This window comes from Eubalaena glacialis, chromosome 15, assembly GCF_028564815.1.
Source record: "Eubalaena glacialis isolate mEubGla1 chromosome 15, mEubGla1.1.hap2.+ XY, whole genome shotgun sequence".
Classification (NCBI taxonomy): domain Eukaryota; kingdom Metazoa; phylum Chordata; class Mammalia; order Artiodactyla; family Balaenidae; genus Eubalaena; species Eubalaena glacialis.
Window position 1 is genome coordinate 35,536,872 of NC_083730.1, and position 144,179 is coordinate 35,681,050.

The 144,179-nt window shown below is 37.2% G+C and overlaps 1 long non-coding RNA gene across 1 annotated transcript; it reads right to left on the bottom strand.

Moving 5' to 3' along the window:
- Positions 1–13,294: 13,294 nt before the first annotated feature.
- LOC133075996 (uncharacterized) lies at positions 13,295–88,084 on the bottom strand. Its single transcript, XR_009697440.1, has 3 exons — positions 88,049–88,084; positions 76,443–76,491; positions 13,295–13,323 (listed from the first exon to the last, which is right to left on the bottom strand). It is a non-coding gene; the product is annotated as an uncharacterized LOC133075996 (long non-coding RNA).
- Between the last annotated feature and the right edge of the window lie 56,095 nt (positions 88,085–144,179).

The following is a 144,179-nucleotide window of genomic DNA, read 5'->3' on the forward strand; positions in this document are numbered from 1 at the left end:
TTCTGCATACACGTCTTTTGTCTCCCTAGGTAGGTTTATTCCTAGGTATTTTATTCTTTTTGTTTTAATGGTAAATGAGAGTGTGTCCTTAATTTCTCTTTCAGATTTTTCATCATTAATGTATAGGAATGCAAGAGATTTCTGTACATTCATTTTGTATCCTGCAACTTTACCAAATTCATTGATTAGCTCTAGTAGTTTTCTGGTGGCATTTTTAGGATTCTCTATGTATAGTATCATGTCATCTGCAAAGAGTGACAGTTTTACTTCTTCTTTTCCAATTTATATGCCTTTTATTTCTTTTTCTTCTCTGATTGCCATGGCTAGGACTTCCAAAACTATGTTGAATAATAGTGGCGAAAGTACACATCATTTTCTTGTTCCTGATCTTAGAGGAAATGCTTTCAGTTTTTCACCATTGAGAATGATGTTTGCTGTGGGTTTGTCATATATGGCCTTTATTATGTTGAGGTAGGTTCCTTCTATGCCCACTTTCTAGAGAGTTTTTATCATAAATAGGTGTTGAATTTGGTCGAAAGCTTTTTCTGCATCTACTGAGATGATCAAATGGTTTCTATTCTTCAATTTGTTAATATGGTGTATCATATTGATTGATTTGCGTATATTGAAGAATCCTTGCATCCCTGGGATAAATCCCACTTGATCTTGGTGTACGATCCTTTTAATTTGTTGTTGGATTCTGTTTGCTAGCATTTTGTTGAGGATTTTTGCATCTATATTCATCAGTGATATTGGTCTGTAATTTCCTTTTTTGTGATATCTTTGTCTGGTTTTTGTATCAGGGTGATGGTGGCTTTGTAGAATGAGTTTGGGAGTGCCCCTTCCTCTGCAATTTTTTGGAAGAGTTTGAGAAGGATGGGTGTTAGCTCTTCTCTAAATGTTTGATAGAATTCACCTGTGAAGCCATCTGGTCCTGGACTTTTGTTTGTTGGAAGATTTTTAATCACAGTTTCAAGTTCATTGGTTGTGATTGGCCTGTTCATATTTTCTATTTCTTCCTGGTTCAGTCTTGGAAGGTTATACCTTTCTAAGAATTAGTCCATTTCTTCCAGGTTGTACATTTTATTGGCATAGAGTTGCTTGTAGTAGTCTCTTAGAATGCTTTGTATTTCTGCAGGGTCTGTTGTAACTTCTTTTTCAATTCTAATTTTATTGATTTGAGTCCTCTCTATCTTTTTCTTGATGAGTCTGTCTAATGGTTTATCAATTTTATCTTCTCAAAGAACCAGTTTTTAGCTTTATTGATCTTTGCTCATATTTTCTTTGTTTCTAATTCATTTATTTCCACTCTGATCTTTATGATTTCTTTCCTTCTGCTAACTTTGGGTTTTGTTTATTCTTCTTTCTCTAGTTCCTTTAGGTGTAGGGTTAGATTGTTTACTTGAGATTTCTCTTTTTTCTTTAGGTAGGCTTGTATAGCTATAAACTTCCCTCTTAGAACTGCTTTTGCAGCATCCCATAGGTTTTGGATTGTCGTGTTTTCATTGTCATTTGTCTCTAGGTATTTTTTGATTTCCTCTTTGATTTCTTCAGTATCTCTTGGTTATTTAGTAACGTAGTTTAGCCTCCATGTGTTGGTTTTTTTTACGTTTTTTTCCCTGTAATTCATTTCTAATCTCATAGTGTTGTGGTCAGAAAAGATGCTTGATATGATTTCAATTTTCTTAAATTTACTGAGGCTTGATTTGTGACTCAAGATGTGATCTATCCTGGAGAATGTTCCGTATACACTTGAGAAGAAAGTGTAATCTGCTGTTTTGAGATGGAATGTCCTATAAATATCAATTAAATCTATCTGGTCTATTGTGTCATTTAAACCTTCTGTTTCCTTATTTATTTCCATTTTGGATGATCTGTCCATTGTTGTAAGTGAGGTGTTAAAGTTCCCCACTATTATTGTGTTACTGTCAGTTTTCTCTATTATAGCTGTTAGCAATTGCCTTATGTATTGAGGTGCTCCTATGTAGGGTGCATATATATATATAATTGTTATGTATTCTTCTTGGATTTGTCCCCTGATCATTATGTAGTGTCCTTCCTTGTCTCTTGTAACATTCTTTATTTTAATGTGTATTTTATCTGATATGAGTATTGCTACTCCAGCTTTCTTTTGATTTCCATTTGCATGGAATATCTTTTTCCATCCCATCATTTTCAGTCTGTATGTGTCCCTAGGTCTGAAGTGGGTCTCTTATAGACAGCATATATATGGGTCTTGTTTTTGGATCCATTCAGCAAGCTTGTGTCTTTTGGTTGGAGCTTTTAATCCATTCACGTTTAACGTAATTATCGATATGTATGTTCCTATGACCATTTTCCTAATTGTTTGGGTTTGTTTTTGTAGGTCCTTTCCTTCTCTTGTGTTTCTCACTGAGAGAAGTTCCTTTAGCATTTGTTGTAGAGCTGGTTTGGTGGTGCTGAATTCTCTTAGCTTTTGCTTGTCTGTAAAGCTTTTGATTTCTCCATCCAATCTGAGTGAGATCCTTGCCGGGTAGAGTAATCTTCGTTTTAGGTTCTTCCCTTTCATCACTTTAAGTATATCATGCCACTCCCTTCTGGCTTGCAGAATTTCTGCTGAGAAATCAGCTGTTAACCTTATGGGAGTTCCCTTGTATGTTATTTGTCATTTTTCCCTTGCTGCTTTCAATAATTTTTCTTTTTCTTTAACTTTTGCCAATTTTATGACTATGTGTCTCAGCATGTTTCTCCTTGGGTTTATCATGTATGGGACACGCTGCACTTCCTGGACTCGGGTTGCTATTTCCTTTCCCATGTTAGGGAAGTTTTCTACTATAATCTCTTCAAATATTTCTTGGGGCCTTTCTCTCTCTCTTCTCCTTCTGGGACCCCTATAATCCGAATGTTGTTGCATTTAATGTTGTCCCAGAGGTTTCTTAGGCTGTCTTCATTTCTTTTCATTCTTTTTTCTTTATTCTGTTCCACAGCAGTGAATTCCACCATTCTGTCATCAAGGTCACTTATCCGTTCTTCTGCCTCAGTTATTCTGCTATTGATTCCTTCTAGTGTAGTTTTCATTTTAGTTATTGTATTGGTCATCTCTGTTTGTTTGTTCTTTAATTCTTCGAGGTCTTTGTTAAACATTTCTTCCATCTTCTCGATCTTTGCCTTCATTCTTTTTCCGAGTTCCTGGATCATCTTCACTATCATTATTCTGAATTCTTTTTCTGGAAGGTTGCCTATCTCCACTTCATTTCATTGTTTTTCTGGGGTTTTATCTTGTTCCTTCATCTGGTATATAGCCCTCTGCCTTTTCATCTTGTCTATCTTTCTGTGAATGTGGTTTTTGTTCCACAGGCTGCAGGATTGTATTTCTTCTTGCTTCTGCTCTCTGCCCTCTGGTGGATGAGGCTCTCTCTCTTTTTTTTCTTAACAATATACTTCCTTGGTCAAGCCAATTCTTTCAGTTCTAGGATAAGATTAGTTCAAAACTTGTTGCTTTTACTTAAAAGTGAACTTCAGTAAGTCATGATAAAATAACAGTTTTGTGTATTCTTGTGTGTAATATTTATTATTTTCATCTATGTTTTTCCAGTCTACCTTCCACTTTGGGAAAATACAATTATTAACAAGTGATGGTAAAGCCTCAATTAATTAGAACACTAATAACCATAGTTGACAAACTTGGTATTTTCTTCAATTCAGCTGGTTAAGAGAAAGAAGCCGAAGGCAAGAAAACCAAATGGAGCAACTTTACTTCATAAATCCAGTGCAAATCCTCAAGTCATTATAGATTCTGTGTGAACTCTTCATTTTCTGTCTCTATCTTTTGTACAGAACACTGAAAATTCATGGTCATTAAGATGTCACCAAGGCTCTTTTAATATCCCCAGTCTGCAGAGACAAAATCAATCACGTTCAATAGGCTCTTCTTACTGACACAGAAAACAAATATGAACACAAAGGCAATGCCCCACAGGAAAGTTTGACAAAAGTGTGTTAATCTGGTTAAAATTCTTGATTCCCCATGAACTATAATTGATTAAATTTCCCACTCCCTATACGTCCTAATTAACTTAGTTCTTACTGTAATTTCTATTTTTTTCTAACTTGGCTACCAAAGCTGAAAATACCAAATATTCCCACCTCCTTTCATTGTGGTAAGCATTTTGATCAGTAACACAAAGCCTAGCCATCATCTCAGGACCATTTCCTATTCTACTTAGCTCTGTATAAATAATATCAGCCTAATTCTTACTAATTATCTCAAATTGGCCATGTCAAGAGCAGGTGGTACTGGCATGGAGCAGCACTTTTTTTTCTCTATGTGTTTTTTCTGTACACAGTTGACCCTCCATATCCACAGGTTCTGCATCTGGGAATTTAACCAACTGTGGATTTAAAATAATTTTTAAAATGCCAGAAAGTTCCAAAAAGCAAAACTTGAACTTGCTATGCTTCAGCAATGATTTAACTTGCATTTACATTGTATTTACAACTATTTACATTGTATTAGGTATCATAAGTAAATCATCTAGAAATGATTTAAAGTATTCAGGAGGATGTGCATGGGTTATGCACATCCTCCCATATACTTTAATTATACTTTGCACATAGGATATGCAAATACTATGCCATTTTATATAAAGGTCTTGAGCACCTGTGAATTTTGCTATCTGTGGGGATTATGGAACCAATAGATACTGAGGAATGACTGTATTTTTATCTATGTAAATTACATGACCTTTTAATTAAAGAAGTGAGCAGTGATAATGTTTATGATTACTATACATTTTAGTTGTCCTACCTTATTTTTTAGGTATATCCAAATAACTAAAATCTTTTTGTGCATAGAAAGAGAATAAGAAAAATAAAGCCAGGGTGGTGTTGTAGGTAGAATGAAGTTCCAAATAAACATACACTGGAGCACATTGGGAAAACTGTAATAAAAGAGGGTGGCCAGGACCAGATATGAAGATAGCTAAATAAGATGCTACATCCAAGGATTAAAATGAGATAGTCATAGACCATGTGAATATCCAAAGCCAAAAGTTACCCCCCAAAACCCTTTATCTATACACCAAAATGGTTAAAATTAAAATGACTGTCAATACCAAATATTGTCAAGGATTGTAGCAACTAGAATTACTACATATACTGTCTACATGGATGTAAAATGGTATAACTATATTTTTATAGACCCTCAGTATCTATTGAACTAAATGTTAACTTACCTTTTGCCATAGAAATTCTACTCCTAGAAATGTACCCAAGAGAAATGAATACATTTGGCCACCAAAAGACATGTACAATAATGTTCATAATAGCTTTATTTTAAATAACCAAAAACCAGGAAGTGATCCAAATGTCAATCAATAAGAAAATGGACAAATGGTAATATTTCCATAAAATGGAATATTGTATAACAATAAAAAAAAAAAAACCTAACTGATACATTCAACAACATGAATCAATTTTATAGACAGTGTACTGAATGAAAGAAGCTGGACGCAAAAGATGTATAATGCATGATTTTATTATATAAAAAAAGTAGTAGTTACAGTGGGCATGGGGTGGGGTAAGAGGGCTACTAAATGGAAGGGAGCATGAAAGAGCCTTCTGGGGCATTAGAAATGTTCCTTATCTTCTTCTGGTTATAGATACCTAGGTGTATATATGTAAAACTTCATTGAGCTTTATTCTTAATATTAGTGTACTTTATGGACTTTACTATGCATAACACTTACTGTTATGCTACATTTCTTTTAAAAGTGTCTGAAAGTAACAGTAATTCTAAGCCAGAAACTGAGTAAAATCCACATTCATCCCCATCTTTGCTTTAGGGCTTCCTTCGAAGGTCCAAGTCCCAGGGCGAATTTATTCCAACTTTTTTAAAGACCGATATCACAATGTCTAGAAACAAATGCCTCAGCACACTCCTAATCCGCAAAATGTCCTCATTTGGCTAATGATCCAGGTTTTTCACAGAACCTGTGTGCATAGCAGACAAATGCCCACTGGTCAATGAGTAAGGCTGCAGTAATTGTCTTTCTTATGGATATTATGCACATGTATAACTTTCATCACTAATGCAAATTTTTCTTTACTCACTTCATCTCCATTTCCCTGTTTCAAAACTGTAAAATTTGCTAATTTGCCGTGGGAATTCAGGATAATTGTGAAAATGAATAATGTTCCATTGTATTTTAATCACCTCTTATATGGGTTTTTATTTCTCACCTGTGAATCGCTAGTCTATTAAAAATTAGCCTAGAAGAAAATTAAAAAGCCTTAGAAAGGGATAGTGTTGGAATAAGTTGTTTTTTAAAAAGTCTTTTAAAGTGTAGTGCAAACATACTACCTACCCTTCCTACAGTTTTAAGGTAAAACTGAACTGACAGCAATCCTATGTCATAATGCTGGGCAAGGTAGCAGACTGAATGAACAAATGAGTCTTAGAGTATGGACATAGCTTGATAACCATTTTCTCATTGGAAAAATGATTCAGCTAGAGAGATCACAATGATTTTTGGACACTATTGTTGCTTAGAATATTATACCATTTTACAGTACTACTGATTCAAAATAATACTAGGATCTTTCTAACAATAATTCTGAAAATCTAATATCAATGACAGATAAAATAATATCATCAACTATGTTTCAAAAAGAGAGAGAGAGAAGTTATGCCCATTACAAACCTTATTTTAGAACCACTCATTATTTCCTCAAAGATCTGTTACTTAAAATATTAATATCTCTTTCAAATCAAAAGCCTGTTTAAGCTAAATTCCTTTTGCCTTATTACTGAAAACACAGAACATCAGATTTCCCTCTATTTATTAATTTAAAAATTACATTTTTTTTATATTTCTGAAGCTACTCATTATAACAGCTACATGGCTATTTCAAGACAATTACAAAAAATTAATAAAAATAAACTAAACTTGGGCATTTCCAATGTAGAAATACTTAAATCAAGCCATGCATCTATGTGGGTAGTACATACTTCATCACCAAATTTATATGAAACTCTTACTATGTGGCAGACCCTGTCCCAGTTTTTAGGGATGCAGTGGTAAGGATGGAGTTTACAATGGAGAGTAGAGAAGAGACTTTAATCAAAGCATCACAGTATTAAGCACATAATTACAAACTGAGATAAAGAAACAGGGCCTGGTGAGTGACTGAAGTCACAAGAACTGACAGTTAGGATGGGATCTGAGGACTAGAGACTAGGTGGAGAGTTGGGAGTGGAAGCATTTCAGACAGAGGTTTGGGCACAGGCAAATCCTGAACTGGAAGTAACATGGGAGTTTCAGGGAACTTAAAGAAAGACAACGAGCCTAAAAGATGGACAGTAAGGAAGAGAGCAGTGTGAGAAGAGGCTGGTTTTCTGAGGCATGCTAAGGATTTTTCAAGTTTCCATTGAAAAGGGATGCCATGAAAAGGTCTTATAAACACACAGTTTACAAGATCATAGCAGCATTTTGAAAACAAAAGACCAAAAAACAAAAATAACAACACTAATGCTACAGCATGTAAGACAAATTGGAGTAGAGTAGGGTGGAGACAAGGACATCATCAGTGTGCTATCAGAATCTAGAAGAGAGACAAGAGAGCTTAGTCATCACAATGGTTATGAGTCCAGACTCTACAAACCTAATGCCCAAATACAGGTTTCAAATACATTCTCCAATAAGAAAAAAGGCCCACTGCAGAATGGTAGATTTTAGGGCTGGGGCTGGGAAAATGCAAGATGAGCTTAGAATGTCTTGAAAGTAAGGAAATGCTCAAAAGAGTGATGGGGACTTGACAAAAACACCTATTCCATTTCACTTTGCTTCAACAAACTATGAATGGCTTGAATGGGCTGTGACCAAATCTGGGACAGTTTGAGCATCAAACAAAATTTTTTTTAAGAATATAAAAGGATTGTAACTCAAATAAAATAATAATTCATGAGTATAATATTAATATTAAGGAGGGAAGGAAGGAGAGAAAGGAGGAAAGAAGGGAAGAAGGAAGTGTAGGAGAACAAAATTTGAAACCCAAAGATGTGTCTCTTTGGCATGAGGATTATTTTAGGCTGCTTATTCTTAAGAGACAGAAGACTTGGGAAATTTTTCTTTTTACCATCCCTTTAACTGCCTAAAAGCATTCAGATAGTGAGCTATTACCAAATATAACTTTGTTTTACATAAGAAAGACCTCTCCACATGGCATGGAAAACATTTGTTTACCAAATATTTGCTTCTCCCATCTCCTTGTGAATTATCTTTTGTCCCCTTTGAAGTTCTAGACTCCCACCCCCTTCTCCTAAACTCAGAATAGCATATAAGCCTCAATTGCCTGACTGTCCTTTGAGCCTTAGATTCTTATGGTGTCCCATATATACAAAATTAAATTTGTTTTTCTCCTGTTAATGTCTTGTGGTTCAGCCAGAGAACCTAGAAGGGTAAAGAAAAATTTCTTCCTCCCTGACAGAAGAAAGGAAGGGGAAGAAAAGAGAGAGAAAGTGAAAGAAGGTTCCTCTTTATAGTAGAATGACTAACAAATTTAGAAAGAATGCTGGAATTAGAAAATTAACATTTGGAATCCATCATGATAATAATTGATTCTGGCAAGACTCATAAGTGAATGCTAATGATTTTACCCAATTGAAATTTGAGGAGTACCAGAAGATTTTATAGCCTCAAAGGGTCTTCTGACAAGATACTTATTGATTATAAAGGCAAAAATAGTAACTTTATAGTGGAATCACCTAGAAGACATGATCTTGATCAGGTGATCAAAGTTAACTTCAGCAGTAATGAGACAGATCCATATCAGGTGTCTGCTGATGTAACACACTAAGAACACAAGATCATTTCTGTGTTATTTCTGTCCAAAATGCATAACCTAAATATAATTGTGAGAAAACATCAAACAAACCCAAATTGGAGGATGTTCTACAAAATAAACTGGCCTGTATTAGTTTTAAATAGTTAATGTCACGAAATAAAAAGAAAGACTGTGGAACTGATCCAAATTAAAGGAAATTGAAAAAATACGAGAATTGAATGTGAAACATGATCAGGATTTTCTTTAACTACAAAGGACGTTATTGAGACAAAAAGTAAAATCTGAGTAAGGTTTACGCATTAGATAATATTATTGTAACAATATGAATGGAATGTCCTGATTTTAATGATTGTACTATGGCTATATAAGCAAATCCCTTATTTTGAGAAAACACACTGAAATATTTAGAAAAAGTGGTATTATGTCTGCAATATATAGAGAGAACAAAAATGGTAAGGCAAATATAGGTATGCTAAAATATTAGCATTTGGGAAACCTGGGTGAAAGGCATACAGGATATTTTTTTCCTTACAAATTTTAAGTCTGAAACTAGGTAAAAATAAAGAGTTAATAGAAAAAAATAATAATAATAACAAAAGGCAAAAACCAAAAGAGCGTGGACTTGGAATGCATAAGTGTGGGCTTGAATCCTGGCTCTCCAGCCCTAGCTGTGTGATCTTGCTCAATTTGCTTAACCTGTCCAAGCTTCACTTTCATAATCTATAAAATGTGGATAGAATTTCCCTCCTAGAGTTTTTATGAGAATTAAATGTTATTACATGTAAAATGCTCAATAAATTTATTATTAGGATTGAGAATACAGAGAAAAGTGGATAGACGCAAAACATACCAAGGTGATCATGGGAGGTTCTGTGTACTGGATTGGGCACTACTGTTGCTCCTAGGCCACCCAAATCTGTCACTAGAGCATAACTGAGGCAAGCCTCTCTCAGTCCTCTTTTCCCTAAGCCTTCCCACTGTTTCTTCAAAACTCTGAAAGAGCTTCAAAACTCTACTGAGATCTGCTATGCGATGAGAGGGAAGCAACCTAACTACTAAACTAGAAAACTAAAACAAACACACCTTAACAAAGAGATGATATTTTAAATAGTACCAAATTTGTGCTAGAATTTTTAGTATTTATGGATAATGATAAACCCAGAGTTGGTCACAATACTTCAGATGTGTCTCTTTATCAGGGGAGCTGTGCCTTCCCCAGATATGAGCCCTCTATTTCTGTTTATGGGACCTAGGTTGCTGTGGGTAAAGGTTCAATTTGGATGTCACTGAATTCTCTCCAACAGAATCATTTATAATTTAAGCCAGTTCTCTTTTTGTCAAAGTAAATGTTTTGTCCTTAGTTCAAAAAATGTTCAAAGCTATCCATCCATCAGAACTGTGGAGAAGATAATTTTCCTGAACTTCTGAAATCATATTATATGAAGGTCCCTATTTCTCCTTCATGCAAATTTTGTTAAATAATTTCCCATTGTATAGGACAGTCCCTTCTTATAGTTCTCCCTTGGCCCTTGCGGTATGCAGTTTTATTCATCATGTCATGTTTCAAGGAAGAAATCAGCAATCTATCAGCTTTCAAGGCCTGAGTGATGGGGACAGGAATAAAAAAATACCTCAAATTTGGGCTGGATAGGAGCAAAGTTGACAACAGATCCTGAGAGGTCATTTGTTTTACTTATTTATCACCTGTCTGGGCAAGAAGGAAAAGGGAGCCAAATTGGATATAAGACTCAGTAAAGCATCCACAATTTGCCTTTTTTTAGGGAATAATATTTGTGGAGAATACAAAAGAGTCTCACTAGGAACAAAGTCTGCTACCAGTAGGATGACCATGTAAGTTGTCATTTAAAATGAGACTTCTTGGAGAGTAAAAGGGGATCAATTAATAACTATTCCAGCTCAAAAGACATCAATCAGGACTGCCCCCAAACAAATCAAGGCATATGGTCACTACAGTGATGAAGATATTGAGTAGAGGTTTGTTCTAATTTTGCCAGATGACTGACAGATCAGGTTCTAAGATCTTTATTTCAGAATATTAGAAGAAGAAAAACAAATTTTTGGAGGTCAAATATCTTACTTTTTCCATTTTACAAATAAAACTGAAAGAAGAAAAACTTTATTAATAATTGAAGAATTGTAAAATGGCAAAAATCAAAATCCTTTTTTGTACTGTTAGTTCAGCTAAGAGCCTGGGATCCAGGTTTCCAAATCACTGCAGCTGATAAGGGAAGCCAATCTATACTCATAATGTTATGGCATTGTCTGTTTCCTTATCAAGTTCATCTGAAAAAACAGACTAAAATATCATATTTCTAGCTTACTACTCACCCTCATTCTTCAGACCATGATCCCTGAGTAGAAGTTGCACTTATCAAAAAGAAGACCCACACATGAAGCAAACAGGCCATTAAACACATGAGTACTCATGAAAAACAAAAAAAAAGTCCACTCACTTTTCCCAAACTTACACAGAAAAAGCACATCTGAGCTCATAATCCAGATGCATTCACCTAACTGTGGCCCCTGCTTTATACAAGCCAGATATAAAAATCAAGACTTACATACACATGTCTACATGCTTGCCTGTGTATGAAGCAAGACATTGGACTCCAACATGATTGAAGTAAGTATACCAGGACCTATAAAGAAACTACATGCATATAAGTGAGGGGTTCTCTGGGAAGGTGCCTATGTAGAAATATAAAGAAGGGCAGTGGAGGAGGGGTTGAATATGTCCCCTCAAGAACACCAGATTGGAGGATTCCAGAGAAGCATCGTGCTCAGCTTTCTGCCTCTGACCAGGATCCTTCTTTCTCCGTGGAAATTCAGAAAGTTTCTTCATCCATGATTACCTGTGAGTAATTTCCCTCAAACATGCAGCTGCCAAACTCTCCTGTGCTCATACCACTTCTCTAATCAGCTTCTGTGTCTGCGATTCCAGGTCTATGTCTCCATTCTGCTGGAAGAGAATGGGGGTATAAGCTCAAATGATAGGAGGCTAAGAGGGAGTCTGGGGCAAGGATGATGCTCTCTCCCGTTATGTCCTAGGTGCAACTTCATCTCCTACCTCCTGCCCCTGGTCTGTCCTGGCATTAGACTCTCCCTTACCTTTGTGTTCCAGGTTTTATCTGACTTCCTTAGAGACAGGCATCTCTTCCCATCCTTCTAGATTGTGGGGAGAAGGAAGGAGTAGGAAGCAGGGGGTAAGAGACAAAGAGGGAATAAGGACAGATGAAAGTAATAAAGAGGAAATAACTCAGGCAATAGAGGTAAATGTAGCAATTTTCAAAAAGGAAAAGTCCAAATTATACATTCTCAAGATGGACATCAACCCCTAGTAAATTTCTAGAACAGATGATTTATAGATGGCTTTGTGCTACAAAGAAGGGGAATCTTCCCAACTTTACTATAGTGCTACCAACGTCCTCAATCTACCATCTCAAGCTGCAGCCCCGTGAAGGTTGTTAGGAACTGTGGTATGGAGGGAATTTGGGTATGGTAGAGAGTAAGCATCATTCTCTAATCAGAGCTAGTTAGGGATTCCAAGCCAGCCCACTCCATTGTAGGCAAGGACAAAATGCACTATAACCTCCTCCGCACCACACAGGAAACAATGAGCTCTGTTAATCAGTATTTTTTATGGTATATTATACAAATCCACTGGCCCTTTCCTGAAGAGCTTGGGTCACTTATGTTTCAAATGCTGTTTTTCAATTTTAGAAAGAAAGTATTGTGTATATACTATATATTACATAATATACCAAGTTTGATTTGGGGCAGTAACTCATAATCAAACATATTAATTTTTTCTACAGTGAAACATATACATACTTACACTAAGTGGTATAAAAACTATGAATAGTCACATTCAAGTTCAGGTCTGGTTTGGCTATCAAACCATTTTGTCACAAATTTAAGAAAACTTTGGGGTTTGGGAGACTTTTGGATTTTGGCATCATGGATAAGAGATTGTGGACCACATATTTATTCTTTTTTTAAAAAATTTATTTATTTATTATTCATTTATTTATTTTTGGCTGCATCGGGTCTTCGTTGCTGTGTGTGGGCTTGCTCTAGTTGCGGCAACCGGGGGCTACTCTTCGTAGCAGTGTGCAGGCTTCTCACTGTGGTGGCTTCTCTTGTTGTGGAGCACGGGCTCTAGGCGTGCAGGTTTCAGTAGTTGTAGCACACGGGCTCAGTAGCTGTGGCTCGTGGGCTCTAGAGCACAGGCTTCAGTAGTTGTGGCACATGGGCTTAGTTGCTCCACGGCATGTGGGATCTTCTGGGACCAGGGCTTGAACCCATGTCTCCTGCATTGGCAGGCGGATTCTTAACCACTGCGCCACCAGGGAAACCCCACATATTTATTCTTAACATTCTTTGGAACAGAGGGATAATTTAATACTGTATTACAGTTTCTTTCAAGGGAGATTACTCACCTTCAAGTATCCTTTTCTTCAATGCTTCTATCTCTATTATCTGTTGATGATAAAAATAAAAAATAAAACACTGCAATACAATGATTTATCCTGGTTTATTCTAAGACAGAGGAGCAGACAGTGAACAGTATACACTGGGGCTAGTTGGGTAAAGTCCTGCCTCTGCCCCTTGTTAGCTCCACAACTTTAAGCAAGTTATTAAACCTATGTATTCTTCAGTTTCATCTTCTGGAAAATGGGAATAAATACTGGTACCCATATCATGGGATTGTCTGCAAATTAAATGAGTTCACATGTGTCACACAAGAACAGTGCCTGGTGCATGGTGAGCACCACAAAAGTGTTAGATACTATCATTATTCAGCTGACAGTGGTTCTCAGCATGACATCAAAATAGTGGCCATTAAAGTTCAGTCTTCACATTGTACTGAATCCCCTGGAATGATTTGGGGAAACTAAGAAGGGCCTGCTGCTCCTAAGGCATCTTCCCCGCTGACTAAAGACTAAGGTCTTTCCTTACAATAACCCTTGTTAAAATGCATAATCCTTGGAAGAAGTCAAATTTCAATGGAAATTAAAGAGCTAAAACTAAAATTTTGTAAGAGAAAAGAAAGACAAGAAAGAGTCTTTGGGCCCTTAGGAGCATGTCACCATCAAGAAAGGAGAATGAGAAAGTCAACTTTAAATTTTTCTCTCTGGACAGTTCTGCTGAAGGCTAAGGGCTGAGCACATAAGCACATGAGCATCTCTGAACCTCAGTTTGCTCAGGAATAAAACTTCCAAGTGATGGCACTGAAACTAAGGATGTTAACTCACTTACTTATTCAAGGCACCTTGTTTTAAATTACTGATTATCTTATATGCACCCATTGCTTTCAGATTTATCTTGTTTTATCTTATCCGATGTCACAAAGTTAGTAAGTGCCAGAGCTGGAATTCCAACCCAAGTCTTCTAATTCTAGGTCCCATCTGCTGTTCACTACAACACAAATCTTCCCACCACAAAGCTGCCTGCGAATCTGGCAGGGAATCCCTCTACTTGAGACTGTATGAAACATGAACATAGAAATGGCAGGAAACAGTAGGTAAGTAGGGGCTTCACAGTCAGAAAGACCTGGGGTTGTAATTTCATTGACAAAGTACTTACCATGGTACTTATTTGCTCACAATATTGGAATAAATAATAACTATTATGAAGACTAGTTAACATATTAAAAATGCTGTCAGCATATATAACCTATAGGAGATACCAAAAATATAGACTCCCATCCTCCATTTTCCCTTGATTATCAAAAATTGAGTCTTATTTCTGCTCTGTCTTACCTATGTTCCTTTCTTAGCACCACTCAGAGTCTGTGTGTCAGGAATGGTTGCCAAGGAGAAAGAAGTAATGACAAAAACAACATCAAAAGAGAGGGAGGCTGCCATCCAGCAGAGAGAGCTGAGGCCTTTCACAGATAAACAACATGAGAAAACATCCCCTGTCATTTGAGGAGGGCAGTGCCAAGGCTCATGAGGAAGCAGCTGGGAGCCTTCTGATATTCTGCACCACTAATGAGGACACTGGAGTTTCAGGGCTCTTTATTTGTACAACAACAGTGACAAGAAACATTCTCTCATTCCCTTTGGCTCTGACCTTGTCAGGGATTTCTATCCCTGCACAACACCCTCTATAGACTCCAGAAAAATGTTGTGACATGGGAAGGAGGTTTGGAGCTCAGAGGATCCTTTGCACATCATGGCTAAACCCTAATCTGTCAAGGAGACGTCTCGGGCCCTGACCACCCAGACAAGAGGATGTCCTTTCTCCTGATGGTCTGCAGAGCTGGATTAGCTACTGCTCAGTAATCTGAAGGCACAACAGGGAAAATATCAGGGAAGACTCTGTCCAAGTACTTGGCAGGTTTCTGGTTCATTTTCTTTATTAAAACCAGTGACTGTGATTCAATCTAGCACTGATGTGTCATTTATCAGCCTGCCCTTTTCCCTCATGCCATGCCACTGATACACCCCCACCCATACACCCATGTAGCCTTTTTTGAACTGTAAACAGAATGGCCTGGACAGTAGAATAACACTGTCCATATCACTGAGCTATATCCGATTCACCTTTCCCAATTAACTCTCCAAATAATTCATTACAAATGAGGGAGTTTACAGACAGGGGGATGTTTAAATTAAGGTAACACGGATTGGTCATTAATTTGACAATTTTGCTGACAAACTCTTACAAATGATTATTAACTGGCAAGTCAGAGACTTAGCAGACAGGGGTCTGCCTCTAAAGGTCGGCAATTTATGAATACAAGATGCTACTTTTATACAGGCAGACTAATAATAAGGATGTAATGAATAATTATCAAATGCAAACAGAACAGTGCTGAGAATAAAAAATATAAATCCCTAAAGGGTTAACTCTGGTTAATACACTTTTAAGTACAACTCAACAGACAGAAAATGGTAAAAATCATAATAAAATTAGTTCTTTCCCATGAATAAGTGTTGTATGAAACTAAATTGTATTCTTTAAATACTTATCCAATTTCATTGACAATGATTTAAAGGCATATGCTTTACCAGCATGATAAATAAAACCTACTAAACTTACCTTACCCCTACCTGACCTCTACTGAGTTGTAATTAGGATACCCACATAAGTGATGGAGATGGGCATGGCCCAAATGCTATGTGGGTATATACTCTTTCTCCACCTCCCTCATGGGTGTGCTTCTCCCAAAAGTTCTCTTCCTCTTCCACTTTGTGTATTTTTTCATATAAGGTTGAACTAAAGATCTCACAGATTATTCTTAAGGTATCTGAAAGTAGATAAGTAACACTTAAGGCCAAGGTGAGGAAGTACAGGCCTTGGGGGAAGAAAGAGGACTTGAGTGAAGAATATCTAAGAACTCCAGGACCCTCCTTGGTATGGCCAAAATATGGCTCTTGGAGAAGACCCAAATACAAACACAAATTGTGCCTGGGAAGATAAGGGCAGAGTACACCAGTGACCTAGACATGGAATAACAGAACCTGGCCCCAGGAGACAAAAGTGATGGGTTTAAGGAAAGAAGGTGGGTCTGGATAATACACAGGGCCAGTGGTCATCTGTTTCAACCACTGTTCAGAGTAAGTGTTCATACTGCCCACTGCAGACCCTGGTCTTCTCATCTCTCCAGAAGACTCTTCTTATGCCACATTGATTCAAGACTCTAACTTTGCTTCCATGTTTGCTGTGATGACTGGCTGCTCCTTTCAAGCCTAGAAAATAAATCCTGACTGTGGCTGTGACAAGTTCTGACATTTGGCCATCTGTCAAGGTTACATTCTCCCAGAAGGTGACACAGAGCCAAGGGTTCAAGTAGGAGTGATTTATTAAGTAAATGTCCCCAGGAGAAAGCAATAAATGAGTGGGAGAATCAGGGTAAGAAAGAGAAAGAAATCAAGCAAGTCTCAGCCTCAGCCTGATCCCATGGGCACCTCACTCAAAAACATCATTCCATGAACATATATTCACTTTAAACATCAAGTTGTTCATGCAAAATGGGTAAATTTTATGATACATAAATTGTACCTCACTAAGGGAGAAATAGAGAGACACAGAGAGAAGAACACCTGGAGATAGAAAGTCCTGGCTACTCTTTGGAAAATGTTACCGTGAATGGGAAAAAGGAACAAGAAATGGATGTTATCTTAAGGGGTAAGTACAGTTTAAGTGAGAGCAATTTTTAAATGGAAAAAATAAGTCATTTTGTCTGTTAGTTTAAATGACACAGTACAAAAGGAAAAATTCTGATGCCAGAAGGAAAGGGGAGAATCGCCAAGTAATTATTACAAAACGTCAACTATTCACTGAGCCCCTACAATATGTCAGATGCTAGACTACATAGTGCATACTGTTTCATGCATTTCCTAATTGCTCCTTCCCCAGGAAATAGATTATTGTACATCTCAAATTACTTGACAAGAAAAGTAAGGTACAGAGAGGTTAAATACATTACCAAAGAACACACAGCCGGTGGGTACAAGAGCTAGACTTCAAACTTATCTTTGACTCCAAAGATGCTCTTTCCCTAAGACTCCAGCCCACCCAACTTTCTTACTGAATTTAGTATTACACAGACTTAGCCTACTGTACTGCCTAGGGCAGAACACAACCCAACCTTATAAAATCAATAACTTTAGAAGATGGCAGAGTAGAAGGACGTGTGATCACTACCTCTTGCGAGAGTACCGGAATCACAACTAACTGCTAAACAATCATCGATAGGAAGACACTGGAACTCACCTAAAAAGATATTCCACACACAAAGACAAATGAGAAGTTGCAATGAGATGGAAAGAGGGGCACAATCACAATAAAATCAAATCTCATAAACTTTAGGTGGGTGACTCACAAACTGGAGAACAATTATATCACAGAAGTTCACCCACTGCAGTGAAGGTACTGAGCCCCATGTAAGGCTTCCCAACCTGGGGGTCTGGCAATGGGAGGAGGAATTTCCAGAGAATCAGACTTTGAAGGCTAGCAGGATGTGAATGCAGGACTTCGACAGGACTGGGGGAAACAGAGAATGCACTCTTGGATGGAAAACACAAAGTAGTTTGTGCATCAGAACCCAGGGGAAGGAGCAGTGATCCCATAGGAGATTGAACCAGACCTACGTGCTAGTGTTGGAGGGTCTTCTGCAGAGGCAGGGGGTGGCTGTGGCTCACCATGGGGACAAGGATACTGGAAGCAAAAGTTCTGGGAAGTACTCCTTGGCATGAGCCTCCCGGAGTCCACCATTAGTTCCACAAAAGAGCCTCTAGTCTCCAGTGCTGGGTCAGCTCAGGCCAAACAACCAACAGGGAGGGAACCAAGCCCCACCCATCAGCAAAAAAGTGGATTAAATTTTTATTGAGCTCTGGCCACCAGAGCAACACCCAGCTGTACCCACCACCAGCCCCTCCCATCAGGAAGCTTGCACAAGCCTCTTAGATAGCCTCATCCACCAGAGAGAAGACAGTAGAAGCAAGAAGAACTACAATCCTGAAGCCTGTGGAACAAAAACGACATTCACAGAAAGACAGACAAAATGAAAAAGCAGAGGAATATATACCAGATGAAGAAACCAGATAAAACCCGAGGAAAACAATTAAATGAAGTGGAGATAGGCAACCTTCCAGAAAAAGAATTCAGAATAATGATAGTGGATATGATCAAGGACCTCAGAAAAAGAATGGAGGCAAAGATCGAGAAGATGCAAGAAATGTTTAACAAAGACCTAGACGAATTAAAGAACAAACAAACAGAGATGAACATACAATAACTGAAATGAAAAATACACTAGAAGGAATCAAGAGCAGAATAACTGAGGCAGAAGAACGGATAACTGACCTGGAAGACAGAATGGTGGAGTTCACTGCCATGGAGCAGAATAAAGAAAAAAGAATGAAAAGAAATGAAGACAGCCTAAGAGATCTCTGAGACAACATTAAACGCAACAACATTCACATTATAGGGGTCCCAGAAGTACAAGAGAGAGAGAAAGGACCTGAGAAAATATTTGAAGAGATTATAGATGAAAATTTCCCTAACATGGGAAAGGAAATAGCCACCCAAGTCCAGGAAGCACAGAGAGTCCCAGGCAGGATAAACCCAAGGAGAAACACACTGAGACACACAGTAAGCAAATTGACAAAAATTAAAGACAAAGAAAAATTAGTAAAACCAACAAGGGAAAAATGACAACATACAAGGGAACACTCATAAGGTTAACAGCTGATTTCTCAGCAGAAAATCTACAAGCCAGAAGGGAGTGGCATGATATACTTAAAGTGATGAAAGGGAAGAACCAACAACCATGGTTACTCTACCAGCAAGGATCTCATTCAGATTCGACGGAGAAATCAAGAGCTTTACAGACAAGCAAAAGCTAAGAGAATTCAGCACCACCAAACCAACTCTACAACAAATGTAAAGGAACTCCTCTAAGTGGGAAACATAAGAGAAGAAAGGACCTACAAAAAGAAACCTAAAACAATTAAGAAAATGGTAATAGGAACATACATATCGATAATCACCTTAAATGCGAATGGATTAAATGCTCCAACCAAAAAACACAGGTTTGCTGAATGGATACAAAAACAAGACCCATATACATGCTGTCTATAAGAGACCCACTTCAGACCTAGGGACACATACAGACTGAAAGTGAGGGGATGGAAAATGATATTCCATGCAAATGGAAATCAAAAGAAAGCAGGAATAGCTTTCTTTCCTGAATAGGAATACTCATATCAGATAAAATAGACTTTAAAATAAAGAATGTTACAAGAGAAAAAGGAAGACACTACATAATGATCAAGTGATCAATCCAAGGAGAAGATATATATCCAATCCAAGATATAACAATATATAAATATATATATTATAAATATTATATAAAAATATAAATATATAAATATGTTTATATATATAAACATAGATGCACCACAATACATAAGGCAAATGCTAACAGCTATAAAAGAGGAAATCAACAGTAACACAATAATAATGAGGGACTTTAACACCTCACTTACACCAATGGACAGATCATCCAGACAGAAGATTAATAAGGAAACATAAGCTTTAAATGACACAATAGACCAGAGAGGTTTAATTGGTATTTATAGGACATTCCATCCAAAAACAGCAGATTACACTTTCCTCTCAAGTGCACATGGAACATCTTCCTGGATAGATCACATCCTGGGTAAATCAAGCCTCAGTAAATTTTAGAAAATTGAAGTCATATCAAGCATCTTTTTTGAGAACAGAACTATGAGATTAGAAATCAATTACAGGGAGAAAAATGTAAAAAGCACAAACACATGGAGGCTAAACAATACATTAGTAAATAACCAAGAGATCACTGAAGACATCAAAGAGGAAATCAAAAAATACCTAGAGAAAAATGACAATGAAAACACGAGGGCCCAAAACCTATGGGATGCAGCAAAAGAGGGAAGTTTAGAGCAATACAATCCTACCTCAAAAAACAAGAAAAATCTCAAATAAACAATCTACCTTTACACCTAAAGGAATTAGAGAAAGAAGAACAAAAAAAACCCAAAGTTAGCAGAAGGGAAGAATTCATAAAGATCAGAGCAGAAATAAATGAAACAGAAATGGAGAAATCAATAACAAAGATCAATAAAACTAAAAGCTGGTTCTTTAAGAAGATAAATAAAATTGATAAACCCTTAGCCAGACTCATCAAGAAAAAGAGGGAGAGGACTCAAATCAATAAATCTAGAAATGAAAAAGAAGAAGATACAATGGACACCACAGAAATACAAAGGATCATAAGAGACTATTACAAGCAACTCTATGCCAATAAAATGGACAACTTGGAAGAAATGGACAAATTCGTAGAAAGAAAAAACCTTCCAAGACTGAACCAGGAAGAAACAGAAAATATGAGCAGACCACTCACAAGTAATGAAATTGAAATTGTGATTAAAAATCTTCCAACAAACAAAAGTCCAGAACCAGATGGCTTCACAGGTGAATTCTATCGAATACTTAGAGAAGAGCTAACACTCATTCTTCTCAAACTCTTCCAAAAATTTGCTGAAGAAGGAACACTCCCCAGCTCATTTTATGAGGCCACCATAAGCCTGATACCAAAACCAGACAAAGATACTGCAAAAAAAGAAAATTACAGACCAGTATCAGTGATGAATGTAGATGCAAAAATCCACAACAAAATACTAGCAAACAGAATCCAACATATTAAAAGGTTCATACACCATGATCAAGTAGGATTTATCCCAGGGATGCAAGGATTCTTCAATATACACAAAAAAGTCAATGTGATACACCATATTAATAAATTGAAAGATAAAAACCATATGATAATCTCAATAGATGCAGGAAAAGCTTTTGACAAAATTCAACACCCATTTATGATAAAAACTCTCCAGAAAGTAGGCATAGAGGGAACCTACCTCAACATAATAAAGGCCGTATATGACAAACCCACAGCAAACATCATTCTCAATGGTGAAAAACTGAAACCATTTCCTCTAAGATCAGGAACAAGACAAGGATGTCCACTCTTGCCACTCTGTTTCAACATAGTTTTGGAAGTCTGAGCCACAGCAATCAGAGAAGAAAAAGAAATAAATGTAATCCAAATTGGAGAAGAAGAAGTAAAACTGTCACTGTTTGCAGAGGACATGATACTATACATAGAGAAGCCTAAATATGCCACCAGAAAACTACTAGAGTTAATCAATCTATTTGGTAAAGTTGTAGAATATAAAATGAATGCACAGAAATCTCTTGCATTCCTATACACTAATGATGAAAAATCTGAAAGAGAAATTAAGGAAACAATCCCATTCACCACTGCAACAAAAAAGAATAAAATGCCTAGGAATAAACCCACCTAAGGAGGTAAAAGACCTGTACTCAGAAAACTATAAGACACTGATGAAGGAAATCAAAGATGACACAAACAGATGGAGAGATACCATGTTCTTGGATTGGAAGAATCAATATTATGAAAATGGCTATACTATCCAAAACAATCTACTGGTTCAGTTAAATTCCTATCAAATTACCAATGGCATTCTTCACAGAACTAGGAAAAAAAAATCTTAAAATTTGTATGGAGACACAAAAGACCCTGTATAGCCAAAGCAATCTTGAGGGAAAAAAACCGAGCTGGAGGAATCAGACTCCTTGGCTTCAGACTATACAACAAAGCTACACTAATCAAGACAATATGGTACTGGCACAAAAACAGAAATAAAGATCAATGGAACAGGATAGAAAGCCCAGAGGTAAACCCCATACCTACGGTCAACTAATCTATGACAAAAGAGGCAAGGAAATACAATGGAGAAAAGACAGACTCTTCAATAAGTGGTGCTGGGAAAACTGGACAGCTACATGTAAAAGAATGAATTTAGAACACTCCCTAACACCATACACAAAAATAAACTCAAAATGGATTAAAGACCTAAATGTAAGACCAGATACTATAAAACTCTTAGAGATAAACATAGGAGAACACCCTTTGACATAAATCACAGCAAGATCTTTTTTGGCCCAGCTCCTAGAGTAATGGAAATAAAAACAAAAATAAACAAATGGTACCTAATGGAACTTAAAAGTTCTGCACAGCAAAGAAAATCATAAACAAGACGAAAAGAAAACCCTCAGAATGGGAGAAAATATTTGCAAACAAATTAGCAGACCAAGGATTAATCTCTAAAATATAGCACAGGGAGATCAGCTCAGTGCTTTGTGACCACCTAGAGGGGTGGGATAGGGAGGGTGAGAGGGAGATGCAAGAGGGAGGAGATATGTGGGTATATGTATATGTATAGCTGATTCACTTTGTTATAAAGCAGAAACTAACACACTATTGTAAATCAATTATACTCCAATAAAGATGTTAAAAAAATAAATTAATTAAATAAAATATATAAACAACTCATGCAGCTCAATATTAAAAAAAAAAAAACAACCCAATCAAAAAATAGGCTGAAGACCTAAATAGATATTTCTCCAAAGAAGACATACAGATGGCCAAGAGGCACATGAAAAGCTGCTCAACATCACTAATTTTTAGAGAAAAGCAAATCAAAACTACAATAGGGTATCACCTCACACAGGTGAGAATGGGCATCATCAGAAAATCTACAAATAATAAATGCTGGAGAGGGTGTGGAGAAAAGGGAACCCTCTTGCAGTGTTAGTGGGAATGTAAATTGATACAGCCACTGTGGAGAACAGTATGGAGGTTCCTTAAAAAACTAAAAATAGAATTACCATATGACCCAGCAATCCTACTACTGGGCATATACCCAGAGAAAACCATACTTCAAAAAGACACATGCACTCCAATGTTCATTGCAGCACTATTTACAATAGCCAGGTCATGGAAACAACCTAAATGCCCATCAACACATGAATGGATAAAGAAGTTGCAGTACATATATACAATGGGCTATTACTCCACCATAAAAGGTACAAAACTGGATCATTTGTAGACACATGGATGGACTTAGAGACTGTCATACCGAGTGAAGTAAGGCAGAAAGAGAAAAACAAATATCGTATATTAATGCATATATGTGGAATTTAGAAAAATGGTACAGATGAACAGGTTTTCAAGGCAGAAATAGAGACAAGATATGTAGAGAACAAACGTATGGACACCAAGGTGGGAAAGCAGGGGCAGAGGGTGGTGGTGGGATGAATTGGAAGATTGGGATTGACATATATACACTAATATGTATAAAATAGATAAGTAATAAGAACCTGCTGTGTAAAAACATAAATAATAAATAGCAAAAAAAAAAATCTCACATAAAAAAATAAATAAAATCAAAAACTTTAACTTTCTTTAAGAAGTTAAGCCAGCAAGTGATCCTCAAATCCCACCCAAGCCAATTACTAACGTACATCTAATGTAGATATGAAATATTTAAGCTGAAAAACTCTGAGATGAAGCATCCAAAAAGAGGGCTGAATTTTGTTTTTCAGAAAGTATAATGGTATCTTTGGACCCTAATGAAGATGTTAATTTTCCCCCCAAAGAGGATGAATTTTAAGCATTCCCACTGTCACAGTTTATAAATGAGAACTACATGCTGACTACCATGGAGGATCTGGCAACCCAGCACAGACCTGGGCGGTAGGGCAGAGTCCCACATATAAGAAAGAGCATTTGTTCCACAAACAGTGACAGGTGTTTTGCTGAGCTTGTTGAAATAACCAAGATCTCTAAGAATATCATTGGAAGTAACTCTATTCATAGAGTAAATTTTGGCAATTACAGATTCACAAATCAGAAAATTTTCACAAATTGTAATCCAGAAGTTGATACCAAGAATTAAAGTTTCAGCATACGTTGGTATGGTAATCACAATAACGGCTCCCCAAAGATATCCACATTCTGATCCTCAGAACCATTGAATATGTCACTTTACATGACAAAAGAGGCTTTGAAGTTATAATTTGATGAAGGATCTTAAAGTAGGGAATTTATTCTGGATTATATGGGTGTGATCAAAGTAAACACACCCTCTTATAAGAAGAGTCCTTATAGGAAGGAGGCAGGAGGGTCAGAGTTAAAGATTAGAAAATGCTATTGGCTTTGAACATGGAGTTAGGGACCATCAGCCAAGAAACGCATGTGGTCTCTATAAAATGAAAAATGCAGGTACTAGATTCTCCCCTCAAGCCTCCAGAAAAGAATACTGCTCTGCCAACACTTGTGTTTTAGCCCAGTAAGACCCATTTTGGACTTCTGACATCCAGAATTATAAGCTAACAAATTTGTGTTGTTTTAAACCAATTTGTTTTATGGCAATTTGTTACAGCAACAAGAAGAAACTAATATACTTGGCATAGTACAAGAACATCTGGAGCCTTAGAGAAAAAATATCAACAGATGTGAAAAGCCAATTTAGATAAAAAGAAATTTTCTTGGCCCAAGCTGCAGAGAAATTTAAAATTAATACCAGAGCCTCGAAGTCCCTTGACACAGAGACTGGGACAAGGATTAAGTGCACGTAGCTTATGTAGGAGGTGATGAGAAGAAGAAAGAATGAGAGAGCAGGGAAGAGTGAAACAGGAAAGGAAGAGGAAACAAAGAATGGTACATTATCAGTGTCACTGCTGAAGGCCATGGTAGCCAGTGGGACCTCTAAGAAGCATGCAAATGCTTCCCAGAATTAACCATCCAGTGTAGGGAGACTGGAGCATTGCTTCACTGTCTCTCATCTCCCATTGGGTGAGGATTAACCCACACCATCCAACTAGGCCGCAAGCCTTTGGAGAATTCCCTAAAACAGGAGGCAGACAGATATGATGGGATGTCAGAGAATCTGACCTTGAACAGCACTCTTATCCACAGCTATGGATAAAATCAGAGGTAAGTCAAGGGTATGTGATTCAGGGCATCAGAAGAATTTGCTACAGTTAGTGTGTTATAAAGATAGTGAGTCCTAAGAAATAAAAAATTATAAACCCACCAAAAGACAAAAGGGGTAAAATACAGACAGGCATTATACCAATGAATTAATACAAACTAAAAATAGGTACATGAAAAAAATGGTAGTATTTACAAGCAATGCAATAAATGTAAATGAAAACAATGAATAACTTCTTGACTATCAAACTGATACTTCTACACTTGTGAAGAGACTGTAAATTATACCAATTTCTGTGGGAGTTATTTTTGTCTTTTTATTAAAAGAATTGAAAACATGAATGTTCTTTGACTCATCATTCCCAGTTCTAATAATATAACCTAAGGAAATTAATAACATATTTAATAATGTAAATATCCTACAATAGGAGATTGCTTAAATAAACCTTAGTGTAAACATATCTTGGGATATTAGCCATTATTATGTAGTAACAATTTTTAGATATAAAAATATATTCATGACAACTTATTAAATATGTAAGTTACAAATAGTAGGCACCCACGGGGTGATTCAGTTTTCAATAAAAATATTTTATACCTAAAACTATACATTTCAAATTTTTAGAAGTAATTATCTTTAGAGTTTGTTTTATTTGTTAATATTTTCTACAAAGAGTATGTATTTCTTTTGTAATACAATTCAAATTAGGATTCCTCAAAAGGAAACCCACATTATAATAATTGTGGTCTGTTTTATCAAATAATTCTTAAAATAACTGAATAATATAACTATAGATAGTAGACACTTGATATTCTCAAAGGATGTGTCCTGAGACACTGGAGGATTTATTTTTTTAAAATAGCATCCTAACCATTTAAATTTTCTCTTATAATACAGTAGAGTATTATACAAAAAAATTAAGTGGCTCTTTCAGATCCTTTATAATTCTATAGGACTATAAAATTAGTTTATGATTTAATAAAATATATTGTGGGCAAAACAAACCATATTGCATCAGCACTCTAATATTCAAAATAAATGTTTATAATCAAGAAACTCAAGCAGAGGTAACTTGGAGCATACAGTAGGATGAATTAGATTTCTGGAGTGTATCGAAGTTCACCCAACTTTATTGTATGCAAAGAAAAGAAAAGAGCAGACCAGTTGCCTTGAAATGTGGATAGTGGATGGCCAACTCTGCTTTCTTACTTATGTCTGCACACAAGACAAACCATCCGTTCTATAAATTGATTCAAATCTATTCAAAAAAGCCAGGTTCAACCGTAGTGTTCACAGATTCAGTCATTCTCAACAAATAATGTTATTGTTAGCATTAGGTCCTAAAATAAATCACCCACCATTTAGGTACTAATCATGCCTTTTTATTTTCTGTATTTTCTGATGTTTTGACATCTGGACCCTGATGATCCTGTAGAGACTGCTCGTTCCAGGGCTAGCTAATTCCTAGATATAGTAAACTTGCACTCAGAGCATGCTTTTCATATGCGCATGAACGAATCCAGAGCCAACTCGCATCTTCCCCTATGGGGCTCTTATATACTAGACCAATATTACCTGACCTAGTCACCCCACTGCCAGGTATCAGGCAACTAGGAGCATGCCCTATGCCCTAGAATCAGATGAAATTATTCATTTAGTCAACCCTAAATAGTCAGCTTACCTTGCCTGACCCATTCCTTCTGTCATAAACCACAGTGAAGGCTCTTGCCCACATTTTTCCTGGCTCCCTCTGCCTCCTGATCCATCTGGTGCCTCCTTGTATGGTCCTGCATGGCATGGTGTGCCCCCTCTTCTTGGGAACTGTGAGTAACTCTCTTTTCAATGGCAATTTTCTCCTGATCTGTTGGCTTCACCATACGAGAATAATAAGACCTACATTTTAAAACAATATATGGCTACAGATAGCACCTGTTGACGGGTCCTTATTAGATAAGATCAGCTAAATAGTAACACCAATTTCACATTAACTATCTAATTTCTGTCTGATGTGCTTCATATTTCATATGGACTTTACAACAGCTTTTTTCTTCAGTGTTGATAAGGGTGTATTTGAGAGGCCAGTGAAAATATCCAAGAAGGAATGGTCCTTACAAACCACCAAATTAAAGGACGTTTTACTGTGCCCTGCAACATTGTCAAGCTTGTTGGTTCTGTCTCACCTTTGGTTTATTTGCCTGTTCAGAGATTAATTCTGTGGCCAGTGCTGCAGGCTGCTACACAGCACAGGAAGAAGGCAATGCTGATCCAGCTGACACAGTCCCAGCAGCTCTTCTGTCACCAGCTTCAGATCTGCCCCACTTACTATCTTCAAGACTCTGCTACTGCCCTGCTTGTACCAGCCTTTCATTGTTTCCCATGATCATTCCCAGAATGCCCACAAAAATATACTTGTTCAAGCTAAAAATACCTCCAAAATATTGACTTCCTACTCTCTGAAGAAAACATTTTCTTTACCATAAGTCTACCTGATTCTAGCCTCACAAGAGAGTGGGAAGGGTGGTTAGTTAAATTGCTCTGGTTTTGTGCTTACATATGGATGCCCCAGATGGATTCCACTGTAAGAGTATCAAATAGGTCATATAGGTCACATAGGTAATAGCAGCCTCTTGATAATCTATAGTCTTGTTAAATATTCCTTGGCCTCAGGGATCCTTCACAACAGACCTGCTAACCTCTTCATCCCTGGGAAGCCTGGCTTCAGGATCAGGGCTTGAACTATAAATTTTTATCATGTTTTCTCCATCCTTAAGTGGCACCCCAGGGTCAGTTATGCGCCTAGGGACCGAACCATAATTCTCTCCTGCTTTCAACAAAAATTTCAAGAAAAATGCTTACTTTCTAGGCCATTTATGAATTTTGTTTATATGTAATTCATCCATGTGCTCATATGAATTGACATGCTCTTCCTTCTTGTTTAGAGAAAAAGTGGTTTAGTGTATAGGGTCTGGAGTAGACTACCTGGCCCCAGATCTTGACTCTGACACTTACCATCTGTGTGACCTTGGGCAAGTTGCTTAGGTTCCCCATGCCTCAGTTTCCTTATCTGTCAAATAGGGATAATAATAAAAGTGCCTAACTCATATTCTTTTGGTGGGGGACATGATTAAGTGAGGTAATACACTTAAACCATTAGAAACAGTGACTAGCATTCAATAAATTTTAACTGCTATTACATAACTCCAACACATCTTTTAAGGCCTAGCTCATATTGGATCTACTATATCAACAGTACGTAAGTTTTGTATAGGTAATAAACACTTGAAGACTCTGTTTTGAAGGCAGATTCCCATGCCCCCAGAGACAATGATTGAAGTTATGTAACATTCTCAAAATTATTTGGATAAGTTTGGATATGCCCAGAAGAAACAATAACTTGAAAATGACCTTGGATAACCATTGTTATCCATAATCTAAATGCCATATTTCACTGTAGTATTTTGAGTTAATTATGTGAAATCATAAATCCTCAGTACTGAGAAAAGAAAATATCTTGACATTTTTCCAAACCTGTCTGCAAATAGTAGTTAGTTAGATAACTAGCTTCAGTATAGCACAGTGGTTGCACAGTAGAATCACCTGGGAAGATTTAAAAAGTACTCACGCCCAGACCAAATCCCAAACCAATGAAATGAGAATCTCTAGAGGTGTGACTGAAGGAACAGAATCTATAAAGTTTCTCAGGTGACTGTAGTATGCAGCAAGGTTGAGGACCACTGGGACCACCTGATGAGAATCCATTCAAGCTTAATAAGCATAGATACCCAGATCTCAGTCCTAAAGATATGTAAAAAGTAGAGATAAAAATGCCCTCCAAGGTTATTCTGATTCACAGTGAGCCATAAAAACCACTCATCTAATCATGTCCCACATTTTATAGGTGAGAATTAGGGATGAAGAAAGATTGTTCCAAATCTCTCATTAGCAGAAAATTATGCCATGAGATACTGTTTCCTGATGCTATTACCATTACAGTTGGTTTAAATGACTTATGCTATCCTCTCTAACAACAGCCTAGGTTTGGAAAAAAGAGGAGAAAAATAGGTACACTGGAGCAGGGGATGAAAGATTTTCGAGGAATCAAAGGGATTAGATGAATGAACCTAACAACATTGAACAAACTCCATAGTTTTACTAAAGTTTCATTGAGTAAGTATATCTAATGAACTTACAACTGTACCTAGCATACTTAAGTATTTGTTATTATAGAATGAATATGGGAAGAATACCTCTATCTGTAATATGCTCTCCTGTAGGGAAAGTGATTAACAAGACTGTCACTCTAGGTACTTTACCATAGTTATGTCCTTAAACAATATATCTGTCTGGCTTAAAGTCCACATTTTGAGAGCTATATAGCACATTCAAAATACAGATATCTAGAATCATAACCAGGAGGAAGGGTCAGCAAACTATTGCCCAGGAGCCAAATTCAGACTAATGCCTATTTTTATAAATAAAGTTTTATTGGAAGTTTTATTTGTAAATGAAACCTATTCATTTACAAATCGTTCATGGTTGCTTTTACAAAAAGACCATATGGTCTGCAGAGACCAAAATGTCTACCATCTAGTCCTTTACAGACAAAATGTGTACACCCACTGATCTAGATAATTCCACTTAATAAGAGAAATTCTTCTATACTATCAAGATAACTTGACAAGAGTGTTTGTATTGAGTCTCTCTTTTCATACCCTTCCCATAATTTTCCACCTCATTCTGAGTTTTGTGCTGGTAAAGTCGGATATACTCTAACTTAAGAAAAATTAAAAGACTCTCACAAAAGAGCAAGTTAAAATGGCAGAAATCACAGACCCTTAATTTTTTTATGCGACATAAGCAGACTATAACATATTCAGTGGTTAAAATTTTATGAAGTTACTAAAAATGATGTTTCTTGAGGGTTAAAATAACATGAGAATATCCTTATGTTACAATGTTAAATGAAAAAGTCATTTAAATGTTATAATGTTATATTAAACATGATGTAAAGTATGATCACTACCATGTAAAACAAACAAACTACACATTTTCACAGGAAATCTCTAAAGAAAAACACATCAGAATGTGTTGGCTTTGAGTGACAGAAACATGACTTTTTGTCTATTTTTTATGTAGTAAAGTCTCTATAATAAGCAGGCATTACATTTATAATAAAAATAAACTTGATTTTTGAAATATGGAATATGAATGAATTCTCTTTGTATTTAAGTCTGAGATTGATAATTTCTAGCACATATGTGTTCGACATGGCACTTGACTCACAAACAAAAATGATACTACTACTATTAATGTGTTATATACATGTATAACTCTTTGATGTTTACAAAGGTTTTTTTCAGACATCAGAGGAAAATCAAGCCTGAAAACTATGGGCATTAAGTAGCCCCACCATGGAAGGTGAAAGCTGAGGCAGACATTATCTTATATAGTTCTTACTCCTTCAAAAAAAATTTAAGGAGGCAGAGTCAAGATGGCGGTGTGGGAAGATGCAGAGTTAGTGTCTCCCCACAACTAGGGCACCTGCCAGCTGCTGGTGGGGGACTCATGCCCATGGAGACAGGAGGAACTCCTAAGTGAACCGGTAGGATGTAGGGGGACTGAGGGGGAAGAACAAGTGGAGGCCAGAAAGGATGGGTGCCCCTGAGGCTGGGGAGATCAGGAGAGACAGGGGGGAGGGACTCTCTGGGAAGAACAGGAGAGGAGCAGAGGGCAATCACCTGGCCCACTCGGGCTGGGGAGCCTGCTGAACCCCCAGGCTGGTACCACACCTCCAAAACCCCATCCAGGCCATATGTGTCCTTGGGGGCATAGGAAGGGGGCCAAGGGGAGAACAGGTGAGGCAGGTGGGAGAGGCCCTCTTGGAGGAGTGGAAGAAGAGCAGAGGACAATAGCCCCACCCACTCGGGCATGGGGAGCCTACTGAGTTCCCAGGCTAGTACCCCATCCTCCAAAGCCCCCCTCCAGGCCATGTAGGTCCTTGGGGGCATAGGAAGGAGGCTGGGGAGATCAGGAGAGGAAGGCGGGAGAGGCCCCCTCAGACTGGAGGAGCAGGAGAGGAGAGGAGGACATTTGTCCCACCCACTCAAGCCCAGGAAGCCTGCTGGGCTCCCAGGTGAGGTCCCCGGCCCACTGAGACCAGGAGTGGGGGGAACGCCTGGGCCCCTTCTGTTCCATAAGCCTAAGCCTAAGCCCCCATAGCTCCCAGGGCCTTTTCCAGGCTTGTGGGTCTTAAGCATTGCCCCACCCACCACCCAAACCTCACCCTTGCTTAGGCCCCGCCCTCCACAGTGGAGTCATTTCCCCCCATTTTTGTTTTTATTTTTCTTTTCCCTCTCCCTCTTCTTTACTATTGTGGAACTTAAGTACTATTTGGTTGTTGATTCATGTATATTTTTATTTTTATATTCATATTCTTCCTAACATATCTGTTAGTTTCCTAGTCTAATTTTATTTTTTACTTTGTTTTTGTTATGTTTTTTGTTTTCTGGTTCTTTTTTTTTTTTTTTTTTTGCCACCCCAGGCAGCTTACAGGATCTTGGTTCACTAGCCTGGGGTTGGGCCAAAGCTCCTGCGGTGGGAGCTCCAAGTCCGAAACACTGGACAAACAGAGAACCTCAGACCCCAGGGAATATTCGTTGGAGTGAGATCTCAGAGTTCCTCACCTCAGCACCAAGACTCAGCTCTACCCAATAGCCTGCAAACCCCAGTGTTGGAAGCCTCAGGCCAAACACTCAGTAAGAAAGGAACACAATCCCACTCATAAAAAAAAAAAAAATGAGATGGCAAAAAAAAAGTCACAGATGAAGGAGCAAGGTAAAAACCTAAAAGATCAAGTAAATAAAGAGGAAATAGGCAATCTACCTGAAAAAGAATTCAGAGTAATGATAGTAAAGATGATCCAGAATCTCGGAAATAGAATGGAGGCACAGATTGAGAAAATACAAGAAATAGAAGAACTAAAGAACAAAGAGAGATGAACAACACGATAACTGAAATGAAAAATACACTAGAAGGAATCAATAACAGAATAACTGAGGCAGAAGAACGAATAAGTGAACAGGAAGAAAACATGGTAGAAGTAACTGTTGAGGATCAGAATAAAGAAAAAAGAATGAAAAGAATTGAAGACAATCTCAGAGACCTCTGGGACAACACTAAATGCAATAACATTGGAATTATAGGGGTCCCAGAAGAGGAAGAGAAAAAGAAAGGGTCTGAGAAAGTATTTGAAGAGACTATAGTTGAAAACTTCCCTAACATGGCAAAAGAAATAGTCACCCAACTCCAGGAAGCACAGAGAGTCCCATACAGGATAAACCCTAGGAAAAACTCCAAGACACATATTAATCAAATTAACAAAAATTAAATTCAAAGAACAAATATTAAGAGCAGCAAGGGGAAAAAAAATAACATACAGTGGAATCCCCACAAGGTTATCAGCTGATTTTTCAGCAGAAACTGGCAGGATATACTTAAAGTGATGAAAGAGAAAAACCTACAACTAAGATTACCCTACCCAGCAAGGATCTCATTCAGATTCAATGGAAAAGTCAAAAGCCTTTCAGACAAGCAAATGCTAAGAGAATTCAGCACCACCAAATCAGCTTTACAAAAATTGTTAAAGAAACTTCTCTAAGCAGGAATCAAAAGAGAAGAAAAAGACCCAAAAAACAAACCCAAAACAATTAAGAAAATGGAAATAGGAACATACATAGCAATAATAACCTTGAATGTAAATGGATTGAATGCCTCAACCAAAAGACACAGACCGGCTGAATGGATACAAAAACAAGACACATATATATGCTGTCTACAAGAGACCCACTTCAGACCGAGGGACACATGCAGGCTGAAAGTGAAGGGATGGAAAAGATATTCTATGCAAATGGAAATCAAAAGAAAGCTGGAGTAACAATACTCATATCAGATAAAGTAGACATTAAAATAAAGAGTGTTACAAGAGATAAGTAGGGACACTATACAATGATCAAAGGATCAATCCAAGAAGAAGATATAAAAATTAAAGATGTTTATGCACCTAACATAGGAGCACTTCAATACATAAGGCAAATGCTAACAACCATGAAAGGAGAAATCGACAGTAAGATAATAATAGAAAGGGACTTTAACACCCCACTTACACCAATGGACAGATCATCCAAAATGAAAATAAATAAGGAAACACAAGCTTTAAATGACACAATAGACCAGACAAATCTAATTTATATTTATACAACATTCCACCCACAAGTGACAGAATACACTTTCTTCTCAAGTGCACATGAAACATTCTCCAAGATAGATCACATCTTGGGTCACAAATCAAGCCTTGGAAAATGTAAGAAAATGGAAATCATATCAAGCATCTTTTCAGACCACAACTCTATGAGATTGGAAATCAATTACAGGAAAAAAACTGTAAAAAACACAAATATATGGAAGCTAAAGAGTGTGTTACTAAATAACCAAGAGATCATTCAAGAAATCAAAGAAGAAATTAAAAAATACATAGAAAAAAATGACAATGAAAACATGACGACCCCAAACCTATGAGATGCAGCAAAAGCAGTTCTAAGAGGGAAGTTTATATTAATACAATCTCACCTCAAGAAACAAGAAAAATCTCAAATAAGCAATCTAACCCTACACTTAAAACAACTACAGAAAGAAGAACAAAGAAAACCCAAAATCAGTAGAAGGAAAGAAATCATAAAGATCAGAGCAGAAATAAATGGAAGAGAAATGAAGAAATCAATAGCAAAGATCAATAGAACTAAAAGCTGGTTCTTTGGGAAAATAAACAAAATTGATAAACCACTAACCAGACTCATCAAGAGAAAAAGGGAGAAGACTCAAATCGATAGAATTAGAAATGAAAAAGGAGAAGTAACAACTGACACTGCAAAAATACAAACGATCATGAGAGATTACCACAAGCAACAATATGCCAATAAAATGAACAACCTCGAAGAAATGGACAAATTCTTAGAAAAGCGCAACCTTCCAAGACTGAACCAGGAAGAAGCAGAAAATATGAACAGACCAATCACAAGCACTGAAATTGAGACTGTGATGAAAAATCTTCCAACAAAAAAAAGCCCAGGACCAGATGGCTTCACAGGTGAATTCTATCAAACATTTATAGAAGAGCTGACACTGATCCTTCTAAAACTCTTCCAAATATTTGCAGAGGGAGAAACATACCCAAATTCATTCTACGAAGACACTGTCACCCTGATACCAAAACCAGAAAAAGATATCACAAAAAAAGAAAATTATAGACCAATATCACTGATGAACATAGATGCAAAAATCCTCAACAAAATACTAGGAAACAGAATCCAACAACAAATTTAAAGGATCATACAACATGATCAAGTGGGGTTTACCCCAGGAATGCAAGGATTCTTCAATATATGCAAATCAATCAATGTGATACACCACATTAAAAATTAAGGAGTAAAAACCATATGATCATCTCAATAGATGCAGAAAAAGCTTTTGACATAATTCAACACTCATTTGGGATAAAAACTCTCCAAAAAATGGGCAGAGAGGGAACCTACCTCAACATAATAAAGGCTGTATATGACAAACCCACAGCAAGCATCATACTCAATGGTGAAAAACTGAAAGCATTTCCACTAAGATCAGGAACAAGACAAGGAAGCCCACTCTCACCACTCTTATTCAACATAGATTTGGAAGTCCTAGCCACAGCAATCAGAGAAGAAAAAGAAATAAAAGGAATACAAATTGGAAAAGAAGAAGTAAAACTGTGACTATTTGCCAATGACATGATACTATACATAGAAAATCCTAAAGATACCACCAGAAAACTACTAGAACTAATCAATGAATTTGGTAAGGTTGAAGGATACAAAATTAATGCACAGAAATCTCTGGCATTCCTGTATACCAACAACGAAAAATCAGGAAAAGAAATTAAAGAAACACTCCCATTTACCATTGCAACAAAAAGAATAAAATACCTAGGAATAAACCTGCCTAAGGAGGCAAAAGACTTGTACTCAGAAAACTATAAAACACTGATGAAAGATATCAAAGAAGACATAAACAGCTGGAGAAATATACCATGTTCTTGGATTGGAAGAATCAATATTGTGAAAATGACTATACTACCCAAAGCAATCTACAGATTAAGTGCAATCCCTGTCAAACTACCAATGGTATTCTTCACAGAATTAGAACAAAAATTTTTACAATTAGTATGGAAACACAAAAGACCCTGAATAGCCAAAGCAATCTTGAGAAAGAAAAATGGAGTTGGAGGAATCAGACCCCCCAACTCCAAATTACAGCACAAAGCCACAATAATCAAGACAGTATGGTATTGGCACAAAAAAAGAAATATAGATCAATGGTACAAGCTAGAATGCCCAGAGATAAACCCATACACCTATGGTCAACTAATCTATGACAAAGGAGGCAAAAATATACAATGGAGAATAGACAGCCTCTTCAATATGTGGTGCTGGGAAAACTGGACAGCTACATGTAAAAGAATGAAATTAGAACACTCCCTAACACCATATAGAAAAATAAACTCAAAATTGATTAAAGACTTAAATGTAGGACCAGATGCTATAAAATTCTTAGAGGAAAACGTAGGAAAATCACTCTTTGAAATAAACCACAGCAAGATCTTTTTTGATCCACCTCCTAGAGTAATGGAAATAAAAACAAAAATAAACAAATGGGGCTTTATTAAACTTAAAAGCTTTTGCACAGCAAAGGAAACCATAAACAAGACAAAAAGACAACCCTCAGAATGGGAGAAAATATTTGCAAACAACAGTCAAAGGTTTAATCTCCAAAATATACAAACAGCTCATGGAGCTCAATATCAAAAAAACAAACAATCCAGTTAAAAAATGGGCAGAAGACCTAAATAGACATTTTACCAAGGAAGACATACGGAGGGCCAAGTGGCACATGAAAAGCTGCTCAACATCACTAATTATTAGAGAAATGCAAATCAAAACTGCAATGAGGTATCACCTCATGCTGGTCAGAATGGCCATTATCAAAAAATCTAGAAACAGTAAATGCTGGAAAGGGTGTGATGAAAAGGGAACCCTCCTGCACTGTTGGTGGGAATGTAAATTGATACAAGCACGATGGAAAACAGTATGGAGATTCCTTTAAAAACTAAAATAGAACTACCATATGCCCAGCAATCCCACTACTGGGCATATACCCTGAGAAAACCATAATTCAAAAAGAGACAGGTACCACAATATTCACTGCAGCACTATTTACAATAGCCAGGACATGGAACCAACCTAAATGTCTGTCAACAGATGAATGGATAAGGAAGATGTGGCACATATATACAATGGCATATTACTCAGCCATAAAAAGAAATGAAATTGAGTTATTTGTAGTAAGGTGGATGGACCTGGAGTCTGTCATACAGAGTGTAGTAAGTCAGAAAGAGAAAACCAAATACTGTATGCTAATGCATATATATGGAATCAAAAAAAAAAAAAATAGTACTGATGAACCTAGTTGCCAGACAGGAGTAAAGAGGTAGACATAGAAAATGGACTTAAGGACATGGAGTGGGAGGGCGAAGCTGGGGCGAAGTGAGAGTAGCATCGACATAGATACACTACCGAATGTAAAACAATTGGCTGGTGAGAAGTAACAGCATAGCACAGGGAGATTGGCTCGGTGCTTTGTGATGACCTAGAGGGGTGGGATAGGGAGGATGGGAGGGAGGCTAAAGAAGGAGGGGATATGGGGACATGTGTATGCATATGGCTGATTTGCTTTGTTGTGCAACAGAAACTAACATAGTATTGTGAAGTAATTATAGTCCAATAAAAATCTAGTACAAAATGTAAAAATAAAATTTAAGGACTGCAATTGACAAAACTGGGATACCAATTCAGACCTTGTGGCAAATGTAGAGCATGCCAAAATTTCACCACAATTAACCTATTCATACTAACTTGTTCCTCCCTCTTGATACCATATAAAATCTAATGTTTAGTTAGTGAGGATTTGAATGAAGTTCCAGGGGTTCCCAATAAGATGTAGGGTGCACTCGGAGTGTCTTAAATCCTGTTTGCTCATATTTCTATAACAATATAAGTTACACCAACATCCCAAAATATCTGTGCAATAGCTTCCCTAATTACACTATAACCCTTTAAAGGCCCATTATGAATAGAAATCACAGTTAAGGCAAGCTGGGCTATTGTACTCTCTCAGTGCCCAAACATCCTGATGGACTTCCAGTGGGGTAATCCAGTGGCGCTTAATGGGCCAATCACACTTCAGAGGAGCTGACAAGGATCAACACACTCATGTATAGATTTCCCAAGCACTTGGTAAACAATGTTGTATCTTATGAACCAGCTCCAGCTCTTTAAAAAGTTTTTTAAGATGTGAATTTTACCCTTCAAGTCCTACAAATTTCCCTTCCAAGTCCCTCTCTCACCTCCCTGCCACATCCCCAGCCTGGGCTCCGTGTCACCCTTGCTGTTCCAGGCAGTTAGTTTTCCCACCCACTATTCTTAAGAGTTTTGCTCTCAACTGCTGCTAAGAAGAGCTTCCTGTTATACCCAAAAGGATTTGCCTCTTGATAGAGGGCTACTAAAGAGCATAAAAACACATTTCTAAATAATCTCTGTTAACATGATCTCATAATTCACCTTTATCTCTGTTCCACCTCACATTTTTCCTTCCTGTCTCACTTCCTCCATTTTCATAACCAGAACTATATTACTCCTCAATTTTGTTCCTCAATTAGCCCCATCTGTGATTCCTCTGTTTCTTTCTAGAAGCACGTTTTTCCTCTTTCAGCTAAAAACAAACTCATTGAATCATTATATTCAAGACATCCACAAACTGGACTTCATGTGTTTTGCGAACCTCCCCTGCTCATCACTCCATTGCCTTTGATTTCTATCTCCATAAAGAGCCGGCCACCTTTCACTGAATATTCTTAATTTTGCCACATTTGTGTGTTCTTACCTTGATGGTGTCTCCCAAGCAATCTTTCTTCCCTTGAATGTCCCACACTTCTCTGAGGAGTCTTCCAATCTCTCCTAGGCAGAGTGAGCTAATTCTTCTTCTACACTACCATTATTCTCATCACATGTCTATTATAAAACTCACTGCATTCTATGATAAATGGAAATTTGTGTTTCTACGGTGCCATTTGATTTGAGCCACTCAATGTTAGGGTCTCTTTCTTATCCACGTTGTATGCCACTCCATACTCACTACCTCTAAATTCCTGGTAAAGAGCTGGGCACATACAATGACCAAAATAGTCATTTAATTACTATGGAAAGAATAAAAGAATTCATGAGTGATTAATACCAACATTTAGCTATCATAAGAAGGAAGGTAGGAGAGAATTTCTGGTTAGGCAGCTGGACCTTCCTGGAAATCGCATCAACGAGTTCTCTTGCTATGCAATCACAATGGCTACGAAAGAAGTCAATTGCACAATAAATATTCTCTTTCCTTTTAAAATTAAAATCAAACAAGCTTTCACTTTGAATAGCCAACTATAAGATTTAAGTTAAGTGCTGTAATTAAACAAAGATTACAGCAAAATTAATTTGGACTATGCAGAATAGTACTGGAATGTATTTAATAGGGCATTAATATTACTATCAGATCATGTAGAGGAAAATAGGGCTCAGGAGTCTAAAACATTACCATTTATCACATTCCAGGTTTACCCTCACCCAATCTATGAGAGAAAGTTATAAATATAGGAAAATTAACATGAAATTAAACAAGTGGAACATATTTTCTAAGCAAGAAAGTGTTACATCATGGTTAAGGTTATGATTTGACCAAACTAGAAAGCTATGTGAACGTTTCTGACATTTGTATCTCCACAGCAATTGTAAATGCAACTAAATCCTATTATCAGCTTATGCTCAGAAAGTATGATGGGTGTAAAGAAATATATGTGTGTGTTCCTGTACTTGTAACATTTACCAAGTCTCTAAATATACTGCAGGGACAAGACACATGTCCTCTAACAATTCCAGACACTAATTAGTGATGAAAACCAGTTCTCATGACCTAAAAGTCATTTAATAACCTTGTCTGCTTGAAAATTTTAATATTACTGTGTATTCCAACCGATTTTTTTTCCAATTCAGTCTAAGAAACAACAGAATCATGTATGATTAGGCTGGACAAGGAGATGATAACACTTATGGTTCTGTGGTTGCTAGGTTGTTAAAGGCTTTAAAGTGGTAATTCTCATTACTTGACATAGACAAGTTGTTAAATGAGTGTTAAGGCAATTGTTGATGCCTGGAGTGGTTGAAGTGACCTACAGCATATTCCCCACCATGAGAACTCTTCCATTCTCCTCCAAGAGTGCAGCCTATTTCACTGTGCTCCCTGCAGATTTTCATTATTCAAGCACATCCAGATTTATTCCTTTCAGTACCATTTTCATCGTACTATTTATCTGTCCAAGCAAAGGCACAAAATGGTTCCCAACTGTGTAAAAATAAAGTCCACCCTCCAAAATATGCCTTTCAAGCAATAAGACATCTATTCACAATCACCTTTCCAGTATTATAGCCACAGCTCTTCTAAAACAGCCCTGTAACCTGGACAAACTTACCTCTGATCATAGCGTGTGTATTACACTTCCACACCCAATCTTCTTCATGGTACCCATTTCTCTTTTTCTTACCATTCATTTTTTTTCCTCATTTTTTCTGACTCTTCCTGCTCTTTGTGATTATCCCAACCTCTTAATTAAATATCATGAATTCTCCAAAAGGCTTATAATACAGTAGATGTTCATGTCTTTATATTTTGACTCCTGAAGCATTTTAAGAAAGAAAGTTTGTTGTACACTCCTTTTTGAAACTCCACACAATCTATCAGTGCACTTTACATAGTAGATGCTAGGTAATTCCTTATTTTAACATCTAAGTTGGGTGAAATGTAAAGGACATCTTTCCTCAAAAGACATCTTCTCTATTACTCTAGTCATGCCAAACATTCTGGCCTTTATTTGAAGCATTTAAACATTCTCCTGTTGGCAATCTACTTTTTAAACTCTTTCTTATTTATACTAAGACAAATTCTACTTTCCAGCACCTTCCAGTTGAGAGCCTTTATTCTGTTCTATGAAGTGACACGAACTAAGTCCAACTCACTTTAACTGATACTACTGCGTTTACTTGAAGGCAGTTACCATGTCTCTCTCTTAAAATGTTTTTCTTCCTAGTCAAATATTTCTCATTCTACCCATTATTTTTCATGTAACATGGTTTCCAGATACCCTAGTCATTCTTTTAGCCTCTTCCTGGACTCTGAGATATTTATTAAGTTTTCTCTTTAATGTGGTCATCAGAGCAAAACATAAAACTCTAAATATCATCTCACCAATGCAGATTTCAGTGGAAGAACTGATTTGCTTAATCTTGACACTATATTTCTAGCAACGAAGTGTAAGTTCATGTTATTTATTTTAATAAAACATAATAATCTTGGCTCAAATTAAAGAAATATCTATAAATATTTTCCATGCAAATTACTATTTACTGAAGTGTTTGCATCTTGAACTTGCATGGATATTTGTTGCTGTTAGTCTGCTAGTCTTCTTCTAGTAAACTTTCAAAGGGGGAAACAGTGTTAGGTTGAAATAATTATCCCCCTTAGAGAAAAATTGTTGAAAAATGAGGATATGAAAATGAGGATTTTCTTCTGATTGTAACCTGTCCTCATATATCTAAGAGACAACCAGGTAGAAGAGAAACTAAATTAATATGTGTATCTCCAGGTAACAAATAAGTAATGAGTGGGATTTAAATGGCAAAAGTTTTCTCTAAAGATAAATGACTTCTAACAATTAAAACTGTCCAGTAAAATGGGTTTCCCCCAAAGAGATTATCTCATCATTGATTGTGTTCAAGCCATCCCATTAGTAAAAATTTCAAACTAGAGTGAAAATCTGTCAGGTGGATTTCCCATAGCTCAGAATCTTGGAGCAGGAGAAGGTTTGAGAGTAATTTGGAAGGATGTTCTCTACTCCACTAGACAAAAGGATACTTACTGTGTAAACAGTGTTTGATAAGCATTATAAATGGCCCACAGTAACTCCCTTGACCTCACTAGATGTTGGTTTTCTTGGCTCTAAAATAAGAAAGACTCACCTGGAGAGTTACTATGTTCCGTTTGAATAGAAGACTCCACAGTCTTCCTGAGTACATTCAAGCGATCCATTAAAGAATTTGTTCTGAATATTGATGAATATTGGTGTTAAGTAAATCAGTCTAACGTTTCCAAAAGCCACATTTTCCTCCATTGGGAAACTGGAGCAGATTTTGTCTCTTTTTTATTGTAATGATGATTAAACCATTAAGTAATTTGATCATCAGCTTCTATGAAAAAGAAAGGTTGATGCTTGAACAAATCAATACCTAGCGAAACCATGAACACCTGCCTCAGTGCATCTTCCCTTAGCCATTCTGACATATATTCCAAATTGGCTCCCGGTCCTGCTCAAGCTGAGCCTGAATAGAAGTATCTTGATGTGTGTGCGTGCATGTGTGTGTGTGTGTGTGTGTGTGTGTGTGTGTGTCAATCACATTTAATCATCAGAAAACATTTCACTTTCCCACCCCCATCTCAGTTCATATTTTGGATTTTTCAAGTGACTGACTAAGTGTTAACAACTAGCAGATGGGCTAGAAGGGCAGATGGGGCTCTCAGGAAAGCAGCTAACAAGTGATTAAAATTACCAAAAACTGCACTCATTATTCCTTCTTTTAAAGGATGCTATATTTTTCTTACTGTTAAATCTGATTAAAATAGCAAAGCAGAGAGTAGAAGTGAAGCAATCCCTGTTATAATAGAATTTACATATCAATATCATGGCATTCCCTAAGATATTGGGATGTGTATTAAGATACTTCCATTTTTACAAAATTTTATATCTGTCAACTCACTTGCACACATATTTGGGTATCTATACCATTATCTTATCTATGGAATCATTTGGCATGTTTGTAGGAATCAAGCTCTGTGCTGGTGTTACAGTGAACAGCAGTACAACCACCCTAAACTCAGGCACTCTGCTTGGACTGGTAAGAGACACATCCACATGACTATGCCATTCAGAACATCCATTTTGGAATTTTGTATATTTATTTAATAGCATTTTTCTTTTCTGCATTTCTGGGTCATCTCCTTATGAAATATTTTCAGAACCAGATTAGTAGTTCCAAAAGAAAATCTGTCTCATTATTTTGTAGGTAAACCTTATTTTTGATCCAAAATTTTGCTTAGTTTGATTATCAAATGTGATTATGAAAGATATTTAGCTGGTTATGGGACATATATTTCCATTATTGAGGATATTTAAAGAATAAACAATGAGAGCTAAAGAACATATAAAAGAAGTGGTCTGAAAAAACTTTAAGCACCTGTGGTAGAAAAAGAATGCCTTCCCAAAGATGTCCGTGTTCTAATCTTTAGAACCTGTGAATATGTTACCTTAGATAGAAAAGGGGACTTTGCAGATGTGATTGTTAAGGATTGTGAGATGGGCTGATTATCTTGGATTGTCTTGGTGGACCCAGTATAATCATGAGAGTCATTAGAATAAGGAGGCTGAGTCAGAGAAAAAAATGTGATGATGGAAGTAGAAGTCAGAGAGATTTGAAGATGTTCACTGCTAACCTTGAAGAGGGAGGAAAGGGCCATGTCCAATGTGTGCAGGTGGTCTCTAGAAGCTGGAAAAGGATTCTCCTCTAGAGTATCCAGAAGGAACACAACCCTGCTTGACAACTTGATTTTAGGAGTTCTGACCTCCGGAACTACAAGGTAATTAATTGGTGTTGTTATAGCCACTAAATTTGTGGTGATTTGTTACAATAGCAATAGAAAATTAAAATGGTACCCTAAATATTTAAATAATAATATCAGCATTGAAATACCACTTATGAAACTGGCATGACAGTGATATTTTGCCCTATATGCCAGCTTAGATTATGAAGTAGAGGCCTCTTGGAGTGTTATGTTAGTAATTCCTGAGGCTACATCCTGATTTAGTGGGAGAGCAGGTAGCACTTAATAAGTGATGTCTGCAATAGGAGTAGGGCTAGGAATGGTGATCTGTGTGTCTGTCACACATTTGTTATCTCTGGTTATTGTGAAGTGGTAAATTCAATCATTCTCTCAGAATCATAGAATATTAGAGTCGTAGGTATGAACTTATATAGCAGAAGAATTGAAATTCCAGTTCAGTAGGAAAACTCATCAAAGTCTTTTAAAAACTACTGATACCTAAAATTAAGGGTCTATACTTTTATCTGGAATTCTTCCTACTACATCTTAATGAGTTCAGGCAGAAATAATACTGATGAAATAACTGTACTCCCTCTTCTCTTGATGACATCTCTCCTTTCTAATCCAAGGCTTCAAGGTGCCCAGTTAGGCTCTATCCACATTCACCCTTGCTGTAGTACCCTACCCATAAGCATCCTCATACTTCTCTACTTCCATAACCACCTCACCTATTATCCCCATCAAGTCCTAACTATCTTAACTATCTGTCTCAAAAAAAGGGACATAGAGACCTAGTGAACTAATTTATTTATTAACTGGCTTACTTACTATGTTTCTAATAATATTTTTGAGAATCACTAGAAATTTCTAAATATACTACAAAAAGAAATAGTTTAAATCAAATGCTTGCATCTTTCATTTCATGCAATATGAGGTCAGCAGAAGTAATACCAACTGGTAATAATGACAAATATTTGTTCGAAGCCTAACACGTGATCTGCTAGGCACTGAGAATGCTTCTTTGAACAGGAAAGGCAGAATTCATACCCTTGAAGAACTCACAGATTTTCAGGAGGCCCTCAAATCTCAGCAGTTGATTTGCACATAGATTATCTCTGTTTCTTCTGCCAGGTTCTTGTTCTGGGCAATAAAGAGGGTCAGGCACAGCTTGTGGAAACACAACAGTTCTTCAAATAGTCAGTATGGGTCCCATACCCCATTCTGAACACTCCAACCCTTTCAAGAGAAGAGAACCATTGACTTCTTGGACGTATGCAATTATTTCAAAGGGAGGTAGAATGGTAAATCATTAGGTACTCCTAATCTGAAAACAGATTACTAGAGTTTGAATGTGATTTTCTCCCTTTCCATTTGAGAGATATTGAATAAATTACTTCACCTTTCTAAGCCTCAGTTTTCTTATCCATAAACTGAGGTGAATTATATTTTCTGTCTCATGAGGTAAGAAATAAATGAAATAATACATGTACAGAATATTAAGTAGTACAGTCACTAGTACACAGTAGGTGTTGATTACTGGAAGCAATTAGTGTTATCATTAATATCATCATTAATATCAAAATCATTCTCTTCCCCTACTTCTCCGTGACTGTGATATGATACCTTCAAAATACTGTAAAGCCTAGAGGAATATTAAAAGATCATATTTTCTTTATCAGTCTTGCTAAATGTGGTGGTTCCATTATTGGTCACAAATTGCTTGTTGGAAATGCCCACATCCACTAAAATACTGGTAGGTAGTTTCCAAGCCTGACAGCAGGGCTAGGGCATGTATCTCAATAAGATCTAAGAGGAATTCTGCTGGATATTTCTTGGAAATATATTCCTCCCTGATAGGAAGTGAAAGGTATGGAGACCCTCATCTGAACCCCCTTCCCAAAGACCTAGATAAAATCATGCCTTACAAAAACACTCCCTTAAAACTCCATCCCACCCCATCTGCTTTGAATTTCTGTGCTCTTCATGGACATTTAACCCAATGACGTTTCTCTGACTGTGTGTGTTTGTGTGTGTGTATCTTCCCTCTTGAACTATTCCATTCTGCAAGGGCAAAAACCTTGAGTTATGAATATATATGTATCCATATATAAACATTAAAGTATGAATTATATACATATAGAATGGAAGTGGTATGTTTTGTTGCTACTATTACAAATTTTTCCAAATTAGTTATGGTGGCACACTTTGGTCAAGAATGGAATTTTACCTTAGTGCCAACAATACCCATCAAAGGATGCAAAAAACCCTATCCTTTACTGAGGTTGTGGGGAGTCTTATAAATGCCCATTCTAAGGAATGTGAGGTATCCACAGGAGATGCACTGTGCCATGGTAAGGCAGAATCATACTATGCAGACAAGACTATTTCAAGAGGAACAAACAACATGCAAACCCAGGGCAGCAAGACAGTCTCACCAGATGCTAATGGTAGAGACTAGTCATGCTAACTCAGCTTCCATGAAGCTCCCTAGCTCAGGCGGTTCTTGCATATCTCACAGTTTCTGTTATAGAGAGGTGTTTGTGTTTGTGACCCCAAATTCATATGTTGAAGCCCCTAATGTGATAACATTTAGAGGTGGGTTGTTTGGAAAGTAATTAGGTTAAGATGAGGTCATGAGGGTGAGGCCCCCAAAGGGGATTAGTGCCCTTATAAAAAGAGGCACTAGAAAAAGAAAAAAAAAAGAGGCACCAGAAGGTGCTTTCTTTCTCTCTCCACCATGTGAGACACAGCAAGAAGACAGCTATCACAAGCCAAGAAAAGTGTCATCAACAGGAACTGAATCAACTGACACCTTGATCTTGGATTTCCCAGCCACTAGAACTGTGAGAAATATATGTCTGTTGTTTAAGCTACTCTGTTTATGGTATATCATTATAGGACCCCAAACTAAGACAGATTTCTCAATCCCATCCTCCGTTATCCATAACCATGCTCTTTTATCCTTACTTCAGTCTTGGTGTCTTTTTATCTGGTAATATTCATCTGAAGCTTTTCCTCTCATATTTAAGCCCAGAGGTTGTTTGTTTAATATACAAGTATTTACAGCTCTTGTTTATAGTTTATAGAGGGTGACTTATGTCTAAAAATTTAGTCTGGTATATAAAAGAGGACTTCAAGAAATGTTAAAGGAAAGGTAGGGAAGGAGTGAGGAACACTTAGAAATGTTATTTCACCCCACATATTTTATCTCCCATCACACTGAGCACTTATTTACTGATGCATTTTGGATGCACTCCTGAACTTTAATGGTGAGCATAAGAACAGATGCAAGCCCATAAAGAAGTTAACAGCCTGACGGTTTAAGGCATTTGTCCCCCCCCCCCACTCTACACTGTCTCTAGGAGGTTTGATTTGTTGATTAGTGCAGTTTTAAGTGTAGAATTTGTTTCTATCCAAGAGCCACTGAGAAAGTTTTCAGAAACAAATGAACAAACAAAACATAAGATGACACAATGTCAAAAAAAGTCAAAAAAGAAATAATTGGGAACTTCCATTTTTGGTAATAGTAGATCCAATAATTTGTACCAATTCTGTCTCTGAGTAAAGACTTAAAATTTGCAAACATTTGCCAGAATGTTTTGAAATGCTAACAAGACAGTAAGCAATTATCAGGCCAAAATGCAATGCCTGATATTTGGGACCATTTTTCTCCTGAGTGGCTGAGGGTTGAGTAAAGCAAAGTAAAGCCCAAAAAGTAGAAGAAAATAAAAAGATAGCATAAATCAATAAAATAAAAAGGACAAAATAATATCAATAAGGCCAAATATGGTTCTTTGAAAAGACCAACAAATTTGATAAAGCTCCAGTGACACCAATGAAAAAAAAAGATAAAAAACAAAAATAAACAACGTTAGAAGTGTAGACATTTTTATTACAAACATAATAAAATGGTGCTTATGAGTTACTTTGTTAATAAAATTTAAAATTTTAATAAAATGAAAAAATGTCAAATAGTACTATTTGACAAAGATGATGCAAAAAGAACAAAAAGTATGAATATTCATACAACTATTAAAGAAATTGAATCTTCAAATTTAAAATATCTCCATATAAAAAAATTAAAACAATTTGAGAAAGGTCATTAGGTTATATTTCCATCAATAGCACATTAGTTCAAAGCAGATAGGTGTGGACTGGAGTTATAATGAAGTGTTTTCCAAGACAAGAGAGTATCTAGATCTTAAAGCATGAGTAGATTATAAACAGATGGGAACAGGATATTAATAGCTCAAAACAAGATTAGCATTTTGACATTTACCCCCATGAACAATGACTTTTTATTCAGAAATAGCTTTTGTCCTTTGGTTTACTATAGATATGACTCTGGCTGCTTCACAATCAGAAATAGGGTTAACTCATGCATCTCAGTTTAGATCTTTCTTTGCCAGCAAAGTCTATTTACCAGCAAATTCTTCCAAACATTAAAGGAAAGAAAAATGTCAAAAATATACAAATTCTTCAGTAAAATAGAAAAAGAAGGAACACTTCCCAATTGTTTAAGAAAATCAGCATAATTTTCATAAGAGAACTTGATAAGAAAAAAAAACAAAAACAAAAAAACAACGAATCTCATACAGGAATATAAATGTGAAACTCCTAAACTAAATATGAGCAAAATGAATTCTGTAATATAAAATAACCAAAACAAACAAGGTGAGTTTATTCCAGGAATGCAAGGTTAGTTAAGCATTTAAAAATTAATCTGTGTAATTCACCACATTAACAGAATAAATGAGAAAAATTATACCATCATCACATTAGATGCAAGAAATATCTGATATAATTTAACATCCATTTGTGATTTAAAAAACAAACTATGGATAGAAGAGAACTTCCTTAATTTGATGAAGAGTATTTATACTAAATCTGTATCAAACATCATAGTGAATGGTAAAATAGCAAAAGCCTTCCCTTTGAGATCAAGATCCATGCAAGGATGACCACTATCATTTCTTCTATCCAATATGGACTAGAGGTTCTAGTCAATATGCTAAGGCAAGAGAAAGAAATTCTATAAGTGTTAGAAAGTATAGTAAGTGCTATTGGTGCTTTGTCTATAGAACCTCACTTTTAGCACTTCAGTGAACACCAGCCAACTACCAGCACCTTCATTCCTTCACTTTCTTGCACTGTTAGGGTTATTTCATCTGCTCACATGGCAGGCTAGAAGTAATTTGCCCCTGGGAATTAAGTTATCCCTGGGAGTATCTCAACACCAGATGCACAGAATTTTTAAAAAATACTTAATTTGCTTACCCCTTGGATGTGATAACACTTATGTACACCTTCTACATTGATTCATGAATTCCTCAGGGGGATTAACCTTTCAAGGTAAATTGCTTGATAGGAAACTTTCAATTAGCAGTCTTCTTTCACTTTTTTATTCTTGACAAATTTTTCCTGAGATCAACTCTCAAATAAAAAACTTACCTTTGAATCCTTGTCTCAAGTCCTGTTTATGGGGATTTCTAAACTTCAATAGACAAGGTGAGTAATGGCAGATAATGTTAGATACCTTTAAAAGAGTGAAAAAGTATCTGCAGATTGAGAGAATATATTTGTAACACATGTATCTGAAGAAAGGTTTACATCCAGAATACAAAAAATACTGCTACAAATCAATAAGAAAAATAGAATCAATAGAAAAATAGGCAAGAGACTTGAATAGGTTAAGCCTCTACCCCAATGGTCAAAGTGAATAAAAAGGTGTTCAACTTCCTCCATAATCAGAGAAATATCAATTAAAACCACAGTGAAATTCAACTATACCCTCACCAGGGTGGCAAAACTTAAACATTAACAATGCTAGCATTAGCAAGGATTTGAAGTAAAGGAAATTTTATACTGTTGGTTGGAGGGTAAATTGGTACAACCACTTTGATATACTATTTGGCAGTAACCACCAAAGCTGAACATTTGCATAACCCATTAGCTCACAGATCCACTTTAGTTATATGCCCAAGAGAATTGTGAAAACATATATTAAAAGTCATCATAACAGCAGTATTCTTAATAGTCAAAAATGGAAAACAACTCAAATGTCCATCAGCATTCAAATGGATAAATAGGGCACAGCTTCCACTGCAGTGAAAATGAGCAAACTACAACTATATTTAACAGCATGGGTGAATCTTACAAAATGATTTTGAATTAAAGAATACAGACATAAAATAACATAGACTTCATTATTCCAATGATATGTAAAAACAAAACAAAACAACAATAACAAAAATCATGTGAAACTGTAAAGAAAGGCAAGAAAGCAATGATCATAAATTCAGAATAGATGCTGGTCATGTTCTAGTTCTTGACCTGGATATCCATACATCAGTGCCACTGCAAGTATGATCTGTAAAGCAGCGCCAGTCCATGAACAGTTTGTTATGAGTTACGCTGTGAAATTTAATTCCAGCAAGCCTGGAATTGGCCGGAGCTGTTTTGCTAACATACCTGCAAGGCACTGACCACTGGTCAAGGCATGAAATGTACTGATTAATAGTAGTGCTTTGTAAACATGGATCTGAGGAATTTAAGGTGAGTTTGTCCTATTTTGTCAGCATTATTCATTGATAACATTGAGATTGATGATTTGTACCTGGTCTCAGTGCGGCATCTGGAGGGCTCTGCCATTGGGAATGATTGTATAGCAAGAATATGCCTACACAACCAGCAGGTATAAGAAACACCAGCTGAAACTCCATTTTGGGCTCCCTGATCCAAAATAACCCATGCACATATTGATGGTCTAGTAGAGAAAGTGTGTCCAGTAAGGCTCTGCATTGGTAAGATAACTGGAGCCTATATCTGGCCTCTCTGGATGCCTTGCTGGGAGACAGCCTTACTTTGATGCTGTAGTCATATTGTATCTTTGTATCCTTTTCGCTAACAAAATGTGTATTTGCAAGAATTGTCATTTTTGTTCCTTTGAGTTTTTTCAGTAATTGAACTCTAATTGCCAACATTAGTGTTTGAATCCACATGAGATAAGTAGAGAAATTGAGAGCAAACCTTCAGAATCTTTATTTGACCAGGTAATTTTTATGGTTTTTGAAGGGGGTCAAAAGGGGCAAACTTCCAGTTATAAAATAGTCATGGGGATGTCATGGTGGCTATAGTTAATACTAGATTACATATTTGAAAATTGCTGACAGAGTAGATCCTAAAAGCACCAATCACAAAAAAAAAGGAACTATGTATGGTGACAGATGTTAACTAGATTTATTGTAATGATCATTTCATAATATATACATATATTGAATCCATATGTTGTACACCTGAAACTAACATAATTTTATATGTGAATTATACCTCAATAAAAAATTAAAAAGCAACAAAAACCCAAAACACTAAGCTCCTTCCTACCGAAGAATAACTAAATACAGTTGACCCTTGAAGAACATGGTTTTGAACTGCACAGATCCACTTATACCTGGAGTTTTTTCAATAAATGCATACTACAGTACTGCACCATCCAGGTTGGTTGAATCCATGGTTGTAGAACCTCAGGTGTGGAGGACAGACTATAAGGACTGTAAAGTTATACTGGGATTTTTGACTATGAGGGCAGTAGTGCCCCTAACCCCCCAAATTGTTCAAGGGTCAACTGTAAATAAAATTTTATGATGGATGTGGATTTTGTTTCTCTTTTTTTTTTAACTTTTCTAATTGTTCACCTTTACTGGTTTTCTAAAAGTATATCTATATCTATCTATCAATCGATCTATCTATCTATATCTATATCTATATTTTAACATCTTTATTGGAGTATAATTGCTTTACAATGGTGTGTTAGTTTCTGCTTTATAACAAAGTGAATCAGTTATACATATACATATATCTCTATATCTCTTCCCTCTTGCGTCTCCCTCCCACCCTCCCTATCCCACCCCTGTAGGTGGTCACAAAGCACTGAGCTGATCTCCCTGTGCTATGCGGCTGCTTCCCACTAGCTATCTATTTTACATTTGGTAGTATATATAAGTCCATGCCACTCTCTCACTTCGTTCCAGCTTACCCTTCCCCCTCCCCATATCCTCAAATCCATTCTCTATGTCTGCATCTTTATTCCTGTCCTGTCCCTAGGATCTTCAGAACCATTTTTTTTTTTTTTTTTTTTTAGATTCCATATATATGTGTTAGCATACGGTATTTGTTTTTCTCTTTCTGACTTACTTCACTCTGTATGACAGACTCTAGGCCCATCCACCTCACTACAAATAACTCCATTTTGTTTCTTTTTAATGGCTGAGTAATATTCCATTGTATATATGTGCCACATCTTCTTTATCCATTCATCCAATGATGGACACTTAGGTTGCTTCCATGTCCTGGCTATTGTAAATAGAGCTGCAATGAACATTGTGGTACATGACTCTTTTTGAATTATGGTTTTTTCAGGGTATATGCCCAGGAGTGGGATTGCTGGGTCGTATGGTAGTTCTATTTTTAGTTTTTTAAGTAACCTCCATACCATTCTCCATAGTGGCTGTATCAATTTACATTCCCACTAACAGTGTGAGATGGTTCCCATTTCTCCACACCCTCTCCAGCATTTATTGTTTAAAGATTTTTTGATGATGGCCATTCTGACTGGTGTGAGGTGATACTTCATTGTAGTTTTGATTTGCATTTCTCTAATGATTAGTGATGTTGAGCATCCTTTCATGTGTTTGTAGGCAATCTGTATATCTTCTTTGGAGAAATGTCGATTTAGGTCTTCTGCCCATTTTTAGATTAGGTTTTTTGTTTATTTGATACTGAGCTGCATGAGCTGCTTGTAAATTTTGGAGATTAATCCTTTGTCAATTGCTTCATTTGCAAATATTTTCTCCCATTGTGAGGGCTGTCTTTTTGTCTTGTTTATGTTTCCCTTTGCTGTGTGAAAGCTTTTAAGTTTCATTAGGTCCCATTTGTTTATTTTTGTTTTTATTTCCATTTCTCTAGGACGTGGGTCAAAAAGGATCTTGCTGTGCTTTATGTCATAGAGTGTTCTGCCTATGTTTTCTTCTAAGAGTTTTATAGTGTCTGGCCTTACATTTAGGTCATTAATCCATTTTGAGTTTATTTTTGTGTATGGTGTTAGGGAGTGTTCTAATTTCATTCTTTTACATGTAGCTGTCCAGTTTTCCCAGTACCACTTATTGAAGAGGCTGTCTTTTCTCCATTGTATATTCTTGCCCCCTTTATCAAAAATAAGGTGACCATATGTGCGTGGGTTTATCTCTGGGCTTTCTATCCTGTTCCATTTATCTATATTTCTGTTTTTGTGCCAGTACCATACTGTCTTGATTACTGTAGCTTTGTAGTATAGTGTGAAGTCTGGGAGACTGATTCCTCCAGCTCTGTTTTTCTTTCTGAAGATTGCTTTGGCTACTTAGCGTCTTTTGTGTTTCCATACAAATTGTGAAATTTTTTGTTCTAGCTCTGTGAAAAATGTCATTGGTAGTTTGATAGGGATTGCATTGAATCTGTAGATTGCTTTGGGTAGTATAGTCATTTTCACAATGTTGATTCTTCCAATCCAAGGACATGGTATATCTCTCCATCTGTTTGTATCATCTTTCTTTCTTTCATATTTCATATGAAATATTTCATATTTCTTTCATCAGTGTCTTATAGTTTTCTGCATACAGGTCTTTTGTCTCCTTAGGTAGGTTTATTCCTAAGTCTTTTATTCTTTTTGTTGCAATGGTAAATGGGTGTGTTTCCTTACTTTCTCTTTCAGATTTTTCATCATTAGTGTATAGGAATACAAGAGATTTCTGTGCCTTAATTTTGTATCCTGCTACTTTATCAAATTCATTGATTAGCTCTAGTAGTTTTCTGGTAGCATCTTTAGGATTCACTATGTATAGTATCATGTCATCTACAAACAGTGACAGCTTTACTTCTTCTTTTCTAATTTGGATTCCTTTTATTTCTTTTTCTTCTCTGATTGCCGTGGCTAAAACTTCCAAAACTATGTTGAATAATAGTGTTGACAGTGGACAACCTTGTCTTGTTCCTGATCTTAGAGGAAATGGTTTCAGTTTTTCACCATTGAGAATGATGTTGGCTGTGGGTTTGTCATATATCGCCTTTATTATGTTGACGTACAAAAGTATATTTTTTTATAAATCTGTATTTTTCTTATTCCTTTTTAGTATTTCACTTTAATTGCAATTTTTAAACTGATGAATTAGGATAAAAATAGTCTACCACAGATAGTTTGAGAAGCACTGTTTTACATGAATGTTCAATTTGTGATAAATCATTATATAGTACATCTTTGTTCTACACACTTTTAAGTGTGTTATACTATACAACAAAAAAGTTTTTTTAATAAAAAGTAAACAATTCCATGCAACTTTTTTTGCCATCTTCCATGCATCTCCTTCCAAACTCCCACAACATTTGCTTGCTCTGTCCTCTGTGTTCTCTGGTGTTCCAGCATAGCTTCTACCATCCTGGCTTATAGTTACTTGTTAATCTGGATGTTACTACAATAGACTCTGAGCTCCCAGTGTCAAGCCTATATTTCAGTGCCTAGTGCCTGACACATAGTATGTCCTCTGTAAACATTTGTTAAATAGCCAAGTGATTTGGGGCCAGTAGTTTTTATAAACACTCTAGCATCTACATGACAGCCCAACACTTTTTTTTTTCATTACACCTGTCTAAACTTGCCTGCAAATTTACTGAGCATCTGGTATCTAGCATGTGCAGAGATGCAATGCAATGTCATGACGAGCATTTGGCTAGGCTTCAGAAAGTATATTTATACCCACTTATAAATATATATCTTGCTTCATGGTCTTCTACAGCCAAAATAAACTCAACTACAGTTTGGACATAACATGGGCCCCCTACCAAAAATGGGAAATAGATATGAAAGTAGCACAGATGTGAAATGGTGGTGTGGTACAAGTTAGGGTTCTAGAGGGTATAGCAAATACAAAAGGACTTGACTTTGGGTTATACCCTAACCTGTCTTTTTTTCTTTTTGGGGGGGGGATTTTTTTTTTTTTTATTCAAGCAGAAAGTCACAAAAATTATAATCATCCTCATCAGTTCACTCAGTCCCATGTAATTAATTTTTTTTTATCTTGATCTTTTGTTAGCATTTTTATTAATTCATCAGTTTTCCATTAGAGTTCTGAAAATGCTTATTCATTCAGTTCAGCAGTATAGTCAGTTACCAGAAAACTGTACTTGTCAGAGACTTTTCCATGAATTCCTTGAAGATGAAACCCTTTTATAGGAACATTTTTGCAAAAGCATCAGAGTACACCCAGAACTGTCTGTAAATGACAAAAGACTTAAAAATGACCATGGTTAAAGATTTGATGAAAGTTCATAATAATGCAATTGACAAGGAAATTTAGTTATTTCTGAGATATACATTTTAAAGTAATAACTAGAAATATGACTTATAACATTATACCAGAATATATAAGATTTCTAGAAATTTCATGTAATGTCTGAAACATTTATATTAACATATTTCCATATAAATAACCCAAAGAAAGTTTAGTATTAGTTGTTTTTGTTTGTTTTTTTTATACTGCAGGTTCATATTAGTCATCAATTTTATACACATGAGTGTATACATGTCAATCCCAATCGCCCAATTCAGCACACCACCATCCCCACCCCACTGCGATTTCCCCCCTTGGTGTCCATACGTTTGTTCTCTACATCTGTGTCTCAACTTCTGCCCTGCAAACTGGTTCATCTGTACCATTATTCTAGGTTCCACATACATGTATTAATATAAGATAATTGTTTTTCTCTTTCTGGCTTACTTCACTCTGTATTAGAGTCTCTAGATCCATCCACATCTCAACAAATGACTCAATTTCATTCCTTTTAAGAGCTGAGTAATATTCCATTGTATATATGTGCCACATCTTCTGTATCCATTCGTTTGTCGATGGGCATTTAGGTTGCTGGCTATTGTAAATAGTGCTGCAATGAACATTGGGGTGCATGTGTCTTTATGAATTATGTTTTTTTCTGGGTATATGCCCAGTAGTGGGATTGCTGGATCATATGGTAATTCTATTTTTAGTTTTTTAAGGAACCTCTGTACTGTTCTCCATAGTGGCTGTATCAATTTACATTCCCACCAACAGTGCAAGAGGGTTCCCTTTTCTCCACACCCTCTCCAGCATTTGTTGTTTGTAGATTTTCTGATAATGCCCATTCTAACTGGTGTGAGGTCATACCTCATTGTAGTTTTGATTCGCATTTCTCTAATAATTAGTGATGTTGAGCAGCTTTTCATGTGCTTCTTGGCCATCTGTATGTCTTCTTTAGAGAAATGTCTATTTAGGTCTTCTGCACATTTTTAGATTGAGTTGTTTGTTTCTTTAATATTGACCTGCATGAGCTGTTTATATATTTTGGAGATTAATCCTATGTCCGTTGATTTGATTGCAAATATTTTCTCCCATTCCTAGGGTTGTCTTTTCGTCTTGTTTATGGTTTCCTTTGCTGTGCAAAACTTTAAAGTTTCATTAGGTCCCATTTGTTTATTTTTGTTTTTATTTCCATTACTCTAGGAGGTGGATCAAAAAAGATCTTTCTGTGATTTATGTCAGAGAGTGTTCTGTCTATGTTTTCCTCTAAGAGTTTTATAGTGTCTGGGCTTACATTTAGGTCTTGAATCATTTTGAGTTTATTTTTGTGTATGGGGTTACAGAGTGTTCTACTTCCATTCTTTTACATGTAGCTGTCCAGTTTTCCAGGCACCACTTATTGGAGACACGGTCTTTTCTCCATTCTATATCTTTGCCTCCTTTGTCATAGATTAGATGACCATAGGTGCATGGGTTTATCTCTGGGTTTTCTATCTTGTTCCATTGATCTATGTTTCTCTTTTTGTGCCAATACCATATTGTCTTGATTACTGTAGCTTTGTAGTATAGTCTGAAGTCAGGGAGTCTGATTCCTCTAGCTCCGTTTTTTCCCTCAAGACTGCTTTGCCTATTCAAGGTATTTTTTGTCTCCATACAAATTTTAAGATCATTTGTTCTAGTTCTGTAAAAAATGCCATTGGTAATTTGATAGGGATTGCATTGAATCTGTAGATTGCTTTAGGTAGTATAGTCATATTCACAATATTGATTCTTCCAATCCAAGAACTTGGTATATCTCTTCATCTCTTGGTATCATCTTTAATTTCTTTCATCAGTGTCTTATAGTTTTCTGCATACAGGTCTTTTGTCTCCCTAGGTAGGTTTATTCCTAGGTATTTTATTCTTTTTGTTGCAATGGTAAATGGGAGTGTTTCCATAATTTCTCTTTCATATTTTTCATTATTAGTATATAAGGATGCAAGAGATTTCTGTGCATTAATTTTGTATCCTGCAACTTTACCAAATTCATTGATTAGCTCCAGTAGTTTTCTGGTGGCATTTTTAGGATTCTTTATGTATAGTATCATGTCATCTACAAACAGTGACAGTTTTACTTCTTCTTTTCCAATTTGTATTCCTTTTATTTCTTTTTCTTCTCTGATTGCCATGGCTAGGACTTCCATAACTATGTTGAATAACAGTGGTTAGAGTGGACATCCTTTTCTCATTCCTGATCTTAGAGGAGATACTTTCAGTTTTTCACCATTGAGAATGATGTTTGCTGTGGGTTTGTCGTATATGGCCTTTATTATGTTGAGGTAGGTTCCCTCTATGCCCACTTTCTGGAGAGTTTTTATCATAAATGGGTGTTGCATTTTGTCAAAAGCTTTTTCTGCATCTATTCAGATGATCATATGGTTTTTATTCTTCAATTTGTTAATATGGTGTATCAGATTGATTGATTTGCATATATTGAAGAATCCTTGCATCCCTGGGATAAATCCCACTTGATCGTGGTGTATGATCCTTTTAATGTGTTGTTGGATTCTGTTTGCTAGTATTTTGTTGAGCATTTTTACATCTATATTCATCAGTGATATTGGTCTGTAATTTTCTTTATTTTTTAGAATCTTTGGTTTTGGTATCAGGGTGAAGGTGGACTCATAGAATGAGTTTGGGAGTTTTCCTTCCTCTGCAATTTTTTGGAAGAGTTTGAGAAGGATGGGTGTTAGCTCTTCTCTAAATGTTTCATAGAATTCACCTGTGAAGGGTCTGGGCAAGATGGCGGAAGAGTAAGACGTGGAGATCAACTTCCTTCCCACAGATACATTAAAAATACATCTACACGTGGAACTGCTCCTACAGAACACCCACTGAACGCTGGCAAAAGACGTCAGACCTCTCAAAAGACAAGAAACTCCCCACGTACTTAGGTAGGGCCAAAGAAAAAAGGAATAACACAGACAAAAGAATAGGGACGGGACCTGCACCAGTGGGAGGGAGCTGTGAAGGAGGAAAGGTTTCCACACACTAGGAAGCCCCTTCGCGGGTGGAGACTGTGGGTGGCAGAGGGGGAAAGCTTCGGAGCCATGGAGGAGAGCGCAGCAACAGGGGTGTGGAGGACAAAGCGGAGAGATTCGTGCATGGAGGATCGGTGCCGAGTAGCACTCACCAGCCCAAGAGGCTTGTCTGCTCACCCACCGGGGCAGGCAGGGGCTGGGAGCTGAAGCTCGGGCTTTGGTCGGATCCCACGGAGAGGAATGGGGTTGGTGGCGTGAACACAGCCTAAAGAGGTTAGCTTACCACAGCTAGCCGGGAGGGAGTCCGGGAAAAAGTCTTCAGCTGCCGAAGAGGCAAGAGACTTTTTCTTCCCTCTTTGTTTCACAGTGCGCAAGGAGAGGGGATTCAGAGCGCCACCTAAATGAGCTCCAGAGACGGGCGCGAGCCGTGGCTATCAGCACGGACCCCAGAGACGGGCATGAGACGCTAAGGCTGTTGCTGCCACCACCAAGAAGCCTGTGTGCGAGCACAGGTCACTATCCACACCACCCCTCCCGGGAGCCTGTGCAGCCCGCCACTGCCAGGCTCCCGTGATCCAGGGACAACTTCCCCAGGAGAACACACGGCGCGCCTCAGGATGCTGCAACTTCCCACCGGCCTCTGCCAATGCAGTATCACCCCGCATCCGTACCCCTCCCTCCTCCCGGCCTGAGTGAGCCAGAGCCCCCGAAGCAGCTGCTTCTTTAACCTCGTTCTGTCTGGGCAAGGAACAGATGCCCTCAGGCAACCTACACGCAGAGGTGGGTCCAAATACAAAGCTGAACCCCGGGAGCTGTACGAACAAAGAAGAGAAAGGGACATCTCTCCCAGCAGCCTCAGAAGCAGCGGATTAAAGCTCCACAAACAACTTGACGTGCCTGCATCTGTTGAATACCTGAATAGACAACGAATCATCCCAAATTCAGGTGGTGGACTTTGAGAGCAGGATATATTAATTTTTCCCCTTTTTGTTTTTTTGTGAGTGTATATGTGTATGCTTCTGGGTGAGATTTTGTCTGTATAGCTTTGCTTTCACCATTTGTCCTAGGGTTCGGTCTGTCCGTTTTTTTGTTTGTTTTTTTTTTTACTTAAGAAAAATTTTTTTTCTTAATAAATGTTTTCTTAATAATTTTTTCCTCATTTTCTATTTTTAAAAATTAAAAAAAATTTTTCATAATAAGTTTTTTCATATTTTTTATTTTAAAAAATTAAAAATTTTTTTCTTAATAAATTTTTTTCTTATTTTTTATTATAAAAAATTAAGTCTATTTTTAAAAATTAAAAAAAAATTTTAAATAAATTTATTCTTAATAATTTTTTTCTTATTTTTTATTATAATAGCTTTATTTTATTTTATTTTATTTTACATTATCCTCTTTCTTTCTTTCTTTCTAATTTTTCTCCCTTTTATTCTGAGCCGTGTGGATGAAAGGCTATTGGGGCTCCAGCCAGGCATCAGGGCTGTGCCTCTGAGGTGGGAGAGCCAACTTCAGGACACTGGTCCACAAGAGACCTCCCAGCTCCACGTAATACCAAATGGCAAAAATCTCTCAGAGATCTCCATCTCAACATCAAGACCCAGCTTCACTCAATGACCAGCAAACTACAGTGCTGGACACCCTATGCCAAACAACTAGCAAGACAGGAACACAGCCCCATCCATTAGCAGAGAGGCTACCTAAAATCATAATAAGGCCACAGACACCCCAAAACACACCACAAGACATGGACGTGCCCACCAGAAAGATAAGATCCAGCCTCATCCACCAGAACACAGGCACTAGTCCCCTCCACCAGGAAGCCTACACAGCCCACTGAACCAACCTTAGCCACTGGGGACAGATACCAAAAACAACAGGAACTACGAACCTGCAGCCTGTGAAAAGGAGACCCCAAACACAGTAAGATTACCAAAATGAGAAGACAAAAAAACACACAGCAGATGAAGGAGCAGGGTCAAAACACACCAGACCTAACAAATGAAGAGGAAATAGGCAGTCTACCTGAAAAAGAATTCAGAATAATGATAGTAAAGATGATACAAAATCTTGGAAATAAAATAGACAAAATGCAAGAAACATTTAACAAGGACTTGGAAGAACTACAGAGGAACGAAGCAAGGATGAAAAACACAATAAATGAAATTAAAAATACTCTAGAAGGGATCAATAGCACAATACCTGAGGCAGAAGAACGGATAAGTGACCTGGAAGATAAAATAGTGGAAATAACTACTGCAGAGCAGAATAAAGAAAAAAGAATGAAAAGAACTGAAGACAGTCTCAGAGACCTCTGGGACAACATTAAACACACCAACATTCGAATTATAGGGGTCCCAGAAGAAGAAGAGAAATAGAAACGGACTGAGAAAATATTTGAAGAGATTATAGTTGCAAACTTCACTAATATGGGAAAGGAAATAGTTAATCAAGTCCTGGAAGCACAGAGAGTCCCATACAGGATAAATCCAAGGAGAAACACGCCAAGACACATATTAATCCAACTGTCAAAAATTAAATATAAAGAAAACATATTAAAAGCAGCAAGGGAAAAACAACAAATAACACACAAGGGAATCCCCATAAGGTTAACAGCTGATTTTCAGCAGAAGCTCTGTAAGCCAGGAAGAAGTGGCAGGATATAATTAAAGTGATGAAGGAGAAAAACCTACAACCAAGGTTACTCTACCCAGCAAGGATCTCATTCAGATTTGATGGAGAAATTAAAACCTTTACAGACAAGCAAAAGCTGAGAGTTCAGCACCACCAAACCAGCTTTACAACAAATGCTAAAGGAACTTATCTAGGCAAGAAACACAAGAGAAGGAAAACACCTACAATAACAAACCCAAAACATTTAAGAAAATGGGAATAGGAAAATACATATCGATAATTACCTTAAATGTAAATGGATTAAATGCTCCCACCAAAAGACACAGACTGGCTGAATGGATACAAAAACAAGACCCATATATATGCTGTCTACAAGAGACCCACTTCAGACCTAGAGACACATACAGACTGAAAGTGAGGGGATGGAAAAAGATATTCCATGCAAATGGAAATCAAAAGAAAGCTGGCGTAGCAATTCTCGTATCAGAAAAAGTAGACTTTAAAATAAAGACTATTGCAAGAGACAAAGAAGGACACTATATAATGTTCAAGGGATCGATCCAAGAGGAAGGTATAACAATTGTCAATATTTATGCACACAACATAGGAGCACCTCAATACATAAGGCAAATACTAACAGCCATTAAAGGGGAAATCAACAGTAACACGATCATAGTAGGGAACTTTTACACCCCACTTTCACCAATGGACAGATCATCCAAAATGAAAATAAATAAGGAAACACAAGCTTTAAATGATACATTAAACCAGGTGGACTTAATTGATATTTATAGGACATTCCACCCAAAAACAACAGAATACACATTTTTCTCAAGTGCTCATGGAACATTCTCCAGGATAGATCATATCTTGGGTCACAAATCAAGCCTTGGTAAATTTAAGGAAATTGAAATTTTATCAAGTATATTTTCCGACAACAATGCTATGAGACTAAATATCAATTACAGGAAAAGATCTGTAAAAAATACAAACACATGGAGGTTACACAATACACTACTTAATAACGAAGTGATCACTGAAGAAATCAAAGGGGAAATCAAAAACTACCTAGAAACAAATGACAATAGAGACACGACAACCCAGAACCTATGGGATGCAGCAAAAGCAGTTCTAAGATGGAAGTTTATAGAAATAGAAGCCTACATCAAGAAACAGGAAACATCTCGAATAAACAACCTAACCTTGCACCTAAAACAATTAGAGAAAGAAGAACAAAAAAACCCACAAAGCTAGCAGAAGGAAAGAAATCATAAAGATCAGATCAGAAATAAATGAAAAAGAAATGAAGGAGAAAATAGCAAAGATCAATAAAACTAAAAGCTGGTACTTTGAGAAGATAAACAAAATTGATAAACCATTAGCCAGACTCATCAAGAGAAAAAGGGAGAAGACTCAAATCAATAGAATTAGAAATGAAAAAGGAGAAGTAACCACTGACACTGCAGAAATACAAACGATCATGAGAGATTACTACAAGCAACTCTATGCCAAAAAAATGGACAACCTGGAAGAAATGGACAGATTCTTAGAAATGCACAACCTTCCGAGACTGAACCAAGAAGAAATAGAAAATATGAACAGACCAATCACAAGCACTGAAATTGAAACTGTGATTAAAAATCTTCCAACAAACAAAAGCCCAGGACCAGATGGCTTCACAGGTGAATTCTATCAAACATTTAGAGAAGAACTAACACCTATCCTTCTCAAACTCTTCCAAAATATTGCAGAGGGAGGAACACTCCCCAACTCATTCTATGAGGCCACCATCACCCTAATACCAAAAAGCAGACAAAGATGTCACAAAGAAAGAGAACTACAGGCCAATATTACTGATGAACATAGATGCAAAAATCCTCAACAAAATACTAGCAAACAGAATCCAACAGCACATTAAAAGGATCATACACCATGATCAAGTGGGGTTTATTCCAGGAATGCAAGGATTCTTCAATATACACAAATCAATCAACGTGATACATCATATTAACAAATTGAAGGAGAAAAACCATATGATCATCTCAATAGATGCAGAGAAAGCTTTCGACAAAATTCAACACCCATTTATGATAAAAGCCCTGCAGAAAGTAGGCATAGAGGGAACTTTCCTCAACATAATAAAGGCCATATATGACAAACCCACAGCCAACATTGTCCTCAATGTTGAAAAACTGAAACCATTTCCACTAAGATCAGGAACAAGACAAGGTTGCCCACTCTCACCACTATTATTCAACATAGTTTTGGAAGTGTTAGCCACAGCAGTCAGAGAAGAAAAAGAAATAAAAGGAATCCAAATCGGAAAAGAAGAAGTAAAGCTGTCACTGTTTGCAGATGACATGATACTATACATAGAGAATCCTAAAGATGCTACCAGAAAACTACTAGAGCTAATCAATGAATTTGGTAAAGTAGCAGGATACAAAATTAATGCACAGAAATCTCTTGCATTCCTATATACTAATGATGAAACATCTGAAAGTGAAATTAAGAAAACACTCCCATTTACCATTGCAACAAAAAGAATAAAATACCTAGCAATAAACCTACCTAAGGAGACAAACGACCTGTATGCAGAAAATTATAGGACACTGATGAAAGAAATTAAAGATGATACAAATAGTGGAGAGATATACCATGTTCTTGGATTGGAAGAATCAACATTGTGAAAATGACTCTACTACCCAAAGCAATCTACAGATTCAATGCAATCCCTATCAAACTACCACTGGCATTTTTCACAGAACTAGAACAAAAAATTTCACAATTTGTATGGAAACACAAAAGACCCCGAATAGCCAAAACAATCTTGAGAACGAAAAATGGAGCTGGAGGAATCAGGCTCACTGACTTCAGACTATATTACAAAGCTACAGTAATCAAGACAGTATGGTACTGGCACAAAAACAGAAATATAGATCAATGGAACAGGATAGAAAGCCCAGAGATAAACCCACGCACATATGGTCACCTTATCTTTGATAAAGGAGGCAAGTATATACAGTGGAGAAAAGACAGCCTCTTCAATAAGTGGTGCTGGGAAAATTGGACAGGTACATGTAAAAGTATGAAATTAGAACACTCCCTGACACCATACACAAAAATAAACTCAAAATAGATTAAAGACCAAAGTGTAAGGCCAGACACTATCAAACTCTTAGAGGAAAACATAGGCAGAACACTCTATGACATAAATCACAGCAAGATCATGTTTCACCCAGCTCCTAGAGAAATGGAAATAAAAACACAAATAAACAAATGGGACCTAATGAAACTTAAAAGCTTCTGCACAGCAAAGGAAACCATAAACAAGACCAAAAGACAACCCTCAGAATGGGAGAAAATATTTGCAAATGAAGCAACTGACAAAGGATTAATCTCCAAGATTTACAAGCAGCTCATGCAGCTCAATAACACAAAAACAAACAACCCAATCCAAAAATGGGCAGAAGACCTAAATAGACATTTCTCCAAAGAAGATATACAGATTGCCAACAGACACATGAAAGAATGCTCAACATCATTAATCATTAGAGAAATGCAAATCAAAACTACAATGAGGCATCATCTCACACCGGTCAGAATGGCCATCATCAAAAAATCTAGAAACAATAAATGCTGGAGAGGGTGTGGAGAAAAGGGAACCCTCTTGCACTGTTGGTGGGAATGTAAATTGATACAGCCACTATGGAGAATGGTATGGAGGTTCCTTAAAAAACTAAAAATAGAACTACCATACGACCCAGCAATCCCACTACTGGGCATATACCCTGAGAAAACCATAATTCAAAAGAGTCATGTACCAAAATGTTCATTGCAGCTCTATTTACAATAGCCAGGACATGGAAGCAACCTAAGTGTCCATCATTGGATGAATGGATAAAGAAGATGTGGCACATATATACAATGGAATATTACTCAGCCATTAAAAAGAAATTAAATGGAGGTATTTGTAATGAGGTGGATGGAGTTAGAGTCTGTCATACAGAGTTAAGTAAGTCAGAAAGAGAAAAACAATACAGTATGCTCACACATATATATGGAATCTAAGGGGGGAAAAAAAGGTCATGAAGAACCTAGTGGCAAGTCGGGAATAAAGACACGGACCTACTAGAGAATGGACTTGAGGATATGGGGAGAGGGAGGGGTGAGATGTGACAGGGTGAGAGAGTAGCATGGACATATATACACTACCAAATGTAAAATAGATAGCTAGTGGGAAGCAGCCGCATAGCACAGGGAGATCAGCTAGGTGCTTTGTGACCACCTAGAGGGGTGGGATAGGGAGGGTGGGAGGGAGGGAGATGCAAGAGGGAAGAGATATGGGAACATATGTATATGTATAAATGATTCACTTTGTTATAAAGCAGAAACTAACACACCATTGTAAAGCAATTATACTCCAATAAAGATGTTTAAAAAAAAAAAAAAAGAATTCACCTGTGAAACCGTCTGGTCCTGGACTTTTGTTTGTTGGAAGATTTTTAATCACAGTTTCAATTTCATTACTTGTGATTGGTCTGTTCATATTTTCTGTTTCTTCCTGGTTCAGTCTTGGAAGGTTATACCTTTCTAAGAATTTGTCCATTTCTTCCAGGTTGTCCCTTTTATTGGCATAGAGTTGCTTGTTGTAGTCTCTTAGGATGCTTTGTATTTCTGCGGTGTCTGTTGTAACTTCTCCTTTTTCATTTCTAATTTTATTGATTTGAGTCCTCTCCCTCTTTTTCTTGATGAGTCTGGCTAATGCTTTATCAATTTTGTTTACCTTCTCAAAGAACCAGCTTTTAGTTTTATTGATCTTTGCTATTGTTTTCTTTGTTTCTATTTCATTTATTTCTGCTCTGATCTTTATGATTTCTTTCCTTCTGCTAACTTTGGGTTTTGTTTGTTCTTCTTTCTCTAGTTCCTTTAGGTGTAAGGTTAGATTGTTTACTTGAGATTTTACTTGTTTCTTTAGGTAGGCCTGTATAGCTATAAACTTCCCTCTTAGAACTGCTTTTGCTGCACCCCATAGGTTTTGGATCATCGTGTTTTCATTGTCATTTGTCTCTAGGTATTTTTTGATTTCCTCTTTGATTTCTTCAGTTATCTCTTGGTTATTTAGTAACGTATTGTTTAGCCTCCATATGTTTGTGCTTTTCACCTTTTTTCCCTGTAATTCATTTCTTTTTTTTTTTTTTCTAAAAATGGGATGAATATCAGGAGTCCCACTTTTTTTTTTTTTAATTAATTAATTAATTTATGGCTGTTTTGGGTCTTCATTTCTGTACGAGGGCTTTCTCTAGTTGTGGCAAGCGGAGGCCACTCTTCATCGCGGTGCATGGGCCTCTCACTATCGCGTCCTCTCTTGTTGCAGAGCACAGGCTCCAGACGCGCAGGCTCAGTAATTTTGGCTCACGGGCCCAGCTGCTCTGCGGCATGTGGGATCTTCCCAGACCAGGGCTCGAACCCAAGCCCCCTGCATTAGCAGGCAGATTCTCAACCACTGCGCCACCAGGGAAGCCCTGTAATTCATTTCTAATCTCATAGCGTTGTGGTCAGAAAAGATGCTTGATATGATTTCAATTTTCTTAAATTTACTGAGGCTTGATTTGTGACCCAAGATGTGATCTATCCTGGAGAATGTTCCGTGCGCACTTGAGAAGAAAGTGTAATCTGCTGTTTTTGGATGGAATGTCCAATAAATATCAATTAAATCTATCTGGTCTATTTTGTCATTTAAAGCTTCTGTTTCCTTATTTATTTTCATTTTGGATGATCTGTCCATTGGTGGAAGTGAGGTGTTAAATTCCCCCACTATTATTGTGTTACTGTCGATTCCCTCTTTTATAGCTGTTAGCAGTTGCCTTATGTATTGAGGTGCTGCTATGTTGGGTGCAGATATATTTTTAATTGTTATATCTTCTTCTTGGATTGATCCCTTGATCATTATGTAGTGTCCTTCCTTGTCTCTTATAACATTCTTTATTTTAAAGTCTATTTTATCTGATATGAGTATAGCTACTCCGGCTTTCATTTGATTTCCATTTGCATGGAATATCTTTTTCCATCCCCTCACTTTCAGTCTGTATGTGTCCCTAGGTGTGAAGTGGGTCTCTTGTAGACAGCATATATATGGGTCTTGTTTTTGTATCCATTCAGCAAGACTGTGTCTTTTGGTTGGAGCATTTAATCCATTCACGTTTAAGGTAATTATCGATATGTATGTTCCTATGACCATTTTCTTAACTGTTTTGGGTTTGTTTTTGTAGGTCCTTTTCTTCTCTTGTGTTTCCCATTTAGAGAAGTTCCTTTAGCATTTGTTGTAGAGCTGGTTTGGTGGTGCTGAATTCTCTTAGCTTTTGCTTGTCTGTAAAGCTTTTGATTTCTCCATCAAATCTAAATGAGATCCTTGGGGAGTAGAGTAATCTTGGTTGTAGGTTCTTCCCTTTCATCACTTTAAGTATACCATGCCACTCCCTTCTGGCTTGTAGAGTTTCTGCTGAGAAATCAGCTGTTAACCTTATGGGAGTTTCCTTGTATGTTATTTGTCATTTTTCCCTTGTTGCTGTCAATAATTTTTCTTTGTCTTTAATTTTTGCAAATTTGATTACTATGTGTCTTGGCATGTTTCTCCTTGGGTTATCCTGTTTGGGGCTCTCTGTGCTTCCTGGACTTGGGTGGCTATTTCCTTTCCCGTGTTAGGGAAGTTTTAGACTATAATAATTTCAAATATTTTCTTGGGTTCTTTCTCTCTCTCTTCTCCTTCTGGGACCACTATATTGCGAATGTTGTTGCATTTAATGTTGTCCCAGAGGTCTCTTAGGCTGTCTTCATTTCTTTTCATTCTTTTTTCTTTATTCTGTTCTGCAGCAGTGAATTCCACCATTCTGTCTTCCACGTCACTTATCCGTTCTTCTGCCTCAGTTATTCTGCTATTGATTCCTTCTAGTGTAGTTTTCATTTCAGTTTTTGTATTGTTCATCTCTGTTTGTTTGTTCTTTAATTCTTCTAGTTCTTTGTTAAACATTTCTTGCATCTTCTCGATCTTTGCCTCTATTCTTTTTCTGAGGTCCTGGATCATCTTCACTATCATTGTTCTGAATTCTTTTTCTGGACGGTTGCCTATCTCCACTTCATTTAGTTGTTTTTCTGGGGTTTTATCTTGTTCCTTCATCTGGTATATAGCCCTCTGTCTTTTCATCTTGTCTATCTTTCTGTGAATGTGGTTCCCCCCCCACCCCGCAGGCTGAAGGATTATAGTTCTTCTTGCTTCTGCTGTCTGCCCTCTGGTGGATGAAGCTATCTAAGAGGCTTGATGGGAGGGACTGGTGGTGGGTAGAGCTGACTGTTGCTCTATTGGGCAGAGCTCAGTAAAACTTTAATCCACTTGACTGTTGATGGGTGGGGCTGGGTTCCCTCCCTGTTGGTTGTTTTGCCTGAGGCAACCCAACACTGAAGCCTACCTGTGCTCTTTAATGGGGCTAATGACAGACTCTGAGAGGGCTTAAGCTAAGGAGTACTTCCCAGAAATTCTGCTGCCAGTGTCCTTGTCCCCACAGTGAAACAGAGCCACCCCCCGCCTCTGCAGGAGACCCTCCAACACTAGCAGGTAGGTCTGGTTCTGTCTCCCCCGGGGTCACGGCTCCTTCCCCTGGGTCCCGATGCTCGCAGTACTTTGTGTGTGCCCTCCAAGAGTGGAGTCTGTTTCCCCCATCCTGTCGAAGTCCTGCAATCAATTCCCACTAGGCTTCAAAGTCTGATTCTCTAGGAATTCCTCCTCCCATTGCCAGACCCCCAAGTTGGGAAGCCTGACGTGGGGCTCAGAACCTTCATTCCAGTGGGTGGACTTCTGTGGTATAAGTGTTCCCCAGTCTGTGAGTCACCCCCCCCCCCAGCAGTTATGGGATTTTATTTTACTCTGATTGCGCCCCTCCTACCATCTCATTGTGGCTTCTCCTTTGTCTTTGGATGTGGGGTATCTTTTTTGGTGAGTTCCAGTGTCTTCCTGTCGATGATTGTCCAGCAGCTAGTTGTGATTCTGGTATTCTTGCAAGAGGGAGTGAGAGCACGTCCTTCTACTCTACCATCTTGGTTCCTTCTCCCCAACCTGTCTTTATTAGCACCTTTAACATGCAAGCCCTGTGCCAGATAATGGGAGTATGATGATATTGAGGTAAATGGTCTGATTGACCCAGACCTCTGAGGAAGCCTTCCTCTCTCTCACCAAAATCTCCTAAAAGCCTTTTGTTCAAACAATACAAAACCATGGAGTTTTGCTGTAATTCTCCATTTATACATGAAATCTCTGGCTTTTCTAATTCGCCAGCATGCATTATTTTGCTCCAAATACATAAAAACCCTATAATTTTGAAAAATCTTTCAGTTTAGGCTGCTTACACTGCGAGCTCACATTCTGAGCCCTCTGTATCCTCCACAGGCCTCCTTGTTATGCGTGCTGTGTGCTGGGGCATTATCAACAGTGCTGTATTAATGTTAAATGTGATGCAGACCAGCTTCCTGATGGATTGAAGCTAAGAGAGGAAATACCAAAAGTCTGAAGCTCACCGCATAAATCAGAAACTACTTCATGTTGTGACCATGATAAATACTTCTGAAAATATCTACGAGGAAAAGTTTAGAAGAGTCTTGGGGCACTGTATTATACCTGAATTAAAAAGCAGCCTTGCTAAAAATGAACTTTTCTCCAGGCCAGTATGCTTGTTGTTTTCTGTTTATAAATGAAGTATAGCAAAAACTCTATAAGGTATTTAAGAGATCTTGCAGTTCAAATCCAGCTTGCATTTTGCAAAGGGGTGGCCACCATATTAGGCAGACAGGGTTATTTTTCATAGAGCTAATATGTAAAGGTCCTAAGTGTTTGTCAATCTCTTGCTTTCATGAACTATACCAATTTCCTTTTATCTTTTCATTTTGACAGATATCCCTTCTCTGCCAGATTCCAATAATAGCCTATTAAAGATTATTACTCAGTTTTGTTCAATATCTGGGAAGTTAAATATTTTATTCTTTGAGTTTATTATTTGGACTCCCATACAAGATCCCTGGAATGGGTTCTGAAGACCTAAAATTATGGTGGCAAATGGGTTAACTAAAATGACAGAATAGTTGGATTTCACTATCACAAAATCATAGGTCTGTTTCTGCAATGATATTATTTTCAACTCATTTCATACTTTGGTTAGAAATTGATCTCTTTTTTAGACAAGCTGAATTCATTTTGTTCCTCAAATTACTGATTTAGAGTTCATGGATGAACCTGGTGGGTTAGGATAGTTTTGTGAATAACAGTCTCCAAAGAACAAAATGGTCCCTTCCATTACAACAATCTAGAGAAAGAGTGTGTTGTGTTAGGAACACACATGTCCTAGACCGGAAATGTTCCCTTACCAAACTTAAGGAGTATCTTTAACTCCCTCATTTGTTAATAATAGCATAATAGTAATAGAAACAACCAACACAGGCCTTCAGACAATGAAGCTATGTTCTTAATTACCATGCAATACTGATTCAGCTTCCTGTTTCATAAAAGAGGAACAATGCTATATTGAATCCATTTAAAATAAGGTTAATAACTAAATAGAAACTCTATCTACTCTATATTAGTATAGCAACATCACTAAAAGGTCCAGCTCTGGAGTCAATGTGACCATGGGCAAGCTACTTCAACTTACTCACCCTCAGTTTTCTTTTCTGGATAATAGAGATGCAAATAGTACCTTTATTATTTCATTTTATGAGTCAAATAATGTAAATAAAATTATTCCAATACTTTGTGTAATGTTAGAGCTCAGAAAATGGCAAATTACATTAACACTATTATTATTATTATAACTGGTATATGTTACAGCATGTAGAAAAAAAAGTAAAAGCATTACACAGAATGGTTAAGGTGAATATTCAACAGTGACATGATTGAAGACTATCACTTGTCCCCTCCTGAAGACATTGAGAAGACATTAAGAATAATGTGTCATTCTACAGTCGGGAAAATACCAAAGCAAAACCCAGAAGAAGCTAAGTAGCCTGGAGGTGGATGCCAAGAGGGAAAAGCCTCCTGCCTATTAGGTGTTAATTACATTGGAGCCAAAGGAGGTAATTTAAAAATCACACTGAGAAACATTTAATAAAATGAAACTTTACACAAGCAGTATATAAGTTGCTTAAATAATTCAGAGCCTTTTAATGTTTAGCTGTAACTTTGTTGGGGGTGGGTGTAGTAGAGAATCAAGACAAGGAAATGCCCAAATCTGTGAGGATCACATTGAATCCAAGATGCCCTATTATAGAGGGGAAGATGTATCGACTGGGTGAATTACAAAGCACAAATTCTGTTCCAAAAGACAGGTGCAAATTCAGGTAATGTGAAGCAATAAACTAAATGCACTTGAAAAAGTGTTGGTAAAGTCAAATATATTTGAAACATACACACTTCAATGTTGTTTAATTTTGTTTATTATTTATCTGTACTTGGAGAAATCACCATATCCTCCCCAACACCACCACTACCACCACCTCACCATCTTCATGGTCCTATTGAATTTTGAAAAATAAAGCCTCAAAAAATCATGCTGTTAAGGGTTTGAGTTCTGGGGGGGGGGGGATTTAGCATTTTTTTAAATTGGAGTATAATTGCTTTACCATGTTGTGTTAGTTTCTGCTGTACAACAAAGTGAATCAGCTATATGCATACATATATCCCCTCCCTCTTGGATCTTTCTCCCACTTCCCCATCCCACCCATCTAGTCATCACAGAGCACCGAGCTGAGCTCCCTGTGCTATACAGCAGGTTCCCACTAGCTGTCTACTTTACACATGGTTGTATATATGTGTCAATCTTAATCTCCCAATTCGTCCCACCCTCCCCTTCACGCCCTGTGTCCACACGTCCGTTCTCTACATCTGTGTCTCTATTCCTGTGTTAGAAATAGGTTAATTGACTATTAACTCTCTTTGAAAAGCCATTTGAAAGCAATTGTGGAGTAAAGAAAGGAATGTTTTGAGGAATAGGTGCTAGTCTTGGATGGACATGTCCAGAAGTCTGGAAACCAATCCAGGAGAGTTTTCTTAGAATAGAGTCCACAGTCTGGTAACTGCCTGGACAAGTAGACTGAGTAGAGGTCACGTATGAGGGACATTTTTTAAATGTCCAGGGAAGGGATCGAATTGAGGAGAACTTGCTAGTCAGTATTGCCATTTTCACTTAAGTGGGAATTAGTGCCTCCACCCAGAATTTCCGCCAGTCAGCCAAGAGTCCCCTTTTAGTTGGAGTGAGAATAGTGCCTGCTCTGACCTGAATTGTTTCTCACCACATTACTTTATCATCTAATGAGGATGTTTCCTCACAAAGCCCCAAAGTTACAAGTTAAACAGTTGGGGAAATTATTAATTAAAAACAAAATTTTCTTCCAACCCAGAAAACCTCTCGAGAAAAGTTGTAGAGAAAAGAGTTTATTGAAAAAGCATTAAACCAGAATGTCATGCACATCACAGGCAGTACTCTGAGAGACTGCAAGACAGAAAGAAGTCTTACCCATTTATAACCAGGTAAATACAACCTACTACCTACATGGTCTCTAGATAAACAACAATTAGTCCTCAAATAAGAGGGCACAAAAGTACCATTTATTACACACAAACTTACCCTAAATTTACCTGGTAATTGGAGTGACCATCCATGTTATTTAATTGATTTATACAAAGGAAAAATAAACTTCTCATATCTTTTTGACGAGAGGTAGTTTTGCAACTTGGAGCCCCGTGCCCACTGAAGCTAGGCTCTTACCATCCCACAGCAACTGAAAAATAGGGGTACTATCTCTGTTGATGTTTACTTTTCAAAGAGATAGCTCCCAGACCCTTAAGAAAGACACTCCTGGGTTATAAATCTGGCAAGGGGCTTATTTAGTTTCTAGAAATTTTTACATACATTTCAAAGAGACAGAGAAAGAACTTACAAGTTTTCTAAGGTATATGCTCTAACAAAAGAGAAGGATGAGAAGATGTTCCCTATTTCCAACAGGGAAAATTAAGCCTCTTTTTAAAAAATTTTATTTAAATGGGGACCTTGGACCTCAATGCAATGGTGGAGAGGCATCCCCATGCTGGTGCTCATGGGTGGAATGAGTGACCATAGTAGGGCTCTCCCACCTGAAACAGCAACACAGGTGGTGACCATTCCAGTGAAGAGAATAGTGTCTGAAATATTTGCTCCTTAAAATGTTGTTGAAAAAATAATAATAAAAAGAATACCCAACATGTAGCTTAAAGAAAAAGACACATGTATAATGCATTTTAATGCCCAGTTTCATTGTTTTGGGTCATTTAGAAAATGGTAATGATGTGATTATTTCTCTCTGGCTGGCCAACATGTCTTTTTCTCACCCAGTGGATTCTCAAACACTTCTTTCTTTCTTGTACTGAATTCAGAGACTCACTTTTTGTTTGTTTGCTTTTTCACCAGTGCATGGAAATTATAACGCTATCCCACAGTGCGTCAAGATAATTTACAAAACCTAACGAGAGAAACGATGGGAAAATGTTTCTAAAGTTAAAGTGAAGTATTGCCATTGCTAAAAGTAAAATGGCTTGGGATAATTCAAAGAATGGTCACTCCAAAAGATACATTAGGCTTTTGAACACATTATACAGAAGATGTATTTAAACTGAACATCTGAATAGGTACTGGTTCCCTGAAAATGTTGATTAAATTGGCTTGTAAGAGGCAAGGGTGGGGGAAGCAGGAGAAGCATTTCTTATTGTAAGGCATTTCTCTCTTCCTCATGGATAATGCATAAAACAGCAACAGTTGTTTTCACTGGTGTTTGTCCTTGGAAAACTTTATGTTTACTATCTTTCATAAGCACTTGTGACCATCAAAGAAGACATTTTGTTTTAGGGGCTCCAAATCACCTATATCTTAAGATAAATCTGAATTTTTCTCACACCAATATCTCTGCCTGAACTAGAGTCCAAATATCTGACTTTGTTCTTGTGTAACTTAGCTTTTACAATCAAGTCACAAACTTGATCTGATGAATTCATTAAGAGAAAAAGAAAACTTCCAGGATATGTCATAAAATAAGTAAATACAACCCAACTCCCACATCTTTCCTGTTTCTATCTAATATTCTGGGTAATTAAATTTATGTTTAGAATGATCCTAAAGCTTTGGAAAGTCTTTAGAATGTTAATCATGTTGTCAATGATATTCCACAACATTTTAGTGGACATTGATTTCATTGTACCTCATTTCTTTGGAAACTGATAATCTAAGTATAAAATGGTTAATCCTGATTAAGCAGACTATACATGTGATTGGAATATTCTTTTTTGTAAACACATTCCTGGAAAAATGATAGTTGATTACTCATAATATTTTTCGTTAAAATAACAAAATATATAGATATTGTAGGCTGGCTTTTCATCAAACTGATGTCTGAGCATCATATGGGTGGATCCAAAAGGTCCCTAGAACCCAGACACCACACACAAATGCTAAAATGCTGTGATTACACAAGGATAGTCACTCGGTTTGGCTATTGTTTACAACTTGTAAAGATACCTATATATCAGCCACCAGGAACAACTTAAATATTTTCCCTTTTGATTCTTTACACCAAATGTTGACCAAGCAGAATGCCATATTTTCACCCAATATGTTTTAATAAAAATAGTCAAGAAAAGATATATCTATATTATTCCTAAAGTATATGCTGGTGATAAAGAATGTATGAGGTAGTTTGTAAACACACCAGCAGTGATCTGTCTTCTAACAGATGGTGAAAACTGGGCTGTACTTAGCTCAATTTTAATAATAAGCTCTTTGAGAACAACAAGGCTGGCTTCAAAAAGGAGCAGCTGGCAAAGACAAAAGAAATAGAATGTATTCAAGGTTGGTCTAAATAGGTCTCCAGAGCATTTCTGCATGAATGGCTTTGTGGATTCCCACTAGGCCTTATCCCTCAGACAAACTGTAATGTTTCACATGATCCATCACATTCTTAAAATGAATGCACAGACAATGTCCTGGAAGTGAAAGTCCTCTTGTGACAATTGCCCCTTCCAACTTGTGTTTCAAACTTGAAGGGAAAAAAATAAATTAAATGCATTCCACTGCATATTACATTCATTCCTTGTTAACAAAAATATGCTCAAAAGATAAAAACATTTGTCTTAATTCAGAAAGGGTTTTTTAGGAGAAGGAATGAAATTCAAGTTTATGTTTGTTTTTAAATAAATTTATTGTACACTAGTTATTGAGTGTGATACCTTTATGTTTACTTTACTATTGATACTCAATCTAAATATAAACTTGAGCAGATTTTTCAAGTCAAATGTCAGTGGGACAATTATGGAGAAATCCCTGTAGTGTTCCTGCTGATACCTGGTAATGCTACAATCTTAGACGTCTGCAGCAACTAAGATCAGATAACACTGGTAAATGACAGAGATTGCCACACCTATTTTGTATGTCTCTTCCTCTAAAGAACACTATGTCCTAACAAGAATGTGCAGGACACTCACTAAAGAGAAAATGAAGCCCAGGATAGAAAACGTGGAAAGAGTATTATCCAGTTGTTTTCAAGGAGCTTAATGTCAATTGTTGGTAAAATTCTAGAGCTGGTTATTAAACACATAGATTTTGAAGGTAATCACTGGGACAACAAACCTAAATTAATAAAGAAAAATCATGCAACACTCACTATAGCAGAGACTAACTAACATACTGCTAGAGAATGGAAGCTTGTTCTGTGAATTAAGAGCCGTTTGTGTCCATTAGAACTGCATTTGAATCATAGCTCAGACACATACTAGGTGGCTGATGCTGCATAAGTTATTCGCATGCCTGAGCCTCAATTTTCTCATATGTGAGATTGCTATAGTAACTGTAATTGTGTATAAAATTAATATTTCAATGAGTTCATAATGTAAAGAGTATATCTTTACATACTATATCCTCCAGAAGTGTAGGAATACTTACTATTAATATGCAAAAGTTTTTCAAAGGAGAGTCTAGAGTTAGAAATAATTGTGAAAGATCTTAAATGAACTTTGAACCATTGGGAGCCTGATTAACATTTGTAGAAAGTCTTTTATTGTCACAGAAAGGAGGGGATGGTGACTCGTGCTGTTATTCCTACTTCATAGAAAGGCTGTTTAGACACAAAGGGTTCTCAGCCCAACTATCCCACCAGTTAGGTATAATATTTGCTTTTGCCTGTTTCCAAATTACAACCATTATAAAACATCTTGACCTAAACTATGAACCCATTATTTAAAATGCCAATTAAATGTCATTACAATATAACCTTTCTAGCTCTTAACCCTGAGGAATCTGGAATAACTGAGGAAAACAATCAGAAAGGATTGACCAATTTTAAGCCAAGAGTGAAGATTCTAAGGCTGATGGGTTTTGGTGGTATTTTCCCCTGTAACAATATCCATTTTACTAGATTGTTCTGTGAGATCTGCTTTCCAAAATGGTATCAAAGTAGAACAATCTATAAAAGTAGCTTGGACTATTTATTTTTCTGATTATCCTTAGAAAAATACTCAGTTCAGAAAATCATGAGCTTGTAGTGGCTTGCTATTAAATCCAGTTTTATCTACTGATGATAGTTTCTTCAGTTTTAAAATAGAAGAGAGAGCTTTGATGATCATGGTCACACAGTATAAGTACTGAGGCCATATGCTGTCCGCTGCCCTTATTCAGGAGATCATTTGTTCACAGCTCCCATCTTTGCAATGTCTGATTATCTCAATTATTGTCAGTGGTTCTTAGAAAGGGGAGAACAGTCCTTCCATTAACATCTGAAGGAAGTAGCTTGCTGAGAAGCTCCACTCATCTATCAATCATAATGAGCCAGATCTCTTTTCAAAGGCATTCCTGCAGTGAGAACTCATTCAAGTGTCAAAGCACAGTTATAATTGAAAAGTTGATTTTTACCCTGGTAGTCTTGAAAGTCTGAGGATTAAACTTGATTACCCAGATCCTAATAAAATGTAAAAGCCCAGAATGTATCATGAATTGTAGAGAAATCCCCTAGATGGGGAGGGGGGAGGTAATGTATAACATATTAGAAGACCCTCAAACCAGTCATAAGAGAACCTGAAAAAATCACTCAGACACTGTCAAGAGTGGGGATCAGAACACTGATTACAGGGAAAGTGGCTAATGTTAGTAGTAGAACTGTCACCTGTGCCCTCAAGGATGATGAGGAATATTTGTATCCTCAGAGTAAAAGAATACAGGAAAAAAGCTATCCAGTGTATAAAAGACAAAGTCACACAAACAGGCTGCAGACTTGGGTGTGGGTTATCCCTAGGGGTTTCTTATTTCAGTAAGGAGAGAAGGCATGGTGTGGATAATGGGTCATACCTGCTGGGGAAAGGTATGCATCCTCAGTAAGCCAGGTCTAGAGAGGTACCTGTGGAACAGAAAAGAAGCTACTCTCAATAAGGTCGACCTCTAGTTCAGGGGCAAGAAGTATGCTATGGTTGCCTCCCCTTAACTCTGCCCATCACCTCAGCCTGTCCACCCTAACCTGGCCTGTTGCTCAGGCCTACAGTCATAGCACAGTATCAGTGCCCACAATCAGAAAAAAAGGCCCTCTGTTCTCATGGGTTTCAGGGCATGCTACACCAAAATATGGCTCCTTGGCATACTGAATATTTCAGGCTGAAGGAATTTGAGAAATAACATGTGTAGGAAGGACTTTCTGACCTTCCCCTGAAGCAAGTGTTAAAACCCTCATGTGAGAGGTACCCTCCCTCCCTATACCTGAAGAAAAGGAACATCCTTATGTGGACTAAAAATTTCTGCCTGCCATTTCAGCAAACAAACAGCAAATGTTGCCAGCCATCAAGCCATCAGTCACTGCAGCTACCACAGTGGCTCCCTGAGGGGAATTCAGGATGGAGTAAAATAGGATACTTGTCCTAGATAGTTAAGATGCGTATCAAAGTAATAATTTCAGTGAGCCCAGACTCTTGGATCTTCCGAAGCATAGAAAGCACTAAAATCGTGAAGTTCGGCTGTCTGTTTTTTTGTGATTAGCAGTATTCTTTTGACGTTTGATACATTTTTTTTTCCAGCAAAAACTCCTATATGTCTTGATTCTTCCCTTACCTCTTTGGAAGAGTTCCTCAGAGCTATCTGAGAGGCTGTCTCCTGGGCTATAGTCCTCTGTAGGGTCCATGAATAAACATAACTCTCAACATTTAGATTACACTTGTTTTTTTCCAGTCGATGATTTTGGTGACCAACAAAGGGACACAGAGCAGACTTCTTTCCTTCAGCTGAACTCTACAAGGAACCAGACCTTTGGTACCAGCAGAGACTTTTTGTGCCTGTCCACCTTCTCAGAGAGTCCAGACAAATTTGGGTGGGTCTTTCCTGGGTCTTGGACCTCCCATTATTGGCTGATGATCCTAAGTTTTATTTGGTGGTGTTAAGCTACTCTCTGGATGAGTAGGTTTTCCTTGAAACTTAGTTTCAAGAAGAGGTACCTGGGTTATCCTCAGTTGAAAGACACTCTGTGAGGGGAACCACTGACTGAAATCACCCACCCTGGCCAAGCAAGATGGTAACCCCTTGCATGAGTTATCTTACAACAGAAGGTCCTGGTAAGGAACATGGAACTAACAAGTTACCACCAACCGGAAGAATTCGGGAAAGGTCAAAAGGAGAGAGGAAACACCAGTCCACATGGCTTAACAACCTCCCAGAATCCTTCTCACTGGGATCCATCTTGGCTGAGTGATGTGTGCACCACCAGGAGGGACCCTGAGTCAGAATGATTGGCCAGAGACAACCCAGAAACTAACCCCATTACCATAAAACCGGTGACTGTAAGCCATGTGGCAGAGCAGTTCTCCTGGGTTCCCTTACCCTGCTACTCTCTGCCCAGGCTCCCCCTCCTAATAAAGTCTCTTGCTTTGTCAGCACGTGTGTCTCCTCGGACAATTCATTTCTGAGTGTTAGACAAGAGCTCACTCTTGGGCCGTGGAAGGGGTCCCCCTTTCTGCAACAACTCAGTAGGTTATTCTCAGTTGAAAGACACTAAGAAGACTATTTTGGGGAGAAAACTTTCTAGATCTTGTGAAGGCTACATCCTTTGTATTCTCTTGTGGGGACGCCTCTTGCATCTTTTTGGTTTGAGTCACTATTAAGATACTACCCATCAATGGCCAGATGATAGATCCTTTAAATTAGAGAAACTTCTAAATTGGTAAATTTTTAGAGAGCTCTCATTATAACCAGCTGTTTTACTGGTACTTATAAAAAAACAAAATATTAATAGAAGGTCGATATATATAGTGGCTAACATGAGAACTCCCTTAGTTTAAAACAAACGAACAAACAAACAAAAAAATGGTTTGAGAAGCCTTATTTGTGGTCTGGGCTTTCCCTCAATGGGTCTAACGCATCCTAATAAAACATCAGATTAATTGTTAATTACGTTGATTAAGAAGAAGCTGAGGGAAAAATCAAGAGACTTCTTCCCAAAAAAGGTGAAAATTTTAAAGGGACTCATCCCAACAGGGTAGAAATCTTTAGATAGCTATTAAGAAATGGGATAAATAAAACAGATATTAAAAGGATTAAAACAAAAGATTTTGATACAAAACTACCTAAGGTTAGATGGGCTAAAGGGACCCCTTATCAGTCCCTAACATTAAAGGACCCCAAACAAGTCTGCTCTATTTACCCCTTTATATATAATATATATTTTATATATATATATATATATATATATATATATATATAATATACATATTAAGCTGGAAGAAAATTACACTGAAGTACCTAGCCAGAAATTGTTTGGGGCAACAGTTAGGCCAATTAACCAAGTTAAAAGATTAAGAAAAGGGCCTGAGTCCCTTGGCTTAACCCCTCACTGGGAACCCCAAAGCCTTTATACAAAAATAGATAAAATAGATTAAAAGGAAAGCTTCTAGGACTCATTGTAAGACTAAGGCTTATTGATGGGGTCCTAGTGGAAACTAAAGTTAAAGGTATAAAAGTTGATAGAATTGAGATGAAAGTTTATAAAAAATGGTATATTTAAATGTAAAGTGGTTATATCACTTTTGTCTAACTATATTGTGGGATAGACATTACGTCTCACTGCGGAATGCTTCCCCTGCCTAGTATTATAAGACAGGGTATATAAATCTGCCCCTCAGGTGATATTAATTAAACATACTAAAGGAAACCAATAGGGTTACATGAGCCCACACAATATGAAATAAAAACTGGGAGATAATATTCAGGGGCTGATAAAAACAATAATAGAGATTTTTCTGCTCTGGGTTTAACTGACACCCCCAGAAAGAGAGCCTTTGTTGAGTGCCTTGTGCAAACTTTTGAAAGCATGATAAATTGAGCCCTAAAGTTCTAGAACCTAGAACTCTTGATTTTCAGTTTAGTTGCAAATCTTCTCACTGATACAAAAAAGCAAATTAAAGAAAATGTAGTTGGGCAAATCAATCTTTTAATTTTATTTAGGAAATAGACCAGTTCTTTGGGGAATTAAAAGCAACTGTCTTTGTCTTGCAAATCTCTGCAAATCAGAAATGTAAATATAGCCCACAATGACTTGAGGCTGAGCCTAAGAACCTGAAACCAAAAGAAAAAAAGGAGGGGGGGGGGAAGCCTTTTTAAACTGAAACCTTGGAAATATTCCCTCACCCAAAATCTAATTCATAGCCTCCTTAAGGGTTTATCAAGGACAAACACAAATCTCAAAAGTGTTTTCCACAAATAATAAAGCTTTAGTCATCTGAGCAAATAAATTTAACTTATTGCAACAGTTATTTATGAACTAGAAAGTTTATAGTGTAATAACTAAGTTTTAAAGTGAAGCTACGAGATCTCTAGTTATGTCTGTTTGTCTGTCTGTGTGTACATTATACATATGTATTAAAGTTAGCTTAGGTTTTGGTTTAATTGGTGAGGACATGTCTTTGGAGTCATCAATATGATGTTACCTGTATTATACCTAGGTTTACTGAGGGTCAATAAGTTTATGTTGTTTCTGTTGCAGAGTTTGTCAGAAAAAAAAATTTTTTGGTATGATGATATTTTCATAAGTTATAAAATAGAGGTAAATGAGATAAGAGTTTTTCAGGTGAACTCTTTAGGAATAATTATATTTTGGGTATGTCTATCCAAAATAGTTTCTCCAGAATTTTGGCAACCTGAAAGAGTTTTGCTAAGTTAAGTTAAATTATGGAATTTATTGAATATCCAGATCATTTTGAATAAGATAAAATACTGGAACATTGACTGTTAAACAGGTCTAAGTTTACCTACCTTTGTCTTCTTATGAGAGGGAAACTAAAAATGTTTGGGTTTATTAGACACATATTTTGTATCACATTGAGGAAAGAAATTTTGCTATAAGAAGATATACATTTCTAGAGGTTATGGAATATGCTTAGTTTGACAATCAGGAAATACTGGCATGACAAACAGTTCAGAATTACTCATTTCTCAGGTTTCACTAGACATTAAGATTTTTAAGGGTTAAAATTATAATATATGTAATTAAAGCTACAGGGATAATAAGAGAAACATTTCAGTACTCAAAGAAAGTAGAATGTATGTTTTCAGGAAAAGAAGGTAGGAGGAATGGAAGTACATTTTGTTAAGGGGAAAGAAAGTGGTTTTGTCCTAAAGCTGGTTATTTCTAAATGGGAAAGAAAAATAAGAGATAAACTAATATAGATGCAGAAAGTTGAGGAAGGTTTGTAGGAAGGGAGTCCTGAGTTTTATTCCTGGTCAGGCTGGATTTGGATTGAATTTAATTAGGTAAATGAATTTTGTTATTGAGAGTGGGCTGGTGCAGGACTAGAGTTTGGTTTTCTCTTTCTGTTAAGAGAACAACGTTTTCTTAGAATGTTGACCTACTTTTGATAACAGAGTGTGAGTTTCTCTGCCTTCTAAATGATCAGTATTTGCCTTAAAGATCTTTTATTGTCACTTTGGTTGAATGAATAAATATTGTTTAATAAATTATACGGGACTAAAGAACTGATAAATATGATTTATAATTTTATGACTTTTTTCTTGAAATATACTGGCTTTTAAACTTCGTTTTCCAGAAAAATCTTTCCTCTTATATTAACTGTGACCTACAACAATTTGATAAAGTATACTTTGTAAACAATGATGAAACAATTATCTTTTTCTCTCTACCTGATCTATCCAGAATTTGGCTTCTCCAGCTGGCTCCCCTGTGGATGTGATGGCTTAACCAACCAGATTACAACTAGTTATACTAACCATTGTTTTAATTTGACCTCTCTTTTTATTTTCAAATTATTTATGCCTTGTGCCTCGCTCTGCTGTACTATGACTTTATTAATGTTATTAAGTGTATTACTTACATTCTGTCTATTTTATAAGATTGGTGTCTCTTGCATTATCAAATGTGTAACTAGGCCTCCAACAAAATTATTGATGGCTAAATGTCTTGAGACAGTCAGTCATGTATTCTATGTAGATAGAATAATCGTAATACTTTAACTCTAGATATGGGAAGAAGCATCAAGGGAAAACATGTCCTGGATCATAATAGACTTAGTAAGACAGGTGACCCAGAGCATTTTAGGTTATCAAAAACAGCTTAATCCAAAAATTAACATATTGAGTTATCAACAGAATCCTCACCTGGTCTAGGAATGAGCCTTCCTATTGCAGTGGGACAAATGAGAGAGTGTCATGGACATATATACACTACCAAATGTAAAATAGCTAGTGGGAAGCAGCCGCATAGCACAGGGAGATCAGCTCGGTGCTTTGTGACCACCTAGAGGGGTGGGATAGGGAGGGTGGGAGGGAGGGAGATGCAAGAGGGAAGAGATATGGGAACATATGTATATGTATAACTGATTCACTTTGTTATAAAGCAGAAACTAACACACCATTGTAAAACAATTATACTTCAATAAAGATGTTTAAAAAAAAAAAAATGCTTCCCAAACCTTGGTTGAATTTATGACCAAGAGGAGGCACTGTGGACAAAAAATGTTGCCTGCCATTTCAGTAAATAATGTTGCAGCCATTAGCCACTGCAGCCACCCCAGTGGTGCCCTCAGGGGGATGCAGGATGGAGAAAAACAGGTTACTGGCCCTAAATAGTTAAGATATCAAAGGAATAATTTCAATGAACCCAGACTCTTGCATCTTCCCATACACAGGAAAGCACTAAAATCATTAAGTTGAGATTTCTGTATTTTGTGATTAGCAGTAATCTTTTGATGTTCAGCTACATTTTTTTTTTTTTCATCAAAAACTCCTATATATCCTGGCTCCTCCCTTACTTCTTTGGAACAGTTCCTCAGAGCTATCTGAAAGGCTGTCTCCTAGGCTATAGCCCTCAGTAAGGTTCCCAAATAAAACATAACTCTCAACTTATGGTTGTGCATTTTTTCCCCAGTGGACACATCTCTGAAGACAAAGAGACACAGAGAGAAATCTGAACAAACAAGCCTTGTTAAGTTTTCCTGAATTTATTACACTTAGCTCATACTCTTTGCCCTACCATATCTTTCTTCAACTTTCCACTGGTCATCAAACCTAACATAAAAACACTCAGGTTTAACCATTTCTTTGGGTCTTCATTTCCTTATGAAGACTCTTGGGTCATGTAAAACTTATATAATAAATTTGTATGCTTTCTCTCCTGTCAGTTTAATTTTCAGACCCAGTCAGGAACTCTAAGAGGATCAGGATAAAGGAAAACTTTTCCTCCTTTACACGATCGTCTTCCTTATCAACTCCCTAGCCTCTGTGACCACTCCCTGCCTTCTGCTTTAATCCTGAGCACTGCTTGTAGTTTCCTAACTAAATAGGTCACTTCATATCTGTTCATTTTGAGTAATACTGGTCTCCCCAACTCTACCTCCCTGACATATCTTTGCTACCCTTCTTCCCTTAGCAAATGTCTATTTATTTTTAAGCTTCCATTCAAAAATTTTCTCCAGAGAGCCTTTACTGACCTCTCCTTACATCTGCTCTTCAGGTTAGACCTCTGTGCATCCTATCACTGCATTATTAATTTATTTATGTGTCTCTCCTTTCAGACTATGACCTCTTTGAGGGCAGACAGAGACTGTGCTTTATCATCTTATACTTCCAGGGTCCAGCATGTGAAAAGGTACTAAAATTGAATGATGTATTACCTATACCACCTTGAGTGGCACCAGGTTGGTGGCCAGGGAAATATTTGTCTCACATACAAGTAGGATCTGAACTGCTCTGATTATCACAGTTGTCTCTAAAGGCACATTTCTTCCTAAAGCCCACTATTATAGACTTGAATCAAGGGCTCCCAAGAAGAACAGAAGATTTTACCCCAACGGGATTAAAGTCTGTGCAGATGGAACCAGGGAATTGAAACTGTCCTGGCACTGGAGCTATAAAACACATAAAGAAATTTTAGTGAAATGGTAGATTCAAGGATCCAAATTAGAATATACACACTAATCATTCTAGAAGAAAAGCCTCAAAACCTTGAAAGCCAGCATGGGAAAGAAGACCAAAATCCAATTTGCAGTGATTAAGAAAATGAAAACCCAAATTGGCAAGTCCACAGAGACAGTCAGTTTAAGTCAAGGACTCTTAAGACTCCTTTTGGGTAAAATCAAACAATGAAAGTCTCCAACATCATACTCTCTGATATAAATCCAAATGGACTGGCCTCTGGACTCTAGAAGGGAACACACATACACACACACTCATATACACATATACACATCTTCAGGAAACAAGGAAAATATAACTCAACCCAGGGTTAAAAAGAGACTATATTAGGTTAACCAATATGTTAGCTGATAAGAACCACCAGAAACCATAAATATTACTTGCACTGATATCAATTTTAGGCCAGAAATTTGATTTTAAAGTCACCAGTGACCCACAAAGACAGGCTCAGTAACCAACCCTGCCAACAAATAGTAGAACCCACTGTAACCTCTTCCCTCAAGTTACTCTTTTCTAAATCAGTCTCAAGAATACAGTTAAGTGATAGAGCTTGTGATTTTGTTTCCATGAAGACTGGGACATGAGTTCTTAGCTTCTTCTCTAGGAGGAAGTACTAGTAAGGTTGCACATTCCCCAAACATAGTGAAGGCTTTAAAAAGTTCTGGGGAGCCAGAAAATATGACAAATGTCCACTACACATACCTAACATATGTATTCTTCAAAGCCACCCAATGAGAAAGGTATTGGGTTGGCCAAAAAGTTTGTTCAGGTTTTCAGGAACAGCGTATGTACAAACCCGAACGAACTTTTTGGCCAGCCCAATATTACCTTCCAAAATTTCCAGATGAAAAAAATAAGGCAAACTGGGACAGTAACTTGCACAAGTTATAGAGCTAGTAAATGGCCAGTAAAAGAATCCAATTCACTGCAGACATCATCATTCTCCACGTGGTGTGTGTATGTTTGCCAAGGGGGAAACCCAGAGTCTACACTGAAAAGTGATCATAGAGAGGAGGAATCAAAGAGAATGCTGGGAAAATATTATGCCTTGTCTTTCCCAAACTCCCAGGAGAGCCAGGAGGTGGAGCCTCTACCTACCTTAAATAGAGTCAATATAGCATCAAGGAGCTGCTCAGTTACCCAGCAACTTTGTGGGGGCACGATCAGTGGGCGTTTACATGAGTCCACCTCCCACTGCACACACATCTGCATGCATTTTTCCTTACACATTTGGGGATAGGCATTTAAAATGCAGAAGGATTAAACGCTTTTTTCTCTACAGTGGGGTAGGAGTATGTGGATTAAAAACATTTGGCAATTTTCTTCAGAATATAAAGCTACCCTCACCTTCCTCATCTGAGATTCTGAAGTCCCTGTTATGGACTGAATGTGTGTTCTACCCTGCCCCCATCCCCCGAATTTAATGTTGAAACCCTACCCACAAGTGTGATGATATTAAGAGGTGAGACCTAAGGTAGGTAATTGAGATTAGATGAGGTCAGGAAAGAGCTGCAACAAAAAGAGAGCTTTCTACAAGGCAGGAAGCAGGCCCTCACCAGACACTGGATATGTCTATTCCCTGATCTTGGACTTCCCATTCTCCAGAAGTGAGAGAAATAAATGTTTGCTGTTTAAGCCACTCAGGCTGTGATATTTCTGAAGTAAGCTCCTTTTTCCTTTAACCACAAATCAACGTAATTTATTTATATACATATGTCACCTGCCTGTTTTTCTGCTTGCCTCTATCATTTTTCAACACTAACAGCTGGGCTGAGAGTTGGGACATCTGATTTTAGTCCTGTCTGTGTGACTCCAGACAGGTTACTTCCCTTCTCCGTCTCAGGTTCCTCAATAATAAGAAGAGGGGAGGGGTGGAGAAGAGACAATGATCTCTACTCACAGTCTTCCACATTCTGTCATTTTTTTCTTGTCCTGGCTAACTCACAGAGCAACTGGGAGGAATACATGACATAAGGTATTTAGGAGTGCTGTGAAAATTTTACAGGATCTGAATAATGTAGCATTATTTAAATGTATAACCAGCTGATCGATTTTTTTAAAATTCCTAGACCATTGTGGGCCCAGCCAAGCACTCTCATGCCCCCAATAACTATGTTAGATGTTGATGATGGGAAAAACTTCAGAGTAGAGAACACAAGGTGAGGTAGAGAGGGTGTGTTTGGAAAAAGCCTGTGATTTGAGCCCTTCTGTTCTTGTTCTCTAGAAATGATAATTGGGCTTCTGGCTCCAGCAGGGACAATCCCTGTTTTGGGGAGATTTGCAATGAAACTTCGACAATAGGAGAAAATTGCATTTGTGTCTTTCTTTTCAAACATCTGGTTCCCAGTTCATCCTACACTCTAACACTTGTGAAGAATGATAGGAGCAGGCAGATAAGCCATTTTACCAATGTGACAATGTGGATCTTCATTTTAATTTAGTCATCAGGATTGACAGGATTTTTTTCCTGGTAGCAAAGCATCAGGCTCTTTTGCCTGTGCTGGTTTTATACTAGATTGAACCCCATTATCCCTCGTGTTGTATTAAACCCACACCTTTACAGAGGGAAAAACCAGTTTGTCTTGGGTCATTTGCAAACCTTGTGTTGAGAGTAGCCAGTTATTTTCTGAGGTGACCTCTTAGTAAATATTTAGAAGTGATTGTGTCATGTGTCGATTATGGATTCCATTTAAGCAAGGCTGACATTTCTAAAACTTGGAAAAAGTACTAAACCCTTTCTAAGAAAAATTACTTTAAAAAATAAAAGTTCCTGTAATAAAGAATTCAAACCCCCAAATACACATAAGAATTTTTTTTCTTGTTCACCCTAATTAAGGGCATTAAAGCAAGTCATGTGGCTCTGTAAACAATTCCTATATGTAGGAAGAGTTTTGAACAAAATTGTGAATGAAAAAGAGAGAAACTATTTTAACCAGAGGTGACTTTCTTTTCCTTGCCTTTCTGGATCATCCAACTCCTATCCCTTACTTCCAGTACTCTGTAGGCAACAAGCCTCAAGCTATGGGTATATCTACCTGTAAGGTGTATAGAAAAAGTCTCTAAAACTCAAGGATATATTTATTTTAAAAGAGGATTCTCACAAAGGTGAAAGTGCTTAGGTTGAAGGAATCAATATCTAAGGGTACATTTTCAGGGGTTGACTCGAGAGAAACTTTTGTAAATATGGAGGATTTCCTGGTGCCCTTCAGGTTACTGTTGATAGGCTATTGTTTGTTTTTCATCATTATCCCCATGGGATACCCAGTGGTAACAAGAATTGGGAAAGTTCCTGCAGCTCCTGCCCCTGGAGAACCTGGATCCAACTAGAGGCACAACAGTAGCAAGGGTCCTTGGGCTGAGGCCAAGATTAATTTCTCAGAAAAAGTAACTTGTCCGAGGTTGTACAGCTAGTAGTGGGAGAAAGTTTAAATACAGATTTAGACACCAAATTTCATGTTTTTTCTACAAAACCATATGCCTTCACATGCATGACAGGGAAACACCTCATCAATGCTACACTATTTACCATTAATTGTCCTTTAATTGATTCATGACTGTTAGACTTCCCTTACAAGAAGCTTGTCAACTACTGGAGAGAAGGACACTATCTTATCTTTTCCTTCTATCCTTCCCCACTCACATGACAGCAAAAGAACACTCACAAACAAGAATAGGGATGAATGCAGTATGAACAGAGTAGCTACAGAATGTGTGAGAATGAGATGCAGGAGCAACGTAAAGGAATTATGAATCAGTCTGAGGAAAACAACTGTCAAATGTGAGTTTGAATAGGGTTGTGAAGAACAGAAAAGACATGAATTGGTAAAAAGAGGGAAGGGGGTAATCACAGGCACAGAAATACCCCCAAGAACCACAAAAAGGAAGGAGAAAGTTTACGCAGGAATTCACATGTGTCGAGCTTCACAGAGGCATCATCAGGGCTGAGGGGGCTGGGTTAATTTGATTCCAGTTCCAAAGAAAATGTGATACCCCATTTTGTAAAATGAACATCATTTTGTAAAACATTCACAACTTCTTGTGCCTGAGTGGATCTGATCAAGCCATTCAGAATAGTGTATGTTTCTTGGTAAACTTTTCTATCAACCTGTTAGGAGGGACTCAGCATCTGCTAACTATGTGTGATGTGTTGTTACACTGCACAGAATGTCACCATTAAGAACAAATGGCATCAGCTGCCACCATGCTGCAGAGTTCTATTTTACAAAATGATATGCCATTATTAAGCAGGGAAAGATATTGATTTCTCAGTAGCTTCCTGCTTGTTCAATTGCTTGGTTACAATAACAACAACACTGTGCATTAAATACTCTGAGGAGATACAGAAGGTTTATCCTTGGGTCCTCAATTATGTGGGACTTGTTCTTTGTCCTAGCAAATAATCAAACCCCCAACACCCATCTTGATTATATTTCCTTAAAAGGAAGCTGGCTTTTCATTTTCCTTGTCAAAAGGTTTAAAATGAGAGAGAGCACCTCATGTGGAGTTGGGATGACCATGTGGGGCAGGGTGTGGTCTGGAGGAAGTCAGGTCTGCAGGGATAGGTCCCAGCTTTACCACTGATCACTGTGTTGCCTCAGGGGGTCACACCACCTCTCTGGTCTTCAGTTTCTCTCTCTGCAAAGAGAAAGGTTTGCACTAAATAATCTCTAAGATCTTCTTGAACACTAAAACTATATTATTTTCCTGTGCCTTAAAGAACAGTTTTTTCATTCAGTACATATATATTTAGTGCCTAATATGTGCCAGGTATTGTTCAAAACCCTAGGGATACAGTAATTTGAAAACAAACAAACAAACCTGCATTTCTGGAGTGTAGCTTCTAATAGGTGGAGATAGAGAATTAAAAAAAAAAAAAGTAAATGTATATTATGTCAAGTGGCGGTAAGTACTGTGAAGAGGAATTAAGCAGGACAAATGGGATAAAGTGTGGGATTCTGGAAGTAGGGGTGGGATGGGAAGTGGGATGCCAATTTATTTGGGTCAGTCAGGAAAGCACTGTCTGATAAGGTCACATCAGGGCAGAGAGCAGAATGAAGTGAGAAAGTTAACTACACAGGTATCTGGAGGAGCATTCTAGGTAGAAGGAACTGCAATACAAAGGCCCCGAGGCAGGGGTGTGCTTGAAGTGCACTAGGAATCTGTGCTGTCTCCAAGTGCTCTGGCTTAGAGGGACATCCAGAGGCTCATCTGGATGTTGCTATGTTCCCTAACTTGCCTTCTGCTCCTGCTGATTTGAGCAATGTTCTGGGTAGCATTGGGAACATTCTGGAAAATGCCTACCCTTGAGTATATGGGAAGTCCACAGTTGTCCTCTCTGAAACTTGGTGCACTAGAGAAGAGGAGAAATCTCCTGGGAGTTCATATGAAGCTGTAACCTTCCCTCAAGTAAATCAAGTCTCCTCTTCACAAATAGTAAACGTTATGAGAACTTTTTTTTTTTTTTCTGAAAAAGACAAAGTTGAAACTTAACGTAGTTATATCTGGGAGGAAAAGCTAAAAGCAAAATCTGACCTGTGAAGGTGGGAATGGTCCTTTGTCTAAATGTCTACCATGATGAGAACATTTGTAATTACAGCCACACAATCACCTTGTAGACACTTAATAGCTTAATATTTTTAATGAGTCTCTTTGAAAATGAGAAACCCCACTGTATTAAATGAGCCCAAAAAATGTTATGCAGTTGTGCTGAGGCCTAAAACAAATTGCAAACAGATCCCATCCAGTACGCTGTAATATTAAGTGCCACATTTAGTAGAATAAGATTTTGGCTACCTTGGCTCCAAGCATTCTTAAGAAAGACTTCAAATAACTCCAAACACAACACCACAGGGTTTCCCAGACAGGGAAACTGGATGGCTGACCACATAAGGAATTCTGAAAAATCCAATCTCATGTTTACATCTCTTCTAATTATCTCAACTTATACTGATAGCTCTCTCTTTTGTATTTCTACAGTTTAAAAATCATTAATTTATTTAAGATTCCTCTTTAGAATATACCAATCACTGCTGTTGGGAAGAAGATACAAAGAAGAACACTTTATTTTTCCCTTTGGGTATTTACCCTCTGCCATTGCCTATACATAAGGGCAGCATGAGTTTAGGTATCACGAGACTTGCAAACCAAGTGCTGTAGGAATATAGAAATGAGAGGAAGAATTGCTATTTAAGTAATCAATAAATGCTTCATGAAAATGACAATGTTTTTGATGAACCTTGAGGTAAGGACTCTCCAGAAAAATGAGAGGGAAAGTGTTGGTAGAACTGCAAGGAAGATAACATGGAAAGAGTAACAAACTGGAGGACAAAAGTAGTAAAAGGTAAGAACTAGAAAGTGTGGTGAGAATCAAATAATGCATACCCTTGAATTAAAGTGTTAAGAATTTGGACTTTAAACTGTGGGTAACTGGGTAGCCTTTGAAGCCTTTTGAGCAGAAGTTACATACAGATTAATATTGCAGCAGTGTATATATTTTAGAGTAAAAGGAAGCTACAAACGGAGTCTACAGACTTAAGAAAATCAATTCTAACTTAAACTAGATTGGTAACAATGGTAATACCAGAGAGAGGAGATGAAGAACAACTCTGACCTATACCAGCCATTCTAGCAAAATGTTAAAGAGTTTACCAACTGTTTTGTACAAAATAGTCTGGGGCAGAGGTTGTTTCTTAATTTTTCCTTTAATTCCCACATCTAGCACAGGATTGATCACAAAAGATACGCTCCATAAATAACCGCTGATGGGCTAACACAAAAAGAACTTGTCTTGTGTTAGCCTCTTCAATGAGCAATAATAGAGGGCATTCCCTGCATCCACCCGAGCCAGAGAATGGGCTAGAGTCACAGTCTCATCTGTCACATCGAGTCACAACTAGAAAATTCCCTCCATGAAAAATCCAAAATAGTGGCCCATGCATACTAAAAGTACACGTCAACATCCCTTACCCCACTTCCTCCTCTTTGCGGAAGCGGAATGTCAGGATCCTATGCAGCATAGAAGGCTTCTAAATTAAATTTCAGAGCAAGCTATGGTGCCCCACTCATGACTATGGTCACATAACACCAACATTTTCAGATAAGAAGCAGAAGCACTCATCTAACATCAGCATTTTTAGCTTACTCTGGCATTTCTCAGAGAGGACTGCATGGTCCTATTAAGAACTCTCAAGAGTACTCTCAGTGCTCAGCAAACTCCACATGGACAATGAGGGCTTATTCCTAGGGCACAAAAGAAACTGGAGTAAACTGAGACAGGTGCCACAGTCCCACTTCAGCGCCTGCTCCATAATGCTGTGTTAATGATTGTGTGTCTATGGCATGGAGATGGGGCATGTGAGGTCTTCATGCTTCTAAAAGCTTTACAATCTATATCCCACAAACAACCTTGGAAGAGGAAGAATTTAATCTCTGAGTTATTGAAAACAGTGTTTTAGGCCACATTTGTGAATGTGATTCTAGTCTGAGTTTCCATGAAAATATGCAACAATCACACTTCACGTTCATTCCCTCTTTGATCTTCATATTCTTCTGAAGTTTGATTTATAAACCCAGTTTATAGATTTTGCTTACAGGATAAAATAAAAACATTGCTTAAGGTCTTAGGAAAAATTGCTGTGAAAGACAAGACTACACTGACAGAAGTTTTAAAGACTGACAAAATCCAGTATTCACAGGGATATGGGAAGTGAGTGGTATTATAAATGGATATAGCTTTTCAGGAGGCAATTTAATATTATTTATCAATGTTACTTATGAACTTATTATTTGATCCTGAAATTCTGGTTCTAGAAATCTACCAAAATACTTGCACATGTACACAAAGACAAATGCATGAGAATGTCACATTCTTGTGACATGAGAATGTCACAAATGTGTGTGCATGTCACACAATGCATATGTACTGCATTTTTTGTCACATAGGAAAAAATGGTGGCAAGCTCAATGGTTAAATCATGTTTCATCCATACTATGTAACATTATACTGGCATTCTTTTAATGGAGAAAAGATTGTAAATTTTTTATTCTATATATCTTGTCTGTAGCTTGAAATTTTTTTATAATGAGTATGTATTCATATATTAATTTTTAAAATCTTTTAATGTAAAAAAGAATCTGGGCTACAATCCCATACTCTATACTTGTAGTACCTACCATGTGTCATGCATGAGATGAATAAAATACTATCCTTTTTTTTCTTTTCCCTTTTTCTTCAGGGAGCATGGAAGGGGACACAGACATAAGCAGTTATTCAATGAAGGCAATAATAGGGACCTATGCTTCCTTTCCTTCCATATGGCCCCCAAACTGATTTCAGTTATGCATTGACAGTCTATGCCTGTAAGAATGTAGAAGAGATGTGACAGAATGAGAAACTAGCCTGGGGAATCAAAGCTGGGTATGCTAGGCAGTTTCCAGCAATGTAACCATAGACTAGCTGTTTAATTTCTGAGACTCAGTTTCTTTATTATTAATTATGAGTAAACATATCCTGCCTCCCACAATGATTTTTTCAGGGAAAACAGTCAATATACTATACATGAAAGCACTGTATAAACTAGAAGGTATATACCAAAAAATAAATTATTTTAAATAAATTTCCTTGCTGTGGTTTAGAGGGCTGTGTGAAAAAAAATCCTCAAGTTGTGCAGGCTTCTGCTTCTTCTACAATGACACATTTTAAGGATGTCACATTTCTGAGTATAGAGTAATACGTGTAGACTTATTAGATGTAAAATTACTTGTGTTATTAGTCAGAACCTATTTATTATATGTAAGTAGGTATGTGCATCTCTGAAATAAAGGTTGCCTCTATAAACAACCAAAATGGTGATATAAGAAGATGCTAACCAAAATGTTAAGCTGAGATCAGACCCCAAAACAAATTATCTGTGATATCATATATAAACTACCTGTCAATTCAAGGAACGCAGAACACCAAAAAGATGAGGATGAGGCTGCAAAGACAGATGGTAAAAGGAAAAACACCTGGTCAGGGTTTGATGGCTGGAAGTGATCATCCAAGCTCCTGGTTATTACTTAACACAGCACTCAGAGGAGGAGATAAAGTTTCCAGTAAGCCACTCAGGTGAGATGCCACGAGAAACATTCTCTCCTTGTGAGCCCCAAAATGCCTGCTTGGATCTGCCTGTTATATCATCAGTCCAATAATAAGAATTACACGTGACCTGCCACCACCTCCTCCCCCCCAATCTCTGTTGCCCTGTTCTAGGTAAAAAGAGCAGAAATAACCCTCTAAAGAAGCCTTTTTCTGCCTCGTGCTACTGGAACCTAGGTTCTCTAGGGAGAAAAACTGTCCATATTAAGAAAACTGAAAATTAAAAAATAAAATTAAATAAAAACTTTAGTGCTTTGAAATCCAAACCTCAAATATTTTCAAAACTGAGACGTGATGCATTTCCTTTGTCCTGCCTTAAGAAATGTGCAATCAGGAGTCAGAGGAAACTCCACAGGTGATCTCCCCTTCTCGTTGTCTGCAGCCCTACCAGCACCTCAGAGAGGTCTCCATCCTCTATGCTCCTGGAGGTCGTACAGTGACCCTCCCCAGAGCACCATGCCCTCACTCTTCAAAGCCTGGAGTCAATCCTGATTATTCTTCAGTTTAGAATAGAGGACTGAGACATACAAATTACACACAAATCCCCCAACCACCACATGAATTTTGTTTTATCTACATAGGTTATATTGTTTTATTTGCTTATTTATCTTATAGATTTGCTTTTCTTTTTTTAAGCATAGGGAGTTGGAAGAAACAATAATTTGACTCTGTCTCCTGATGAGGAAGAAGTATACCACAATCCCATTAGTTTCAAGTCAGGCTGCCCAAGGACTGTCTCTCTTCTCAGAGAAAAAGATGATGAAAGCTGATTTCCACTTACTATGTAATGAACCAGAGACAGGACAAGGTGCTGGGTTTGGTACTTGGGGAGAATGAGCAGGTGTGTGCTTCAGGGCTCAGCGTGAGGTACTCAACTGCCATCACTTTTCTTGGTAGGAGGACTCTTGGCAGCCTGAGGTAACAGCTCAGTCTTTGAAGAAAAAATATCACACTGGAGTGACTGTCACCTCTTCAAAGAGTGAGGTTATTGAGTTTTGTCTGCTTTTTAAATCTAGGACATGCATCTCACCTAAGAATGAAATGATCAAGTGATGTTGTCTGCAAAAATGATGAGGCAGAGTGAAGGAGTAGAAGAATTTCCCCCAGATTCTATGTTTATTTATCTATTTATTTATTATTTAAAAGGTTTTAATTGAAACATAGTTGACATACAATATTATAGTAGTTTCTGGTGTATTCCATAATAATTTGTCATGTACATACATTATGAAATGATCCCCAAACTAAGTCTAGTGATTATCTGTCCCCATACAGAGTTACTACAATATTATTGACCTTATTCTTTATGCTGTATATTACATCCCTGTGACTTACTAATTATATAACTGGAGGTATATACCTCTTAATCCCCTTCAACTATTTCTGTCACCTCTCACCCCCCTCCCTTCTAGCAACCACCCATTTGTTCTCTGTGAGTGCGTTTTCATTTAGTTTATTTGTTTTGTTTTTTAGATTCACATATAAGTGAGATTATGCTGTATTTGTCTTTCTCTGGCTTTTTCCCTTAGCATAATACCCTCTAGGTCCATCTATGTTGTCACAAATGACAAGGCCTCATTCTTTTTTATGGTTGAGTAATATTCCATTGAATATGTATACCACAACTTCTTTATCCATTCAATCTATTGATGGAAACTTAGGTTGCTTCCATAGCTTGGCAAATGTAAATAATGCTGCAATAAACATTGGGATGCATATATCTTCTTGAATTAGCATCTTTGTTTTCTTTGGATAAATACCCATAAGTGAAATGGCTAGATCATATGACAGTCCTATTTTTAATTTTTTAGAGGAAACTCCATACTATTTTCCATAGTGGCTGCACCAATTCACAGTCCCACTAACAGCGCACAAGGCTTCCCTTTTCTCCACATCCTTGCTAAACTGTATTATTTGTTCTTGTTTTCATGATAGCCATTCTGAAACATGTGAGGTAGTATCTTATTGTGGACTTGATTTGCATTTCCCTAATAAATATTGATTTTGAGCATCTTTTCATTTGTCTTTTGGCCATCTCTATGTATTCTTTGAAATGTTGTCTATTCAGGTCCTCTGCCCATTTTTTTAAATCAGGTTGTTTGTTTTTTTGATGTTGACTTATATGTTGTTATATATTTTGAATATTAACCTATTATTGAATATGTTGTTTGTAAATATTTTCTCTGATACAGGAGTTTGCCTTTTCATTTTGTTGATAGATTCTTTCAATGTTCAAAGCTTTTAAATTTGATGAAGTCCCATTTATTTATTTTTGCTTTTGTTTCCATTGCTGAGGAGATCCAAAAAATATTGCTAAGACCAATATAAAAAGACTACTTGCCTACGTTTGCTTCTAGGAGTTTTATGGTTTCAGGTCTTATACTTAAGGCTTTAATACATTTTGAGTTTACTTTTGTATATGGTGCGAGAAAGTTGCCCACTTTGATTTTTGTAGCTATCCACTTTTCCCAACACCATTTACTGAAGAGGCTGTCTTTTCCCCATTGTATATTCTTGCCTCCTTTGTCATAGATTAATTGCCCATATAAGTGTGAGTTCATTTCAAGGCTCTCTATTCTGTTCCATTGATCTATGTCTGTTGTTGTGCCAGTATCATACTATTTTGATGACTGTAGCTTTCTAGTATAGTTTGAAATCAGGAAACATGATACCTCTAGTTTTGTCCTTTCTCAAGATTGTTTTGGCTATTTGCAATCCTTTCTGTTTCCATATAAATTTTAAAATTGTTTTAGTTCTGTGAAAAATGGAGCTAGTATTTTGATAGAGATTGCATTGAATCTGTAGATTGCCTTGGGTAGTATGGTCATTTAAACAATATTTATTCTTCCAATCTATGAGTGTGGTATATCTTTTCAATTTATTTGTGTTGGTTTCAATTTCTTTCAGCAGTATCATATAGTGTTTTGAGTACAAATCTTTTACTTCTTTGGTTAGATTCATTGCTAGGTATTTTATTCTTTTTGATGCAATTGCAAATGGAATAGTTTTCTTAATTTGTCTTTCTCATAGTTTGTTATTATAGTATAGAAATGCAACAGATTTCTGTATTTTAATTTTGTATCCTGTAACTTCACTGAAGTCATTTATTGGTTCTAATAGTTTTTGGTAGTGCCTTTAGGATTTTCTGTATATAGTATCATGTATTCTGCGAACACTGACAGTTTTATTTCCTCCTTTCCAGTATGGAAGCCTTTTTTTTTTTTTTTTCTTTTTCTTGTCTGATTGCTGTGGTTAGGACTTCCAATACTATGTTGAATAAAGTGGCATTCTTGTCTTGATCCTGATATTAGAGGAAATGCTTTCAAGCTTTTCATTGTTGAGTATGATGTGGGCTGTAGATTTGTCATATATGGCCTTTCTTATGTTCAAGTGTCTTCCCTCTTTTCCCATTTTGTTAAGAGTTTTTGTCATAAATAATGTAGAATTTTTTAAAGTTTTTGTGCATCTACTGAAACAATCATATGATATTTATTCTTCAATTTGTTAATGTGGGGTATCACATTGATTGATTTACAGGTCTCAAACCATACTTGCACCCCTTGAATAAATCCCACTTGATCGTGGTGTATGATCCTTTTGATGTATTGTTGAATTTGGTTTGCTAATATTTTGTTGAGGATTCTTGCATCTATGCTCATCAATGATAGTAGCCTGTAATTTTCTTTTATTGTGATGATATTATCTGATTTTAGTATCAGGGCAATGCTTGCTTAATGCAATGAATTTAGAAGCATTCCTTCCTCTTTAATTTTTGGAATAGTTTGAGAAGGATGGGTGTTAACTCGTCTTTACATGCTTGGTAGTATTCACCTGTGAAGGCTTCTGGTCCTGGACTTTTGTTTGTTAGGAGTTATTATTATTATTATTATTGATTCAATTTCATATTGGTAATCTGTCTGTTCATATGTTCTATTTATTCCTGATTCAGTCTTGAGAGATTGTATATTTCTAGGATTTATCCATTTCTTCTAGGTTGTTCATTTTATTGGCATATAATTGTTTGTACTAATCTCTCATGATCCTTTGTATTTCTGTGGTGTGATTTGTAACTTCTCCTCTTTCATTTCTGATTTTATTTATTTAGGCCACTTCTCTTTTTTTCTTGATAAGTCTAGCTAAAGTTTTATCAATTTTGTTCATCTTTTCAATGACCAGCTTAGTTTCATCGATCTTTTCTATTATTGTTGTTCTCTAAGTATATATTTAGTTTATTTCTGCTCTGATCTTTTTTTATTTCTTTCCTTCTACTAACTTTGGGTTTCCTTATTCTTCTTTTTCTAGTTCCTTTAAGTATAAGGTTAGGTGATTTGAGATTTCTCTTGTTTTCTGAGGTAAGCTTGTACTGCTCTAAACTCCTTCTTACATCTGCTTTTGCTATGTCCCATAGATTTTTGGATTATTGTGTTTCCATTTTCATTTTTCCCCAAGGGTTTTTTTATTTCTTCTTTGATTTCTTCAGTGACCCATTGGTTGGTTAGCATGTTGTTTAGCTTTCATATGTTTGTGTTTTGGGCAGTTTTTTTCTTGTAGCTGATTTCTAGTCTCATACCATTGTGGTCAGAAGAGATGTTTGATATGATTTTACCTTCTTAATTCTATTGAGTCTTGTTTGTGGCTGAATACGTTATCCTGTCCTAGGAAATGTTCCATATGCACTTGAAAAGAATGTGTATTCTAGTGCTTTGGGAGGGAATGTTCTATGTATAGAGATAGATAGATAGATAGATATAGATACCTGTATCTATATATCTATTAAGTTCAAATGATCTAATGTGTCATTTATTTATTTATTTTTGTTTTTTTTTATTTTTTAATGTGTCATTTAAAGCCAGTGTCTCCTTATTGACTTTCTGTCTGGATGATCTCTCCATTGATATACATGGGTGTAAAAATGCCCTATTATTGTTGTGTTACTGTCAGTTTCTCTCTTTACATTTGTTAACATTTGCTTTATGTATTTAATTGCTGCCATATTGGGTGCATATATATTTACAATTGTTATATCTTCTTGTTGGATGAATCTGTTTATCATTATGTTATGTCCTATGTCTCTTGTTACAGCCTCTGTTTTAAAGTCTATTTTGTGTAAGTATTGCTACTCCAACTTTCTTTTCATTTCTTTTGCATTAAAGATTTTTTTTTCCATCCCTTCACTTTCAGTTTGTGTGTGTATTTATATCTGAAGTGAGTCTCTTGTAGGCAACATATATATGGGTCTTGTTTTTGTATGCATTCAGCCATTTTGTGCCTTTTAATTGGAGAATTTAGTCTATTTACATTTCAAGTAATTATTAATAAGTATGTACTTATTGCCATTTTGTTAATTGTTCTCTGTTTGTTTTTGCAGTTCTTTTTTTGTTCCTTTCTTCTTTTTTTTGCTCTCTTTCCTTGTGATTTGATGACCATCTTTAGTGTAATGTTTGGATTCCTTTGTCTTTATTTTTTTGGCATGTAAATATTATAGGTTTTTGGTTTATGGAGATTCATATATAGTCATATGTATATGATTATTTTAAGTTGATAATCTCTTAAGTTTGAATGCATTATACCAATCCCGCATTTTTACAGCCCCATGTTTAATATTTTTGGTGTCATATTTTATATATTTTTTGTGTCTCCCTTAACTACTTTTTTGTGCATATAGATGATTTTACCTATTTTGTCTTCCTACTAGTTCTATAAGTGGTTGATCTACTACCTTTACTATATGTTTTTCTTTATCAATGAGATTTTTCCTTTTGTAATTTCATATTTCTAGTTGTAGTCTTTCCTTTTCCATGTAAAGAAGTCTTTTTAACATTTCTTGTAAAGCTAGTTTAGTGGTGTTGAACTCTTTTAGCTTTTACTTGTCTACAGAACTCTCTGTCCTTCAAATCTGTATTACCTGGTAGACTATTCTTTTTTTGTAAGTCTTTGTTTTTTTTCCTTTCAGTACTTTGAATATTATGACACTCCCTTCTGGCCTGCAAAGTTTCTGAAGAAAAGTCAGCTCATAATCTTATGGAAGTTCACTTATATATAACTAGTTGCTTTTCCTTGCAGCATTTAAGATTCTTTATCTTTAATTGTTACCATTTAATTATAATGTGTCTCAGTGTGGTCCTCTTTAATTTCATCTTATTTAGGACTCTATGCTTCCTGGAAACAGATGTCTGTTTCCTTTCCTAGGTAAGGGAACTTTTCAGTTATTATTTCTTCAGATAAGTTCTCTGCCCCTTTCTCTCTCTCTCTTCTCATTCTGGGACCCCTATTATGTGAATGCTAGTATGCTTGATATTGTCTCAGAGGTCTCTTAAACTATCCTCATTTTTTAAAATTCTTTTTTATTTCTGTTCAGCTTGGGTGATTTCCACTACTCTGGTCTCCAGTTTGCTGATCCATTCCGCTGTATCATCTAATCTACTGTTAATTACTCCTAGTGTATTTTTTATTTCAGTTATTGTATTCTTCATCTCTGTTTGGTTGTTCTTTATATTTTCTAAATTTTTCATTAAATTTCTCACTGTGTTTATCTATTCTTCTTCCAAGTTTGTTGAGCATCTTTATGATCATTACCTTGAACTCTTCATTGGGTAGATTGCTTATCTCCACTTCAGTTAGTTTTTCTGGGGTTTTGTCTCTTTCCTTCATTTGGAACATATTCCTCTATCTCCTCATTTTGCCTAATTCTCTGTGTTTATTTCTATGTATTAGGTAGATCAGTTATGCTTCCTGATCTTGGAGAAGTGGACTTATGTTGGAGATGTCCTATAGTGCTTGGAAGCAGTGGTCACCAGAGCTATATGGTCTAGGGGAACCCTCTATTTGGGGTATGTGGGCCTTTCTGTTGTGGTGGGGCTGACTACTGTGGGAACATTGGTAGGTGGGGTTGGGCCTTTGCCTAATTGACTGCTATACCCTGCCTTGTGTGTGCAGTGGCTGCTGGCCTGTTGGTGGGTGGGGCTAGGTCCCAGGTTGGCTGACGGCAGGGTCCCAGGATTGAAGCCAGTCTGCTGGTGGCTGGGTAAGCCCTTAGAATTGGTAGGCTAGAGGAAACAGTCCTAAAGGGAGCTTGCCAGCACCAATGTCCTTATGGTAGAAGTAGCCCCCTAAATGACTGCTACCAGCATCCATGACCCCATGGGGATTTTTAGTTGCCTGATGCCTCTCCAGTAGGCTCTCCAAGATCAGAAAGTTGGTGTAACCCAGGCTCTTTTCATATTATTTCCTCTGTACTGGGGCCTGGAGCATGTGAGATTTCTACGTGCCTTTTAAGAACAGAATCTCTGTTTCCGACAACCCTCCAGCTCTCCTTCATGCAAGCCCCACTGGTCATCAAAGCCAGGTGTTCTGGGGTCTTGTCTTCCTACTTCAGGACCCCTGGGCTAAGGAACTTCATGGAATGGACCTCTCACTCCTTGGGGAGAACCCCTGCAATTGTGATTATTCTTCTGTTGTGTTTCACTTACCCAGGGGTGTGGGTCTTGATTATACTGTGTCTCTGCCCCTCCAACCCATCTTGTTGTGGTTCTTTCTTCATATCTTTAGTTGTGGTAAATATTTTCTGCTAGTCTTCAGGTTGTTCTTATAGATAGCTCTATAAATAGCGTAAATTTGGTGTGCTCATGGGAGAAAGTGAGCTCAGGGTCTTCCTACTTCACCATCTCAGCCACACCCTCCACTTGACTCTATCTTTAACTGTGGCCTTCTTATAAGCCTCCATGTACTAGCAACAAAAGCCAGTTATGAAGCATAAGCTTGGCTGTGGAAGTGACTAAAAAGAATAGGTAATCCAGATGGATTTCAAACCACAATATTAAAGCAATTTTAAGTACCATAGACTCAGCAATTAAAAGTGACAAATTATAACCCCCAGAAGGTTCTGAATGCCAATATGGAGACTCCATAATCCTGGCTCTTCATATAGAACCAGCCACCTAAAATGGACAGTCCCAGAGTCTCAAGGGATGAGGCACCCTTGCTCAAAACTCATCTCTCTCTGTTTAACTTATACCTGAGTTCCCTTTGTCAAGGGAGCCAAACCATTTCTTCCTGAATCAGAGATACAGCTGAAATGGCAATTGAGCTGGGGACCATAAACAAAAGAGACTAAATGCAGCCTCCAAAGTGCATGACTGGTTTCAACCTTTGCTGAAGAATAGATTTTCAAGGAGGGAGTAAGGGAAGTATGAGGGAACTGAGACTATGAATTGGTGAAGGAAGGAGTATGACATACCTGAAATAAATCCCACCTAGTCAAATCATTGGATTCAATTTTCTGATATTTTATTGAGGATTTTTTGTTTAACTCCATGAGAGATGTTGTTCTCTTTTATTTTCATATAGTTTTCTTTTTTGTGCTGTCTTTGTCAGGTTAATACTGGTCTCATAAAATAAGTAAGACATTCCCTCTTCATCTTTTTTCTGGAAGAGATTGTAAATTTCATGTTAATTCTTCATTGAATATTTGATAAAATCCTCCACTAAAACCATATGAGCCCTCGGATTTCTTTTGGAGTAGCTGTTCAATTACAAATTCTATTTTCCTAATAATTATAGGGCTATTCAAAATATCCATTTCATATTGGTGAGTCATAGTAGTTTGTGTTTTTTGAGGAATTGGTAGATTTCATCTAGGTATCAAATATGTTTGTAGAGATATGGTTGTAGCAATCTCTTATTGTCCTTTTAATGTTTTAATAGTCTGTAATTATGTCCTCAGTTTCATTCCTGATATTGGTAATTTATGCATTCTCTTCTTCTTTCTTTGTCAGTCTTGCTACAGATTTGTCAATTTTATTCATCTTTTCCAAAAAAACAAGGTCTTTATTTAATGGTTTTGTCTATGGGTTTCCTGTTTCCAATTTCATTGATTTCAGCTTTTATCCTTATTATTGATATTTCCTTCTTTCTTCTTGCTTTAAATTTATTTATTTTGCCTCCCTTAATGGGTGCCTAAATTGTTGATTTGAGATATTTTCCTCTTCCCTTATTTAAGTATTTAAGGATAAAATTTTTCCTTTCAGTACTGCTTTAGCTGTGTCTCACAAATTTTGATAAATTGTATTTTCATTTTAATTCAGTTCAATATACTTTTTATTTTACTTGAGACTTCTTATTGACACATTATTCAGAAATTTCTTGTTTAGTTCCCAAGTGTTTGGAGATTTTCCTGTTATCTCTTTGTTATTGATTTCTAGTTTTTTTTCATGGTCAGAGTATAAACTGTGGATGATTTTAATTCTTTTAAATTTTTTGAGATTTGTTTTGTGGTGCAGTATATGGTCTGCCTTGTTGTATGTTCTGTGGGCATTTGAAAATAATTTTTATCTGTTCTCGTTGAGTGAAGCACTTTACAAATATTACTTAGATCCTGTTGGTTGATTATGTCCAATGTCTGTTTTTTAATTGATGTATTAATATCATTTACATTCACTGCATGATACCTCCATGGCTGAGAGGGGTAAAGGTGTGTCATTACTGGTTCCCAAGCTGTCTCTGCTGACACCACAAAGTGGAAGTGGCCTCATTATTGCTGGGGTATGCTAAAGGTTTTGACTCTCCACTAGGTCTCCCCTGCCAAGAACCCAATTTTGTGTCCCTCCAAAATGTATATGTTGAAACTCTAACCCTCAATGTGATGACATTTGGAGATGGGGCCTTTGGGAGGTACTTAGGCCAAGGACAAGGGGCCCAGGCTGTTGGGATTAGTGTCCTTATCTAAAGAGACACCAGAGAGATTGTTCTCTTCTCTCTCCACCATGTGAAAACACAGCAAGAAGGCAACCTTCTGCAAGCCAGGAAGAGGGGCCTCACCAGAACCTGACCATGCTAGAATGCTGATCTCAGACTTCCGGACTTCGGAACTGTGAGAAATAAAGTCTGCTGCTTAAGCACCCAGACTCTGGAATTTTGTTATCACAGTCCAAGCAGACTAAAGCTATGGGGGAGGGGTCCCTTGTTGTCATCCCTGTTCTTTAACTAGAGAGAGAGGTCTTTTACTGGGGCTTTTTATGGTGTGCACCCATTGGCGTTTCTGGGTTGTCAGCTTCTCCAGAACTCAATCTGAGATATATAAATGCAAAAAAAGAAACCCAGGGAACTCACCACTCCATCATTCTTTGGATCCCATGTTCCCTTGTTGATCTACTTACTTCTCTCCATCTTTCAGAGTCTGTTTATATTTCTTTTATATATTATGTCCAGTATTTTTAATCCTACCTAATGGGAGGAATAAAGAAATGTATGTGTACTTTATCTTCCTTAATGGGAAAGTTCTCTTATGCCTAACTTTTAGAGGAAATAAAGTAAATTTACTTGTTATTAACAAAGGTGTCCAATCTAAATTCCAGGAAGTGATCCCGTTGTCCCACTGTATCTAAAATGTTTCCATTTTAAGAATCACATTTTCTAAATGAATATTAATTATTAATGTACAAGAGATGAGTACAAATACTACCCAGAAGAGTATCACATTAGAAAATCCTGTCATATGTGGAATGGTTGAAAGAACTAGATCTGATTGATGTGTTGGACTGGTTACCATATAGTACAGTAGGTTTCTTCTTTATAAATCCTGGAGGACAAATAAAATTAGTGAGTTCTAGCTAAATGAGGCAGTTCAGTCTCAATAAAAATGACTTGCTAATAATAATAATAATAATAACTAACCCTGAGTATTTTATGCAGCCAGAGTGCCAAGTGTTATATATGTGGCATCCCACTCGGTTTCTACCACTACCCTGAGAGGTGGGAACTCTCCATCCTTGGAGGAAAAGGACCAAAGATTAAAGAAGTTGAGTGACTTATCCAAGCCCATACAATTTGTATACAGTGGAGTCATGATTCAAACCCAAATCTGTCCGGCTCCAGAGTCAGGGTCATTAACCATTATGCTCTACTACCTCCCAGATAGAGCTTCAGAGCAATCAAACAGGCTACATCCAGACTCTGTAAAAACTCTCTGCTACGGCAGAAATAAAACTTTCTTGGTGAGCTATGGCCTGACATTTTATGGTAAAAGGATCTCTCATTACCTTGTTCATAAGAATAGGCTGGACTAGCTACATGCTTCTCTTTTCATCTCAGCCATTTAATCATTTGGAATTAAGTGAGTCCATGCACACATCTGAGATGTGTTGGTCTTTCTTCCCTGTGTGTCCCAACTGGTTTATTTGAGGACTGAATTTCTCAAGCTGTGCATGACAAGTACAGGGAAGCTCCTCACTACCAGGAAATTAGAGCAAACAGCTGATTTTTTTTTTTTTTTTTTTTTTTTTGCTGTTTTCCCTTTTACATCTTTCTCACTCCAGTCTCTTTGAAGACTGTATTAATCTACACGCATTTTACACTGAATGTTTCTCATCTTATCCTGAAGGGAGGATTTTCCAAATGGAAAAGAGAGTTTTAATCATGGCAAACTTGTTCAATTACTGCTTTGATGGCAGTTCTTTTAAATTCAGTTCTTAGGTCCATACAAGCCATGTAAAGCAAATCTACTACTTCACACTTAGGGTCTGGAAAGTACTATGTACTTTAGTACTAGTACTAAAATGAGGGTAATATTTAGTTTAAGACAATAACTGCTTTGTGTGTTGTGTGTGTGTACGTGGGTGTGTTGGTTAGGGGGGCTAACTTTGCTGTCAGACAAAGCTGAATTTGTACTTCTTTTCTTCCACTATTAACTGTAGGACTTGTGTCTTCTCTCCATCTGTAAAAATGGAGGTACTTGTAAAACTTCTCTCATAGTTCTGCTGTGTATAAGTGGGGTGATTTTCTTTTGATCGGGTTTCAAAAGTTTCTGGCATGAAAACATTTTGATATTCATACTGAGTATTCAACTATTAGATATTCAGTAATTCACTGGTTTACAAGAGAAAGTTGTAGCACTTAACACTTTATTTCTTTACACCAGGTCTTTAATCTCCAAAATTACTTCCTTTAATACAAAAACTATGTGATGGAAACAATTCTGGTTTGTATGTATCAAGATATTCACCCCATCGTTTAGGTATACAAGGGTCATTCCAAAATTGTATTTCCTTAGGATTTCTCTGATGGATATCTAAAAATATAATAATAAAAATAAAAAATATACAAAACGCACTTGTCTTTCCTTCCTCAAACCTTAACAGCTTTATAGTAATGCATCTAATTTCAATGAGTATCAATAATGTGATTATGTATAATTAGAGTAAAATAAAGTTCTCTCATGCCAATGGAAAAAAAAAAGTGGGGTGATTTTCATGTGTGTGAGGTGATTTTTAATACACCTAGCACAATGTCTAACACACATAGGAGGTGTTCCATTAATGTCAGCACTTTTCTCTTTCCCATTTCTATTATCAATTTGATGAGAAAACATTTCTTTCCCATGCTTTATAATCGCAAATACCTGATCAGTTAAAAGAATAAAATAAAAATATTGTCAGAAAAACCTCAAGAAAAAAATATTTCTAGAGAAAGTTTTGGGCACTATCTAAGATGCACTTATCATCTGAGTGAAAACCCTGATTCTCAAATTCTCTAGAACAACACTGTCCAAAATAACTTTCTGTTCAGTTCTGTAGCCACAAAACCACGTGTGTCTGTTGAGCACTTGAAATATCACTAGTGCAACTAAGGAACTGAATTTTTAATTCTAAGTTTAAAATTTTAATTTAAATAATCATGTGTGGTTAGTAACTATCCGATTGCATAGCACAGCTCTAGAGACTGGTCCCACTGCAGAGCTGACTGACATTTTTAAATTCAGTGTTCCCTGGAGATATGATAGCCTTTCCAGCAGTTGTAGAAGCTTGACAAATAGATGAAGCAAGCTAAGGCTCCTGTTCTCTCATTTTTACCTCCAAACTTCAACTTCATACTTTTTCACACCTTATTGCCACCCCTCCACCGTATTATTTGAGCAAGTGAAATCAGGTTAAACTAAACATCAAATAAATTATTTAAACAGATAGCCTAAGAGCTTGTGTAAAGGCCTTCTTTTGAAATTCTTGTTTAATTTAATGAAAATATGGGAGAAGGAGAAAGGTGGACTGGTGTTTCTAGCATCTATGGTTGCCTTCTCCTCAAAAGGTCCACAGGGCTATAGAGCAGGTGAAGGTACCAACTTGTAGGAAAGCTATTACTGAAGGCAAATGGCCAATGAGATCAGACAGGATTTGGTGGTGGGCCTGTTAATAAGACAAGATGCAAACACAATCATACCTTATGTTTACAAGTACCTTAGGGAACTTTGAATCTTTTTAAGGAAGAGACCTGAAAAGTCCAACATCTTGTCTGATTCCTTAATTATTATATGCATCACTCAGTTTACAAAAGTGAGACACAAAGAAATTTGTGACACATTCACAAACCCTAGACTTCCTGATTCTTATTTTACCTTTGACTCACTAGCCTGACTCAACCTTGCATAGGACTAGGCATTAGAACTCCTTCAATAATTCTCTTAATAACTGACTGCAAATTTCATTAAATGATGCGGTTGTATCAGAAGTTTTATGACTACAGAACAAAGATTTTTTTTCTGGTATATAAAGCTAACAGATTGACGAAGATCTCTCAAAAGTAACCTTGTATCCCTGAGATACAAGTCTTGGCCATAATGCTCTCTAACAATAAGTCCAGGTCGCAGACACAGTGGTGATAGTTCACCAAGGGGAATGTAATGTGAGAGAACACAAACCTGAGTCAGCAAAGCCTCCTCGCCAATGTTGATCAGTGCCTAACAAGTACTTCCTGCTATGAGGGTTTCAGAGAAGCTGAAGGGAGGAAATTGGGTAATTGTTTTGGGTTGTGTCTGCTCTTCACTTAGAATATAATCATTCATGATACAGATGAAAGTGTCCAGACATGGAGAAATGCCATATTACCTTCACTGAAAAGGGATGTAACATTAATTTATAGATTGTGCCACTTCTCAAGGTCTAAGGGTTTTCAGAGGAGCATTTCAGCAGGGTTGACTCTAGCAGCAGGGGGAGAGTCAAGCTCATGCTCTGGAAGAGTTAGAAAGGCCTGCTGAGAGGGAGGAGAAGATGGCGGAAGAGTAAGACGTGGAGATCACCTTCCTCCCCAAAGATACATCAGAAATACATCTACACGTGGAACTGCTCCTATAGCACACCCACTGAACACTGGCAGAAGACGTCAGACCTCCCCAAAGTCAAGAAACTCCACACATACCTGGGTAGGACAAAAGAAAAAAGAAATAACAGAGACAAAAGAATAGGGATGAGACCTGCACCAGTGGGAGGGAGCTGTGAAGGAGGAAAGGTTTCCACACACTAGGAAGCCCCTTCGCGGGTGGAGACTGTGGGTGGTGGAGGGGGGAACTTCAGAGCCACAGAGGAGAGTGCAGCAACAGGGGTGCGGAGGGCAAAGCGGAGAGATTCCTACACAGAGGATCGGTGCCAACCAGCACTCACCAGCCCGAGAGGCTTGTCTGCTCAGCCGCTGGGGCGGGCGGGGGCTGGGAGCTGAGGCTTGGGCTTCAGTCGGATCACAGGGAGAGGACTGGGGTTGGCGGTGTGAACACAGCCTGAAGGGGTTAGTGCACCACAGCTAGCTGGGAGGGAGTCCGGGAAAAGGTCTGGAGCCGCCGAACAGGCAAGAGACTTTTTCTTGCCTCTTTGTTTCCTGGGGCACGAGGAGAGGGAATTCAGAGCACGGCTTAAAGGAGCTCCAGAGACGGGCGCGAGCCGCGGCTATCAGCACGGACCCCAGAGACGGGCAGGAGACGCTAAGGCTGCTGCTGCCGCCACCAAGAAGCCTGAGTGCGAGCACAGCTCACTCTCCACACCTCCCATCCTGGGAGCCTGTGCAGCCCGCCACTGCCAGGCTCCCGTGATCCAGGGACAACTTACCCAGGAGAACGCACGGCGCGCTGCAGGCTGCTGCAACGTCACGCCAACCTCTGCCACCGCAGGCTCGCCCCACATCCGTACCCCTCCCTTCCCCCGGCCTGAGTGAGCCAGAGCCCCCGAAGCAGCTGCTCCTTTAACCCCGTCCTGTCTGAGTGAAGAACAGACGCCCTCAGGTGACCTACACGCAGAGGCGGGTCCAAATCCAAAGCTGAACACCGGGAGCTGTACGAACAAAGAAGAGAAAGGGAAATTTCTCCCAGCAGCCTCAGAAGCAGCGAATTAAAGCTCCACAAACAACTTGATGTACCTGCATCTGTTGAATACCTGACTAGACAACGAATCATCCCAAATTGAGGAGGTGGACTTTGGGAACAGGATATATTATTTCTTCCCCTTTTCCTCTTTTTGTGAGTGTGTATGTGTATGCTTCTGGGAGAGATTTTTGTCTGTATAGCTTTGCTTTCACCATTTGTCCTAGGCTTCTGTCCATCCGTTTTTGTTTTTTTTTAATGTAAAAAAAATATTTTTTTTATAAAATTTTTTCTTAATAATTTTTTTCTTATTTTTTATTTTAGAAAATTAAAAAAATTTTTTTCTTGATAAGTTTTTTCTTAATAATTTTTTTCTTATTTTTTATTTTAGAAAATTAAAAAAAAATTTTTTTCTTGATAAGTTTTTTCTTAATAATTTTTTTCTTATTTTTTATTTTAAAAAATTAAAAAAAATTTTTTCTTAATAAGTTTTTTCTTAATAATTTTTTTCTTATTTTTTATTTTAAAAAATTTAAAAAATTATTTTAAAAAATTTAAAATTTTTTTCTTAATAAATTTTTTCTTAATTTTTTTCTTATTTTTTATTTTAATAGCTTTATTTTATTTCATCTTACTTTATTTTATTTTATTTTATCCTGTTTCTTTCTTTCTTTCTATTTTTTCTCCCTTTTATTCTAAGCCATGTGGATGAAAGGCTCTTGGTGCTCCAGCCAGGCATCAGGGCTGTGCCTCTGAGGTGGGAGAGCCAACTTCAGGACACTGGTCCACAAGAGACCTCCCAGCTCCATGTAATACCAAATGGCGAAAATCTCTCAGAGATCTCCATCTCAACATAAAGACCCAGTTTCACTCAACGACCAGCAAGCTACAGTGCTGGACACCCTATGCCAAACAACTAGCAAGACAGGAACACAGCCCCATCCATCAGCAGAGAGGCTGCCTAAAATCATAATAAGGCCATAGACACCCCAAAACACACCACCAGACGTGGACGTGCCCACCAGAAAGATAAGATCCACCCTCATCCACCAGAACACAGGCACTAGTCCCCTCCACCAGGAAGCCTACACAACCCACTGAACCAACCTTAGTCACTGGGGACAGATACCAAAAACAACGGGAACTACGAACCTGCAGCCTGTGAAAAGGAGACCCCAAACACAGTAAGATAAGCAAAATGAGAAGACAGAAAAACACACAGCAGATGAAGGAGCAAGATAAAAACCCACCAGACCTAACGAATGAAGAGGAAATAGGCAGTCTACCTGAAAAAGAATTCAGAATAATGATAGTAAAGATGATCCAAAATCTTGGAAATAGAATAGACAAAATGCAAGAAACATTTAACAAGGACTTGGAAGAACTAAAGAGGAACCAAGCAATGATGAAAAACATGATAAATGAAATTAAAAATACTCTAGAAGGGATCAATAGCAGAATAACTAAGGCAGAAGAACGGGTAAGTGACATGGAAGATAAAATAATGGAAATAACTACTGCAGAGCAGAATAGAGAAAAAAGAATGAAAAGAACTGAGGACAATCTCAGCGACCTCTAGGACAACATTAAATGCACCAACATTCGAATTATAGGGGTCCCAGAAGAAGAAGAGATAAAGAAAGGGACTGAGAAAATATTTGAAGGAATTATAGTTGAAAACTTCCCTAATATGGGAAAGGAAATAGTTAATCAAGTCCTGGAAGCACAGAGAGTCCCATACAGGATAATTCCAAGGAGAAACACGCCAAGACACATATTAATCAAACTATAAAAAATTAAATATAAAGAAAACATATTAGGAGGAACCAAGAAGGTGGAGTAGAAGGACGTGCTCTCACTCCCTCTTGCAAGAACACCAGAATCACAGCTAGCTGCTGGACAATCATCGAAAGGAAGACACTGGAACTCACCAAAAAAGATACCCCACATCCAAAGACAAAGGAGAAGCCACAATGAGACAGTAGGAGGGGCGCAATCAGAGCAAAATCAAATCCCATAACTGGTGGGTGGGTGACTCACAGACTGGCGAACACTTATACCACAGAAGTTTACCCACTGGAGTGAAGGTTCTGAGCCCCACGTCAGGCTTCCCAACCTGGGGGTCCAGCAATGGGAGGAGGAATTCCTAGAGAATCAGACTTTGAAGCCTAGTGGGAATTGATTGCAGGACTTTGACAGGACCGGGGGAAACAGAGATCCCACACTTGGAGGGCGCAAACAAAATAGTGTGTGCATCGGGACCCAGGGGAAGGAGCAGTGACCCTGGGGGAGACTGAACCAGACCTACCTGCTAGTGTTGGAAGGTCTCCTGCAGAGGTGGGGGGTGGATCTGTTTCACTGTGGGGACAAGGACACTGGCAGCAGAAGTTCTGGGAAGTACTCCTTGGTGTGAGCCCTCCCAGAGTCTGTCATTAGCCCCACCAAAGAGCCCAGGTAAGCTCCAGTGTTGGGTTGCCTCAGGCAAAACAACCAACAGAGAGGGAACCCAGCCCCACCCATCAACAGTCAAGTGGATTAAAGTTTTCCTGAGCTTTGACCACCACAGCAACAGTCAGCTCTACTCAACACCAGAGCCTCCCATCAAGCCTCTTAGCCTCAACCACCAGAAGGCAGACAGCAGAAGCAAGAAAAACTACAATCCTGCAGCCTGTAGAACAAAAACCACATTCACAGATAGACAAGATGAAAAGGCAGAGGACTATATACCAGATGAAGGAACAAGAAAAAACCCCAGAAAAACAATGAAATGAAGTGGAGATAGGCAACCTTCCAGAAAAAGAATTCAGAATAATGATAGTGAAGATGATCCAGGACCTCGGAATAAGAATGGAGGCAAAGATTGAGAAGAAGCAAGAAATGATTAACAAAGACCTAGAAGAATTAAATAACAAACAAACAGAGATGACCAATACAATAACTGAAATGAAAACTACACTAGAAGGAATCAATAGCAGAATAACTGAGGCAGAAGAACGGATAAGTGACCTGGAAGACAGAATGGTGGAATTCACTGCTGTGGAAAGACTAAAGAAAAAAGAATGAAAAGAAATGAAGACAGCCTTAGAGACCTCTGGGACAACATTAAATGCAACAACATTCACATTATAGGGGTCCCAGAAGGAGAAGAGAGAGAGAAAGGACCAGAGAAAATATTTGAAGAGATTATAGTCGAAAACGTCCCTAACATAGGAAAGGAAATAGCCACCCAAATCCAGGAAGCACAGAGAGTCCCATATAGGATAAACCCAAGGATTAACAGGTCGAGACACATAGTAATCAAATTGGCAAAAATTAAAGACAAAAAAAAAAATTATTGAAAGCGGCAAGGGAAAAATGACAAATAACATAACTCCCACAAGGTTAACAGCTGATTTATCAGCAGAAACTCTGCAAGCCATAAGGGAGTGGCATGATATACTTAAAGTGACGAAAGGGAAGAACCTACAACCAAGATTACTCCGCAAGGATCTCATTTAGATTTGATGGAGAAAACAACAGCTTTACAGACAAGCAAAAGCTAAGAGAATTCAGCACCACCAAACCAGCTCTACAAAAATGCTAAAGGAACTTCTCTAAGTAGGAAACACAAGAGAAGAAAAGGACCTACAATAACAAACCCAAAACAGTTAAGAAAATGGTCATAGGAACATACATATCGATAATTACCTTAAACGTGAATGGATTAAGTGCTCCAACCAAAAGACACAGTCTTGCTGAATGGATACAAAGACAAGACCCATACATATGCTGTCTACAAGAGACCCACTTCAGACCTAGGGACACATACAGAATGAAAGTGAGGGGATGGAAAAAGATATTCCATGCAAATGGAAATCAAATGAAAGCTGGAGTAGCTATACTCATATCAGATAAAATAGACTTTAAAATAAAGAATGTTATAAGAGACAAGGAAGGACACTACATAATGATCAAGGGATCAATCCAAGAAGAAGATATAACAATTATAAATATATATGAACCCAACATAGGAGCGCCTCAATACATAAGGCAACTGCTAACAGCTATAAAAGAGGAAATCGACAGTAACACAATAATAGTGGGGGACTTTAACACCTCACTTGCACGAATGGACATATCATCCAAAATGAAAATAAATAAGGAAACAGAAGCTTTAAATGACACAATAGACCACACAGATTTAATTGATATTTATTGGACATTCCATCCAAAAACAGCAGATTACACTTTCTTCTCAAGTGCGCACAGAACATTCTCCAGGATAGATCACATCTTGGGTCACAAATCAAGCCTCAGTAAATTTAAGAAAACTGAAATCATATCAAGCATCTTTTCTGACCACAAGGCTATGAGATTAGAAATGAATTACAGGGAAAAAACGTAAAAAACACAAACACATGGAGGCTAAACAATATGTTACTAAATAACCAAGAGATCACTGAAGAAATCAAAGAGGAAATCAAAAAATACCTAGAGACCAATGACAATGAAAACACGATGACCCAAAACCTATGGGATGCAGCAAACCAGTTCTAAGAGGGAAGTTTATAGCTATACAAGCCTACCTAAAGAAACAAGAAAAATCTCAAGTAAAGAATATAACCTTACACCTAAAGATACTAGAGAAAGAAGAACAAACGAAACCCAAAGTTAGCAGAAGGAAAGAAATCATAAAAATCAGAGTGGAAATAAATGAAATAGAAACAAAGAAGACAACAACAAAGACCAATAAAACTAAAAGCTTGTTCTTTGAGAAGATAAACAAAATTGATAAAGCATTAGCCAGACTCATCAAGAAAAAGAGGGAGAGGACTCAAATCAATAAAATCAGAAATGAAAAAGGAGAAGTTACAACAGACATTGCAGAAATACAAAGCATCCTAAGAGACTACTACAAGCAACTCTATGCCAATAAAATGGACAACCTGGAAGAAATGGACAGATTCTTAGAAAGGTATAGCCTTCCACGACTGAACCAGGAAGAAACAGAAAATATGAACAGACCAATCACAAGAAATGAACTTGAAACTGTGATTTAAAACCTTCCAACAAACAAAAGTCCAGGACCAGATGGCTTCACAGGTGAATTCTATCAAACATTTGGAGAAGAGCTAATACCCATCCTTCTCAAACTCTTCCAAAAAATTGCAGAGGAAGGAACACTCCCAAACTCATTCTATGAGGCCACCATCACCCTGATACCAAAACCAGACAAAGATAATACAAAAAAAGAAAATTACAGACCAATATCACTGATGAATATAGATGCAAAAATCCTCAACAAAATACTAGCAAACAGAATCCAACAACACATTAAAAGGATCGTACACCATGATCAAGTGGGATTTATCCCAGGGATGCAAGGATTCTTCATTATAGGCAAATCAATCAATGTGATACACCATATTAAAAAATTGAAGAATAAAAACCATATGATCATCTCAATAGATGCAGAAAAAGCTTTTGACAAAATTCAACACCCATTTATGATAAAAACTCTCCAGAAAGTGGCCATAGAGGGAACCTACCTCAACATAATAAAGGCCATATATGAAAAACCCACAGCAAACATCATTCTCAATGGTGAAAAACTGAAAGCATTTCCTCTAAGATCAGGAACGAGACAAGGATGTCCACTCTCACCACTACTATTCAACATAGTTTTGGAAGTCCTAGCCATGGCAATCAGAGAAGAAAATGAAATAAAAGGAATACAAATTGGAAAAGAAGAAGTAAAAGTAGATGACATGATACTATACATAGAGAATCCTAAAACAGCCACCAGAAAACTACTAGAGCTAATTAATGAATTTGGTAAAGATGCAGGATACAAAGTTAATGCACAGAAATCTCTTGCATTCCTATACACTAAGGATGAAAAATCTGAAAGAGAAGTTATGGAAACACTCCCATTTACCATTGCAACAAAAAGAATAAAATACCTAGTAATAAACCTACCTAGGTTTATTACTATAAGTTAGTAATAAACTAGGTTTAAAACAATAAAACACTGATGAAAGAAATTAAAGATGATACCAACAGATGGAGAGATATCCCATGTTCTTGGATTGAAAGAATCAATACTGTGATAATGACTATACTACCCAAAGCAATCTACAGATTCAATGCAATCCCTATCAAATTACCAATAGCATTTTTTATGGAACTAGAACAAATCATCTTAAAATTTGTATGGAGACACAAAAGACCCCGAATAGCCAAAGCAGTCTTGAGGGAAAAAAACGGAGCCGGAGGAATCAGACTCTCTGACTTCAGACTATACTACAAAGCTACAGTAATCAAGACAATATGGTACTGGCACAAAAACAGAAACATAGATCAATGGAACAAGATAGAAAGCCCAGAGATAAACCTACGCACCTATGGTCAACTAATCTATGACAAAGGAGGCAAAGATATACAATGGAGAAAAAACAGTCTCTTCAATAAGTGGTGCTGGGAAAACTGGACAGGTACATGTAAAAGAATGAAATTAGAACACTCCCTAACACCATACACAAAAATAAACTCAAAATGGATTCGAGACCTAAATGTAAGACCAAACACTATAAAACTCTTAGAGGAAAACATAGGAAGAACACTCTTTGACCTCAATCACAGCAAGATCTTTTTTGATCCACCTCCTAGAGTAATGGAAATAAAAACAAAAATAAACAAATGGGACCTAATGAAACTTCAAAGCTTTTGCACAGCAAAGGAAACCATAAACAAGACAAAAAGACAACCCTCAGAATGGGAGAAAATATTTGCAGATGAATCAGCGGACAAAGGATTAATCTCCAAAATATATAAACAGCTCATTCAGCTCAATATTAAAGAAACAAGCACCCCAATCCAATAATGGGCAGAAGACCTAAATAGACATTTCTCCAAAGAAGACATACAGACGGCCATGAAGCACATGAAAAGGTGCTCAACATCACTAATTATTAGAGAAATGCAAGTCAAAACTACAATGAGGTATGACCTCACACAGTTAGAATGGGCATCATCAGAAAATCTACAAACAACAAATACTGGAGAGGGTGTGGAGAAAAGGGAACCCTCTTGCACTGTTGGTGGGAATGCAAATTGATACAGCCACTATGGAGAACAATATGGAGGTTCCTTAAAAAACTAAAAATAGAATTACCATATGACCCAGGAATCCCACTACTGGGCATTTACTCAGAGAAAACCATAATTCAAAAAGACACATGCACCCCAATATTCATTGCAGCACTATATACAATAGCCAGGTCATGGAAGCAACCTAAATGCCCATCGACAGATGAATGGATAAAGAAGTTGTGGTACATATATACAATGGAATATTACTCAGCCCTAAAAAAGAACGAAATTGAGTCATTTGTTGAGACGTGGATGGATCTAGAGACTGTCCTACAGAGTGAAGTAAGTCAGAAAGAGAAACACAAATATCGCATATTAACGCATGTATGTAACCTAGAAAAATGGTACAGATGAACCGGGTTGCAGGGCAGAAGTTGAGACACAGATGTAGAGAACAAACATATGGACACCAAGGGGTGGAGAACTGCGGTGGGGTGGGGAGGGTGGTGTGCTGAATTGGGCGATTGGGATTGATATGTATACAGCGATGTGTATAAAATTGATGACTGATTAAAAAAATAAAGAAAGAAAGAAAACATATTAAACGCAGCAAGGGAAAAACAATAAATAACACACAAGGGAATCCCCATAAGGTTAACAGCTGATCTTTCAGCAGAAACTCTGCAAGCCAGAAGGGAGTGGCAGGATATCCTTAAAGTGATGAAGGAGAAAAATCTACAACCAAGATTACTCTACCCAGCAAGGATCTCATTCAGATTTGATGGAGAAATTAAAAACTTTATAGACAAGCAAAAGCTGAGAGAGTTCAGCACCACCAAACCAGCTTTACAACAAATGCTAAAGGAACTTCTCTAGGCAAGAAACACAAGAGAAGGAAAACACCTACAATAACAAACCCAAAACATTTAAGAAAATGGAAATAGGAATGTACATATCGATAATTACCTTAAATGTAAATGGATTAAATGCTCCCACCAAAAGACACAGACTGGCTGAATGGATACAAAAACAAGACCCATATATATGCTGTCTACAAGAGACCCACTTCACACCTAGGGACACATACAGACTGAAAGTGAGGGGATGCAAAAGATACTCCATGCAAATGGAAATCAAAAGAAAGCTGGAGTAACAATTCTCATATCAGACAAAATAGACTTTAAAATAAAGACTATTGCAAGAGACAAAGAAGGACACTATATAATGATCAAGGGATCAATCCAGGAAGAAGGTATAACAATTGTAAATATTTATCAACCCAACATAGGAGCACCTCAATACATAAGGCAAATACTAACAGCCATAAAAGGAGAAATCAACAGTAACACAATCATTGTAGGGGACTTTAACACCTCACTTTCACCAATGGACAGATCATCCAAAATGAAAATAAATAAGGAAACACAAGCTTTAAATGCTACATTAAACAAGATGGACTTAATTGATATTTATAGGACATTCCACCCAAAAACAACAGAATACACATTTTTCTCAAGTGCTCATGGAACATTCTCCAGGATAGATCATATCTTGGGTCACAAATCAAACCTTGGTAAATTTAAGAAAATTGAAATCGTATCAAGTATATTTTCCGACCACAATGCTATGAGACTACATATCAATTACAGGAAAAGACCTATAAAAAATGCAAACACATGGAAGCTACACAATACACTACTTAATAACAAAGTGATCACTGAAGAAATCAAAGGGGAAATCAAAAAATACCTGGAAACAAATGACAATGGAGACACGATGACCCAAAACCTATGGGATGCAGTGAAAGCAGTTCTAAGAAGGAAGTTTATAGCTATACAAGCCTGCATCAAGAAACAGGAAACATCTCGAATAAACAACCTAACCTTGCACCTAAAGCAATTAGAGAAAGAAGAACAAAAAAACCCCAAAGATAGCAGAAGGAAAGAAATCATAAAGATCAGATCAGAAATAAATGAAAAAGAAATGAAGGAAACAATAGCAAAGATCAAAAACACTAAAGGCTGGTTCTTTGAGAAGATAAACAAAATTGATAAACCATTAGCCAGACTCATCAAGAAAAAAAGGGAGAAGACTCAAATCAATAGAATTAGAAATGAAAAAGGAGAAGTAACAACTGACACTGCAGAAATAAAAACGATCATGAGAGAATACTACAAGCAACTCTATGCCAATAAAATAGGACAACCTGGAAGAAATGGACAAATTCTTAGAAATGCACAACCTGCCATGACTGAACCAGGAAGAAATAGAAAATATGAACAGACCAATCACAAGAACTGAAATTGAAACTGTGATTAAAAATCTTCCAACATACAAAAGCCCAGGAGCAGATGACTTCACAGGCGAATTCTACCAAACATTTAGAGAAGAGCTAACACCTATCCTTCTCAAACTCTTCCAAAATATTGCAGAGGGAGGAACACTCCCCAACTCATTCTACGAGACCACCATCACCCTGATACCAAAACCAGACAAAGATGTCACAAAGAAAGAAAACTACAGGCCAATATCACTGATGATCATAGATGAAAAAATCCTCAACAAAATACAAGCAAACAGAATCCAACAGCACATTAAAAGGATCATTCACCATGATCAAGTGGGGTTTATTACAGGAAAGCAAAGATTCTTCAATATACATAAATCAATCAACGTGATACACCATATTAACAAATTGAAGGAGAAAATCCATATGATCATCTCAACAGATGCAGAGAAAGCTTTTGACAAAATTCAACACCCATTTATGATAAAAACCCTGCAGAAAGTAGGCATAGAGGGAACTTTCCTCAACATAATAAAGGCCACATATGACAGACCCACAGTCAACATTGTCCTCAATGGTGAAAAACTGAAGCCATTTCCACTAAGATCAGGAACAAGACAAGGTTGCCCACTCTCACCACTATTATTCAACATAGTTTTGGAAGTTTTAGCCACAGCAATCAGAGAAGAAAAAGAAATAAAAAGAATTCAAATCGGAAAAGAAGAAGTAAAGCTGTCACTGTTTGTAGATGACATGATACTATACATAGAGAATCCTAAAAATGCCACCAGAAAACTACTAGCGCTAGTCAATGAATTTGGTAAAGTAGCAGGATACAAAATTAATGCACAGAAATCTCTTGCATTCCTATACATTAATGATGAAAAATCTGAAAGTGAAATTAAGAAAACACTCCCATTTACCATTGCAACAAAAAGAATAAAATATCTAGGAATAAACCTACCTAAGGAGACAAAAGACCTGTATGCAGAAAATTATAAGACACTCATGAAAGAAATTAAAGATGATACAAATAGATGGAGAGATATACCATGTTCTTCGATTGGAAGAATCAACATTGTGAAAATGACTCTACTACCCAAAGCAATCTACAGATTCAATGCAATCCCTATCAAACTACCACTGGCATTTTTCACAGAGCTAGAACAAAAAATTTCACAATTTGTATGGAAACACAAAAGACCCCGAATAGCCAAAGCAATCTTGAGAAAGAAAAATGGAGCTGGAGGAATCAGGCTCCCTGACTTCAGACTATATTACAAAGCTACAGTTATCAAGACAGTTTGGTACTGGCACAAAAACAGAAACATAGATCAATGGAACAGGATAGAAAGCCCAGAGATAAACCCACGCACATACGGTCACCTTATCTTTGATAAAGGAGGCAAACATATACAGTGGAGAAAAGACAGCCTCTTCAATAAGTGGTGCTGGGAAAACTGGACAGGTACATGTAAAAGTATGAAATTAGAACACTCCCTAACACCATACACAAAAATAAACTCAAAATGGATTAAAGACCTAAATGTAAGGCCAGACACTATCAAACTCTTAGGGGAAAACATAGGCAGAACACTCTATGGCATAAATCACAGCAAGATCCTTTTTGACCCAACTCCTAAAGAAATGGAAATAAAAACAAAAATAAACAAATGGGACCTAATGAAACTTAAAAGCTTTTGCACAGCAAAGGAAACCATAAACAAGACCAAAAGACAACCCTCAGAATGGGAGAAAATATTTGCAAATGAAGCAACTGACAAAGGATTAATCTCCAAGATTTACAAGCAGCTCATGCAGCTCAATAACACAAAAACAAACAACCCAATCCAAAAATGTGCAGAAGACCTAAATAGACATTTCTCCAAAGAAGATATACAGATTGCCAACAAACACATGAAAGAATGCTCAACATCATTAATCATTAGAGAAATGCAAATCAAAACTTCAATGCGATATCATCTCACACCAGTCAGAATGGCCATCATCAAAAAATCTAGAAACAATAAATGATGGAGAGGGTGTGGAGAAAAGGGAACCCTCTTGCACTGTTGGTGGGAATGTAAATTGATACAGCCACTATGGAGAACAGTATGGAGGTTCCTTAAAAAACTACAAATAGAACTACCATACGACCCAGCAATCCCACTACTGGGCATATACCCTGAGAAAACCATAATTCAAAAAGAGTCATGTACCAAAATATTCATTGCAGCTCTATTTATAATAGCCAGGATATGGAAGCAACCTAAGTGTCCATCATTGGATGAATGGATAAAGAAGATGTGGCACATATATACAATGGAATATTACTCAGCCATAAAGAGAAACGAAATGGAGTTATTTGTAGTGAGGTGGATGGAGTTAAAGTCTGTTATACAGAGTGAAGTAAGTCAGAAAGAGAAAAACAAATACAGTATGCTAACACATATATATGGAATCTAAGGGGAAAAAAAAGAAGAGGTCATGAAGAACCTAGTGGCAAGACACTAGGGAATAAAGACACAGACCTACTAGAGAATGGACTTGAGGATATGGGGAGGGGGAAGGGTAAGATGTGACAAAGAGAGAGTGGCATGGACATGTATACACTACCAAACGTAAAATAGGTAGCTAGTGGGAAGCAACCACATAGCACAGGGAGACCAGCTCTGTGCTTTGTGACCACCTAGAGGGGTGGGATAGGGAGGGCAGGAGGGAGGGAGATGCAAGAGGGAAGAGATATGGGAACATATGTATATGTATAACTGATTCACTTTGTTATAAAGGAGAAACTAACACACCATTGTAAAGCAATTATACTCCAATAAAGATGTTAAAAAAGAAAAATTACTGGAAGTCCACTATAAATTAGGGGACTATGCTAAATGCATATAGTGTACAAAAATAAAAAGGAAACAAAGCCTTTCCTCAAAAATTTAAATGTCAGTGGGGGAACCAGAGGTTTTTAAGGTTGTAATTATGTATATAGATTATAAAGAATTCATATTAAACATAATGGAGTAAATAAATGAGTGTATAAATAAATAAATAATAGGAGGGAGGGAGAAGACAAATCTTGCCAACAGAAGAATTGCATATGTAGGTAACCTCCCCCCTGGCATCCATCTCCTCCCCAAGGAGGTGGAGGTGAAGCTTAATCTTCCCCTTAAGTCCAGTCCTGGGCTCGCCTTAATGATTGAATTCCAAAGAGAGTATAAAATAGGAGAAAAAGTAACTTTACAGTGGAGAAACCTAGCAAACACCATGTTATGCAAGTGATGTTTCACATCACCAGTGATGTCATGGAGACACTACATACTCTCTGTTATGGTGTGATGAGAAGGTTACTTAGCTTCTGCGGTATTCTTTGCCAAAACCTGTAACTCCAGTCTAATCATGAGAAAAACATCAGCCAAACCGAGACTGAGAACGATTCTACAAAATATCAGACAAATATTCCTCAAGACTGTCAAAATCATGAAAAACAAGGAAGGAATGAGGAACTGTCATAGACCAGAGAAGACTAAGGAGACATGACAACTAACTAAGTGGAATGTGATATACTGGATTGGGTCCTAGAACAGAAAAAGGTCATTAACGGGAAAACTGATGGAATCCAAAAAAGGTCTTAAGTTTAGTTAATAGTAATGTATAAATGTTGGCTTTTTAATTTTGAAAAATATACTATGGTAGTATAAGATGTTAGCAATAGGAAAAACTGAGAGAGAGGTAAAGGGAACTCTAATATGTTTGTATCTTTTCTGCAGATTTGAAATTATTTGAAAATAAAAAAGTTCACTTTAAAAAAAAAAAAAAAAGAAAGACCTGCCGAACAGGAAACAACCTCCTGTTACTAAAGTAAGGAAGGCACACATCACAGTCTGCAGTCCTGCTGAAGCAGATGACCCAACCAGTGCTCCCAGAGGAGAATGTGGATACGCTGACATTGTTCAGTGAGAAGTCTGACTGACCCTTACCAGTCACATTTAGTGATCAAGAACACAACTGCAATGGATGGTCATTGACATCACTGCACAGCAGCAGCTGAAGTGAGCCAGATCTTGTTGCCAATTCTTCTTCTATTCCTATCCTATTAAATTAAAATCAACACTTATATATGAAGAAGACAGCCTTAATCCACCACACATACTAAAATTGAATTGTATCCCAGAAGGGAGAGACAACTGGTAGTTTATATATCTATATCCCCACTGCGTTAGTTTTTCTCCTTAGGCCAATAGTGCATATTTTCAAGTAAGTAGATAAGGAGTTGGTAATGATTCTTCTGTGAGAAAATAAACAATAAAATCAAACCCATGACATTTGGTCTAATTATTATTACTGGATTAACCGTATACCTTGCATCTAACTAAGTTAACCAGTTCGGACAGGGGACCAGTCATTAGGAAGGCCCCAGGGAGTGGCTGACTGACTTCCTGAAATGTTTCCAGTGGGTGGGTCCCTCATCTGACAGGATTCCAGGACACATCTGGGAAGTCTTGGGACACAGCAACAATTCTGAAAAGAGATCTCTAAAAACTAAGGTAAAAATAGCTTTCTCCTTCTGTGAAATGTCACTTCACATTTTACTATGGTCTAAGATTCAAATGTCTGTGTTACATTCAGTGCTAAACTCAGCCATCTTAGACATTTTGACATCTTCTGTAGTTGCTGGATTAACATGTAAATAGGTTATTTTTTAAACTGCATTAAAGAACATTTAAATTTATTTAAAGGACAGCCAGTGTTAACTAAATGGGAAAGGAAGGAGAGAAAAGAGGGAGGGAGATTGAAATGAGATGGGATATCCAACCTGTCACAGAAAATAGACAGTAGTGGCTAAGAATATTGGAAGAAATATTGAAAATCAATTTTAAGTGTTTATTACATGGAAAATCAAAAGTAGGACATTTCATTCATCACTACTGGCCTGATTCTTTCATTCCTTGCCTGTCATTTTGACTTCATGAATTTTTTTTCTTCTTTTGTCAAGTTGTTTCCTTCTTCACTAAAATAGAGAAAAAGAAGCTGACTGGATGTGGTTCCAGCCAGAAATTTCTCTGTGGAAGAATCTCACAGGCTGTGGCTTTGTCAGCAATCCCAGGACCTGTCAGACATACAATACAGGTAGAAAGCATTGTGTCTGAGTTACAAGTGTGTTGAATGTGTGTGTGGGGGTGGGGGGATGGGGGGGAATCAAGCAATCAATCAGTGAGGACATGTTCTTTCTCTTCTCTATGGAGGATAATTAAAATGTAATTTTTAAAAAATAGAATTTATTTTTCAGAGCAATTTTAGGTTCACAGCAACAATGAGCAGAAAATAAGATTTCCCATATAGTCCCTTTTCCCACACTTACATAGCCTCCCCCATTATCAACATCCCCCATCAGAGTGGTACATTTGTTACAATTAATGAACCTACATTAATACATCATTATCATCTAAAGTCCATAGTTAATCACTAAGGTCCACCCACATTCAATGGGTTTATAATGACGTGTCCATTATTAGTATCACAGAGTATTTTCACTGCCCTAAAAATCTTTTGTGCTCTGCCTAGTCATCCCTTCTTCCTCTCAATTCCTGGCAACCACTAATCTTTTTACTGTCTCCTTCCTTTTGTCTTTTCCACAATGTCATATAGGTGGAATCATGAAAAATGTAGCCTTTTCAGACTGACTTCTTTTACTTAGTAAAATGCATTTAGGTTTCTTGCATGCCTTTTCATGGATTGGTAGCTCATTTCTTATTAGTGCTGAATAATATTCCATTGTCTGGGCTATCCATTCACCTACTGAAAGACATCTTGATTGCTTCCATGTTTTAGCAAACGTGAACAAAGCTACTATAAACATCTGTGTACAGATTTATGTGTAGACATAAGTTTTTAATTCCTCTGGGCAAATACCAGAAAAGCAATTGCTGGATCATATGGTAAGGGTATGTTTAGTTTTCTAAGAAACAGCCAAACTGTCTTCTAATGTAGCTGTACTGTTTTGCATTCCCAGCAGCAATGAATGAGAGTTTCTTCTGCTCCATGTCTTCACCAGCATTTGATGTTGTCAACTGTTTTGGCCATTCTAATAGCTGTGTAATAGTATCTCATTGTTTTAATTTGCATTTCGCTGATGACATAAGATGTGGAGCATTTGTTCATATGCTTATTTGCAATCTGTATAACTTCTCTGGTGAGATCTCTATTAAGGTTTTTGGCTCATTTTTTAATCAGGTTGTTCATTTTCTTGTTTTTGAGTTTCAAGAATTCCTTTATATTTTGGATAACAGTCCTTTAACAAATATGTCCTTTGCAAATATTTTCCCCCAATGTGTGGCTTGTCTTTTTATTCTCTTAGTGTCTTTGGCAGAGTAGAAATTTTAAATTTCAGTGAATTCCAGCTTATCAATTATTTCTTTCATGGATTATGCCTTTAGTGTTGTATCTAAAAAGTCATTGCCACATCCAAGGTCATCCAGATATTCCATGTTATATTCTAGGAATTTTTTAGGTTTCTTTTTATTTGTTTTACATTTAGGTCATTTTGAGTTAATATTTGTGAAGAGTGTAGAGTATGTGTCTACCTTCCTTTTTTGTATGTGGATATGCAGCTTTCCCAGTACCATTTGTTGAAGAAGTTGTCTTTTCTCTATTGCATTTCCTTTGCTTTTTTGTCAAATTTCCATTGACTATATTTATGTAGGCCTATTTCTGTGCTCTCTATTCTGTTCCATTGATTTGTCTACTCTTTTGTCAATACAATACTGTATTGCTTACTGTACTGTTATAATAAGTCTTGAAGTTGAGAAGTGTCAATCCTTCAATTTTGTTCTTCTATTTCAATATCATCTTAGCTATTCTGAGTCTTTTGCCTCCCCATATAAACTTTAGAATCAGTTTGTTGAAATCTGAAAAATAACCTTCCAGGATTTTGATTGAGATTTCATTGAATCTATAGATCAAGCTTATTATAGAACATAAAGTTTAAATATTATAATTTGCATAATTCTACAAAGTTATGCCCATTTTACAAGATCATATGACTTACTTTGGTCAAATGGGATGTGAATGGAGTGTTTTTATGTCACTTTTGGGCAGAAATTTTAAGCACCAATCCATAGTTTCCAGGTTCTCTTTGCCTTTTGTTTTAGCTGTTAGTAAAAACAAATAAATAAAAACTCTGTGTACAGTCCTCCAAGATTTGGCTCTTTGAAACCTACATACTTATTTTTTAATATCAAAAATCCTGCCTCTTACAAATGAAAGATTTGATTTCCAGACTGTTTTTCCTATTGTGGGCTTTACAGAGTCAAAGCTGACCAATTATTCCTTATGCCCAAGATATCTGTCATTTCCCCAAAGGCAGTACCTACAGAAAGCTGTCCCTGCTGCCCAAGAGAGGAGGAAGGAATTAAAGAAGTTCAAGAGTAGGAATGCCTATTAATATCTGTAAATATTATTCTGATACTTGTGATAAAATCCATCTTGGGCATTAAAACAGCACAGGCTTAGAGTGGCCCCCACTTGCCGCCATTGGAGAAAGCCATCGCACAGAAACGGAGACCCAACACAGCCATGAATAAATAAATAAATAAATAAATAAAAACCCAAAAAAAAAAAAAAAAAAAGCACAGGCTTGTCACACTGCCTACACACAAAGCCCATAGTACCCATTCACAACTGCCCTCTAACTCCTATTATGCTTGTACCACCTCCATGCTTTTTAACATCTTTGGGGGGCCATCTATATCTCATAAACACCATAGTTCCGTGTTACATTTACTCAGGGAGAAAAAAAATCTGTTAATAATTTTCTCTGTAACTCTAGCTTTTTAAAATAACATCAAATTCATCAATGTCACAAAATATCAGGTAAAGAGTAGATCTCTAGATTTTCTTGGAAGGTTGGTTTAGAAGCTGGGAAAGCCACTTTAACTGATAAAAACAGTCCATTTCTTCTACAAGGGGTCAATCTGATGGATGCTCTTAGTTATTTTCATCTAAGATTACTGTCTTCCTATTATTTTAGAGAAGAATGGAAGGTCATGAAGGAATTCAACTACAGACACTTCAGACTCAGATATCTTGTTCTGTTTATTAGGGTGCTGTAAAATGAGCATAATTTTGCAAAATTATGTAAATTATAACATCTGCTTATTATATTGTCCTCCCAGATCAGGATTTAAACTCTCCTAAATCAAAAGCTATTTTCTTTCTTGAGATGTGCACACATGTGCTCTTGTTCAATATTTGCTAACAGGAAATTGGGAAATACCATAATAAGGCAGAAGGTATGTTCAGCCCTTATCTTCTCTCCCTTTCATGCTAGAGAAGAGGCTTTAACAAGGCTGGGCCCAGGTTAACCTTGGAGTGGACTTCTAGCATTCTGCTTGTGGGGTGATCCAGAACTAAGTGGTCCCAACTCAGAAAACTGCAGAGGCTAGAAATGGTCTTACAGTTGGATAGGAAGAGATAGACATACCAGCTCTGGAGGTGAGTAAAAAAGGACTTTCCTTTCTTTGACTTTAGAGAATTGAGTTCTAGGTTTTGAGAAGAACCTCATTCAAACCTACCTATTGGATGTGGTTGGCCCTTACAATAAGCCAGAGATAAGGAGAAGGGACCCATTGGAGATTCAACTGAGGAGGTCCATAGCTAATGGACTTTGGGAAGAATCATATCATTTTCCAGATTTTAATTTCTCCATGTTTCCTTTAACTTTTTGTGAAGTCTTATAAGCACTAGAAGCTGCCTTCAGCCATTACTATGTGGAATTATGAGCAAGGCCTGGCCTACACCTTAAGCTAAAAGTGCAAAGGACATAACAGCTGTCTAAAAGTAAGTTTTCTAGTGGCAGAAATGACTACAGAAGAGCAGTACAGCAGTCTGAAGGCAATAGCTAGCTACAGTGGGCAACCACAACCTGGAGGGAATCCATGGAACTAAGCCTATCAGCCATCCTGAACATGTCCAAAGATATTTGAGGAGAAGAACATGGTAAAATCTGAGCTTTTACAGGCTTACAACATGGGGGATTGTGTCATAATGATTTGAATGTTAAAAGAAGTCATGACTTTAGTCACAGGCTGCTGAAGTCTGATATCTGAGTTCTAACAACAATAATACTTTTTCATATCTAGGGTTAAAAGTCCACCTAAGATACTGAGATACTTCCAACATGATTTGTGACTGTCCTTGACTACTCCAGCCCCAACTCACGCACCTCCTAATTGTTCTCACAATCCAGCAACTAAAGGGTCAACATCTGACAAAGTTGGGGGTATCTAGAGCCTGTTCCATTGCCACAACATGCTGATTATTAGATTATTTGGCTGTTACCTCTGCTTACATGTAGATGAGCTTGACTGTAAGAGATAGAAGAAAATATTTTTAAATGGTGTTTGTTTTTTATTTAAAGATTTTTTTGATGTGGACAATTTTTAAAGTCTTCATTGAATTTGTTACAATATTGCTTCTGTTTTCTGTTTTGGTTTTTTGGTTGCAAGGCATGTGGGATCTTAGCTCTCCAACCAGGGATTGAACCCACACCCCTGCATTGGAGGGTGAAGTCTTAACTACTGGGCCACCAGTGAAGTCCTTAGTATTTGTTCTTAAATAGTTTATTTGGGAGAAAAATGAAGACCAACTTATGTAGGCTAAAGAACATTATAGTAAATGCCTTATGAATAGAGAGCCAAGGGGAACTGTAAAAAGCTGGAGTAATCAGGAAGGCTGAGGGAGGTCAGGTGAAGGGAAAGCAAAGTTTTCTTGAAGGAGTGTTGGCTTCTGTCCTGGGTTGGGTTAATATTTTTACATTACCCTCACTCTAACAGTATATATCTTTTGCCACATGATAAAACGCAATTGTCTCTGGGCTGTGCAACTCAACCTCCCTTGTTTACTTGCCAACCACTCATTACCACGTTGATTTTTCTATGTAGTAGTAGTAGTAATTGAAGAAATTATGGGGCTGCAATATGAAGAGAGACAATAGGCCGTCTCTTGTCCTAAGTTATGGAGATGCCATAATTATCAAGGCCAAATCTTTTATTACATTATTCTCAATAAAATTTGGAATCAACTGTATATAAATAATGACCCAATTAATTCATTTAAATGAATTCACTAATTTAAAATGAATTGTGATCAATTGTTAGGAGCAGCATCTTAGATATTAATTCCATACAAAGCTGACTGTATATTTAACTCATAATGAAGGCAGTAAAAAGCAAAGCCATGAAATACAGAATATGTGGGAATAAAATTGGAGCATGTAAGGAAATCCAATTGTGTACACTTCTTAAAAGTTTAACGGTTTCTAAAATTCAGTGTTATCATACCAGTATTAAAAAAATCATCAGATTAATGATATCACTTGTCAAGAAACTGATGAAAAGAAGTTATAATAGAAGAAAGAAAACCAAATTTTTTCATTATCTTCAGTGGACCAAAGCAAAATATTTGCTTAATTGGGTACCATAGTTGAACTTTTCACTGTTTTACTGCCCTGTAAATAAAAGCTGTTTTCAAAAGCCAGATAATTAGGTGTCAGAGCATGTGATAGTCAAGTACATGAGAGAAAATCATTAAGAAACCCCCCACATCCCCCCCACTCCATGAAACCACATATACTTTTCTTAAAGGAAAATGTCTTTTAGAAAGTTTTTCTAAGTATGCCCTAGGAATAGGGGCATAGCTGTGTTAGTGAAAATTTGGGCAGAATTTTTTTCTTTTTATGAAATAAAAAAATTAATTCCAGGAAAGGAGAGGCTTCTGGTAATAGATGACTTATGAGAAAGAGCTTGGCAATTTTCTATCAACCATTATATTCTTTACAATGTATGAAGTTCAGCAGGGTCCTCATTACCCTACTGTGAGCTCATGGCCATGAATGGTGCAATGAAATGTTAATCAGACCTTCCTTCTCTGATGGCATTAAGAAGAAGCTAGCAACAAGAACGTCCCCTCTTCTAGTAGTAAGTATATTGTATGAAACCTTTCCTTCTGAATTCTTAATATTTCAAAATGGTGTCCTAATTTTCAGGCTACGTGAGTACAGTAGTTTTGTGACTCAAATATATCTTTTTCTCCCCGTTTTTCTACCCCAACACCCCTCCAATGTCTACAGTTACTTTTAAGCTTGTTTCTAGAATCCATCCTTGGTTTCTTTTGAAAAAGTGCTGCTGATGTTGCTGCTTAGTAGATCCCTTGCCTTCGTTCAAGGTTCCAGGGAGAATGTTGGCCCACCTCTTCGCTGAAACCTCATTTCACCAAAAGTCTTTCTTTGGACCCCAATCTAGGTTAGCCCCCACCCTCCCACACCCACAGGCACTCTCATAAAACCAAGAGCTTCCTCATTTATCATGGCTTGTTGACACTGATCTCCTGCGCTGGATTATGAGAGAGGTGCCAGAGCTGGGTTTCTGCTTAACCATGGTCTCAGAGAGGTGTTTGGGATACAGTCAGAGTGCATGTATATGTGCCGAATGTCAAATAGAGCATATCCTTCATTGCACATTTTTATATGTTATATACAAGTTACATTACATTATATTATATATTATATTTTTATATATTTCATAAATTATATAATATACTTTAAGTCTTAATTTCAGCTATCACAGGAAATTTCTAATCAGATTTCTATCCTGGAAATATTTATTCTTCTATCTGGAAGTTTTTTCTCTAGAAAAACTTAAAACCACAAAACTAATACTTGCTTTTTAATAAAAATGTTTTAAAGCTAAGACCACAAATTTTTAAAAATAAATATTTCACTGTATTCTAAGGATAAAAACAGTTTTAAGAACTAAAGAAACTACTAGGTGGTAAAGCCATCAAGGGCTAATAGGAAAGTTCTCGGTGCACAATGGGATCCTCACCTGCGAGGATGAAAGCTGTGCTCCCTCACCATCCACATTGCCTTCATCCCTAGCAGGGTGAGTGCTGGTCTTCAAGGCCGAGGGCATGGAGCCAACCCTGCCGCTAAGACTTTATCACTGGTTTAAAAGCTTTATTGATTCACATCTGCTGATGTTCATTAGCTTCATTCTGGAAAGAAGGTATTTGAGAGCAAGGAGAGAGAATGAGAGGGCACAAAATATTTACTTCACATGGGGAAGAAAGGATGTCATGTGAAAAGGATAAATTTCACTAGCACAGCTCAAGTTTTGCAAGCCTTCATGAGGCCTAGGAGTTTTTCCATGTAATAAATTCTGCCCAAGCTTGCAGTTTGCAGTACCATCCTAAATTCTTTTATTTTTACCAAATAAGAACTGATGGAAACCTTTCCAGCACTTGGAAGGCTGTATTGTCCAGGAGTAATCCCTGCATGATGCTCTAATGAGGAAAAGACAACGCCCATTTGTTCAGTCAACCAGACCAGCATTTATTTTGCTGAACCCTAATGATGATTAAGGAAACAAGACTTTCCTCAGAAGCTGTGCTTCCTGATAGAAGAAATACTGGAGAGGCCAGCACTCATTGTTTCTGTCTGAGGCTCAAGAAGAGTTCCTTTCTTTTTTTTCCTCACTAAGAGGAATAAAGTACAAAAATAATGGTTATAAGCTGTTAATTATAGCTTGTAATAATCATAATCCCAAAGAATCTGATCATTAACATAGGTAATGACTGGTTTGTTAGTGTGTTAACTGCTCTCAGCTCCATCCTGGGATACACAATTATCAACCCAGTCATTAAATACTAGTAATGACTAATTATTCCAGAATTAAAAGCTTAAATATAAATAAAATGAGATTGAAACTCTTTAATGTGTTGATGTGTCTTCTCTTTACCATGGTTGTACTGTATATTATGTTCTTATGAACGATGTTATTTCTAGAGAGGATATGGCTGTTTCTGAGTGGGATTCCATTTATGTCTGCAGCAGATGTTTAATCTACCACATACTGGCTATTGTTTTATAAGCCCCTATATTTCCTTTTAATGAAATCTCCTTAACTCACATATTCCTGGGTTCTTTGGGAGGTTGTTTTGAGGTGTTCAGGTTTGTATTCTGTTTTTTTGTTTGTTTGTTTGTTTGTTTTTACTTTGCCCTCACATTCTAATTTTAAAGCTTTATTCCTCACTTCATTAGCCCCAGGATCACACATACACAGACATCTTTGCAGCATTGCCAATATTATTACTGTCAACCAAAACCAATTCCACATAAGCTTCGTCCATGGCTATCTCAATAGAACAATATATTACCTTTGGATAGAATTTTATTATATCAAAGTGATTTTTAGGTCCAGTTGTGTAAATGTGAATTTATATGTCTCCTCTGATCCACAAAGCACATCTGAGATGGAAGGAGTGAGATTTATACTGACCCTATTTTTTTAAACAAGAAAGCCAATGCAAAGAGAAGTCATATGAACTGCCTGAGGCCACGCAGCAGGCTTATGTCAGAGCAAGAGTTGAGAGTAAGTGGTGTGGTGGAAGGAGCCTCAGGCTGGGATCAAGGGACCTGATTCTTTTCCTAGTTCTGTCAAGCCGGAAATATATGTAAACTTTGAGGACTCCGGCTTTCTAGATTGAAGCTTCCTCATGGGTAAAATGAGGTTTTAAACTTGATAACCTTCAGGGTTTCTTCCAGTTCTGGCCTCTTAATTCACAGATCTGTCTGGTATTAAACCAAGGGGCAGTTTAATTAAAGACCATGATATAATACAGTTGTATAAAAAAATGCATCAAGGTGAAATGAATTATTTGGGGGCAAGATTATGAGAATAGGAAAACATGACCTATGTCCTAAATGACAGGTTTGGGGAACACAGTATTTTAACAAAGGATGTTAAAACACTGTCATGGAAACAGGACAAACCCTGGACATAAACAAGACAACTATAAGGTGATGAGAAAAGATCAAAATTATATTTCAGTAGTTTAAATTCTGTGAGTCTTCAGGAAAAGGAGACATCAGTAGTAGTTTCTTTGATAACCTGTAGCATTTTCTTTTTTTCCATCTTGGTTTAAGTGAAAATCTTTTTTGACATCTCTCTCTCCCTTCCTTCTCTGTTGGAATCTCAGCAGGGCAATCTAAAGTTTTGAGCACTATAACTGGCTTCAAAGCCAAATTATATCACTTAGGTAAAACTTCTATGCCCTTCCAATATTTCACACACTCCCAAATTCTGCCCACCAGAGTTACATGTGTACAAATAAACACACACATTCTTTTTCTTATTTTCTCAGGGAAATTCAGGATATAAGCACACAGGCAGAATAAAAGTTTGGGTGAGATATGACAGCAGCCCCTGGGTAAGACAGGTTGAAAGCATTACTGACAAATGAGAGAAATGCAATCATTTTTAAGTTGTCTGGTCAATACTGACAAATTCTTTCCTACATTTGAGTTCATCTTGGCCACCAGTATTAGCCATGATGCATTCCTAAAATGCATTATGCCTTTCAAAGCTTTTTTTTATCTGGGTATAACTGAATAAGTACAAAGCTCTGTGAGGTTTGTAGATTTAAGATCATGCCTCTGTTTATAGATAAACTTCTCAAAAACAAGAAGAGTTGGATGGTGTATTAGAGCCACACAAATATGTTCTTCTCATCACTGATATAGAATGAACCCAGTTAAAAGAGTTACTTACTGAACTTTCAATAAATATAAACTCATACTTTAAGTTTTACCTTTAGCTAAATTAAAAAAAAGGTTGAATGGTTTTTCAATGAGGCAGTTATGACTAAACATACCAAACCTATAACTTTTTTAAACTGTTGAACCAGAATAAAACTGATATTATAATATTGTTGTATCTGAATTCAAAGGGAACTGAGAATCTATTTTTGTAATAATCTATTTTAATGTTGTGATTATTATGATTTTGGTCTTGGAAACTAAGGAAGGTAGTTTTGGTCATGCCTGGTAAGTGGGATAGTTTTTGAAAATCATGGGATAAGATGAGGGCAGTGAAAAGGCAAAAAGATAAATGACAAACTGGGAAAATATAGTTGCAACTAATATAGCGAGAAATAATTAATGTCCCTGATATATTATTAGATTCTAAAGCCCAACAACCCTATAGAAAAATGAGCTGGAGAAGTGAACATACAGCCACAGAAACAGAAATTCAAGGGCTCTTTAGCCATATAAAAAGTTGTTCACAATAATAGAAATGTGAAGTGAAAACACAAGATATCATTTCTTTTATATTAGATTAGCAAAACTCCAAAGTTGACAGCATACCCTATAGGTGAGGCTGTGAGGAAACAAGCACTCTCATACATTTCTAGTGGGAATGAAAAATAAAACCAGGACAGATTTTGCCAAAAGATGCATTTACCTTTTGATCTATCAATTTCAATTCCAGGAGTCCATCCCAAATTCACTGGTTAAAAGTATAAAAAACATGTATGCAAGATGTTCTTTTCTAGTCTATTTGTAATAAAAAGAAACTGGACACTAGATACAAGGCAAATGTCTACCAGTAGGAGACTGGTTGAATAAACTCTGGAACATCCAGCCACAAATGGAGTACTTGTTGCTGTGAAAAGGAATGAGAATTATCTCTATGTGCTACTATGTAGTGATATCCAAGTAATATTGTAAGTAAAGAAAACAAGGTGAGGGAAAGTATGGTCCAATTTATATAAGAAAGAGTTGAAAACAAATATATAATTATATATATGTATATGTCTACATGTATATATATATAAACTCATAATGATATATTTTTTTAAAAAGCTAATTGGAATCCATTAGAAGATGATAGTAGTTTGCATCATTATTTTGAACACTGGTTAATAAAGAGAAAGAGTTAAACATCTATCCTGACTTTCCTATACACACTGAACCACTGGGCTACCAAACACTTAAAAAGGGAAATTCCTCTTTAAAGAAGTATCCTAGATAATAAATGAAAAGAGAATATAGAATATTATTATTGTGAAACCCCCAACGAATTAATGGAACAAGGCAATAAGTATCAATGACTGCTGACATCATAAAAAGAGATAGCCAAGCAGTAAATGTTTCCTGATGGAAGAAAACATCACCATCTATGAGTTTATTTGCCAAAAAACAAATTGAACCTGAATCTGGTCAAACCTCCTCCAGATCTATCTACCAATTTTGGGAAATACAGAGGAAGAGGAAGGTGTTAAGTGACATCACAGTGTTACAATCAGCAAAACTGTGGAAAGTTCTACAGGACAAATGACCAAATTTCTCCTGCAAATAATATGCAAAGGAAATAAAAGGAAATGGAGAAAGAACTTATAAGTTAAAAGGGAACTCATGAGATATAACTATCAACAACAATGCATGGGCCTTATTTGGATCCTAATTCAAAGAAATAAACTGGGGAAAATGATATTATGAAATTATTAGAAATTTGAATACTGACTGGCTATATTAAAGAAACTTTTAACTTCTTTTATATATGATAATAATAGTGTGGTTATGTTTTCTGAAAGTTATTATATTTTAGAGATGCATAATAAAATCTTTATAGAAGAGATAATATGATTTCTGGAAGAAGCAAATCGGGACATAGATGAAACAAGATTGTCCATGAGTTAATGAATTTTGAACCAATGTGATACATGCAAGAAGTTTCATTATACTATTTCTGTCTATTTTGGTATAGGTTTTAAACTTCCATAATAAGATATTTTTTCAAAATGTGGGAGATGAGAAAGTGGACTGAGTGGATTTTTTGTGGTTAATAAAATGTCCACCATTTCATTGGTCAACCAATGATTTTTGGTCATGGGGACACAATCCTAGGTTCTTATAAGACCAAATCTTCATAAAACAGAAATATCTGAGCTTTTCATGCTCTATATAAATCACATAGCCTTCCACCAAAAATTAGTGGAAAATTTACAAATAAACCTCTGTATATTCGTGTAGTTCCCTAAGTCTCACACTTGTAACACTCTAAAAGTATAGCTACAACTGCAAGTTCTCCTGCAGCAAACTCTGAACTTTGTTTAGAATTCCCAGTAAAAGGATTTCTAAGAAGAAGGCCTTGGTAAAGTTGAACTTGAGAAGGTGCTTGATTTTTTTTTTTTGCAGTAGACCCACAACACCTAGCACATCAGTGCTTAATAAACATCTGTTGAATGAATGAATGAATGAATAAATAAATGCATGAATAATAGGTCATGTGGTACAGTGACGAAGAGTGTGGACAGACTTCATATTTAGGTTATGGGTGTTTGAATCTGAGCTGCTCTACTGGTGAATAATAAAATGTATTCTCCTAAGGCAGTTCCGAGAAAAGTATTACATAATGAAATATATGCAGTATGCTAGTACAGTCTGGCACATAGTGAACTTTCAGTAAATAGTAGTCAATGATACAGGTGTTTCAGAAAATATCTAATGCAACAAGATAAATAGCTATAAATATATATAGGTGTATACATAGGTATATGTATATATATATTATATGTAAATAATATGTATATATTAATAACATGTATAATAATATGTAAATATGTATAATATATCTAAATAGATGGATAGATAGATGGACAATATGAAGAGAAGCACAATAAGATTTAACTTGCACACTGGGCAGAGAACTAGATTAGAACTTGACTCTGCCATTGATTTACAAGTTTGACATCAGGCAAACCACTTAACCTCACTGTGCCTGACAAAAGTTAAAAACACAATAACAGGGTTTATTTAAATGCTATGGCTAGTTTAGCAGTTCAGTCTTTCGACATGAAATATTTAGCATAAGGCAGATATATATCACTGGAGCATGGAAAAATAGCTGCTATTTATATCTTTCCTAAGCAATAAAAACACACAGCTGGTGACTGCTGTAGAACTCAGCTCTCCTAACTACAGTGTATACATTTCTGTGCAAGATGTTCCTCTCCTGTGAATCACTAGGCCAGCTGACCTACATCCCATGCATGTTAGCTCCTGTATTGCAACAAGCCTAAAGACTGCAGAAAATGTAAGTTAACTGACATTTGAAAGACAATGTGGGATGGACAGAAATATTTACTATAGAAGTCTAGAATAATCCAAGAACTCCCCTCAACCCTCATCTCCTTAGGCTTAATCTGTCCTTTGCACCATGCCATTTGTAAATAGAGCTGCGTTCAGTGTTCATATGCATATGCACCTGTTTCTTTTGTATATTGGCATGTCTCTAAGGTCAGAGACATCATATCCACAGAATTCAGTGCTGGAAGGGACCTTAGAGATAATCTAACAAAGCCCAGAGATGAAGTGGCTTGCCTGAAGGTACAGAGCAGGTTGACCATGGTGGAACTATGCTAGAATGCGGGCCTCCTGACCACATCCCCTCACAGTACACTGCTCTTTCCACTAGCTAATGCTGCCCCAAAATGTTGGTCTCGGCTATCCAAAAGTAAGTAAGGGCAAGAATTAAACATGTTAGATCCTAGATATCTTCCTTATAGCCTTCAATATCAAAGACCCAAAATCCTATGCCAGTGACTGGATCAACAGATACTGCTGCTAGGATGAGCTAGGATTCCTGTAATTCTCATTCTGTGATTTTTACACATAAAACTACATGCTTCCCCAAGGAAGGCAACATCAGGTGGGAAATGTTGGTTTTGCAGTATTAACTATGGTTTCACAAAACAATTACTCTGGTAACTAGGAGCTAGGTCCAGTTTAGGGAAAAAATAGTTATAGGGCCCAGAAACCATGGTGACCTTTCCAACTGGTCCTTCCATTTAAATTAATTAGGTTATAATAACCAGGCAACTGAATCAGTCTATGTCCTCCAGGAAGTATAATTTTCCTTCTCTATAATATCCTGGAAAAAATAAAACCTTTTGTAAAGTCCTCAGCATCAAATAAAGAAACAGATTGACATTCATCAAATAAAGAGACAGATTGACATTCAAGCCTCAACTTCTGAGTCTGGGCAAAGTATTGTCAAACATCTGTGGAAGAATCAAGATTATTTTCTGGCCCTAGTAGATGCCTAGAACTGTGAGACTCCAAAATTGCAGGCAGAGCAAGACACACACAGGCACAAAGACTGACTTCTATGCAGTACAGCAGATAGAGCTATGCTCCACTGCCCCTCCCCCAGTGTTTCTCTCTTAGTCCACAGATTAGCAACTTCCACACTACACTATACTATACTATACTATACTATACTATACTATACTATACTATACTATACTATACTATACTATACTATACTATACTGAGAAGCCCACCTCAGCAGCTCCTTGCCAAGGGGATGAGGAGTAACTTGTGTGGCTGGTGAAGTTAGAAAGAAGGAACTGAGTAGAGCAGAGTCCTGGGATGTCTTACAAACCAGCCTGCATGCCAGACAGGTGTTTGTTGTGCTCCTACCCTCCATGGGTTGAACTCAACTGGACAATGGCTCAAGTCTGCCTTCTAGCAGGGAGTTCTCTTGCTGTCCCCACTGCCAGGACTCACAGGGATGAGGCAGGGATGCTGCGGAAGAGCATTTTTTTGCATGCCCACACTCTCCTTTACAGAGACCAAGTGTGCATTTAGTGGGGGTCAGGGAGTAATACCAGGAACTAAACGTGAGGAAAACTGTTAAGATATGCAGTTTTGACCTTAAATCTGCACTGCATTCTTCAATCTAGCCTTACTAATAATATCCATCTATCTGACTCCCATGTCTCATTCTCAATTGGTTCATCAACCTGTGGAGGGAAAGAGAGGGTTATAATTTACTCCCTCTCCTACAAAAATCAAACAACAACAAGTACTCTTCAGTAGACTTGGCATGGCCCGCTGCTTCAGTGAAAACTGTCCTGTCACCTCTCTTTTGCATACCCAATGAAGTTTACTGGGAAAGGCTGTAGTCACTACCTAATTCCTGGGTCCAAGGAAAGTCTCACTGTTTAAGGTTGTCTGATCTGTATCCCTGGGCAAGGCATTGATCAGTCTGTGCCCCAGTTTTCTCTTTTAAATAATGAAGGGTCAGGACTGCAAGCAGATATAAAGTATTTCCCAGTTGGAACATTTCCCAAATTCATAAACGGGATAAGACAATAAGGGTAATACACAGTGAGACAGAAAAGATAATACGCAGTCAGTCATGGAGGAGCCAAGGAAATCTTCAGAGGGAACTGGAGCTGAAGCTGGCACTGCCAAGGGGGTAGAATTTGGACATGCAGAAAGCATGGGAAGGCATTTAAAATAGGAGACAGAGTTTGAGACAGACTTCGTATGAAGACAAAAGGCAACCTTAGAGTTGTGTAAGACTTCCAGTTTGTAAACATCAAAATGGTCAATAAAGGTAAAATAACACAATACACAATTGTTTCCCTGAGATGGGAAGGCTTCAAACTTATTCTTCAATTTTTTTTTAAGGACATCATCTTTATATTTTACTGAGTACTGTTTATAGGTTACATCTCTTCTATAACGCTTTGGGTAACTTCTTTCAAAGGAAGTAATTGTTCTTTCATTCTTTGATCCCATGAGAAATTTTTCTGTACCTTTTTCTCAGTATGTATTACTTCCTACAAATTTTATACTTTTTTAAAAAATTTTTTATAGGAGTATAGTTGATTTACAGTGTTGTGTTAGTTTCAGGTGTACAGCAAAGTGAATCTTTTCTCAGGGAAAAAATCTCTAGGTTTGGCTCTAGGTCCATCCACATCTCTACAAATGACTAAATTTCATTCCTTTTGATGACTGAGTAATACTCCATTGTACATATGTACCACATCTTCTTTATCCATTTGTCTGTTGATGGGCATTTAGATTGCTTCCGTGACCTGGCTATTGTAAATAGTGTTGCAATGAACTTTGGGGTGCATGTGTATTTTGAAGAATGGTTTTCTCTGGGCATATGCCCAATAGTGGGATTGCTGGGTCATATGGTAATTCTATTTTTAGTTCTTTAAGGAAGCTCCATACTGTTCTCCACAGTGGCTGTATCAATTTACATTCCCATCAACAGTACAAGAGGGTTCCCTATTCTCCACACCCTCTCCAGCATTTGTTGTTTGTAGATTTTCTGAGGATGCCCATTTTAACCTGTGTGAGGTGATACCTCATTGTAGTTTTGATTTGCATTTCTCTAAAAATTAGTGATGTTGAGCAGCTTTTCATGTGCCTCTTGGCCACCTGTATGTCTTCTTTGGAGAAATGTCTGTTTAGGTCTTCTGCCCATTTTTTGATTGGGTTGTTTGTTTTTTTAATATTGAGCTGCATGAGCTGTGTATATATTTTGGAGATTAATCCTTTGTCCGTTGATTCGTTTGCAAATATTTTCTCCCATTCTGAGGGTTCTCTTTTCGTCTTGCTTAAGATTTCCTTTGCTGTGCAAAACCTTTTAAGTTTCATTAGGTCTCATTTGTTTATTTTTGTTTTTATTTCCATTAATCTAGGAGGTGGGTCAAAAAAGATCTTGCTGTGATTTATGTCATAGAGTGTTCTTCCTATGATTTCCTCTAAGAGTTTTATAGTGTCTGGTCTTACATTTAGGTCTTTAATCCATTTTCAGTTTATTTTTGTGTATGGTGTTAGGGAATGTTCTAATTTCATTCTTTTACATGTAGCTGTCCAGTTTTCCCAGCACCACTTATTGAAGAGACTGTCTTTTCTCCATTGTATATCCTTGCCTCCTTTGTCACAGATTAGTTGACTATAGGTGCATGGGTTTATCTCTGGGATTTCTATCCTGTTCCATTGATCTATATTTCTGTTTTTGTGCCAGTACCATACTCTCATGATTACTGTGGCTTTGTAGTATAGTCTGAAGTCAGGGAGTCTGATTCCTCCAGCTCCATTTTCTTCCTTCAAGATTGCTTTGGCTATTTGGGGTCTTTTGTGTTTCCATACAAATTTTAAGATATTTTGTTCTAGTTCTGCAAAAAATGCCAACGGTAATTTGATAAGGATTGCATTGAATCTGTAGATTGTTTTGGGTAGTAGTTATTTTCACAATATTGATTCTTCCAATCCAAGAACATAGTATATCTCTCCATCTGTTTGTGTCATCTTGGATTTCTTTCATCAGTGTCTTAAAGTTTTATGAGTAAAGGTCTTTAACCTTCTTAAGTAGGTTTATTCCAAGGTATTATATTCTTTTTGTTGCAAAGGTGAATGGGATTGCTTCCTTAATTTCTCTTTCTGATCTTTCGTTGTTAGTGTATAAGAATGCAAGAGATTTCTGTGCATTAATTTTGTATCCTGCAACTTTACCAAATTCATTGATTAGCTCTAGTACTTTTCTGGTGGCATCTTTAGGATTCTCTATGTATAGTATCATGTCATCTACTTTTACTTCTTCTTTTCCAATTTGTATTCCTTTTATTTCTTTTTCTTCTCTGCTTTCCATGGCTAGACTTCCAAAACTGTGTTGAATAAGAGTGGCGAGAGTGGACATCCTTGTCTTGTTACTGATCTTAGTGGAAATTCTTTCAGTTTTTCACCATTGAGAATGATGTTTGCTGTGGGTTTGTCATATATGGCCTTTATTATGTTGAGGTAGGTTCCCTCTATGCCTACTTTCTAGAGAGTTTTTATCATAAATCAGTGTTGAATTTTGTCAAAAGCTTTCTCTGCTTCTACTGAGATGATCATATGGATTTTATTCTTCAATTTGTTAACATGGTGTATCACATTGACTGATTTGCATATATTGAAGAATCCTCTCATCCTTGTGATCAATCCCACTTGATCATGGTGTATGATCCTTTTAATATGTTGTTGGGTTCTGTTTGCTAGTATTTTGTTGAGGATTTTTGCATCTATATTCATCAGTGATATTAGTCTGTAATTTCCTTTTTTGTGATATCTTTGTCTGGTTTTTGTATCAGGGTGATGGTGGCTTCGTAGAATGAGTTTGGGAGTGTTCCTTCCTCTGTAATTTTTTGGAAGAGTTTAAGAAAGATGGGTGTTAGCTCTTCTCTAAATGTTTGATAGAATTCACCTGTGAAGTCATCTGGTCCTGGACTTTTGTTTGTTGGAAGATTTTTAATCACAGTTTCAATTTCATTACTTGTGATTGGTCTGTTCATATTTTCTATTTCTTCCTGGTTCAGTCTTGTAAGGTTATACCTTTCTAAGAGTTTGTCCATTTCTTCCAAGCTGTCCATTTTATTGGCATAGAGTTGCTTGTAGTAGTCTCTTAGGATGTTTTGTTTTTCTGTAGTGTCTGTTGTAACTTCTCCTTTTTCATTTCTAATTTTATTGATTTGTGTCCTCTCCCTCTTCTTCTTGATGAGTCTGGCTAGTGGTTTATCAATTTTGTTTACCTTCTCAAAGAACCAGCTTTTAGTTGTATTGATCTTTGCTCTTGTTTTTTTTTTTGTTGTTGTTTCTTTCTATTTCATTTAATTCTGGTCTGATTTTTATGATTTCTTTCCCTCTACTACCTTTGAGTTTTGTTTCTTCCTTCTCTAATTCATTTAGTTGTAAGGTTAAATTGTTTATTTGAGATTTTTCTTGTTTCTTGAGGTAGGATTGTATTGCTATAAACTTCCCTCTTAGAACTGCTTTTGCTGCATTCCATAGGATTTGGATCATTGTGTTTTCATTGTCATTTGTCTCTAGGTATTTTCTGATTTCCTCTTTGATTTCTTCAGTGATCTCTTAGTTATTTAGTAACGTATTGTTTATCCTCCACGTCTTTGTGCTTTTACATGTTTTTCCCTGTAATTGTTTTCTAATCTCATAACGCTGTGGTTGGAAAAGATGTTTGATATGATTTCAATTTTCTTAAATTTACCAAGGCTTGATTTGTGACCCAAGATGTGATCTATCCTGGAGAATGTTCCGCACTTGAGAAGAAAGTGTAATCTGCTGTTTTTGAATAGAATGTCCTATAAATATCAATTAAATCTGTCTGGTCTATTGTGTCATTTAAAGCTTGTGTTTCCTTATTATTTCTGTCTGGATGATCTGTCCATTGGTGTAAGTGAGGTGTTAAAGTCCCCCACTATTACTGTGTTACTGTAGATTTCCTCTTTTATAACTGTTAGCATTTCCTTTATATTGAGGTGCACCTATGTTGGGTGTATATATATTTATAATTGTTATATCTTCTTCTGGGATTGATCCCTTGATCATTATGTAGTGTCCTTCTTTGTCTCTTGTAACATTCTTTATTTTAAAGTCTATTTTATCTGATATGAGTATTGTTCTCCAGCTTTCTTTTGACTTCCATTTGCATGGAATATCATTTTCCATCCCCTCACTTTCAGTCTGTATGTGTCCCTAGGTCTGAAGTGGGTCTGTTGTAGACAGCATATATACAAGTCTTGTTTCTGTATCCATTCAGCAAGCCTGTGTCTTTTGGTTGTAGCATTTAACCCATTCACGTTTAAGGTAATTATCGATATGTATGTTCCTATGAGCATTTTCTTAATTGTTTTGTGTTTGTTTTTGTAGGTCCTTTCCTTCTCTTGTGTTTCCCACTTAGAGAAGTTCCTTTAGCATTTGTTGTAGAGCTGGTTTGGTGGTTCTGAATTCCCTTAGCTTTTGCTTCTCTGTAAACGTTTTGATTTTTCCATCGAATCTGAATGAGATCCTTTCCGGGTAGAGTAATCTTGGGTGTAGGTTCTTCCCTTTCATCATTTAAAATATATCATGCCACTCCCTTCTGGCTTGTAGAGTTTCTGTTGAGAAATCAGCTGTTAACCTTATGGGAGTTCCCTTGTATGTTATTTGTCATTTTTCTGTTATTGCTTTTAATAATTTTTCTTTGTCTTTAATTTTTGTCTACTTGATTGCTATGAGTCTCAGTGTGTTTCTCCTTGGGTTCATCCTGCCTGGGACTCTTTGTGCTTCCTGGACTTGGGTGGCTACTTCATTTCCCATGTTAGGGAAGTTTTCGACTATAATCTCTTCAAATATTTTCTCCTGTCTTTTCTCTCTTCTCCTTCTGGGACCCCTATAATGTGAATGTTGGTGTGTTTAATGTTGTCCCAGACATCTCTTAGGCTGTCTTGATTTTTTTTCATCCTTCTTTCTTTATTCTGTTCTGTGGCAGTGAATTCCACCATTCTGTCTTCCAGGTCACTTATCTGTTCTTCTGTCTCAGTTATTCTGCTATTGATTCCTTCTAGTGTATTTTTCACTTCAGTTATTGTATTGTTCATCTCTGTTTGTTCTTTAATTCTCCTACATGTTTGTTCTTTAATTCTTCTAGGTCTTTGTTAAACATTTCTTGCATCTTCTCAATCTTTACCTCAATTCTTTTTCTGAGGTCCTGGATCATCTTCACTATCATTATTCTGAATTCTGTTTCTGGAAGGCTGCATATCTCCACTTCATTTACTTGTTTTTCTGGGGTTTTGTCTTGTTCCTTCATCTGGTACATAGTCCTCTGCCTTTTCATTTTGTCTATCTTTCTGTGAATGTGGTTTTCATTACACAGGCTGCAGGATTGTAGTTCTTTTTGTTTCTGCTGTCTGCTCTCTGGTGGATGAGGCTATAGAAGAGGCTTGTGCAAGTTTCCTGATGGGAGGGACTGGTGGTAGGTACAGCTGGGTGTTGCTCTGGTTGGCAGAGCTCAGTAAAACTTTAATCCACTTGTCTGCTGATGGGTCAGGCTGAGTTCCCTCCTTTTTGGTTGCTTGTCCTGAAGTGACCCAGAACAGGAGCCTAGAGGCTGTTTTGTGGGGCTAATGGTTGACTCTGGGGGCTCATGCCAAGGAGTACTTCCCAGAACTTCTGCTGTCAGTGTCCTTGTCCCTGCAGTGAGCCACAGCTACCCCCCACTTCTGCAGGAGACCCTCCAACACTAGCAGGTAGGTCTGGTTCAGTCTCCTATGAGGTCACTGCTCCTTCCCCTGGGTCATCATACACACACTTCTTTGTGTTTACCCCGCAAGAGTGGAGTCTCTGTTTCACCCAGTCCTGTCAAAGTCCTGCAATCAAATCTCACTAGCCTTCACTGTCTGATTCTCTGGGAATTCTTCCTCCCATTGCCAGACCCCCTGGTTGGGAAGCCTGACATGGGGCTCAGAACCTTCACTCTGGTGGGTGGACTTCTGTGGTATAATTGTTCTCCAGTTTGAGTCAACTACCCAGTGTTTATGGGATTTGATTTTATTGTGATTGTGCCCCTCCTACCATCTCATTTTGGCTTCTCCTTTGTCTTTGGATGTAGGGTACCTTTTTTGGTGAGTTCCAGTGTCTTCCTGTCGATGATTGTTCAGCAGTTAGTTGTGATTTCGGTGCTCTCTCAAGAGGGAGTGAGTGCATGTCCTTCTACCTGGAATTTTAAATGGGATTATATTACATTTATAAATTAAGTTGGAGAGAATGGGCATCTTAAAAATATTTAGTCTTAGTCTACAGGCTTATGTCACTGAATTAACCTGATTTTCCCTAATTTGAGAGGAAGGTATTGGACTTTCACTTTCTCATATAATATCCATTTTCCAATGTTCCATCATGCAGTTTGTTTTGTCTTGGTGTTTGGATTTTTTGTCATTAAAATATTATTGGGATCTGAGTATGGGATAATATCATAGAATGACCCTGTCCGAAAATAATGCCTGCCTCTGTGCTGAATGTAATAAAGACAACGTTGCTTCAACACAGGAAAAAAAAGGGTCAAATTTGTCATTTTGCACAGGATTGTCAGGAAATTCATGCTCACAGAAGTTAAATGGAATGGTCCCATAACCACTAAAGTGCAGGGTCTGAATTCACTCTACCATCTGCTCCACAGCTCTGCATGTGTGTGTGTGCGTGCATGTATGCATGCATGCATGCGCACACGCACATGCAGAGCTCAAGTTTAGAGGGGTTATGGCGAGTGAGACTGGTTGCACATAGCAGAGGATTCATGTAGAGCAACACAGACAGATTGATTGCTTCTAGGTCAATCATCAAATAAGGATTTGGAGTGCTTTAGGGTCGATCTAATTCTCTCATTAAGATGACTGAAATAACCAGCCCACTAAATAGTCAATATGGTTATTTCATCCATCTTAATGACCCAATTCAGATCAACTCTTGGGAGATCTTCAACACCAACTCTAGAGGGGAAAGCTCTTACACAGACATAACAGCAGCTTTTGTTGAGCTCTCCTAACTTAAGTCAC